Source organism: Pararge aegeria, chromosome 18 (genome assembly GCF_905163445.1).
Source record: "Pararge aegeria chromosome 18, ilParAegt1.1, whole genome shotgun sequence".
Classification (NCBI taxonomy): domain Eukaryota; kingdom Metazoa; phylum Arthropoda; class Insecta; order Lepidoptera; family Nymphalidae; genus Pararge; species Pararge aegeria.
The window spans coordinates 5,929,553-6,073,731 of NC_053197.1; the positions used below are offsets into that span (position 1 = coordinate 5,929,553).

General features: G+C 35.6%; 2 protein-coding genes across 3 annotated transcripts; both read right to left on the reverse strand.

The window, feature by feature from the left end:
- Window positions 1-5,081: 5,081 nt before the first annotated feature.
- Window positions 5,082-22,313, reverse strand: LOC120631553 (zinc finger CCCH domain-containing protein 14). Its single transcript, XM_039901185.1, has 13 exons — window positions 22,043-22,313; window positions 21,777-21,819; window positions 20,004-20,171; window positions 19,165-19,802; window positions 18,727-18,965; window positions 18,013-18,159; window positions 16,542-16,680; window positions 13,222-13,409; window positions 11,449-11,568; window positions 9,733-10,166; window positions 9,120-9,338; window positions 6,645-6,824; window positions 5,082-5,333 (listed from the first exon to the last, which is right to left on the reverse strand). Exons 1-13 carry the CDS (start codon window positions 22,079-22,081, stop codon window positions 5,125-5,127), a joined length of 2,763 nt encoding a protein of 920 aa, XP_039757119.1. The 5' UTR covers window positions 22,082-22,313; the 3' UTR covers window positions 5,082-5,124.
- Window positions 22,314-26,404: 4,091 nt separating this feature from the next.
- On the reverse strand, window positions 26,405-91,114 carry LOC120631410 (G-protein coupled receptor moody-like). 2 transcript variants are annotated; one of them, XM_039900980.1, is made up of 9 exons: window positions 90,856-91,114; window positions 48,270-48,346; window positions 42,037-42,177; window positions 40,275-40,445; window positions 36,193-36,320; window positions 34,014-34,167; window positions 31,942-32,168; window positions 30,255-30,398; window positions 26,405-28,083 (listed from the first exon to the last, which is right to left on the reverse strand). In XM_039900980.1, the coding sequence occupies exons 2-9, from the start codon at window positions 48,335-48,337 to the stop codon at window positions 27,842-27,844; spliced, it is 1,275 nt and encodes a 424-aa protein (XP_039756914.1). In that variant the 5' UTR covers window positions 48,338-48,346; window positions 90,856-91,114; the 3' UTR covers window positions 26,405-27,841. The 2 variants fall into 2 exon arrangements, with proteins under 2 accessions (XP_039756914.1, XP_039756915.1); XM_039900981.1 differs by having other exon boundaries at window positions 27,950-28,085; window positions 30,173-30,398.
- Window positions 91,115-144,179: the final 53,065 nt, after the last annotated feature.

Below are 144,179 nucleotides of genomic sequence, written 5' to 3' on the forward strand. Positions count from 1 at the left end.
CACCGGTAAACGCAGTAGGTCGGCCCTCAACGCGGTGGGCAGATGACATCAGGCGAGTCGCTGTTAGCCGCTGAAGGCAAGCGGCCTAGGACCGTGGATTGTGAAATTGTGACATAGGTCCATTAATTGAAATGATGAAATAAATAAATTTTGATTTGATTTTTAGTATACCATTATTGTAATTCTTCTTGTTTTTTGACAACGGTACCTACCGACGATTATTACCTACTTATTTATACCAATACATCTCCGTCAAGCACCGGCACGGAAACAGAGGAGGGGCAATACGTGCGTCTGTCACTCATGACTCTGACCGAATATGTTATTATTTTTTTTTTATTCCAATACATGTTAGCCCTTGACTATAATCTCACCAGGTGATATGCAGTCTAAGATCTTTAGTAATGCGGGGTAAAACATTTCTACCTTAAAAATATTTTGTAATAGGTAAATGATAACCTAGACTTCGATCCCCTTTCGCACCACTATTCTATGTTTTTTAGGGTTTATTTATTTCATCTTATCAACCCATTACACACTAAGGGTCTCCTACCACAATGAGAAGGGGTTAAAGTCACCCCAAAGTACTAAAAATAACATCGCGAATTTTGATAAATCAATTCAAAAATTCAGCTCCAGAATACGAAGTTGCAAACTCATCGCGAATTTAGCTGTGGAGTTACAAAAACGTCCTTCCAGAATAGCCCTGCAGTTACATCTGTAATAATAGAAAGTACCTACGTTCTAATATTACAGAGGAACTGACACTGAATTCGCTTATTATAAGGTATCTAATCATGTTTCCGTACCTAATTACCTTCTTGGTCAAATAAGTGAAGTATTTATAGCAACAAACATACCTTCCTCTCATAAATGAAATGGGTAGCGATAATATTAAATGTAATGTGACAATAGTTTGGTAAGTATTTTTAACTTTTTTTTTTAATGCATTTTTACTTTCCCATGTAAATCGTAATAACATTGCCTTGTTATTTAGATTTCTATGTACCTACCTAATAACAAAACGTTTATGCTTTTTTAATTTATAACGAATCACCTGAGAGGTTTTTCTTTATGTAGGGTAGTTTTACCTATGTGCAGTGTAATATGGTTGCCAATTAACTTATGACACCTGTTACGGATATGGTAGGTATAATATCGAACCCATACAAAGTGATCGGTTTGTACGCGGCCTTGTACCGTAACGCTAAATCTCTTGGTGGCAAGTCTTTGTAGGGCTGGTGATAACTAGCCACATCCGAAGCCCACCAGATCAGACCAGAGATAAATCTGAAATTATAAATTCCTTAACTGCCCCCTCCGATGATCGAACCGGGTCTTATAAATTACAGCGATCACCTCTGCGCTAGAGGGGTCGGGAAAGAGATAAATCACACAGAAAATACTAACAATAATCCTGCACCCGCCTCTGGTTTCTGCCTTAGATATACTATGACGAAATCTGTGTCCGAAATAGTAGATATATTATACAATTGGTTTCTATTAGGAGTTTTAGGCCATTGGCCTTGATAGGGGACGCGTTAAATTGCCAGCGTAGGTACGTGGGAAAAAGTTCCACATACCCACGCAACGCCACGCATGTTGAGTAGGTAATTATAGTACTATTAACTAGTATGTAATCCATGAAACATTGGAAGCATCCAGCACCCTACGCGATGCTTGTTGAGCCAGATACAATTATAAAAATGATTTATGCTCTGATACATATCCCCAATCTATCTACAAGTACATTATGCTAAGTATTATCTAAATAAGCATATAAAAAGTATTTAATAATAATAATAAATTTCAACCATTTTAAATTAATTTATTATATTTTGCATCAATTGATAAAGAAAACTGAATTTTAGATGAATTATATAAAATTGGTATTTGTCAAGTTTTTACCATTATGAATTAAATAAATTTATTAATATTATTTAGTGCAGCGAGAAATGGTTCACCGAGACAAGTTTTTTATATAGTTAACCGCTGAAGCGTGGTGATGATATTAATATCAACATAATAAGTGAGCTACGTAGGTATGCACTTTTTATTATTTTACCACTTGTCCACAGATAACTCGAAATAAACACGATGTCACACCTAAAACCTCTGTTTCGGTGTGTTGATATCTTTCTGAGCATAACCATTAGAGATAGTTATAGTCAAAGTCAAAGTCAAAGTCAAATATATCTTTATTCAAATAGGCACATAGATGGCACTTTTGATGCGTTATTATATACAAAATGTGTACATAGCAGTGAGTAGTGATGGCGATAACTACAATCGTAAACTTAAAACTAAAGCTACGAGGGTTCCAATCGCGCCCTGGTCTAAGAAGAAGCCCACAACAAACTTAGCCGGGTGTTCTTTTTGTTATCACCATCTCACATTGTCATTAGAAAATATTTAAGAAGCAACCTGGTTAGAGCAATTGTTTACACCCAAGCTTTTTTATCGTTTACGTAATCCTTTATACTATAATAGGACTTTTCTATAAGCTTTCGCTTAATACAAACTTTGAACTTCTTTAGTGACATCCCCAAGATATCAACCGGTAATTTATTGTAAAATTGTATACAATTTCCTTTAAATGAATTGCTTATTTTGTGTAGTCTAGTGTACTGCACTGCAAGTTTATTTTTGCTTCTAACGTTCAAATTATTGCAGTCACATTTTCTTTTAAATTTTGATATATTTTTGTGAACATACATTAAATTTTCAAATATGTATTGGCTATAGAGTGTCATTATTTTAACATCTGTAAATTTATCTTTCAATGACTCTCTCGGACCCATTTTATAGATCGCACGAACAGCCTTCTTCTGCAGCACAAAAATAGTGCCAATATCAGCAGCATTACCCCATAGTAAAATTCCATATGACATAATGCTGTGAAAGTAACTAAAATAGACTAGCCTAGCAGTTTCTATGTCTGTCAGGTGGCGTATCTTCTTTACTGCATAGGCAGCAGAACTAAGCCTGTTCGATAAATTATTTACATGAGGGCCCCATTGAAGTTTAGCATCTAACGTTATTCCTAGAAATACTGTTGTATCCACCGGGTTCAATTCCTCATTATTAAGTAGTATAGTGGTTTTTACATGTTTAACATTTGGTAATGTGAATTTTATGCACTTAGTTTTATTTTCATTTAAAACCAAATTATTAGCTTCAAACCATTGTACTACTTTAGCGAGATAGTTGTTTACATCGTCTAAAGCTAATTCACGTCTCTTAATTTTGAACATAAGTGATGTATCATCAGCAAACAATACTATCCCGTGATTGTCCTTAACAAGGTAAGGCAGGTCATTAATGTAAATAAGGAATAGAAAAGGTCCTAATATAGAACCCTGTGGAACACCAATTTTCACAAATGACCCATTAGACCGCTTTCCATTAACGTCTACCATTTGCACCCTATCACGCAAGTAGTAACTAATCAAGTCGAGAGCTACACCCTGAATTCCATAGTGGTGTAGTTTTCTGACTAACGTTTCATGTACAACACAATCAAACGCCTTAGACAAATCACAGAACACACCAAGTGCATCATGTGACTCCTCCCAAGCTTCAAATATATTATGTATTAGCTCAACACCAGCGTCGATAGTTGAGCGACCCCGTGTAAAACCAAATTGTTTAACGTGGAGTAAATCATACTTATGAAAATAGGCAAGTAACTGATTTAAAATAAGTTTTTCAAAAATTTTACTGAAAGTGGGCAGTACTGATATTGGTCTGAAGTTAGTGGGGTCAGAAGTACTACCCGATTTAAACAAAGGAACTATTTTACTATGTTTCATTAAGTCAGGAAACACACCACAATCTATACAGTTATTAAATATTAATGCTAAATCGGGTGCAACGATATCAATTAGTGATTTGAGAACTTCAACGGAAATGCCCCACAAGTCACTTGTTTTTTTATTATTTAATAATTTAAAGGCTTTAATAACGTCAGAGCCACTAACATGGCTGAATTTAAAAGCGTTTTTACACTCGGGCACGTTATTCTTCAATAGAGACAGAGCAATATCTGGTGAAGAGTTCAATGATTTAGTGGTGGAGATAGGAATGTTAGTAAAAAAGATTTCAAAAGCAGTAGCCACCTCGAAATCAGATGTTAAGTCTTTATTATCTACATTAAGTTTAAAGTTATTATGCCGCGGTGGTACTCTTCCCGTCTCCTCATTAATTATTTTCCAAGTAGTTTTGATTACGTTATTGCTATTTTTTATTTTATTCTGTATGTATCGGGACTTTTCCAAGAAGCAATCGCGTTTAAAACTACTGGAACATAATTTAACACAATCTCTAAACTCAGCATCAGTATTGTATTGACGTTCTGCATAAAGTTCGTACATTTTTTGCCTACTCTTATGCAGTTCAATTGATGCCCACTCACTAAAAACTAAAGCATCAGTCACCACAACCGACTTACTAGTGAATATAGAATTAAATAGTCGTTGAAACGTGTTGAAAAAACAGCTGTACATCTCATTCGGACTTGTCCCCGATTGTAAGAACGGGAGGTCTTTGACGAGGCTAGTTCTCATTTTCTCTATGCGGTTTGATGTCACTGGTACAAAAGTAATTTTATGTTTGGAGACATTTTTCTTCACATTTTCAAATTGAATTAATTGACCACAATGATCAGAATCTAATTTATTAATTATGCGTTTACTTATTGGAATTATATTCGTAAAAATGTTATCCAAACATGTGGCGCTAGTGGCAGTAATTCTTGTTGGTTCCATGAACATATTTGTAAGATACAAGAACATATTGGGTTCGATTCCCACAACTGGACAATGTTTGTGTGATGAACATGAATGTTTTTCAGTGTCTGGATGTTTATCGATATATTATAAGTATTTATGTATATTATTAATATAATTTTTCATCAGTCATCTTAGTACCCATAACACAAGCTATGCTTACTTTGGGGCTAGGTGGCGATGTGTGTATTGTCGTAGTATATTTATTTATTTTATTTATTAACGTTAAGCTACCAATCTCCGGGTAAATAAAACAAACGATTGGATAAATCAGTCAATATATATATTTAGAGGATATTAAATAAAACGTGTTTGTTTAAATCAATCAAAATGTATTTTACGCGGGGTATTTCCATTTGTTGGTGGCCACGTCGTGGTGGTAGAAATTACACTCCAGCTTGTTCCCGCACGCCTTGCCGTAGCGGCACGGCTTCGGGTGGTAGAAATGGCACGCAGGGTTTACGCAACCCGGGTAGAATTTACACATGCTTGGCAGGGCTACGGTGGATATCGTCTTGTAGTTCGCCGCCGGAACCACGTGGGATGCTACAAGTAAAACATTCCGTATATTAAGAAAATAAAATTTGCTATATTCCGCGATAAGCAGAAGAATCTGTATGGTCTAATGTATAATTTCTTCAATCTTTATACTCCACACCAAACAGATCTTCGGCAATGTACCCTCTACGCACTTTTCGCTTCGGAACATCCTCATGAGATGTTGACTTTATAATGAATAATTGCTAAGTCTATCAAAAATTTAAAACATTTTGTTTTATAATCGACCTTCGACTTCTTTCTACTACACCGGCTTTGGCTTATTTCAGTTTTTAAACTAGTATATGCGAATGTGTGTAGAGGGAAAATGGACAATTGTCATCCCGAGAAATTAAATATCTTGAGATAAATTTTAAGACATTGTGATCTTCTGGTGTTTATTATGAAATATCACTCATACATTACTGACGTTGAGTTAGAAATTATCTAGTTAGATATAAGAATGGCAGAAGGCATAGAACACACTATGTAAATATATTAAAGCAGTATGGAAACTACGAACAAACGTTCGAAACAGCACAATAACACAGATGCAAGCACCGACGAGACCCCAAAGCTATTTAGTCGGGGATCGCAGGATTTTTGTCGGGGATCGCAGGATTTTAGCCGGGGGAACTAACTAGCTTTAACATATTTACTATGGTGATACACTGAGGCCTCTAGGTTGCTTGGGATCATCTACATGCCAAATTGCTCAATTCCTTCGCTACGGAATTAGCTAACCTTCTTTGGGAGATGTCACACTAATCTATGCGGCATCGTACTAGAACGCTAAATCGCTTGGTAGCACGTCATTGTCGGCAGAGCGGTAATTAGCCACGGCCAAAGACTCCTACCAGATCAGACCAGAGAATAATAGGATTAGGTTAGGAACCCTAACCAGGGTTCGAACCCGGTGCGTCCAATTATAGGATCATAGCAGTCGCGTGCACTTCGTATATGCACAAAAGCACTGCCCATCCTAAAATTTTTGTATGTCTCATAAAGGACCTACCTATAATTGGTATTTGTTATACGCGGCTTTAGTTGCCCGGAAGAAAGCGATAAGGCCTCCAAATTGTTACCTGCGCTGTGAAGCGATAAGGCCGCCAAATTGTATACGTTGTTTTTTTTATACTTTTCTTTTTAATGAACTTTTTGTGGTGAGCAATAAAAGTATATTCAGTTATTAATTCTTTTAAAGGAGAAGTATTTTTCCATTTCATGCGATCTTCCTTGTTTATGCATACGGTGGTCAAGAACCTCGTGCACGCCACTGGACCACAGGGAAGTCAACAAGTTAGGGCAATAATTACTTACCAACAACAGGCAAAGGGGAGGCGGGGCCGGGTAGAGCGTTCGGAGCGTGGGAGTACACACAGCCGCGTCTAGTGCAGGCGGCCGCGAACTTGCAGCGGGGGTGAGCGAACGCGCAAGCCGAGCCGAACCGGCACAGCGGAAATGCGCGACACCAGGCCAGTTTTCGTTCCGCTACAGACACTGGCAAGCGACAAAAATTAAAAACATAAATATTGCGCCATTGCCGTACCGATTCTGTTGTCTGTCTGACTCTACGACTTAACTTTTTCTTATTTTTTTATAGTCCTAATTACCCACCCCTCCCCTCTCCGCGGGTGTACTGAGTGAATCTACGACTTAACTTTTACTTATTTTATTATAGTCCTAATGACCCACCCCTCCCCTCTCCGCGGGTGTACTGAGTGAATCTACGACTTAACTTTTTCTTATTTTTTTATAGTCCTAATTACCCACCCCTCCTCTCTCCGCGGGTGTACTGAGTGAATCTACGACTTAACTTTTACTTTTTTTTTTTATAGTCCTAAGTACCCACCCCTCACCTCTCCGCGGGTGAACTGAGTGAATCTACGACTTAACTTTTCCTTATTTTTTTATATTCCTCATTACCCACCCCTCCCCTCTCCGCGGGATTACTGAGTGAGTACACCCGCAGAGCGGGAATTAACTTTTACTTAATTTTTTATAGTCCTAATTACCCAGCCCTCCTTTCTCCGCGGGTGTACTTAGTCGTACGAGACGACAAAGGGAATATAACGGAGAACGGCCAGCGGCCTCCTCTATACTACTACTAATATCTACTGCGATCACCAACCAGTATGCCCAGCTTGGTGATTCTAAATATATATATATTTTAGTCCAATAGTAGACTTTTATAGGCTATTAATGATTGTAACAAATTAATTTTATAAAGTGAGTAAATAACCAAACTTTTAATCACTATCCCTTCTTAATATTATAAATGTCAATGTATGTTTGTTTGTTACGCTTTCACGCAAAAACTACTTAACCGATCCTCATGAAACTTGGTACACATATTCTTGGAATACACATATTCACATATTCTTATCCAGACATTAAGCTCGGTTCCTTTGGGAGAGGGGATGAGTTTGACGATTTTACTTCATAACTCCGACAAATTATAACCGATTTAAATAATTATTTTTGTACTATAGAGGTTATAATATGTGTTTAATTTTGCCCAAACTGTGGTTGGAGATAGAGGACAGAACTCCTTAGCGGACAGCAGCAAACCCCTCATTTAACTTGTAGCGATACTGAAAACTTTTTTTTTTTTTTTTTTTAGATCTACATAGACAAAATCACACGCAGACGAAGTCGCTGGCTAGTAAATTCATATTTGCCAGATATTTTATTAAATTGATTAGGATTTTACAAATACCCTAATAATTATTAATTAGTTAATAGATAGTTTTCAAGAAACAATTAAAATTATATTTGATTAACAACCAATGTTCATGACATTGAGTTGGTGGGTATTTTGATATAAATACGACTATCGATACACTTCAGTCCTACATGGACTCGAACGATGATACCTCCCGGTGTCTTAGTCGTTTATCATGATACTACAATGCAAATGTAAAATAGCACATTTACATCTGTCCATTATAGTAAGTAACAAAAGTCATGGAGCTGTCTCTCAACGAGTTCAAAGTTTATATAAAACTTAAGCTTATAGAAAAATCCTATTATAATATTAAGGATTACTTGAACGATAAAAAAGCTTAGATGTGAATTGCTCTAACTTCATAACTAAAAGTGAGATGGTGATAACAAAAAAAATACCCGGCTAAGTGGCCTCTTCTTAGACCAGTTTGCGTTTGGAACCCCCGTAACTTTAGGTTTAAGTTGACAACCGAAATAAAAATAAAATTATAGTTTTTATTTGATTAAAAGTATGATTGTTTTCTTCTGAAATTATCCTGGACCCCCAAACTAGGATATCCCGTGTCTTGGGGGGTCAGTAACCCGTGGTAGTTGGTTGTAGTGGCGGAGGCGTTATCACCAGCACCTCACAATTATGACGACATATTTGTATGAAGGCTTCATAAGAGCCTGTGATAGGCTTAAAGAATATTTGAATTTGAATATGCAGATTGCAGACGCAAAAATACAATAAAAATTTGTTTGTTATAACATCATTGCTCTAATCATTTAATATAAGTATTGAAACTACGAAAAACATACACACAAGTATTTATTGAAATGAAAACTTCTTTTAATTCGTACTAAGTTAGACTGAACCGTCACCTGAGGTGAAAGGCTCGATGGGGTGTACCCGAGCGGGAAATAACAATTCATGTCTAATAATTGTCTTTGTTATTATTATTGGTACGTAATAATAATTATTTAAACAATTATTTGCATTGAGAGGTTAGTGTGTTTAGTTTTTACTTCTGCCATGCGGTCTTATGCACACTCTTTTTTTTTTTTTTTTTATAAATTAAAACTTACATGGTGGCAAAGCGTCATATTTATGAGAGGTGGATGTCGTGATCAAAGTCACGTGGCTATCACTGCTGGCACTCGCAGTCCTTTCTCTCACGGTTTCCTTTTCTTTTTTCTCACTCTCCTTCTCTCTCTTGCCCACATCAAATACTATGGGCGACGCCTTCCTCTTCTTGGCGAGCGGAGATTCTTTGAGCTCTTCAGTACTTTCTTCTTTGAGAGGGTCTAAATAGAATAAAATATTCAGTTTCTGACATGTATTAAAGACGTTTAATAGTATACACGTTAAAGTTTGTGTGGATGTCGGGTGTACGGATGTATGGATGCGGGTGTATGGATGTTTGTTACTCTTTCCTTCGAAAACTACTACCTATTTTCCTCAAATAAACTAGAATACCAACTATATATATAATAATAACTAGAAACCTTGTTATTTCTGGGTCGATAAATCGACAAATCGAAAATATTATCGTGGTATGTACTCGTTGAACGATATTTAAGAAATCACCTACATTCGACTAAACGCTATTCACATTTTACTATTATACAGACAAAGCTGGATTAGATTGCTGGATGGACTGGAATAATGTGAACCAGCTGTTATAACCTAAAAACTCACCATCTGTGCTTTGTCTCTTCTCAACTGGTTTTTCTCTTTCTACTGGCTTCTCTTTTTCTACTGGCTTTTCTTTTTCTATTGGCTTTTCTTTTTCAACTGGCATTTCTATTTCTATCTCCTCTTGCGTTATTATAACTTGGGTGTCACTCTCCTCGCTTGTATTACTCAATCTTTTCTTTGGGCCGCTCGGTATCGCCGTCTCTTTCACTTCTTCAGGTTTTCCTACAGTTGGTTCTTTGGTTTCATCGTTTTCCTCTTCTACTGCTGGTTTCGAGCTTGGTTGGGGCCCTTCTGGTTTATCTTTCATATCAACTTCATCTAATAGGCCTTCGGTCATGAGTTTCTTTGCGAGGAACGCGTTCGGGTGGTATCCGTCCATAGTAACTATGAATTGGGTGTCTTTCTCTTTATCCGTTATTGTATTGTGAATTTTACTGTAATGATTAAACAATAAGAAATATAAAAAGAAACACTTGAATGCAAGCAAAACCCAAAATAATTCAGATAACAGAAAAGTATCATGGATAAAAATTGAGGCATGTAAAGGCGGCCTTATTGCTGCAAGCAAACTCTTACAGGCAATCTTTGGATGACAGAACCTGTGGCAGAGAGTAGGACAGCGCAACAATAAGATTCATTTTCCTATGCCGCTAATGAACATAAACATATTTTTCCAAATAAATATATGCTAATATTTACTATCAAATTGTTTTGTTTTATCAATTTTAAGTTAGTTATATGTAACAATCTAAGAACACCCAACAGCGTTACGTAAGTCTTAAGCGGTAATTGCGCAATCGCTTACATTGCGCCGATCGTCTTCAGACCACCGCTGATGACCTGGGAATTCTGGAATCGGGACATAACATTGGACAGTCCCCAACTAGGCTCCGTAGTATTAACGCATACAATTAATTTGCTATATAGTTTTATTTTAAATTAAAGTATAACATATCATTTAAATTTTTCTTTAAAAACGCTTAAATTTAACTAGTTTTACTTTCGAAGTATTGTATTATAATTAAATTTGTAAAAAGGAAATATTAGGAATACCAATCTATAAATTTCATCAATTGATTATTAACTAAACGGGCTAAACCTTGAATGGTACATTATATTTAACTGATACCCCTTATAGGTTCCTACGCGGCTTCATACCATAACGCTAAATCATTGGTAGCACGTCTTTGTCGGACTGAAGGTAACCAATCACGACCAACGCCTCCCACCACACCTGACTAGTTATGCAGAATTTGCCCGTGCCGGAAAATGAACCCAGAAACTACCACTTATAATACCACACTGCTCTTTTTCTTTACTTATCGTTTTCAAGCTTTTGAAATTCGTTGTCACGTAGACTTAACAAGCGAGCGGCCCTTTCAGCTAATTTCACAAATATATGATAAAAATATCTTATAAATAAATAAGTATATTATTACAATACATCCATCGCCATCTGGCGAACAAGAAAGCTTAGCTTGTGATATGAGTCCTAAGATGACTGATGAATAATATACATAAATACTTATAATATACAGACAAACACCCAGCCACTCAAAATCATGCATGTTCATCTGCTAGTATAGACATATATCTTTAAAATGTGCCTTGACCTTGGAGGCACACACGCGCTATTTTGCTTTTTTTGTTTGAAAGGTTAAAGATTTGAAGTTAAAGATAGACTGAGCCCATAAAGTAATTTAATATAGGCCTTACATAGTATCCATGTCGTCTTGTCGACTAGATCCAGTCTCCGGTACATACTCGGTGTTGGTAATAACTTTAGTGATATTTTTTGGTACAAAGTCTTCTTTTTCCGTGATGTCACTTGGGACTCTGCAAAACATTAAAATGTTAATTTATTTCCTATTTTTATTTATACTCTTTATTTGCACATTGAAAGTTCAAGAAACAAATGAAGAATAGAAAAACAAAGACAGAAGCAGAATAAAAAATGCGGCCTTATTTCTGCATTGCAACCTTAAGATAAGAAAAACATAAGTAAAACAGACTGCAGGTTGTGCATAATTAAAAAAAAATACATATGAATTACTAGAAACTAATACTTGAACTAGATTACACAAATAAAATAATGCATAATTTAATAAATATTTAAAAATACATCAGTTAAAACTAGTAAAAGTCATCTTTAATGCAATCTATAGTGATTTTTGGCAGCTTGTTTAAATATTTTTGTTTTTTTTTAAAACATACTACGATAATATGTAATATGATAATCTACATCACATCGCCATCTAGCCCCAAAGTAAGTATAGCTTGTGATATGGGTACTAAGATGACTGATCAATATTTTAATGAATATAATATACATGAATACTTATAATATACAGATTAACACCCAGACACTGAAAAACATTCCTTTTCATTGCACAAACAGTTTAAAGTTGTGGGAATCAAACCCGCGGTCTTGGACTCAGAAAGCAAAGTCGATGCCCACTGCGCCAATCGGCTATAGCAAGTGATTTAAATTGCAGTGTGTATTGGGAGCAAATTCCACAGTTCAATGGCTGTGTGTCTAGATGCAAAATCTGTTAGATTTTAAAGGCCTTATGTGGCCTAGTGTTAGGGCTTCGGCTGATTTCGGAAGGGATGGGAGTTCGGTCCCCGGGCCTCTAACTTTTCAAAGTTATGTGCGTTTTAATTTAAGCAATTTGAATATCGCACCTAACGTTGAAGGAAAACATCGTAAAGAAATCTCTTATATACCTACTCCTATACGCCACTCGCTCCACAATGCCTAGTATTGAAAGGTCAAATACGTTAATATATCCTATAGGCTTAGCTAGTAAGTGTAAAATAGGAAGATCGCGCATGCGTATCTGAGTAAAACCTAATATTGCCATCTCGTTCTAATGTATGATGGCGTCCCTGTCACTCACCAGAACCTGTGAAGCGCGAACCATAGAGTATAAGTTTGAAAAAAAGCCAGGTGTGAAAAGTAGAGTATTCGGCTCAGATGAAAGCTGTCTTCGTTTTGAGCGCCCCTAAAATCCTCGCCACACTCAGGATTCTAAATGTAACCCTCGGGAATTACTCTAAAATCTCACGTTTGCTTGTGATTTATCTCGGCTCTCATAACGTACGACATTGCTTTAGTATTATAAATGCGAACGTTTGTAAGTATGGATGGATGGCTGGATGTTTGTTATCACGCAATAACTACTGAACCAATTCGACTGAATTTTGGAATAGAGAACCCTGGATTAACACATAGGCTGCTTTTTATCCCGGAAAATACTACAGTTCCAGAGGGATTCATGAAAAACAAAAAAACCGCGTACGAAGCCTTGGATAAAGCTGTGGTGTACTATAAAATAACTTTTTCTTTCGATTTAGTGTACCGGTGCGATGTCGCTTGAAAACCGATTAGGGGTATGAGTATGACACCAGGTGTGTCTGCAATCAAGAGGTAACTTGTAGTGGAATAAAAAAAGATAGAGAAGATGACCTTGTAATCATGATACTCACTTGGAGCTCTTGTCATCTCCCTCGCTATCCATATCGCCCAAGCTGATTGTATCGCCTTGGCTGTCCGACTGTGCGTCCATTCCACCGGGCACTTGTATCACGATTTTCTGCGCGTCAACACAACGCCGCATTGGCAGAACCATTGCGCGTTTTATCTTCTGGGGCTCGGTGTCCAATTTGGGCGGTATCTGATGTAAGAAGAAACTTTTAAAGTATGTAGGTACATATGAAAATCAACGGTTTAGTTTACATTCATTTCTTTATGCCCACCGTGCACGTGTCTCCTTCCACAATGAGAAGGGGTTAAGGCCGCAGCCCACCTCGCTGTCACAGTGCGAATTGCTAGGCTTCACACGCATTTGAGAACATTATGGAACATTTATTTATTTATTTATTTATATTCTTATTGTAACACTATCATTACAGAATACTTAAACCTAATGCGATAATGTAGCTTTTTTTTTTTTAAATAATATAACATGTCATAACTTGTTTTAAGTTTCTCATTGTAATATGGACCTTTGAAAAGTAGATAGAAAACTATAGTGTTTCCTACTAGATGGCGCTACATTCGCTATAAGACTGATATAAAAAGGCATTCATTATATACCAATTTCGCCGGCAGGAGAGCTGTAGCTTAGTGGTCAAAGCGGTCAGGCCGCGATTGCCAGAGTCGCAGGTTCAAATCCTGTCAGATCCGTAATTTTCATATGCATTTTAGAATTTATAAAATTATGGAGAGCTCTAAGGCATGCAGATTTCCTCACGATGTTTAGTTAGAGACGCGTGCTGGGATTCGAACTCGGCCCCCCAGAAAGTGAATTCGAAGTCCTACCCACAGTGATATCACCGTTTTGTGAATGTACTTCAATGGCTTCGTAAATTAGATTTCCTTCAATTAATCTTTTCCCCACTTTTCAAATGTTTGTTTCTTTCAAACGTAACCAAACACTGCATAACTATTCCGACGTTATGTCACGTTTACTTGTAAGGAGTTACTAAATGTATAAAATTATGGAGAACTCTCAAACATGCAGGTTTTCCTCACGATGTTTTCCTTCACCGTTAAAGCAAGTGCTATTTTAATTGCTTAGAACGCACTTAACTTAGAGAAGTTAGAGGTGCGTACTGGCATTCGAACTCGGGCCTCCGAAAGTGAATTCGAAGTCCTACCCACAGGGCTATCACCGTTTCATTAATGTACTTTAATGGCTTCGTAAATTAGATTGTTCTACACTCCTTCAATTAATCTTTTTCCCACCTTTTAAAAGTTTGTTTCTTTCAAGCGTAACGCAACACTGCATAGCTATTCCGATGTTATGTCACGTTTACTTGTAAGGAGTTACTAAATGTATAAAATTATGGAGAACTCTCAAACATGCAGGTTTTTCTCACGATGTTTTCCTTCACCGTTAAAGCAAGTGCTATTTTAATTGCTTAGAACGCACTTAACTTAGAGAAGTTAGAGGTGCGTACTGGCATTCGAACTCGGGCCTCCGAAAGTGAATTCGAAGTCCTACCCACAGGGCTATCACCGTTTCATTAATGTACTTTAATGGCTTCGTAAATTAGATTGTTCTACACTCCTTCAATTAATCTTTTTCCCACCTTTTAAAAGTTTGTTTCTTTCAAGCGTAACGCAACACTGCATAGCTATTCCGACGTTATGTCACGTTTATTTGTAAGGAGTTACTAAATGTATAAAATTATGGAGAACTCTCAAACATGCAGGTTTTCCTCACGATGTTTTCCTTCACCGTTGAAGCAAGTGATATTTTGAGGTGATATTGTGAGGTGCGTTCTGGCATTCGATCTCGGGTCTCCGAAAGTGAATTCGAAGTCCTACCCACCGTTTCATAAATGTCCTTCAAGAAATAAACAGCGAAGGAAAACATCTTGAGTATCCCTCGTTTCAGTAGTACTGGAGCCTGTTGTGACAGGGCTCGGAGATTTAATACCGCCATGAGCTTTGCTGCTTTGCGGCAGAAAGGCAGGCAATTGCGGTCTGAAAGGCGTGGTTTAATGTGGCTCTAACATTTACGCCTCAGATTGACGGACACAGGGCGCTACTTTGCAGGACGTGTAACACGAATGCCTCTATTTATAGTCTACCAGTTTCCACATCAGCAGGGCTAGCACGGGCGGGAGATAAAAATTATATACCCTGACAAGGGATACAATTAACGTGCCCACCTGCTAAATGACTGGCACATGGAATAGGGCAAGTGTTCAGCCACGTTTATTAACATACATTATTTGGATATAATTTCCATTTGTGCGCTGAGAGTTGATAAAGCTGTGAGAGAAGATAAATTTATATCCCCGGGGATATAATTGTCCCCTGCCCATGCTAGCCGTGCTTATCTCTGATCTCTGGTCCGACAACTATTACCTACTATAAAAGCTTTTTTTGTTTGTTTATCGATTCATTGATTTTGTTACCTAGCATTGTAATACTAACAGTAGTTTTGCGCTGCAATTAAAAGTCACAAGCGTTACGTTTGCTGAAGTGTTTTAAGTTTGACGTGCCGGTGTGGGGGTGTGTGTGTCTGTCTGTCTGTGGCATCGTAGCGTCCGAATGGATAGACCAATTTTGATTTTGTTTTTTTTTGTTTCAAATGTTAATTAATTGGGAGTGTTCTTAGCTATGCTTGATGAGAATCAGTCAGTTAAGTGAGTTTTCCATGTATTTGTTAGTTGTATTTGGTAGTTTTCAATGTACCGTGTGAATTCCACCAAATGACATCGTGGTGGACAATGGGCCATATCCTTCTCTTCGTCTTTGCCGAATGATAGATCCTTCTCATTATGAGAGAAGACCTATGCCTTGTAGTGACCTAGACTAGTATTCAAATAGGCACAAATATGGCACTTTTGAAGCGTACATTACATGAATACGTACCATAGAAGTGAGTTGATGGCGATAACTAAATTAGTCAACTTAAAACTAAAGCTACGAGGGTTCCAAACGCGCCCTGGTTTAAGAAGAAGCCCACAACCAACTCAGCCTGTTGTTTTTTTTTGTTATCACCTTCCACACTGTCACTTAAACTATTAAAGAAGCAACCTGGTTAGAGCAATAATTTACACGTAGTTGACATCAAAAGTGCCACCTATGGGCCTACTTGAATAAAGATATTTTCGACTTTGAACTGTTCTATAAGCTTACGTTCAAGACAAACTTTGAACTTTTTCAGAGAGATCTCCAAGATATGAACTGGTAGTGTAGTGTATACAATTTCCTTTAAATGAATTACTTCTTTTATGTAGTTTAGTATAATTGCACTGCGGTAATAGGTGGATGGAGATGAAATACTCACGCTGAGTAAACTCTTGTGCGCATCAGCCACAGCTCGCATCAGTAAGCTAGACGCGGGCGTAGAGACGCGCGGTCGTGGACGCACGCGGACAACGGACGCGCACGTAGAGCGTCCGCTCCGATTCCCTAATACTGACACTCTGCAACAATGAAACCATCTTATAGAAATTCTACTAATATAATGCGAAAGATTGTATGGATGGATGGATGTTTGTTACTCTTGCAAAAACGACTGAACCAATTTAACTGAATTTTGTAATGGAGATAGCTTATACCATAGATTAACACATAAGCTACATCTTATCCAGAGAAAATTTACGGTTCCCGCAGGATTCATAAAGCCGTGGGCAACTGGTATTTTATATTTAGCCCCCACGAGGTGTTTTAAGTTTGGCGTGTGTGTGTCTGTCTGTAGCATCGTATTTCCCGAACGGATGAACAGAATTTCTTTTTTTTTTTTAAGGTGAGAGAGAGATTATAGGAAGATGGCCGCCGCCACAAAATGGCGGGTTCTAATTATAGGTGTCAAATGAAAGGGGTTGATTAGTAGAATACACTATAAGATATTTCAAAATCCAAGATGGCCGCCACCACAATATGGCGAATTACAATTTTATTTCACAGCACCCTTAATATGAGTATCAAATAAAGGGCTTGACTAGTGGAATAATATACACTATGACAATTTAAAATCAAATACAAAAATACCGCTACCACAAAATGGAAAGTCAAATTTTTTCAACAACTTCCTCAATATGCGTATCAAATGAAAGGGATCACTATTAAAAGTCGGGGATTTTTTTAATTATTAATACTTGTATTATTTATTTTTGTATAATCTTACATAAGTATGTCGATATCCATAAACTAGACACATATATGATAGCCTAGTGGTTCCTCTCCTCAAACAAACCTCGGCCTCAGAGTTAAATGCGTTTTTAATTTGAGCAATTAAATTACACTTGCTTTAACATGACGGATAAACTTCGTGATGATCCGCATGCATGAGTTCTCCGTAAAGTTCTCAAATTTGTGTGGAGTCCACCTATCAACATATGGCCAGCGTGGTGGACTATAGCCTAAACTTTCTCATTCCGAGAGGAGATCCGTGGCTTGCAGAGAGCTGGTATGTAATGATGACGATGATGACGCTGGACACAAGCTTCCTGTTAGATAGTATTCATCATCCATCATCATATCAACCCATTCCAGGCCCAAAACAGGGACGAGTCTCCTCTGACAATGAGAAGGGGTTACAGCAGTAGTCCACCACATTATGTAGAACTCTCAGGCATGAAGGTTTCCTCATCGTATTCCTTCATTGTTGAAGGAAGTGATATTTTAATTACTTAAAACGCACATAACTTAGAAAAGTAACGTGCTGGGAATAGAACTCGGCCCACCGAAAGTGGAGTTGAGCTACTAGCCACTGCACCGTTTCTAGTATTATAAACATGTAAATTGGAGCTTACTTAGAAGTGAGTCGCTTTAAACTGGACTCACACTTTGCAGTGCTATCTTCGGATGTAGACATTCTTCTTTGTGAGTCTGACTGACTTCCCAAACGACTTTTTGCAGGTCTTTGAGGTCGGAACTCAATCTCTTTTTCTGGCGTAAATCTGGAAACAGCAGAAAAACCCATTGATTTCTGAATATCCAAAGAATCAAGCGTCATAGTCAAATACTCCTGTACAAATTTTGTATGATATACTGGAATCGCGACCTACTGTGAAGAAATTCATATAAACATTCAAATTAAAACATATAAACATTCAGGGATAAACTTCATTCATTTAATATAAATGTTATAAGGGAGTGTTACAAGACAAAAAATAAAATTATTATTAAATGTGTTTATTTCATACAAAATCTGCGGCGTATTTAAAAAATGTCACAAACTAAAAAGTAAAACTACGGCACTACAATAAGTACATAATATTTTTAAAGATATTCTAGGTTCTATAAAACCTCACAAGCTGTAATTAGTACTCAGACTTACAACCTACCTAAATTTTTTTTTTATATTTCAAGTGATATTACTGTTCAGAATGTGAATAGTGTATAGACAAACTGTAAGGTAATGTTAGAAAAATAAACTATACAACAAGTGTTACATCCGTTTTAAAACCTAAGGACTAAAAAAGGCATCTTTTCTTACTACCTTAAAGGAGTTTGTAATTAACAACCTTTCAGGACTCTCTGCTTTTTTAGTTGTCTCTTTTGCCTTTACTTCTTGAACCTTTGGTATTTCACGTGCACCAAGCCTTTCGCGAATTGGTCTTTTGGGTAGGTTTAGCTCTATTTGAGGTAAGGTTTCTGCTTCCGATTGTATTTCCTTGGGCTTTTGGGTCATTCCCACGATTCGGGGAGGTGTAGCGGATTTGGTTTGCAAGGGAGGTGTTACAGGTGATGGTTGTGATACTTCCTGAAACAATTGTTACATATTTAATATGTTCCTTTTTGTGGAAATCTATCAATTATTTTTATGCATCAGCATTAAATATCTCGCAGGAAAACATATATGCCTCTTGCCATTGGGTGCCTTGGAAAAAATTATTTTCACAGTAATATTTAGATAGATGACACATTAAAATTTTAATGGATACACAAAATCTGATACTTACTTGCAATACATCTTCAGCAAAATCATTCATCAGCTCTTCAGCCTCAGTTCTTATCGTCAAGAAATCTTCATCATCGGACATTGAATCTAACTGCTCGGCCAACTTCTGTTTCAGACCTTGGATTTTTTCTTCAATCTGATTTATTTCTTTAATTTGCTCACCTCTGACTTCGACTTGTGAATTTTTATTTACATTATTACTAGAATTTTGATTACTTTCTGATGTCCCAGGCTGTGTTATAGTATCAGGATCAATAATAGTGATCATTGGTCTTTTAACTTCCTCAAAAACTACTTTAGTCTCTATTTGCTTTGGATCTTCTCTGTATGGCTCAAGTAAAACACCATGGTTCTTTAAAATCTGTCCAGCGAATACATCTGTAATGGATGGTTCAGATTCTTTTTCCATATTCATTAGTAAAGGTGGTACATTTGGTCGAATCATTTCATGATGTTTGCTTTTCTTCTTACTTTTATGAGATTTTTTGTCTACTTTTCTTTGAGACTTGTCTTTTTCTTTGTCTTTCTTCTTCGACTTTTTTGTACCTTCGCTTTTTTTTGTTTTGTCTTTGAATTTCTTGTCTTTTCCTTTTTTTTCTTTTGTGGTTGCTTTGTCTTTCTCAATTTCAACATCAGGCACTAGAGAAAGCAATCCACAGAATCAAAATAAGTAAATAAATATTTAGTACATAAGCTAGCTAATGAAGAAAGACTTTTAAATGTAAAGATTTTATGAGACTACTGGCCTAATAAGTAACAAAAATATTTAGTACTTAAGTTAGCTAACAAAGAAAAAATGTAATGATTTTATTATTCTACTGGAATTATGTTTAAACTTACATAATGGTGTAGTAACAGTAACCTCTTGGAGTTTCTTCAGAACCTGATGAAGCCAGTTTACGAATAGCTCAGTGTTGTCGCCAAGGAACAGCTGGAGGTCTTCCTCCATCTGAGCTCTGGTGCGCTTATTGGCCACCATCACCATCACATAGTCAGGGAGCTCATCGTCTGTTCAATTAAAGTATATTTATCATTTTATAAAAGTGTAGATGGGCACATCTATTATTAGTAATAGTAGAGCTTTTTGTGGCAGAGCTTGTCCAGTGAAGTATTCCCCCCGTGCTTATTTCGGCTGCAAATAATGGAACACAGCGCTGCTGCTTGGTAACAGCAGTGTTGTTTTGATCTGAAGGGTGTTTTTGAGAGTTTAATTGCAGGCACATAAGTCTTAACACCAGGAACTACATTTTCAAGAATGTCCCCTTCACATAACCTTGAAAAGTTTTGCTTGGTTGCAATAGTTTTCTACTTACCATCAGGGCCATCAACTCTTCCATTAAATAAGTGATGTGTTTTAACAATGCACTTTATCAGTACATTACATTACAGTATTTAAAATATAGATTGTTTTCATGCCACTAGTCAGCTGTAGAATATGTGATATCCTAAATACAGTTAATAACTAGTTAGGAGTCAGAGTCTCACCCATTCGAGAGGGAGAGAATGGCCAAATTAGGACTTTTTACCTGAATCTATTCAAATATTTGTGGGTCATAGTAAACCTTGTTTTTATACATATATATAAAAACATAATAAATAAATAAATTATTACTTTAAAAAAAATCCCACAAATACATCATCCTCAGCCTAATAATGGCTTGCACACACCTCCTCTCTCATATGAGAGTGAGTTTTACTTGGTGTTATCATACTGCCCTATGTAGATTGTTAGGCTGATACAATAATTATTGTAACATAACAGAGTATAAGCAATCATGACTCTGCTCCAAACTCCATGGTGGTTGGATCATCTACTCCAACTCATCACAAATACATAGTAAACAATGCCTCAAACACAATACACTTGAATATGGTATAGCTGTAGACCCTGTAATGGCTACAGAGTTGTTCAACTAGTTTACTATCTGGCAGTTGTCAGGCACAGCTTGACATATAGATCCATGCAACTGTTATTGAGATTCATTGAAAAAATAAAATTAGTGTAGACCATGGCATTTGGAAATCTCTAAGACTGTTCAGTTGATATGATGATGATACTTGTGAAACTTTAAAGTTTATTTACAACATTGATTACTTGATTGAGGCTCATGCGATTATTTCACATTATAAATGGAAGTTCCTGAATTCAAAGCAAATTCAATTACAAACTGTACACAGCAAAAAAGGACAAAGTTATGTTTACATCGCTGGATAGTTTTTAATTAGTCTAGGATTCACTTCAATATACTAGGATAGTCAGAGTTTTACAAATTATTTTCGAATTGTGTGTGATATATCAGACAGAATAGTAAAAATTTGTTTCAATTATGTACACTCTATGCGGTAACTGTTTCTGCTTATAATATTTTGAAGGTAGAATCTGTCTAGAGATACTTAAAACTTATTTGCTGTAGAGGTTACAATCCTTATAATAATTGTTAATCTTAGTCATTATTTTATCCAAGCTGCGGTCAACGAAAAGATAATTAATTTAAACAAACACTGAGGTTATTGGCATGACAGCCATGAAAGAAAAGGGCAGTTATAATTTTCGTTGGCCGCACTTTATTCTCTTGTGTTACTAAGGAAATCATTGCACAACAAATAACTTACCAACATAGCACCCCAGTTCAGTCAGCTTGGCCTTGATGGCAGACTGAAAAATTCATATGTAATGTAAATACACAATTATTGTATCATAGGCTACAATAGATAGAAATAAAGAGTACTGATGAGAAATCCTTATTTCTGTAGAAGTATAGATACACAATCTAAGACGCTAGGTCTTTTGGTAAACAAGTAAAATGAGAACTGTATGATAAAAACTTAAAGCTGTAGTTATCAAATTAACCAATATTACAGTAATATCATTTATTTACCCTCATCTTTTGGCCTATTTCGCTGCCGACAACATCCATTTTAGCTATATTTTAGCCGACCCTTAGCCTAAAAAAATCTTAATTACACAGCACAGCAAATCTATATGATAGGAAACTTTTTTTGATATAAGTTTAACATTTTAACTGGCTAAAATTACATAAAATAGCACAGAAGTGAAGTATGTCGTGAATCATTTAAAATATTACAATTCTTGTTTTACAGAAAGAGTAATAAGGCAGCCATGCAAATTGCAAAGCTTTTGACATTTAGAAATTATAATTCTTGAGCTTGACGTTGTTTTTCGGCGGGAAACTTCGTACATGGCGGACGCGGTTTTCTCAAATTTTTCTTTGATTTTACTGTAAACTCGTCTTGAAAAGGATTTGGTGTTGTTTATATTGAACTGTAACTTGGCCTGTCAATTTGTGCACACGTGTTAGTGAGATTCCGGTGTAATTTCGGTGTTTTATGTGAATTTACACAGCAGCAGAAATAGTTGTTATTGGTGATATTCGTATAAATCTAACCGTATTTGGTGTTGGTTAAATATTTATTATGTGTCTGTAGTTATAGTGTTTCCAGTAAAATGGATCTAGATACACCTCCTGAGCCGCCCGACCCGGGGGCATCAGCCTCGTCTCGCAAACGACAAGGAGAGGATACCAACGTATATGCGGCCAAAAAAACTATAACTGATCCTACTCAGGTAAACCCATCCGTTCAAAGCCTTTACATACATCCTTCCTTCACCGAAGGCGCCAAGTCATACTCTGACGATGATAATGGGCCTTTTATCGTCCAAGTCTCACGGGAAGTGGAGGACCCATCCTCTGGAGCGTCATTACGGGCTATAAATTTCGGTCAATTCTTGCACAAACACAAAATTGGTTCAATTATCCACGACGGCGTCAAAAATATAGGCCGCAACAAAATTACTGTAGAGTTTACTTCTGCCCAAGCTGCCAACAACTTTCTGGTTAGTCCAGTTTTGAAGTTATGCAAATATAGAGCTATAATTCCCACATACAACATAACCAGAATGGGGCTGGTGAAAGGAGTTCCCGTGGACTGGTCGATGGACGAGCTTGTTGATTCGCTAGAGCTCCCGCCTGGCTGTGGTGAGGTTCTGAAATCAAGGCGACTGAACAGAAAATCTGTCACAGAGGGTGTCATCACTTGGGTGCCTACCCAATCTGTTGTCCTAACCTTCAGGGGGCAAATGCTTCCTGCTAAGGTATATTCATACCACACCTCACTGCCAGTTGAAACATATAAACTTCCAACAATACAGTGCCAGAACTGCTGCCGTTTTGGCCACATTAAAACAATCTGCAGATCTAAGCCCAGATGCTACAGATGTGCTCAGCCCCATACAGGTGACTCATGTTTGGTCATCAAGGAATTATCTACATGTTTACACTGCTCTGGTAGTCATTTTGCTACTGATAAAGACTGCCCAGAATTCTCCAGGCAGCAATCTATTAAAATGGTCATGTCTCAGAATAATAAATCTTACATTGAAGCATCATCTCAGTTTCCTCCTGTCCGCAGGTCCTATGCTGAGATAACAAAAGAAATGTTTACTCCTACTAATGTAACTTCCTCCAAAACCTCCTACCGGCAAACAGTTTTCCGCTCTCCTCGTCCCCGAGCTCCTCTAGCAAAGGGCTACGATAAAAAAGCTGTTCAGACTATTGTCGGTGATTACTCCTCATCCCTTCCTAATGGATGCGCTCTCAACAACAATGTTGAGAACCCTCCCTCCCAAGGTAAAATGCTTGAGTTTATCTCCGAATTTCTACTTAGTATTGTCGCTCCATGTAGTGAAATTCCCTTACCGCCCAACGTTGCCAAAAACTTAAGCCAACTTTTTAAACTACTCCAAAATGGGCCCAATAACCCTGCTACAGTGGAACTGTAAAAGTTTACGTCCCAAGAAACATGAGTTAACCTTCATAATCCCACCATTCTTCCTCCCAAAGTCCCCCGTCCTTTGAGTGTTAAATGTTTTTTAATGTTTGTTTTCAGTCCTTATTGTAGATTTTTATGTAAATATATAGTAAGTAATAAAATTAAAGTATAATGTACAAAAAATATCCGTGTAAGATATATATGCATGTGTTGTCTGTGTCCTTAGGTTAAAGAGCTAACTAGCTAATAACAACTATTTCTTGGTACAAATTCAAAATTAACTTTTCATTAGTTTCACCGATCAATCTCCTTCGTGCCTTCTTCATCTACAAGACATTGGCGAAATACCTTGTGCCCAGTTGGCGCAGACAAAAGCCATAAACAAGAATTGAATTGAATTGAGCTTGACGTTGAGCGTTGACACACAGATATTTTTTTTTATTCCTTCCCATAGGAGAAACGCAAAGGTATATTACTGTAGAGCCATTTGAAAGACTGACAGTTCAAAGTTGACAATTAAGTTGGACTATAATGCTTTGCTTGTGACAATAATTGATAAAGCCCGCAGGCATTATTACAGCGTGGAAGATAGAAGTTCATCAAGATCAAGGGTCGGATACAGAAGGCAGTAGTCCTTGAAACGGCGCGTATTATGAGGAGGTTCCTCACTCTGGAGCCCTGACCGCCGGTTGCTTGGGAATTCAAAAGCCCCGCAAGCGGAGAGTGGATGTTTTCTTTTATAAATTTTTAATAGTGTTTTTTTTTTTTTTTAAGCAATGTTAAGAATTAAAAAAAAAAATTAAAATGAATAAATGATAGATAAAAAAAACAGTGGTAAACTTCTCCATTTCCATGTTTCCGTGGCTTAGCAGGAGGGCACGTTCGCACGGACGATCCGGGGATATAAGTTTTGTCACCTACCCGTGTTAGCCTTGCGAGGCAAAAATGGACCTCCCTGTCGCAGCAGTGAGCGCTGTGGTTAAGTAGAAGGTCCCGGGTTCGATCACCGACAGGGGCAATTTGGATACTTGTTTATAATTTCTAAGTTTTCCCCGGGTCTGGTCCGGTGGAAGGGCTCCGATGGTTACCGCCCTAAGTGATTTAGCGTTCCGGTACGATGGAGAGTAGAACCGTATACCTATGTGGTATAAGTATTATATAACAGCCATTCCCCTAACAGGAACCCCGTTACCATCTTCGACTGCATCATCACTGACCATTAGGATCAATTTAAGTCAAGGGCTTACTTGTTCTAATTACTTGTAAAGTCATCAAACCATTTTTTGTAGAAAAAAAAGGTTTGATGACTTCCAGCCCGCTGAACGAGTCCGGTTCCAAAATTCCCACGAAGTCCAGTATGAAATTTGGATTTTGATCCAAACTAAAGAATTTTGACTTGATTTGATTGGTTTTAGAAAATATGACATTGACGCAATCATTGTTCCACCAAATGATGAATGGGATAAAAAAAAAATCTTATAGTAGGTAGGTACATTTTAATGAGAACAATATCTTCAAAGGGGTCATTTTATTTCCAAGTGGATTAAAATAAATAAATACCTCGTTACAATAATAATATCCATCAGTTAAATTCGATTTCTTATAAAATAATATGGCATTGCAGTCAATATACGTTAAAAAATATTTTACTTAAAGTTACTTACATATTATTATTTCACTGAACAATATATTATGTCTTAAGAGAAATATTCCAGAAGCATGAATACTGCGCGCCACATAAAAAGAGCGCTGATGATTTACATGCGCAGTCGATCATCTTTGCAGCTCTAAGAGTATTAGTAAATTAATATTTATTGCAATAGATTATCACAAACTGGTATAATATCTTCTCAGTCGGTTCGCTCTTAGCATAGTTCGTAAGTTTAGCCACAGAATAGATAATAGTGTTTTAATGTTGACGGCCGACTGGCGCAGTGGGCAGCGACCCTGCTTTCTGAGTCCACGGCCGTGGGTTCGATTCCCACAACTGGAAAATGTTTGTGTGATGAGCATATAAGTGTTTTTCAGTGTCTGGGTTTTTATATGTATTTTCTAAGGATTTATGTATATATAATTCATAAAAATAATCATCAGTCATCTTACCCATAACACAAGCTACGCTTACTTTGAGGCTAGGTGGCGATGTGTGTATTGTCGTAGTATATTTATTTAATGAGAGGGCACAATTTCTTACCTATCTAATCTTCTTTCTAATCTTAATTCTGTCTTATCTACATGTGCACTACTGTAAGCTGTCCGCTACTGCAAACATTCCAAGCCTTCTGCCGATTTCAAGCTGAGTCAGAGCCATATATGTTTCATTTATCCCACCCAATTACCGGGTCCGTATCGTCGTCATATTAATCGTACCATTATCAAGCTTCGGATCTCAGCGTGAAGCCTTAGTTTACCCCGTAGGCATCTAAACAAGATAGCGTATTGTGTTTTTGTGTGTTAAATTATCTTTGATGATCGCAATAACTGTACAGATGATACGCAGTCATGATACGTATCGGGATTCGCGACCGCGTATCATGACTGCATACAAACTTTTTCCTTGTGCGACTATCATAAGCGATACGGATACGGTAATCTAGTGCCGATGATTATTTCTAAGACTAAAATAAAATACATGTAATTAATGAAACAATAGGTAAATCGCGTTCAATTGCATGTAAATAACTACCAGTAAACCGTACTACGCAGTAAACCTTTTGGGTTATTTCTCAGAGCAAAAACTAAGCGTTACTTTTACGTAACGCGACGTATTCGAATAAATCTTTGGCTGTTTCATATTTAAAACTTTAAATTTATTAAATATACAATACAAAAAGGGGAATGTACAAATATACAAATACAAACTACATTTTGGAATGTATCTTAGGTGGTTTAAATGGCGGTAACTGTCTTAAATACACAGTTTCAAAAACATAAAACCTTCAAGTATAACTTTAAATGTCTTCATATATAAACAACCATTGTCATCTTATAATCAAACTTACAATTAATAATAAGTATATCATAAATAGGCACCTAACTATATACAATATAAAATCTAATAAAGTTAATTAATAGCTTGCGTGTCGCTTTTTAGCTGGACGGATATGTTTTAATACTGAATTTATATTTATTATAGTGGGTAGATTATGAACATTTATGAAATACGAATTAAAATTTAAGAATCTACCTACTAAAGGTATAATTTACATTATTACTGAGTTCTTTCGTAGCCTAGCACGAAATATGTTGTAGGCGTTGGTTGTAGGAGAAAAGGGGTAGAGTAATATGCCTGGCAGGTAAGGAATACCTACTTATTTGGTAAATTATTGTCATCAGCCTAATCTTTGTGGTTGTAATATTGTGGTGTCTATCTGGTGGAAATTGGTAACTGGAACTTACAGACAGCAAAGTAATATTTATAGGGGACGGGGTTTAGGATGTACTCTTACTATTTTGGTACACAAACGATTTCATTAAAAAGGTACCTTTATCTCTATTTTAAGGCAGTGAGATCTCGCAGTGAATTGTTTTTAAATGATAATAAGTATACGGTACTAATTTAACTTTAGTTACATCGTTGCTCAGTAGTGGTTCATTGACCTCTATTAATAACACTGGCTATCCCTATACAAATGTTAACTTTAATTATTTTTCGCCAAATTTAACATACGAGTTTCCCTGGAACTAGTAATATAGCTTTTTATACTCAGTCAAGAATTCTAAATTAAGTTCCAAAACAGTCAATGAATGAGAGAGAACAAAGTAACAACAGCCTGTCATATCAACAAAAAGTTTTACAGATAAAATAAGTGTTAAAAAATGTGCACTTAAATTAAAAAAAAAACTAAATTAAATATCTTTGGTTCGTCTAGCTAACAAGCGACAGACTAAGCGCGATTTTGGTCGATTTCAAATCTCGTCATCTTGATCAAGGTTCCTCTTGATCCCAAGCCGCTGGTAACCGTCTCGTTTCTGGGCCCGATGCTCGAGCTTCCTCTGGATCCGGGGTATACGTCTACCTTGGAGAGGGAAGGGAGCCCCGAGGGTCTGCCCTGGAGTCCGCCAGCGACACTTGGCTTAGCACCGTTCGTGTGTTGCTGAAGCTGTACCCGTGACGCTCGTTCCATTTCTCTAAAAGAATGTGAGACTAGTTATTCAAGTATAGTGTAACAGTTTAAACGGTACTCATTCTATCCCTCCTTTTTTTGTACATCAACACACCTATCCATTTATACAAAGTGTAACCGAATTACGAATTGCTGTTGAAGGATATGTTGCAATAGTATATTTCAAAAGGAATCACCCTATAAAAATGTGGAATCAAAAGAAGCATAATAATTTTTTCATACAAACTAATTCATAACAATCTAAGTGTTGACTTATGACAACCCTATTGAAAATAAAAGAGCGATACGCGCATAGTAACTACGCTACGCGACACTTAACTAATAAAGTGATAGGAGTCACAGGATTTAAATTTTTCATGTGATGTTAGGGCAGTATCTGATTTCTTTCAGTAACAACAATGGCAGTGGTTTACTCAAAAACTTTTACTAGCTTTTCAGTTCCACAGATTACAGTAAATAATTTACGTATAAAGCCTGCGAAGTAATATTTAGGTTTTCATTTACTCGTTGTATATCTTTTTTTAAGTTTCATATTCTAATTGATGATCAGGGTGATCTTGAGTTAGAATATGAAATTCCTTCAAGATCACCTGGCGGTTAGCGATAGTGCAATCTAAGATGGTAGCGGGCTAACCTGTTAGGGTTATAGCAGTGGTGTTAAACCCCAATCGGTGTTTACGCGTCATCGTACCAGAACGCTACATCACTTTGGCAGTACGTCTTTGTCGGTAGGGTGGTAACTAGCTCCGACCAAAGCTTCTCCTACAAGACCAGACCAAAGAAAATTCAGAAATTATAATTTCCTAAAATTCACGTCGCGGCCGGCACCCTGGCTCACTCACTTATAAGGCCACAGCGCTTACCACTGCACCAACTGAGAGATCGTCAATCCTCATTCACCAGTGAGGTCGCTAGAATTATAAACTTGCTGGTGTTGCCAGTATCCGCGTTTTTAGGTTTCTAAACCGTTTATTTTCCCGGCATAAAAAGTATCGTATGAAATATCTGGGATGCAAGCTATCAATATGCAAATTTCGCCAAGATCGGTTTTTCTGTGTGGCTGTATAAAGGTAACAAAGTCTTTTTTATGTTGCTGGGGAACTTTAACCTGGTGTTGATCCGGGATAATAAGTCAAGGAACAGAAGCAAGTTAAAAAAAAAGGATTTTTTGGTGTGCCTTCGGAATAGAAGTAAGTCATGAAGTATTTAAATAAACGTGAAAATTAAAAACATGCAATATCAATGAAAGATGGATTGTTAGTTAGCAAAAACCAAGGTGACATTCAAATTAAGGTGACCTTATACCTATTGTAAGCCCCTACAGAAATTTCATTAGACATTGAGTTTATACTTGTAACTCATACCAGTACGATTCTAGCGATGGACGGACCAAGCAGATAACATCTGATGGTTAGTGAAAAGCCATCGCCTAGCCAATCTAAACATAGCAACCCTTCAGAGGGCATAGCAACCACGTCATTCAAAGTCAAAGTAAAAAAAAAACTTTAATCAAGTAGGCCCATAGGTGGCACTTTTGATGCGTACATAAGAACCGGAACCGGAACCGCATTGCAACAATGCTGCTTAGCGGCAGAAATAAGCATGGCGAATATACTCGTACTTCCCTGGACGAACTCTGTCAAAAAACCTCTACTACCACTTAGATTGAAAAACGATATACTTCTGGCTTTAAAACGATTTATATCGGAGACGAAAACTCATACTATAAAAGACTTCATACATTTGCAGCAATAAGGCCGCCTTTGCATGTCTCCATTGTGTTTTACTGTAAACTCCTTACCTTACGTGCAATAAAGTGTTTCTTCTTCTACGTTTTCGAACAACAAATAAATAAATTTAAAATTGACACAGTGTACATTTTTCTACTAGTCAAGTCACACTCAACACTCATACAACACTCCCGAATTATCGGTTGATCCGTTCGGGAAATACGATACCACAGACACACACACATACATACACACACAGACACGTCAAACTTACACCCCGTCGTTTTTGCGTCGTGAGTTGAAAACAAATGGCCTAAAAGCAACCACACAAAGCAGGAATCAGGTGACCAAGCAATGATACCTTCAAGTTCTGATATAGGAGGCGAACGCAGACGTGCGATCCGGTTTCTTGATGTGGCATGCGGGCGATGAAGGATACGCACCGCTGGTGAGGCCCGATAAACGGGAGAGAGGGCAGCAGAGGGCGGCTGCGTAGGCAGCGCGATATTGCGCGTTCATGATGACGTAGATGATCGGGTTCACGCATGCGCTCGCGTACAGGAGGAGGTAGCCGGCTATGTGGAATACTGTAAGAAATAAAGTTAACTTTTTTAATTTCAAAAATGGAACAAGCTGATGGTATATGTACAACCGTCTCCAATAGACAGGTCTACACTAAACAGGGCATGCAATGAACACGTCCTGCAACGTGGCGCGGGCGCCCTGTGTCCATCAATTGGAGACGTAGGTGTAAGTACTCCAGCAACAACGGTTTTTAGATTGGAATACAGGCATTGCAACAACGCTGCTTAGCTGCAGAAATAAGCGTAAGTAGTACTAAGCTCTGTCACAAATAGTCTTACTAGTTACTAGATACTTCCGTAAATACTACCGTAAGTTACGCTTCCTCCACCGAATTAAGGGTCGATGCATTAAAGTGTAAGTGAATGACCGAAGTACCGGAGTTTGTGTTCTGAAGGATCGCTGCTCAAAGGGCTGGTAAACCTACTGCTTTTAGACACGTTTTTGATTAATTTAGGTTAGGTAATCCAATAGTCATTGGCCGATAAATCCACCAATCATTGATTTATGGAGTTATTTCAGCCAAAATATTATTTTTTTTATTTAAAGAACTTTATTGCCTAATATAGGAAACGCACACAGGATCACTTACTTAAATATAATTATGTGCTTTAGTTTGATTTGTATTGGTTATCACTAAAAGTGATCTCTTCCAGGTTTCAGGCTACTTTAGCTAACGGAATGAGGCAATGAGTGACGGGAAATCGCAATTCTATACATATAATTACATAGATTTAAACTCTATTAAAATACATGGATAATCAATAATTGTAATATTATATATAAATATATATATTTGTATATATACATAAATACACATACATACACGGCTTAGAACTTCGAATGTCATCAGGGAGTGTGAGTTCGTGAGTTGCCGCTTTTACAGTAAAGGACTCCGAATAACTGCGACTGCATTTTACCATTCTTAGAATATAAAAAATACGTCATAATATTTACAGATGATCGTATTACAATGGCCATTGTTTCTTCATCCTGATAATGTAATGAAGCGCGACATTATAGTGAATATTAAAGTTACTATGAGTTGGAATAATTGAAAAGTTTCTACAGTTGCTAATGAAATTATTCAGATATAAGGCGAGGAATTCGTAGATTAATTGACTATGAAGAACTCGGTTTCATTCTTATCGGAGCATAATAACTTATAGAGCAATAAAAAAGTACCTACTCTAGTTGAGAATTAAAACCATTCATCTCCGTTTTTCTGAACAATAATTTTTGTAGGTACATCATTTTTTATGACATATTTTATGACACAAATGATGTACAAAAGTAAGCCAAAGTAACATCAAGCCAATCGTTGATTTGGTTTGGTCCAATCAATTAAGTACCAGCACGGCTAGCTTGGGCAGGAGACAATTATATCCTCGGGGAAAGGATATAAATTTATTTTCTCCCACAGCTTTATCAACTCTCAGAGCACTGTGCACAAGTGGAAATGATAAGAATATGTGTATTAATAAACGGGGGTAAACTTCTCCTATTCTCCTAGCCCTGCAAAAAAGGAAAAAAGTACCAGATGCTTACCAGGGTAATGAACGTGACTATCAGCAACTTTCGCGATGGTAATAGGGAGGTAGCAGACAAGGAATGAGAGGAAGATAGCCAGCACCATCTTCGTTATCCTCCATTCGTTGCGACGTGCTTTGGTTTCTCTTGTATCCTTGATGGTAGAACGCTTATCACTGCCATTATTGAGGGTTCCAGGGATATTGTGTTGCGAGCGTTGATGCTCACGCATCCTTTGCTCTGAACTGTAAAACAAACAGAGTTTTGTTTACTCATGCATTTTTAATTGTTTAGTCGTACTACGTAGGCATATCCACGGGATAGCATAGTATGCCTGCTAACCAAAAAGCGGTCGTATCGCATCATGTTCAAGTTACATCGTCGCAGCGAATTCCGACGGCAAGCTTTATATCATGATGTGATACATTTTTTACAACGCTTCCTATGGGAATTAATTGTACAAATCGGCCGAGCATATTTAATAAGTTTAGTTTTAATATTATAATAATTAATAACTCTAAGACTAATAAATTTATATAAGTCTTAACATCGTTTTATTCTGCACCTTGCTGCGACCCTAAATATAGGTGTCGTGACAATAAAACTACGTTTAGCTGTTGCTCTGGTAGTTCGTTCGCATTACGGTAATTCAAAATCTCGTGGTAAACTTTTGTTTTCCTGGAATAAAAATTTTGGGTCCTTTTAATTCTATGCCAAAACAAAGTTGATTGGTTGCTTTAGTTAGAGTGTGAAGGAGGGACAAACAAACATACATACAAACACACTTTTGCATTTATAATATTAAGTAAGGATTAGATACTGCTAGATATTTTTTGGGTACGGCGACAAATAAAGCGGGATCCATGTCTTATGAATCTACGTCTCTGAAATTAGAAGTCAACGGATCACTCTGCCTGTTAGGCGGTCTCGTAAAAGTATCCTAATAAAAAGTCCAGTAAAACGTACCAAAAATGTTTCAATGTTCAGACGGATCTTTTTTTTATTTGACCACAAAATAAGCATTTGTCGCCTGACCCCCATAGATACGAAGGTAGACAATTTAACAGCCCCGTAAAGCCAAATATAGTATAAAAATGTCAACTCCCTATTTGTTCTTGCCATAAAGATAAGGAACGCGCTTCAGAGCATAAAACATTCATATTGCGTACCTTTGGAGCGCGTATTCAAGTGAACCGAAGTATTCAAAGCTCATTAGCTGTGGTAAATTCTAAGCACTAAGAAGCTTAAACATGTCTTTTATGTTTCGAGCTGAACAGACCTAGTATATTAAAAGCACATTACAAGTTTTAGATATAAGTTCGTTCTCATCATAAGACTCTTCAAGATCCATTAAAAGTTTCAAAGCAAGTATTTCAATTTTCAACATGGCGTCGCAAACGACGGGCATTTATGTGAATTAACAGTCATTCCATAGTTTTATGGATAAGTCGTCAAATGTCTCGCTTATATCTTCCTACTACGAGTAGTATTTGAATATGATTGTGAATTATTATATATGTATATACACAGGTATTTTCGTCTTCATGATCTATTACAATTGAATTTACAAGCACGTCGTAAAAAATAATTTTTAAACCAATTAAACCGTTGAGCAAAAGGAAATGGCGTGTTTAGAAAAATTATAATGATCCGCGGATAATTTTCACTCAATCTAAAGAATTCGCATTTTCAATATTTATGCAGACGATTCTTTTTTCTTTACTTTGAATTAAGGGGATTTAACCAAGAATGCTATTAATCAACATCAAAAATATCAGTAACTATAAACATACAACATGTAGCTAAAGTGCGTCCAATTTATCTGCGGACTAAATTTAAGCAAACAAAGGTCCGGCCGTTCGCTTAGTGAACGGGTAAACAACATTTTAGTCTATTGGTAAAATTAAAATGGATTTTCAATATTATTATTCAGTAAAAATATAAAAGAAACTAAATATGTTGTTAACCTCTACTATACTAAAAAAACATAACCTAATTTCATCCAAAATATCCACGACCTGTCATTTGTTTGATTACATTTGGTCCGCGGATAAATTGGCTGACACTTTAAGTAACAAGTTAATTAATACCTGTGGACGACCCAAAATATTCTTGCGTAGCAGATGAAGATAAGTAGAGCAGGAACGATGAAGGCTATTACGAAGAGTGCAGTCTTCGCCGAACGACCGTTATCGTCCGGCACTATGGAACAGGTGCCCAATTCTTTATCGTAGTCGAATTTACCTGTTGGAAAGATATTGATTAAATATCATTATTTATGTACTACCTGACAGCATAATTGGGCTTAGAGATTTATTTATTTATTCATGAGACACACCAGCAATTCATTGTAACTACATTCATAAAAAAAAATTAAATTATGGAATACTAGAGGAATATAATACTTTTGTGTTTGTACTGACTTGTGTTGTTATTTTAAAAAAAGAGTTGCTAATTTACAATGACTTCAGAAATGAGTTTAGAAGAAAGCCCTTCTTCACGTTTAGGTTTCATATTATTGTTAGTGTATATAACACTATTTATTATTGTTTTAAAATGTTTATTATCATATGATGTGTGCAGACTACAATACCTTTACTATTTGCTGTATTCTTAACTCAAATTCTGACTGCACGACTATAATTACAGTGAATGTCTCTCTCATCGGGCTAAACTAAACAATTCTATTTAGTTTCAACTTACAACAGACGGGTTTAAGATGAAATGTAAATTCATATGTCTCTAAGGAATACAAAGGTAATTTAGGAGCTTAATAGCTATTTTCATTTAATAGGCCTTCGTCTAGGTATCCATCTGGGGTAGCCATCTTTAGGTGTGCACAAATACATGTTGGTTTGTTTTCGAACGTGAAAGGAACTATACCTGATTTACATGAGAGCATTTTAAATTGTAAACAGTTCATCCATATGTAACCACCAAGTTGCAGTTTATTTCTTTCTTCATGTTTTTGTTACATTAAGAAAAAAGAAAGAATGTATAGTAAAGAAGAAAGAAAAGAAGAAGAAAGGAAAGAAGTAACAAATCGTGCCATATTACATCATTACATGTTTTCCCGACGCTCCGTTAGTATCAACCAGAATTAACTATTCTCACCATCGTCATTTTCAGTTTTGAGTAAGAATATATTCTAAATCATGGTAGCTCTAGCAGTCTATCATCTGTCTGAGAAGTTATATTGACCTATGCAAATGTAAATAAAGACTAGACTATTAAAATTGTTACGTTCTTTAGTGAGCTACATGTTGTCATTTGTATAACACAAATTTTCTACCGCGCTATAATTATTTTCAGCTTCAGGAGATTTGAACATTTATAATCGTACGTTAATGCAAAACGCTTTTATGCTAGATAAAACTAACTGTGTACTTAAACGTTTACGGTATATCTTTATTATTGCTGATTTAAGTTTGATGTTTCTTTTTTATCTGGTGAATAGTCTTGGATACGTGTTTATTGATTTTTAATAGGTTTACTTTTCAAAACTTATTTCATGTTAAAGTGAAAATACCACATTTATCGTTTTATACTATTATCAATTTCTATTAAGCTAGACTAAGCTCTTCCCACGAGTGAGTATTTTCAGCTTTGAACATCACATAATAATAATAATAATAATAACATATAATAGCTTTATTTACATTCCTTACAATTAATTACCTTACTGGCTAAATATAATAGAGTTAAATATAATTTTCCTTAATCCTAATTTCTTATTTTCTATTTATAATGTTTTCTTAACTTAGTAATATATTGCCCTTATTGTACTTACACTATCTAATTTAGAACATTTATGTAAGGACCAACAGCGGCGGTAAAAGCCTCCTCCATATTTCTCCATTTGCACCTGTCCTTTGCAAGAGTACTCCATGTCTTACCCGCAACTTTCGCGATGTCGTCCTCCCATGTTTTCAATGGCCTACCTGGTCTTCTTTTCCATTCCATGGGATGCCAGTTGGTTACAATTTTTGTCCATCTACTATCTTGACATCTTTGAATGTGACCCGCCCACAACATCACATACGGATACGAAAATATAGATTTCATATTCAAATTCTGGGAGGGAGCAAATTCGACTCCCAGCATGCACCTCTAACTTTTCTAAGAAATGTGCGTTTCTAAGTAATTAAAATATCACTTGCTTCAATTGAAGAAGAAAAGATCGTGAGGAAACCTGCATGCCTAAGAGATCTCCATAATGTTTTCGAATGTGTGTGGAGTCCACTGATCAGTTAGTGATGTCATACATACCCCAGACTCCAATAAGCGTCGGAATCTGCATCCCGTACGAGAACATCCACGAAAAGACGATCATAAGCGCTATGTTGTGTTTACGGTACACCCTCGCGTACCAGCTGTGGTGGGCAATCATTATGTACCTGAAAAAACATATTCAATCAATCAATCAAGTCATTTATTGCAGAATAATGGGTAACCACCATCATTATATCAATTCATTACCGGTCCATTACAGGGCACGGGTATCCTACCACAATGAGAAGGACTTAAGACCGTAGTCCACCACGCTGGCTCAGTGGGGATTGGTGGACTCCACCCTCCTTTAAGATCATTATGGATAACCCTCAGGCATGCAGGTTTCCTAATGATGTGTTCCTTCACCGTTGAAGCAAGTGATATTTAATTGCTAGAAACGCACATAACTTAGAAAAATAGGAGGTGCGTGCTGGGATTCTAACTCGTTCCCCGGGAGTAAAGTTGAAGTTCTACCCACTGGGCTATAAGTCCTACCATCTGGGCTATCCTATTACGATCTTATTTCTTGCATAAAAAATGGTATCCGTAACAAGTTCTGAAATATTCTACGCCGTATGGCGTGCTATATTGCCGAAATTGATATAAGATATATTATTATTATTTATTATAAGATATATTAGAGATATCAGATAATCAGATATACATATTAGCCAATCTGATGATGAGTAAAAAACCGTCGCCTATGAACTGAGCAACTCTTCGAAGGGTATGGTAAGACCACATCCTGCAAAGTGACGCGCTGTGTCCTGTGGCGTAGGTGTTCAGCTCCTTGCTATTTATAACACTATTATTTTGAGGTATGGCAGACATTAATCATCGTCTCAAATGACACTGTCTTAAGACTATAGGATAATATAATCTACAACTGTCCTAACTCTTCTGTGCATAAATATACAGTTGGATAAGTTAAGGGCTTAGTAACACCTGAGCTGTTGCTCAGAGATGTTCCCAGTTTTAGCTACAACTAGATAAATGTACAATTTACCTAATCTTGTTAGTATTTATGAGTGAACTTGTTACTGTTGCGGCCTTAATGTGTATTTTATACAGGGATAAGTGAGGCGAGCACTAAATTGCATAATTAATTGTACCTTACATAAGGATACGTAGGTTTACTGATGCTTGATTCTATTATGGCCCCGCTTCACTTTTTTGACACTTGCTTCATTGGATTCCTAAGGTGCTTGAGTTTAGCCCCGCATTTTGCTTTAGCACCCTGGGACCCTATTGATTAATTTAGACCTAATTATACCGTTGAAGCTTCACGTGATGAGGCAAGCTAAACTCAGCTTATGCGTTAAACTGATTCAGAGCTGCGGTTTGAACATTTAAATTTACTGCACACCGTAATTTTAATTCACTTTGTTTCCAAACTGAATTATGATATTAGTCCTCGGTCTGATTTTCCTCGAACAGTGTGAAAGGTTCCCAACTAAGTAGACAATTATAGAAAATTCCAAAAGAGAAAGGTTTGACTACACTATGTAGACAATTTGAAAAGAAGCACAGGAAGTCGCTTAAAGTAAACTGCCTGACTATTGTGTGAGGAAATCCCTGCAAAAGATGAAATTGTATTCAGCAGTAGATGTCCAACGTTCAGATGATGTCGACGATAAGATGATGATGAAGGTACGCCAAGTTATCAGGTCATACATTAACATATGACTTTCCGTATTATTTCCGTAACCATTATAGAAATACGTAAACTTATCGATATAACCGATTACTGTCGTCAATTAGTTACGGATTTTAAATTTAGATATTAAGTCTAAGCAGACTTAAAATCCAAACTGCACACCAAGTTGCCACAGAAATTATAGTCCTATATTAACTATTACGATCAAAATAATCGAGTAATTCAATTACGATTTTTTTATTTACGCATTGTTCATAATTTTCCACATAAAATATAAAATTTGATATAAATTATCGCAGCTCGTCATAGAGACCGTAACTGATTTCTAACCTCAAATCTCATAATAACGTCGTCATAAGTAGCGGGTTGCATGTGGAAAGAAAAGGTGGAAGATATAGACAAAAGCTGAACGTTCCCGTATTTCATGTCTACATGATTTCGTCTGCATTAATAAAATATCATATTTTCAACACCTGCGGCTGGTATAAATTGACTTTGGATAATTTTTCGCATGCATTGCCACAAATTGGCAGAAGTTCTAACGCTATTTCCAACCCTCTTCGTGTACAAACAAAAGCTATTTTATATAAACTTATCTATGACGTGAGAATAGCATACCTGAAATTGGATTACTGAATCGTTGGTATTGAAATATGTAGAGTACTTTCTGTTGAAACTCTTCGAAAGTTAGAATACAATATTGAAGGCATCTGTTTAAACCACAGACTAATTTTTGGAAAAATATATTCATAGTTCATACTTTATATTGTTCGTCTCTATCTACGAGTAGGTACCTACACAAATAGAATTAAGAACATACAGAATCCTCATTCAGCCATTAGTGCATGCGAGTATTATCTCCAATAACAGTGCAAACGCCCCACGCAAATCTTACTTCACGACCGCGGAATTATGCTAGCTCACATCATAAAATGGGGAAAACGGGAAAATTTACCCATTTTCACCATGTTTATGGTAAACGCTCAGAACATTAGAGGTAAAATAATTACTATCAACTACAAAATGGAATGAAGTAACTAACCGCCTGTTAGAGAAACGCTTCTAAAGAGGAATGGTTTTTGACGCTTCAATATTAGTCGTGTACACGGTTTCTGTATGTTCTTAATTCTGTGCCTACACCTATATCATTTTGTAACCAAATATTCGCATTTTCGTTCGCAATATTTCCGAAATTGGTATTCGCCCGTGCATATTGAATATTCACATTCAGATGTCTGACAATTCATTGTTCCTAACCATCTATTCTCTCGGAAACTAGATATCTACCTATCGTTGTGAGCATTATTCGTTTGCTATAAGGTTTTGCTTATATTCCACTACAGGTTAACGCTTGGCAGTGATGATGCAGTGTAAAATGGTAACGGGCTAACCTGTTAGAGGAATGGCAGTTATATTAAACCCACAAGTCGTATCTACGCGTCATTGTACTGAAACTCTAAATCGCAAAGCGGCACGTCTTTATCGGTAGAGTTGTAACTAGCCACGGCCAAAGCCACCCACCAGATACAGTGGAGCAGTATATAATCACCTCATCAACCTATTACCAGCCCGCAACAGTGCACGGGTCACCTCCCACAATGAGAAAATGGTAAAGCCGTAATCCACCATGCTCGCCCAGTGCGAATTGGTGAACTCCATACACCTTTAAGAACATTATGTAGATCTCTCAGGCATGAAGGTTTCCTTACGATGTTATCCTTCGCCGTTGAAGCAAGTGATATTTTAATTACTTAAAACGCACATAACTTAGAAAAGTTAGAGGTACGTGCTGGGATTCGATCTCGGCCCCCGGATAGCGAAGTCGAGCTCCTACGCAATGCGCTATCACTTATTGCCAGTATATTGTAACTTCTACATATTATACTATTAACAGATATGACACGAAATCTGCTCTAGGAGAATTATTATCATTCAAGTTTGACCATGAAAGACGATGATGCACCGTTGTCCCTTGACCTAAAAGGAACTACTGATATACTTCATCCATTAATAGTTTATATGCGATTGATATGTATGTCACATATAAGACTCGCGTGCTTTGAATCTGCTTACGGAAGAATGGCGTGTGCTTTCTTTTTGAATAATCTAAGGTTTTTAATCTGTTCATTTAACTCCTAAACTACTTATATAATGTTGATAAATATAGAAGGGTCGTTGTTATAGTTTCATGTAATTTGTGGACTCAGAAGTTAAAATGGCTGCCACTAAACGCCGTATTGGGACAGTAAAAAACCGATTGTCAGACTGATGGCGCCTAATTGACTAAGGGAAGCGAAATCTGACAGTTCACTTGGGGGTATTGCATTTTATCTGTCTGTTTATCAGAGCCCTATATTACTTCTGAATAAAGATCTTAACTCCAAATTCTTGACGAATTCCTTGATGAATTGAATTTACTTACCTATTCAAAGTAATGAGGGCGATGCTCAATAGCGAAACTCCGACGTTTCCGTAGCGCAGAAACGGTACCATCTTGCATAGTGCACCCCCGTGGGACCACGTCTGGGTCCAGAAGCCGGATATGGCAAACGGGAGCACGACGGCACAGAATAGGAAATCCGCAATGCATAAACTGAAATAGAAAATATCAGGTGGTAATTTATTCATGTTTGTATACTCTTCGATGGAAATATCCATTGTATAGTCTGTGGCATACCTATTTGTGTAAGCTTTAGGACTTGTGGAATCTTGCGTTCTTATCTGCTCCTATTCAAGTTACTTTACATACTTAGATTGGCTTAATTTAATATTTAAAATGTATCAATGACGGAAAACATTGGTTTAGGTTGAAGCATATAACATAGCTCCTTTATGTAGAGTGTGGAATGAGTAAGCCTTTGTTTTGTCCTTATGCATACAGAGTTTGTATCGTAATCGCAACTTTTTTCAATGAATCATAGAGTATATTGCAAATAAGAAACTAATACTAATAATACATTAATAAGAAGTTATTTGAAAATAATTAAAATTAAATTTCTAAAATGTTTTATTCATCTAGATCTTATCACAGGCACTTATGAAGCGTTAATACATTCAACATGTTATCACTAATGTTAGGTGATTGTGATAACTGCATTCGTTAACTTTAAACAAAAAGCTAGGAGGTTCCAAACGCGCCCTGGTCTAAGAAGTGCCCGCAACAAACTTAGCTTAGGTTTTTTTTTGTTATCACCATCTCACAGTCGAGTTAATGTGTTAGAGTATTTCATACCCAAACATTTTTATCTAAACTTTGATCTTATTAACAGACATCTTAAGAATTTCATCAGGTAATTTGTTTTAAAATTATATACCCTTAAATGAATCACTTATTTTATACAGTCTAGTAATATTAAGTAAATATTTTACCATTTCAATCTTTATCGTTTCCCGTAAAAATCTTACAACAAGTAGCGCAAGTACCAAAAATGTACAAAATAATTAAGTCGTGACAAAGGTTCAACTATAAGGCAAGGCACTAATTTTTATTAATTGTTTGGAACCAAAATACAAAACAATATATCAAATAGGCGGGTACTAAATGTTTGGTATATCTACTCTATTAGATACTTTGCGCGCAGTTTGATGCAAACGGAATATTTTGTATTTCCGGTTAAAAAGTATCCAATATCCGTCTCCAGTGTGCACGTTATCTCTGTACCAAAGGAGATTAGTACGCTATGATGTAACCAAAAGCTGATTCGTGCGGATTTTTTTTTTTGTTAAAATATCTCATGTGCGATATGATATGCTTTAATATGATTATTTTTTACATGTAACTATTTGTTAGCTCACTGCTTGAATAATTTTGCACTTTTTAGCTCATAAGACCATTACATGTACACAGTTTATGCAATAAATGAATTATGAATTGTGAACAGAAAAAAAATTATCAGCATTTCGACTAATTAAACAAAAAAAAAAACTAACTGCAAATACTTTTTGCATTGCACTTTTGATGAAATTAACGATGCAGCTTAAGAACTAAACAGTTCTTCCTTTCATACATTTATTTCCATTCATTTTGAAGTGCGGCTGGTATGTTGAACGAGGGAACTGACTGTCTTCCCAACTTAGGACTAGCGAAGTAATAAAAAGTTAATATCCAACTAAGAGCTAATCCCGCTAAAATTCACCTTTTCCCGCAAAATAAATAAGATCTTCACTCAAGTAAGTTAACTTACCTTATAATAAATGCAGCGGCCACGTTTCGTACTTTAGGGCATTTGAGAAGGGCAACCACCGTGAGCAGGTTACCGAGCAGCCCTATGACCATGATGACGCCAGTCACGATTGCCGCAAACGTGAGCAGAGTCGGGGAAAACCTATAAACCAAATGTAGTTTACATACACTTACGTTTCTATGTATGTCTGTTTAATTCTCACGGACACAACTGTTTGATGTGTCCGTGAGAATTATGATAATATGCTACGAAAAAATATCCATTTAATGTGGACGAAGCAAGCTGGCTGTCAAGGCTGTCAACTATATTATATATCGTTCCCAGTGTTTAATTTTTTAAATTCAATTTTGTTTATTAAATTCACTTTATTACACCAAAACACAATAAAAAGTTTAAAAAGATTAAAATTGGAAATATAAGGCAGGTACAAAAGGCGGCCTTATCGCTAACAAGAAATCCCAATCACAGAAACAAGAGAAAAGTTACAGTATAGGTGTACATAAAAAATTAGGCCCAAATTAGAATAGATTTAACCATTGAGATAAATCACAGATATCTATGAATACGTATACAACAAAAAATAAGTTGTTTCATGTTAAATACTTAAAAAATATTTAATAATATATTACAACATAAGTATAAATATAGTATAGTAATAAGCAGAGAAAATCCGGCTTATTATTGTATTTCCGTTGTTACCGGTAATATCTAGTCTTAAATAGGCGCTATTTTTTTTTTTAATAAGTTAGAACTAAGAAATAAAGAGGTATATTGATGAGCAGAGATGGGCAGATTCTCATGCCATTTCGTAGATAGTTACAATTCGTAGGTAAATACAAACATTTTATTTACGGATTGATTGATAGAAAACAGTGTCTAAATTGAAATCTAGATCATTCTTATTACCTATTTAGTAATCTATTCGAATCTGAAGGCTGCAAGAATCATCATTTTTATTTTCTCTAACTCGGCCAGACCGACTTAGAAAGGAAATTAAAGGTACAAATGAAAATTGAGGTAAAGCGAACAAGAAAATCAGTCGAAATGTTATAAAGCAAATGAAGATTTAAATTTGAGCGTTTGAAGGGGAATAAAATTATTTTACTACAACATTTTATGTAAAGCCAATTTAAATATTATGAATAACATTTTATATTCTTTATAGCTCAGGTCCACAATAATTATGCTCGCATTTGATATGCAGACGAATTTGTTTGTGGGAAACGGTTCGAATTTATAATCTGTGTTAACGTTACAAGCGAGAGTTTTCGCGCCGCTCAAGTATGGATCACGAGGAATTGGATTCGATTCCAGGGTCGTGCAAAAAGACATTGACGCTAATTGTCTTCGATGCAAAATTAAACTAAATTATTTGAGTAGCATAGTTGGACTATGAAAGACCTATTATAAAGATCACTGGCGCAGAAGTAAGCGTGTGGTCTTAACAACACGGCGTCCCGATCAATTCCCGGCGGATTAATATCGTATTTTTTTTAATTTACAATTTTCACTCGTCTGGTATGGCTCCGGCCGTGGCTAGTAACCACCCGTTGACTCGCCGCCAAACGATTTAGCGTTTCGGTACGAAGTCGCGTCGAAACCAATTAAGATACATGCCATGCAATGCCACACTATAATATGGAATTATTAATATAATTTTCAGAATATATCATGGAATCCCGCAAAGGCTTTAGCCCCATTTTATCCAATACTATCACACCCCTAACAGGTTAGCCCATTATGATCTTATAAGGCATCGTCACTTACTAACGGGTGAGATTGCATTCAAGGGCTACCTTTTACTAGATTAAAAAGAAACCCAGTCTGTCTCTAGGTTTCAGTTCAAACTTTAGATTCAAATACAAAATATTAATGCATATAATAAGAAAATAATTAAAATGCAGATTTGAGTCTGCATTTTTTATAATTTTGTAGTCGCATACCTTTTTATATTCCCGCCCAAATAAACGATTATTTCTTTCGTTCCTTTATTTCAATAGCCCTCAGATTGTTTTTGCGGGCACAAAAGAAAACTTCTAAATGAAAGCGCAAAACAGGAAGCCTTTTTACATCACAGGATATTTTATTATAGGCATCTGTTTTATTCAGAAAACGAAGTAGGTACGGGTAATTTAATACTCATACTTTCTCAATGGGCCTTACAAATATTTAATGTCTTTTAATGCCTTTTTTATTCGACTGCACCGTTGAATGCAATCTCACCTGGTATGTGATGATGCAGTCTAAGAAAGTAGCGGGCTACACCTCTCAGGGGTAAAGCAATTATTTAATACTAGCTGTTGCCCGCGACTTCGCCTGCGTTTGATTTTAATTTTTGATGGGGCATTAAATTTAGTTGTAGATCTAAAAAAAAAATTAAGTATGTAGTATCGCTAAGCCTTAAATGAGGGGTTTGCTACTGTCCGCTGAGGAGTTCTGTCCTCTATCTCCAACGACAGTTTGGGCAAAATTAAACACTTATTATAACCTCTATAGTACAAAAATAATTATATAAATCGGTTATAATTTGTCGGAGTTACGGTGTAAAATCGTCAAACACTCATCCCCTCTCCGGCGGGCGGGCGGGCGGGATAAAAAGTATCCTATATTAAAAGCGTAAGAGCGTAACAAACAAACTTACATTGACATTCATAATAGGGATTATTTCTTCTTTATTTATTTATTTATTTATTCAATTACAATGTCATATACATTACATAATTACTATACTTTCAAAATAGAATGTCAATCTAATGTTCTCGTAGGTACATACATTTAAAAATGAACCCTGTGCCCTCACAAGGTTCGCTGTAACCGGATTGAGAGGCGGACTTATCGGCGGTCAATATTAAATATTCTCATTTGGGAAGTCGTTTATTTTATAATAAGCTTTCTCCAGCAAGTATTGTTTAACCCATATCGCTTAACAAGTCGTCTTTGTCGGTATGGTGGTAACTAGGGATTATTCCCAAACCCTCCCACATGATACAATGTAGGGAGACTTACTGTAGACTTACTCTAGGGTGTTTAGAGTAAGTCTAGAGTCCGATTGGCGCAATGGGTAGCCACCCTGCTTTCTGAGTCCAAAGCTGTGGGTTCGATTCCCACAACTGGAATATGTTTGTGAGATGAACATGAATGTTTTCCAGTGTCTGGGTGTTTATATGCATAGTATATGTATTTATGTATATTATTCATAAACAAATATTCATCAGGCATCTTAGTACTAATAACATGATGTGTGTATTGTCGTAGTATATTTATTTATTTATTTATTTGCTAGAGGTTGCTACCGATGATATAAATTAATAATATCTAAAAAAATAGCTTTCTGCACTCCAAATCTTACACCCAAGGTGTGCTTTTACAAGTATTATTGTTATTCTTTAAACTTAGCGTCTAATACGTACGCTAACTTGAATGAAGGAATGAATGAATGAATGAATACACTTTTATTGTACACCACATAAACATATAGTAATATTATAAGTAAAAATTTAACAAAAAGTATACAATTTCCTACTTTTGAAGCCATAAGTCACCATCATCATCATTCACAGCCACACACAGGAAGGTAACCACCACATAAACCACCTTTAAAAAACAAAAAATACCTATAAAAAATACCTTTTACTGCTGGGCATAAAAGAGCATTAGAGAGAGGTATTTTTAACTAAAGACGCTCAAAGCTACAACAATTCAACATAAAGTAAAAACGTTTGATTAGATTATGATGTCTCTCTAATTATAATATGACCTTAATTTTAAATACCTGAAGAAATCTCAGACAGAGAGTTAAATTTTATTTATTTGTTTTATATTTGCTGATAGTAGATTATAGTAAGTAATAAATTTAATGTAAATTTTTATGATAAAACATTATTTGTTTTGAAGTGAAAGCAAGCTTTAGTTATATGTATTAACAAATTAATTATTTAATTCAGAATTATGCGGTGTAATTAAACTTTCTTCCGAAATTAATTAATAGGGACCTCTAGGATTGTGCAAAGACTATGGCCGGATACCTTTTGTACTCCAGTTTTGTAGTGGTACAAGAGATGGTGATATATTTGTTGAGAGTGTATAAACATAATATATTTAGAAGGTTATTTCAACGGCACAATACTTGCTCAGAGAATGGAGATTGGAGCCCCAAGGTGCTGGAATGGCAATACCGCACCGGTAAACGTAGGATTGGTTCCCCACTAACGACTAACGAGGTTGACAGACGACATCAAACGAGTCGCTGCATGGGAGCCGCTGGAAACAAGCGGCCTAGAACCGTGGATTTAAGAACTCCCTACAAAAGACCAATGTCGAAATGATGTATTTAAAATTGTCGTAAAAAAAATCGTATTAATTTAAAATACTAAGAATGAATATATAAAAGAATTCACTTTTATTCTACATCAAAGAAAAAAAATTGTTACTAAGATAAATAAATATAAGCAAGAGGGTACTAAGTAATGTACAGAAGATTTTTAATAATAAAAAAAATTAAGTATGCAGGAACCTTAATAATTTTAAAGTGCTTGGAATCAATATTAAAAGAGAAATAATCTATCATAATACCTATCTAAGAATTGGCACTAGGTAACGTGTAGAAAGCCTAAACAATTTTTTATTCAATTTAAATGCAGCGAATTAGCTGGCTACTTCTCTTCTCTTATCTTTGTCTAGCACAGTTGCTAGTTCTTTTACACAAATCTCGTGGGCATCATTCCGGGGTAAAATTGTAATCCTTTCAAATCCTCACATCCATTTTACGTCTTCTCAATCTTTCACGTTTATAGTAAAAGTACAATGTGGGATAGTATCTTATAATTTTTAGAGCGTGTCGCTATTTTAAGAATTGCTAAGGTCAGCGTTCTTGCTATTGGCTCTCAGCCTACAGCTGTTACATGAAAATGAGCAAGTTTTGAAGTGTCAAAACCGTTGTGGAATTACTTAAGAGAGTTAAATTGAAGGGGCATGAAGGTACATTGAATTTAAATTATACTATAAGACTCGTTGTTAAAATGTGTTCCCCATTTATTTATAAAGGGAAAGTGTGAGAAAAGTGGTTATAATTTTTAATTGTATTTTCAAGTGTAAATGGTTTTTAAAATACATAGTTTACCTACAGATTTTATGGGAATTGCTAGTCATTTTAAATACTTTGTGACCACGCGACGTATGTAGGTATACGGGACGAGATCCATTCTATTTGGTGACCTACTCGATAGTTTAAATGCGAGAGTGTGTCTATATATTTGTTTGTTTGTTATCTATGCTCTGCTTAGCCACAGCACCGAACTTCAATTCATTCTAATGCTTGTTTAAGACTTTTATCTGTGCCAACTGGGCACAAGGTAATTCACCAATGTCTTGTAGATGGAGAATGCACGAAGGAGCACCGATCTTGATGAAATTGGATACTTTGACTTTGACTTTATTTTTTTTGATTGGGCTGAGTAATTGGTTTACTTTTGCACGACGGAAAAAAGACAACTTGTAAAAGGGACATGGGATACTATGATACTTTTTATCGCGGAAATCTGGAAGGTTCTCGAAAGATTTATGAAAATCTGACAAACACTCGGACAATTCTCTATGGACACCACACAATGACACTTTATGACAGTGTCATAAAGAATGCACTATAAACCTAACATACCTACTTATTATTGAATATCATCATCGACCCCTTACACTTCAGAGCACGAGTCCTCTTAGGAATTAGGATGAGAACAGTTTAAGCCTTGACAACCACGCTTCTCAATTGGACATTTATTTGTTTTTTGGCGGCAAAACAACTCTCGTAGCCGTAGGTCTGCGCACTGTAAGATAATTATGTAGACTACCTTCTCGGTTTATTTTCACGACAATAAACGATAAAATGAATAGAGATAATTATCCGTCTTTGCAAATCTTAGCGAATCCACCCTTAGTCATTATATAGACAACATTTAAAATGAATTATTTATTTGTACACCACTATGAAGTTAAAAAAAAAACAATAGAAATACAAAGACAGAAGTAGAATACAAAAGGCGGCCTTATTGCTTAGTAGCGACCTCTGCCAGGCAACCTTTGGATTAGGACAAAATGAGCGAGAGCGGACAGGTGGTGTAAAATTATATGTATTAAAATGAATTATCTCGCCTTCCTTGAAATTTGTCCACAACGAAATTTAATCGAATCTTTTCCAATATGTAGATATGTGTAGCACAGAACAGAAATGTAATACGTACTTCGATAGTTCACTTTGCTGCACGTTTGTGTTGTCTTCTGTGAAATTGAAAATATCCGAATCCGCCATTTTGAATATCTGCAACAATACAAATAAAACTTTATTAACATTTAGCTTCCAATTCATATACTTATTAAACGGCCGACTGGCGCAGTGGGCAGAGACCCTGCTTTCTGAGTCCAAGGCTGTGGGTTCGATTCCCACAACTGGAATTTCCTTTGTGTGATGAGCATAGGTGTTTTTCAGTGTCTCGGTGTTTATATTTATTTTCTGAGTGTTTATGTATGTATAATTAATAAAAATATTGATCAGTCATCTTAGTACCCATAACACAAGCTACGCTTACTTTGGGGCTAGGTGGCGATGTGTGTATTGTCGTAGTATATTTATTGTTATTTATTACTAATTCTTTCGAATCAAATTTACGGCGCTGTCCTACATCATGTTGGTCAGTTTTTAAATAATTTTTCAAAAATTTAAACTAACTCAAGCCTAGAATAAAGTTGATTGGTTGGTTAGTTAGGGAGTAAAGGTAGGACAAACAAATAAACAAACACACTTTCGCATTATGCAGTCTAAATTCATTTATTTAAAGTAGGCCTAATATAAGCACTTTTGAAACGTCAAGTCTGTCTGTAATGAATCTAATAATGGTTCGGAAGGCAGATTCTACCGAGAAGAATCCGGCAAGAAACTCAGCAGTTGCTCTTTTCAATCAACAATTCATTTTTCTATCTTGCGAGAGATGAAAGCCGAGCCGGATGCTTCCAAGCAACCTTGTCATTAAGAAATTCATCAATTGTATAATAACCTCGCTGTAATAAATGTGTTTTAACACATTCTTTAAACTTATGCATTGGTAGGTCCAAAATTAGCTTGAGAATCATATTATAAAAGCGTATACTCAATTCCACAAATGACTTCTGCACGGTTCGCAGACGATATGCAGATGTCACAAGTCGACTGTTTATATCCACTTTTTGTTTATATAGACATTTTTAATATTAGTGAGGAGGAATTAACCTAGTAGCCAACCTACACTTATGACTCGACTTGAATATCTTCATATTATAAGTGCACTTTGAGTCAATCCTAATTGTAGAGGTTACAATAAATTGTCCCCGTAACCTCAAGATGATGTAACCGGCAGATGTGGAATTAAAGTGATAAGCTAAATGCTAAATTACATATTAAAATAAAGTTTCAATTGAATCCATTTATGTTCTCTTGGAGATGAAAAACAAGGGACATTTAAATTAAAATAATGTTAGTGAGTGGCACCCGACTGTTTCCACGCTACGCCATATTATACGGTGCGACGTCACTACAGATTCATTGATATAGAATTACTTAAATAGTAATTATTTGTTAAGTCTGAATATTTATTGATTTCCTAAAAATATTAATAATTATATAGTTTGTGAAAATACTTACCGGAAACTAATATCGTAAAAATGATTATTGGTTAGTTTTTTTTTGTCAAATATTCTTTATTCATGTAGGCTTATCGAAGCCACTTAAGAAGCTTTCATACATTATGTTTACATAATTGTACGGAGATGATGATAACTTCGTTACCTAAAGCGAGGGTTCCAAACGCGCCCTGGTCTAAGAAGAGCCCACGTTAAACTTAGCCGGGTATTTTTTTTGTTATTACCATGTCAACATTGTAAATGGCATCTGAGCCGTATAAAAGTAAAAGCATTGTATTGTTACACATTGATTCTGTATCAAGTAAATGTAATGAGTAAAAACGAGTATTATTCAAGACTAGCTGTTGCCCGCGACTTCGTCCGCGTTCGTTTTTTTTTAAAGCATGCCGTAGGAACAGTTTATTCGGGAGATGTGTAGCATTCAATTTAGGCGTTGTTTTACGGATATATTTAAGTTGTGTATTCATGTCAAAAATGGGGTGTATTATGAAAATTACTTTATAATTAGACTTTTCAACGAATAATTGTTAAGTAAATTATAAATATGAAGTATTGTAAAGTCAACATCTCCTGAGGATGCTCCGCTTTCGCGAAACGTGCGTAGAGGGTACATTGCCGAGGATCTGTTTGTTGTGGAGTAAACGGATTGAAGTAATTATAAATTACACCATACAGATTCTGCTGCTGTTCGCGGAGTATAGCAAATTAAGCTTAATTTTCATAATATATAATGGATTTCCGCAAAGTAACGCCTACTTCTATCCAAATGGGGGGTAGTTTTTAAAAAGTACTTTTTCAATTTAGATCTCTAAAAAGAACGGCTTTGTTTATGGGTACTGAGTTCTTAAATTTTTAAACTCATTAATTTCTTAATTAACGGAATTGAAATGTATTTTCCTGCTATATAAATACCCTTGATGGCAACACCATTTATTTTAACAAGAATTAATCCCTACTAATATTATAAATGTTAATGTAAATTTGATTGTTACGCTTTCACACAAAAACTACTAAAACAATCATCACGAATCTTTGTACACATATTCCTGAAGGTATTAGAAGTAATATAGGATGCTTTTTATCCCGAAATTAAGCTCAGTTCTCTTGGGAGAGGGGACGAAAGTGTTGACGATTTTACACCAGGCTTAGCTATCCTAAATACATAAAGTGCTGCCACATTTATGAGGCACATGTCTTTCCAAAAACAAAAACAAAAACGGACGAAGTCGCAGGCAACAGCTAGTACTATATAATCTAATAAAATTTTAGAACACAAAAGATGTTAATGCGACCTACCTTATTATATACCCTACTTAGATATTATATACCCTCGCGGACTTTTTTTTATAGGTAATTATGATATATATCGACTGTCATTTGGCGCATTGGGTGGGAGCGACCCTGCTTTCTGTGTCTATGGCCGTGGGTTAGATTCCTTCAACTGGAAAATGTTTGTGTGATGAACATAAATGGTTTTTTCAGTGTCTGGGTGTTAATTATATTAAAATGTACTGTATTTTTTTTTAAAGAAAATATCACATCTATTTTGGCTGCATTTATACACGCATGTGGTGGAGAATGGCTAGTTTTATTTTTATCGGTTGTTATTCATATGTTTATATTTTGTCATGATCTGCCTAGTGTGTTAAAAAAAAAAAAACAATGTGTGTACTGCCGTATTATATTTATTTATATTATGTAATACATATTTTTTTTGTATTATCAATAGTTTTCTGAGCACACTCCAAGTTATAAATTTTATAGGCAACAATTTGATACTTTAGGTTACATTATTGCAATTTTCTTAAGGATCTCAAGTTTTTCAAAAATAAGTTTTAGTCCTCGATAAATGGCTATCCGGACCAGTTGTACCTAAAATAAGCGCGTTCAAGGAAAAAACAAACTCACCAGTTTTATATATTAGTATAAGATAAATTTGTAATTCTAATAAATAATTTAATTTTATTTAGGAATGTAGTTACCATTAATTGCTGTTGTGTCTTATGAATAAATAATTAAATGAATAATAATAATAATAAACCTTTTTTTCTAAAATGTTTGATTTTTCGGATATTAAAACGGCGGTAAAGGCTCCAGAATCTACCAAATAAACTATACGCAGTACAATTATCACTGGAATTGTCTAGTTAACGACAGTTTTAACGATGACTAACAAATGTTTGACCAGGTCGCAGCTGTTAAGCTGCTTTATTTACAATATCCTGCCTAATTTGGAGAACAATAGCACTTTATACCCGCTTGGGAGATATTCCGTTATAATTATACACGCTAATGCTCGCCAGTTCGTATGAAATGTCTCCTTCCGCCATCTTCCTAATAAAGGAAGCGGTTGATTATGCCAAAAATATCTTAAAGGATGGCTTCATACTCTTCTATTAGGATAAGGCCATTTGAATAAATAGGAAATAACGTTACAACTTTTACACTATTTCTAAATTCAAATTTAAATCTTTGACAAATTTGATTTTATAATAAAACATAACAAGTTCCGTGCTACAATCTATGCTATAATTCTATGGTATGCAAATTATAATAACACCTTAATTATAAAATTATTATTCCATTTTATACAAAATGTCAGAAATTTCTATAGCTTATATAACTATACCTTATATACTATCTATACCTTACCTAATACGTACTTTTCCATTTCGATGGTATGACTACCATACTCTCTAATAGGTCCGCTACCATCTTAGACAGCATAATCACTTACTATCAGGTGAGATTGCAGTCGGGTAACTTGTAGTGGAATTTAAAAAAAAATATTTCAATCCGCATTGGCTACCTTAACCTCATTGTGGGAGGAGACCCGTATCCTGTAGTGGGTTGGTAATTGGTTGATATGGTGACGCCGATGTAGTTATGTTACTCACTTTAGATCATATAATTTCACAATACGTAATATTGGGTATAGGTATAATTTCAACTAGACTTTGTGCATGGAACCAGTGGCGTGCACAGGGTTTTCGACCAGGGTATGCATAAAGCAGGTACATGGCATAAAATGGAAATATTCGCCTCCAATACGAGCTATATAAAATGATTTGGGTATGCAGTGCTTTTGTGCATGTATGAAGTGCACGCCACTGCATGGAACTCTAGGCATTATGCTGAAGAATATCTTTGCTTTGCTGATTTCCCTTAGATTGTTTAACAAAGACAATATTTAAATAACAATTTATATCTATAAGAATCAATAATAACTGGTAATAATCCTTGTCCTACTTCAAGCAGCACAGAACGTTTTCCCATTAATCGTTATGTCAATACAATACTGAGGGCGGAAATTATACAAAGCGTAACAAATGAACGCGATACACGCAATTTGAATATCAAATAATAAGAAATTAAGGAGTGAGCTCACAAAAAGTTACCGTAGACGAATGCATTACTTATCGAAGTATAATATATATATGTACTAGCTGTTGCCCGCGACTTCGTCTGCGTTTGATTTTGTTTTTAAAGTATTCAGTATCGCTAAGCTTTAAATGAGTATAGTAGTATATATAATATATAACATGTGACTGCCAATTAATTATAGACAAATAATTTGAAATAAAATCAAATTGCGACTATAATTAAAGATCTAAGCTATCCTATCTCTTAAGTTGGACCAGACTGCTCACGGTGTACCAATTTAATTTTAAATCGGTTAAGTAGTTTAGGAGTCCATCGCGGACAAACATCGTGACAGGAGATTTATATATATTAAGATACATAAGATATGCTTCGCGTCTAGGAGGAGTTCAGCGGCATACACACGCACACAAGAAGTCTTATATATGTATATATTCAAACTCGGATGGACCGATTTGAATTTTTTGGTATACGTTTGGGTGGCACCCTGGATGGTTTAGATTCACAAATTAGCCCGACAGATGGCGCTGGGGTCCGCTAGTATACATATATATATAAAGATAAACGCATTGACATATCGCGAGTAGATTACCTAAACAAATTGCGTACGGATAGTATAAAATAATATTTTTCTACTTCCCTCTTAAGTTATTTAAATAATCGTACACCAGTTGAGAAGACATACCCTGCACTTGCAGTATTGAAAAAGTAATTTGCATTGTTATCCCGGTGCCTAACTGTGGGGTTGCCAGGTATATTTGGGTTTAAGGGTTGTTTGTATATAAGTAACCAAATTTTGTATGTTGGGGTTGCCTGACGGGATATGTTGCGCCTATTTATTTTGTTAAGAACATTTTAACACATTCATACAAATAAATACATTTCATACGCAGGTGAGTCCGTAATGTTATTGATATACTCTCATCAGTTATTTGATCTTATGTTATATCAAATGAACGCTTATTTTACTCTGTATCTCACTGTGTTAGGTTGCCTTATTATAAGATTGGTTCAATCATGGTTGCCTGGATTTGGATTACAATGGATTTTGTTTGCTGACACTCCATATTTTGTTATTGGGCCCTTCATCTGTAAATATCCATTACCTTCGCTCATATTCATGTGCCACTCCTTGGCTCCAGTGAGTCGTGCAGCCTACACAATGCATGTCAATGGCCAGGCGAATAATAAGTTGAACCATTCCAATTGAAACTCATTCACCAGATTATATAATAGACGCTTGTGTGATATGTATTTATAAATAGCTTCATGACATCACGCTCATCTACGATACTTTTCATCATTTATAAAAACTATTAAACTTACTTATTATTCATAATGATAGAGTGATAATTATCTAGAAACGTATCAAATAATTGAAGTCAAAACTTCTTTAGGCGCGTGTGTTTTGTGTTTTAGGCACTTATTGTGTGCAAAAAAATCAAGAATCTCGCGAAATCACCGCATGCTTCCCATGAGTATATGTACTGTGAATAAATCTAGATAGATTTTTATTCGGCTTCTTTCTGCAGTCCCCGAAAACTGTCCCGTATGTTTTTTTTTATAAAACTTATTAATTATTAAATAGATTTGACGGCCTGCAGGCGCAGTGAGCAGCGACCTGGAAAATGTTTGTGCGATGTTTTCAGTGTCTGGGTGTATATCTGTGTAAGTAATATGATGTATTATTTACATTTAAATCAAAATGTTATATTATTTACCGCCTTTCCAAAATAGCTGTAATATTTAAGACTTTTAACACATTTGACGACCTGCCTAGCGTAGCGATGAGCGCTATAGATTTAAGCGGGAGGTCCTGGGCTCAATCGTGCACTTCATACATGCGCAAATGCACTGCCTACCCTAAAATTTCATACAACTTGTATAGAAGGAGAGTTATCAATTTTATGTGATCTTCTGCTTTCTTCCTACCCTGGTTCCCTGGTTAAAACCCCTATGCACGCCACTGGATCCCCGTCGGGGTTATTTGGGGATTTATAATGTCTGAATTTTCTCTGGTCTGGTCTGGAGGGAGGCTTCTGCGGTGGCTAGTTAACACCCTACCGACCGTGTAGAAAGCGTGCTGGTTTAATATAATGGCCATACTCCTAACAGGTTAGTCTATTACCATCTCTGACTGCATCATTACTTACCGGAAAGTGAGATTGCAGTCAAGGGTTAGCTTTACTCTCAAGAGACAGATTTACTTTCACTAAAATATTAATGTCAGTAAAGTCACGAAGTTAGTTTTATTACAGAAAATATTTCCGTTTCACTCTCCAGGCGTCCATATCTCGGTAACTAAGCCGCCATTACGGTTTTCCTACTTTCCTTAAATTGTACATAAAGGACGCAGATTCAGCCTCTTACTTAGACTAAGTGGGGAAACTTTGTGACTGAGTATGGGCTTAGCGCAAAGTTGGTAAAACAACGGACCTACTATTATTTATCGTGTGATACAAATTGCAACGAACAATTATTATGATGATGACAAATATATAGAGATAAATTTAAATCCCACCGGTTCTGCATTTTTGAAGAATTTTAACGAGACGTGTTTTAAAAGAACCTGTATACTTTCCAATTATATCTACTTTTATTTTCTTTCATCATTTTCTTTCTTAGTATTATTCGCTTATTCCAGCTAGACTACGTTAAAGATGTTTTAACATGTCTCCCGTGCAGCTTTATTCGGATTTGGCAAAGTACTCAGACTGTTTTGTTTATTGTATCATGCATATTAGATGTCCCGGGTACAGAATTTAAACGATCCTCTGCTACATTATATAATGTTTATACATTACTGTTCTAGTTGGCTTCGTCTCAGGGTATGTGTAGTTTACTACTAATGCCAGCGAGAGCTTAAAATTTTAAAAGAAAACGTGTGTATATTCTTAGTTAAGGTAAGAGGAGAAGCATATTAAGTATCTTATAATAAATAAAAAATCCTCACTATTTTTCCCAATACTATAAATTCCTAATCCCAGCAATGGGATGGCTCAGCTTGTTGATATCCAAACAATTTTTCAAAGTGTTCGACAAGCCGTGACACCGCGGAACAAAGACTATCAAAAAAGTATTTTTCTTGAAATTTTGGATGTACGAAAAGGAGCGCATTGCGATGTATTTCTAAGACGCCCAGGTTGGGAAGCTTGTACTAGTTACTAGATTCCTTATTTCGACACTAATATTTTGAACACATAAATGCAGTTAATACAATGTTTAAAAGCGGGTTCCAATTTCTAATAATATCAGCTTTTTAAACTGTGAAACAACTTCGTGAATGATCAAGTGAGTTTCTCAGTGTATTCAGCTTAAAAGCTAGTTTGAATAAAAATTAGAGTGGAAATTGAAAGACATAGCATCCGCTATTGTTACCCACAACAAATTAGATCATTTAGCATTTTTAACGCTAGCTAGAGTAATGTTGAAAGTTAGAATCGACTTTCGAAACACAGTGTTACCTACGCTTGGTCTAATAAAAGAAACCAATGTCATTGTAGTATCATTTTGTCTTAAATGTAGGAGTGATTGTTACGTTACTCCAATGGTAGACTTGCTCTACTAAGGACCTCGGGGCCTGGGCTTCAAAAAGGCCCTTTTCGGAATTTTCTCCTTAGATTCTCCAAGAAATTCTTAGCCTAAATTTGGCCTAGTCTCGGTTATTATATTCATCATCATCATCACATCAACCCATTACCAGCCCAATATAGAGCACGGGTCTCCTACATTGAGAATGGGTTAAGGCCGTAGTCCACCGAGGTGGCCCAGTGCGGATTGGTTATTATATTATAGATAACAAATGAAAATACTTTATTGCGGAATGCCTGCAATTTAGCAGCGAGGTACATTAATAAACATTTAATTAAACAGATTCACAATCCACTGTTTGTATAGTCTGTGTTTTTTGTTTAAGAAAAATAAAAAACTAAATAAAAATTACTTTACAATAGAAAGAATAGAAAATATTTATTAGAAAAACTCAGTACAATAAATCTTTGGAATCCTGACCCCTAAACTAGGTTATCCCGTATCTTAGGGGCCAGTGCCTTCCCAAACATTGATTCAATCATTGAGAATAGAATAGAATAGAATAGAAAAACTTTATTGCAACATAACAAAAAAAGGAAAATACAAGGAAAACAGTAATAGTACTTAGTGCTAGGGTGCAAAGGCGGCCATATCACTAAAAGTGATCTTTTAAAGGCAACCTGAGCGTACGAAGCCGATAAAAGAGTGGAAAATGGATGGTGCATAAAGTAAGTTACAAAAAAAACAAAAAAAAAGAAATGTAATATAAACTTACATGAACATACATACTACATTTACATATTAACTACACAAATACCAACATAAATTTATATATACTATGATAGATATATGTGATATATATTTATGCTATTATAAACTTACATACTACTCAATTACATAGATAAGTAATAATTCTTTAAGCGATGTTTAAACAGGTGAATGGTTTCGGAATGACGTATTTCCCAGGGGAGCGAGTTCCACAGTGTTACAGCTTTAACAGTGAATGACTCGTTATAGCGCTGAGAGCGAGATAAGGGAATCTCAAGCTTGTTGTCATTCGCTGACCGGAGACTGACAAGATGCTGAGAGAAGGAAAAACGCTCTTTAAGGTAAAGCGGAGAGATAGGACTATATAGAAGAGAATAAAGTAAAGTAAGAATATGGATATTTCGCCTATCATTAACAGTTACCCACTTGAGTTGCTGACGGTAATGAGTAATTTGGTCAAATTTCTTAAGCCCAAAGATAAATCTTATGATTAGATTTTGGAGCCGCTCAAGTTTATTAAGAAGGTACTGGGGTATATCAGAATAACACGTGTCTGCGTAGTCCACTATAGGAAGTAAAAGAGAGTGGGCCAGACAAATTTTGGTACGACTAGGTAAAAAGTATTTCCACCTTTTAAGCCTACCAATTACAGCGTAGATCTTGCGACTAAGCTCGGATATTTGAGGACCCCACGAGAGCGTATTATCCATGATAATACCCAAGTTTTTAACAGAACTGCTGAACTCAAGTATAGCGCCATCAAAGACTACAGAAGGAAGAGACGAGAAGCTAACTTTAGAGATTTGCTGCCGGCTGCCGATTAAGATGACCTGGGATTTACTAGCATTTATAGACAACCCACTCGATTTACTCCATGAACTAATTAAGTTCAGGTCCGAATTCAAACGAGTGATAGCCCCCGATATGTCATCAACAGAGGTTGACGTATAAATCTGCAAGTCATCAGCATAGAGATGGAAAGACAGCGAAAGCAAATCTGTCAATGAGTTTATAAAAATGGAAAAAAGTAGAGGAGAAAGAACACCACCTTGTGGGACACCAGCACTGAGACTGCACCAAGAAGAACACTTACTATCAATACGTACACTGTTTACGGTCATAGAGGTATGAACGAAACCAATTTAAATCATTACAGGATATATTTATGGAATCAAGAATAGCCAGAAGAATTTCAAAATCTACTGTATTGAAAGCATTAGAGAAATCGAGTAATGCTAAGACTGTTACTTTTTGAGATAAAAATACATTTGTAACATTACAATAAAAAGCAATATTGACCCGCTTACACTAGATGGCGTTAGTTGTAGTTGCGTGAAATGTAAATCGCGCTAAAGAGATTTTTTCCCACTAGCACAAGACGGTGCCGCGGCCAACCATTGTCAATCACTAGCGGGACCTGCCTGCAGTGTTTCATCAATCGCTTTCCTCTCGGAGACACTTGCCGGACGCTGTAGTTAGGAACCTTGCTAGTGGAAACTACAGGACGTGCTTCCAGCTATTGCTTCCACTGCGTGGGACGTTAGCCAGGGACACTGACTGACTGTCAAGTATTTCTAAGTGAATTCTAAATATAAATATGTTCTTCACCCGTGTCTCCTAATTCCGTCGCCCCGCCCCCGTTTGCTCCGTCACGTAGAATGTGTTACACATTAAAATTTAAGCCATCAGAAACGCTATGATTATGGCTATAACATTAATTTGTATAATCATCATTATAAACCCATTCCTGGCCAATCACTACAAGGCTACTAGATCTCCTATCCCTAAGAGAAGGATTTTAGGCCGTAATCCACCACGCTGGCTAAGTGCAGATTGGTAAACCTAACACGCTTTAGAGTTCATTATGGAGAACTCTCAAGCATGCTATTTTTCTCACAACGTTTTTCTTCAATGTTATAGCAGTAATATTTTACCTATAACTTCTAAGGGTTGGGAGCCGGGGATCGTGTTGTTATGATGTATCAAAATAATAAATCAATCTAAAAACTAAACTATTCTACTTATCTGTTGTATTATCTGTGGTACTATGCCTTGTCATTTGCTTATTCTATGAAATAAATTTGTGTCTGTTAGCATGTTTCATTAAAGATCAAGTTGTCCCTCCGCAAGTCAAGCCAAAGTCCTATCTAGGCTGCCACTCAATTAAGACATAGGATCTTACAAAAGCTGCAAATGCAAATATGAAATTCTTTAAAGGTGCCGTTTAAAATTGAATGGGAATGGGGGTAAAGAAATTCAATCTCAAAGCGTGACTCATTACTAAAGAATTTTGTATCGTTACAATGAATTGTATATTCAACAAAAGATTTTATTTATTGTTTTAGAAAAACAAAAGGCAACTGATTCTGGGCTAGGTTTCAATAGGACAATGTACCCAGATAGGATTTCTGAACAAGGACAAAGTTTGAATGTATTGAATTATTTTTTTTCGACAGTTTTTAAGGACATAGACAACGCTTCGAAGGGGATTTAGAATCTCACTCCATATATTACGTATTTCCTCGTTTGCACTAATCCTTATTATACCGTATAAGCAGTGCAAAAATAGTGTCTAGTTTAGAGATTTATATGCAACAAAATCAGCACCATTAGTGTCCGATTTCTTTCCACGAGAAACGCTGTGAAAGGGTATTATATCAGTAAATTAAAAAAAAATTAATATCAATCGATTTTATTTATTACTAGCTGTTTCACCCGCGTAAACTACGGGACGCCTTCTGCTACTTAGTCTACAAACTTCCTAAACAAATCAGCTAGCGCAAAGATTTTTTCAATGGTGCCGGTAGTTCCAAATCATACTCGCAACCACTGATATCATACGATGAACGTCATTCTATAAAATAACGGAATGAATTCTAGTTAGTATAGTTATTTAATAACCATTTTTTCTTTTTGGCCACGTGTAAAATACATATTTATTTATTAATTAATTAAATTAAGAAGAAATAAATAAATATACTATGACACTGTATGCTAGATATAGCCCCAAAGTAAGCGTAGCTTGTGTTATGGGTGCTAAGATTACTGATGAATATTTTCATTAAATGCTTTATTTTCAACTTGTTACAAATTTAATAAGGAAGTACGATGTATTGTAGTCTACGATCTGTCCAAAATATATAATACATTTTTCATTAATCTAAGCCATCCAATCCCCGAATTCCATAATCAACTCCAAATTGTCCAAAACTATTCAAATTACTTACTTAATTTGATCGCTATGGGAAAAGTTTAGCAATTTTGTTTCAATTTCCTAAACTAACTGCTTCTACGCAAGCAGGATCCCGAGAAAATTACTAAGAAATAGGCCGGAAACCGGCAATGGCTTTTAATATTTGTTTAACCATTAACTTGACTTTTCTTTTGTTTAAGCTACAGTCAACCCGTACCATAGCGTACTCACCCTTACGTAGTAATTTTATTAAGCTAACAATAATTTTTATTAATTTTATTTATTTATTTCAAACAAACACATAAAAAGTAAGCGAAAGAATAAAGTCTGTGATTTCCACACTAGGATTCCCTGTGTCGTGGAAATCACTTCCTTCCAGGTTGAATACAATAAAGATAAATAAAGGTAACTTAATAATAAAAAAAATATATATATATATAATATATATATTTTCTTAATTTTGAAAAGCTCTTCTTGATTGGGGCCATGAGTATTATTCAGAGATTATACCATATATTTACTTATTATTATTGAAATCACAAAAAATCCGAACCAACTATTAATAACGCATTGTAGAAATGCATGATTCTATTTGCGCAGTTCCCCTGCATCGACTATTTACAGAAGTAGCGCGAAGAAACAGACAGGATGCAGGGAATCTTATCTAGAATAAATATAAATTTCTACTAATAGATAAAAATATACTATACATGATCCACATGATCGTAAAACTTCCTCTGGCGGACCATATATTTATATCAGGGACTTCGTCAGAATAACTGAGTACCTATTGTAACATATCAGCTTTTCCTTTGCAGATAATCACAGATATTTATTTCTTAGACGACGATGTGATTTTTTGAATGAGACCGTGTGTTTTATTTACGTATTCGAGATGAAATTTAATGTGCTATAACATAATATCGTTATCTTATTAAACTTAGTAACCCGGATTGGAGTAGCGTAACTAACATGTTTAGGCCTGAGCCAGGAATTGGACGCAGTACCTTAGGATCCAAAGTCTAATATGCCAAGCACTACACCCAGAGAAAAAATCAGAGCAAACGATGTTTGGCGCAGTTTGCAGCGACCCTGCTTTCTGAGTGCAAGGCCGTGGGTTCGAATCCCACTACTGGAGGGTGTTTGTGTGATGAGCATGAGTGTTTTTCAGTGTCTGGGTGTTTATATGTGTATACTAAGTATTTATGTTTATCTTTATATGTGTATTTCTTGTGTGCGTGTGTATATCACTGAACGCGTCTAGGAGAGACGACTGGACCGATTTGAATAAATTTTTCGGTATGCGTGGCACAATGGATGGTTTAGATTCACAAATCAGCCCGACAGATGGCGCTGGGGTCTTCAATCAAAAATCTTCATCAGTCATATTAGTACCCATAACACAAACTACGCTTACTTTGGGGCTACATGACGATGTGTGTATTGTCTTAGTAAATTTATTATTATTATTATTATGTTACATTATGAATAGTAAACGGTATACAACTCTAATAATAAAAATTAAAAATAATCACTATACCAACGAGGCAGTCAAAGTAAGCTTATTAAAATTTTCCTTATATTATGTTAGCCATTTTAGCGTGTGGGTGGTTATGGCGATGGGATTACAATTCAAAATGTCTGAATCATATCCCACGACAACGCGCGACGTCGGGACTCGGGAGCGATGCACCGACAATTAACTAATTTAACACGACGAATGTTAAGTGGGTAAAATCGACTTTAATGGAGGAAACGCCTACGGTATACGGACGACTGTTTCAGAGTTTATGTGTTTATTTATAGTAGCTTAGACACTACTGATTTTATTGAGATTCAATCCACAATGGCGCGGGTAGGTACAGTTAGACGGTGACAAGTAGTCGTAGCTTAGCTATTGATTTTGCAGTGCAGTATACTAGAATAAGTAATTAATTTAAAGGAAATTGTACAATTTTACTATAACCTACCAGTTGATATCTTGGAAGTCTCTCTGAAAAAGTTCAAAATTTGTGTTACACGTAAGCTTATAGAAAAGTCCTGTTATAGTATTAAGGACTAACGTCAACAATAAAAAAATTTGGGTGTAAATTATTGCTCTAACCGGGTTGCTTCTTTAATAGTTTTAAGTGACAATGTGAGATGGTGATAACAAAAAGAAAACAACCGACTAAGTTTGTTGTGGGCTTCTTCTTAGACCAGGGCGCGTTTGGAACCCTCGTAGCTTTAGTTTTAAGTTGACGAATTTACTCGTAGTTATCGCCATCAATTCTTATTGGTGTTATATTCTACATGTAATGTACGCATCCATACTGCCATATATGTGCCTATTTGAATAAAGAAATATTTGACTTTGACTCGAGAGTATACTCTCGACTAAAGTCAAAGTCAAATTTGAAAATAACTACTTTGACTTAGCTAGGCAGAATCTCTTCGTACCGACTTACATAAACGAACAAGCTTCACCATAGATCAAGCCAACGTTCTAATACTGTTTTATCATTTTTCGAATGCGTTCGAAACTTGTTAAGAGACGTAAGAGGCGACTAAGAGAATATAACCGAGAACAGGCAGCAGCTTCCTCTGTGCTACTACTACCATTGCGATCACCAATCTGTTCAGCGTGGTGATGATGCGCAAACCCTGGGAAGTTTAGGAGAGGCCTGTAGTCCAGCTGTGAACTGTTATATGCTGGTGATGATGGAATAGACCTCCTCTTCGGGATAGAGGGTGTTGTGATTTTAACGATATATTAATCACATGTTAGTGATATTAACCGGGAACGGTTTAACGTGTTCTCCGAGGTACGACACCCATTTTCTAACAGAACTAATTGAAAGTTAAAGCTAATACCGACTCGTGATTCGAAGCTAGATAAACGGGGCAGTTTATGTCTGAAGTACAAGATTTTTTTTTTTTTTAATCTTTATTTATTTGGGACTTTTATCCAACACGGATATGCCAGCCCCATCATCCCTTCAGTAACTAGGTAACAGAAAACTTAATTATTTTATTAATACCTACTATAAGAGAAATGTAAAGGTTGAAGAATATCACTATGTAAAATACCCTTCCTTATAATTTTTCTCCGTTGCTGTGTATCACCAGAATAAAGACTTCTAGAAAGAGGGCACTCCGACAGGGTGACGCCAACCGTGCGACTGCCAGAGGGTCCGGAAATCCGGGAAAGTCACGGAATATGTATGCCAGTAATTACATGTAACTGTCCCGGTTCTTAATCCTTTTGATAAAGTAACGGCTTGGGTAAAGTTGGATACAATAATCCGCTTGTATTCTGACTTTTCTAATTCTAGAAGGAAGCAAAAAGTTACGCAAAGGGTTACAAAATTTATTTCTGAAAACAGAATGTTTTATTTTTTTATTTTAAAATATTCTGTTTAACGTATTTTGACTGTTGGCCGGTAGTGTATATCCATTTAGGATATAAACTACTGATAGCTAACAGAAACTTGTGAATTATCATCATCATCACATCAACCCATTTCCGGCCCTCCACAGAGCACGGGTCTCCTCCTACGATGAGAAGGGGTTAAGGTCGTAGTACACCAGTGGCCCAGTGCGGATTGGTGGACACCACACGCCTTTGAGAACATGATGTAGGACTCTTAGGCATCCAAATTTTCCTCGCGATGGTTTCCTTCACTGTAAACTATGTGATATTTTAATGACTAAAAACACACATAACTTAGAAAAGTTACTCGTAGATGCGTGCTGGTATTCGAACTCGGCCTCCTAAAAGTGAAGTCGAGTTCTCACCCAATGCGCTATCACCGCTTGGTAATTGTAAATGTTTTATAGCTAATAGTTAAAAGTGTTTGCAAATTGGACAAAGATTGCTTGCATCCTGGAGATGACATAGAATACCTACTTTTAGTAATCAACCGAAAAAGGCGGGCAAGAACTAATATGAAATATAATTCAAGTAAATATAAAAAAAAATATATATGATCGTTGTGCATAAATTCTGATAAACATAGATTTTGGTTTCAGAAATTGTAAGAATTTAAAAGAGAATTACAGCCCGGTTTTCTATACTATAAGTAATAGCACATGGCAGCACATGTTGGTGTGAAAGGTTAAAAAGTATGTAAAACTTTATTATAAGCGTAAAAATACAAAAAGGTACGAAGCACCGATTTTAGTATGCCATAATGGATTGAAGTAGTAAGATTGATTGACTGTGAAATGAATTTTTGTCGAAATTTATACTTTTTCTGGCAAGTTTACTGCTACTAAAATTATAGTATAAAAAATTACTGCTGGGATTACGAGACCCAGACAACGGTTTTATATACTTTTATATACTATATTCTATTTTAGCGGTACCTATCAATTTAATATTCTGTGACGATCTTTATATTTTATACTGTCGTAAAAGTGAAATTCATTACGTTTTCAATCTTTTGTAATCTGTTTCAATTTAATTAAATCGCTTATTAAAACGCCTCAGTCGTCAAAAGTTTATAGTCACTGTTATTTAAGGTTGTAACTGACGGGTATTGTACCTATTAATTGAAGTTATAACTTAATTTCAGCCCCAGAATTTGCTCAGAAGCAAACAGAGTTGCTTCAGATAATTGTTAGGTTTTTTGAGTGGGCACGTTATGTTTTGCCTTAAGTTATCATAATAGTATTACGCTGCGACAATGTTAATAGACAACATGAGTACATGTACATCAAGTATTACGAAGGGCCAAATGCCAACGGAAACTAATGACAACCGTCATACAAAGGAAGGTTTCGTTTTTCGGTCACCTACAGAGAGGATGTTGTTGTATGTTCGAGTTTCCAAGGTTGACCTTCGAAGGGAAAATTACCGGGAAAAGAGCACCTGGGAGACCGAGGAAGAGAGTGGGCCGGAAATACCTATTTGCAATTGAAGAGCACACATCGTTGGCAGATCATCGTTCGATTTTCCACCGACTGACCTCCGAATTTCAATATGAAGATGGCACCTAATGATGATGATGAGTACATGAGTACCTACAACATCTGTTACATCTGTCCGCAGAAGAACAAAAGTTAAACTTAAACGTTAACAAAAACGGAAACTAATTCGTTACTTAATTACTTACTATTATTATGTCACTAACATTGCCCAAACTATCAGCAAGTTGAAATGGCAATGGAGTTTATTGAGTGGGATAAAATTAAAAAAGACAAATATACATATTGCATTTTATACTTTATAGTCTCGCGAGTGTCATACCTACGAGATGACTAAAGGAATAAAACAGAGAACGGGTAGTAGCGCCCAGTGTGTTACTACTACCATTATCTGTTGGTAGAGTCACTACAGACAGACTGACTTGACGTTTTAAAAGTGCTTATTATTTAGGCCTACTTAAAATACATGAATTTTGAATTTTGAGTTTCTGTGATCACCAACCTACCCGCCCAGCATGGTGACTATGGGTAAAGCCACGCTTTGGAAGACGTTCAGCATTATACTGTCATAGGCTATTGATGAGGAGGCTCATTGAAGAATCTGCAGGAACCACCTATTATGTATTTCCACAACATAAAAAAAAACGTGTGTGTACTTATGTACACGCGTTAGAAGTTAAACTTCTTTAGCGTAACAAGATAAAAGTGTGTTCAAATATCAAGTGTGGGAAGTTTAGGATTTTATACAATTGAATCAATTAAATCACCGGAATGCGCCCGGAGACTTTGAAAATTGAAACTGTACGCTGTCAAACCTTATAGCTAACTTCAGGGTACCGGTTTTTTTTCCTTCCTCCTGTTAAAACCTTCATTCTGTTAAAATCGTGTAACCATCCATGTGCGCGCGCATTTCGTTACATCGTATAATTTCACTCTCATGATTTTTTTCCGCTAAAGTAAAACTTCAGAAAATGCGCAACGGCAACAGTGTTGCAAGCATAACTTGAATACACAATTTTTTTTTTTTTTTTTTTTTTTTTTTTTTTTTTTTTTTTTTTATTTTTTTTTTATAAATAAATAAATAATAAATAAATAAATATACTACGACAATACACACATCGTCATCTAGCCCCAAAGTAAGCTTAGCTTGTGTTATGGGTACTAAGACGACTGATGAATATTTTTATGAATAATATACATAAATACTTAGAATATATGTATAAACACCCAGACACTGAAAAATATTCACGCTCATCACACAAACATTTTCCAGTTGTGGGAATCGAACCCACGGCCTTGGACTCAGAAAGCAGGGTCGCTACAAACTGCGCCAATCGGCCGTATTAAGACCTCGTTATCGTGTATTCGAGCTATGCTTAAGCTCTCAGATTATAGACAAATCGAGCTAAATCGCGAATTCAATCTTTAATTACTGACGATGTCACCTCGCATCCCATCGCACCGTCTCAGAGTAATGAACTTCAGTTACAAATTGCAATGTCACAATTTGACATCTCGCCATTGATGTCAATATGCTCATCATGATCAACCTGTTGCCAGCCCACTACAGAGCACGGCTCTCCTCTCGGAATTTTTGATAAATCAGTCAGTTAGTCAGTTAGCTATAAAACTTTTTTTTAACTACATATAACAATTTCCCAATATAATTTGCATAACGAAAGTTTTGACGAGCAATTTTATTTCGGTAAGTATCGTATTCACTTTAGATGCGAAGCAGTATGATTCATATTTCGAAAGTGTGTCTGGTCACTTCTTGAAATTGCTTTTGATATTTTAACGTTTACTTTAGAACGTGAATTTAGATTGTAATCGCTATGGCACTTCAAAATTCCTTTACTTTTGATTTAAATAGGCAACAATTAAAATTTGATTAAATCACGAGTTTATAGCCATCTCAACTTAACACAAGGTGAGCGGCACTGTCCCTTAGTATGAAATAAGTAGTTTCAAGTATTGACACTATAACAAAGATGAAAACTCATTTTTTATCCGTCCATAACTCCTTACTCTTCCACGAGGACTATGTGCAAAATATAAAACGTGGAGTATTAGTTTAATTTCACTTGTATATTTTGTTGCTGTCATCATCCTAGCCCAATCTATATGATGACGTTTCAGCTTAACATATCCTGCAGCTGCCCGGGTGACAATGCCACATTCCTTATAGTCTAAAATTCCAGGCACCCCAGATGTTGCTTATTTGTGTCTGGGAAGATGTTTGCCTATTCGGATTGATCTGGCTGACAAAAAGTATTAAAAAGGTAAACAAAAGGAAAACTTTGACACTAATCTATAAAGAAGATGCTACTATTTTTTGGCCAGCCATGAAGCGTCTGGCAAAAGTTACCCTCTACGGAAAGTAACTGGAAAAATGGAATAGTTTGTACATCATAGATATGATTTATGAATTAAGAAAAAACTACGCCCAACCCCTAAACAGAATTCAAATCCCAACACGCACCTCTAAATTTCTAAGTTATGTGCAATCAAGCAATTAAAATATCAATTGCTTAAACCATGAAGAAAAACATCGTGAGTCTGCATGCCTGAGAATTTTTTCATAATGTTCTCTAAAATGCGTGGAGCCCATCAATCTGAGCTGGGCCAAGAAGGAGACTACGGCCTTAAACCCTTCTCATTTTGGGAGGAAACCCGTGCCCTATAGTGGGCCGCTAATGGGATGATTGTAGTGTAAGATTCTCGGAAGCGACTTAACGATTGCGAGAATAAAATCTCATGCTAAGGGTACAGTCGACACTTTCCAAGTTCAGTTCAATGTTGGATGGATCTAAGTATACCATTAAAACTGGCTGTCAATGACAAAGTAGCGTGCACATTGTCGTAATAATATACCATAACAGATGTTTTATGGTGTCTCATGCTTTATATTTTAAGATTTTAACCTTCTGAAGTCAATGTACAGATGTGGCAGTATAATCCTTGAAAATTGGTGTACCTAGCTACTAGAAGATTTACAGATAAATGCACGAATATAGGAAAAAATGATCCTTAGATACTTTATGATTTCAAAAGGTTGGAGCAACAAAAAAATTCTTGTAATATTTTTTTAGTCGATAGGGAATAATCTCCGTATGTTCTCGAAGAAAAGTATTTCGATTACGGAAGATTTATTTTGAACTACCTTCAATCTTTCTTCTTTCTTCTAGGTATGAATGTGATTGTTGAAAAAATTTTTATAATGTTGCAAGAATCTAATAATAACAATTCGTCTTCCATTAAAGGCCTCTTCCACCGGAAGGGTTTGCTTATAATCACCACGCAAGTAGATGGGAGTAGTTTATATTGCCTTAATCGCCTCGTTCGACACCCAAGGGAGAAGGAATGGGTGGTGACAACTGTATTTCATAATCAGTGGCGTGCACTTCATGCAGAAAAGCACTGCTTACCCTAAAATTGAAATATAGCCATTTTATGCAATTTTCCTGCTGTTTGCATCCCCTTGTAAGTAACCCTGTGCACGCCACTGTTCATGATCCTATTTCCACGGCATGATGATGATCATCATCATCATTATGATAAACCCGCTGTCAGACCGCTAGAGGGCACGGGTGCCCTCCTAGAATGAGGAGGGCTGAGGCCTCTACCACGCTGGCCAAGTGTTCACACACTTTTGAGAACGTTATGGAGAACTCTCAGGCATGCAGGTTACATCGCGATGTTTCCCTTCACCGCTAAAGCAAGTGATTTTTTTTAAATAAAAATAAATAAATGATGATACGTAATATGTGACGCAAACGTGACGTTGTGATAGTTTTCGGAAATCGCATGATATCAACTGAACAAAGGTAAGGACACAGAAACTTAATGGAAAAACCTTAACACAGGTTGTTTATAAAAGCCTTTCGAACCAAACGTGACCGTGAGTCATTAGGTCGACTGACGATGACTGTTGAGTCAATGCTATAGGTGATTCATAGTAATTGGCGACACCGTTCGTGCGTTCTTATAATATATTAACAGCTTCTTAAGTACGTAAAGTAATTATTAACATACTCTTATTAGCATAATGAGAAATCCTGTTAATTATGTAATTTGCATAAGTAATTAGTTTCGCACAGTGTATTGCTGAGAACATTTAAAACTGAACTGAAGACGCCTGGCTATTTATTCATTTTGTACCAAAAGAAGTGTTATAATCATGAACAGCATATAAGCACTTTTTTCTGTATTTGCTTTCTTCTAAAACTGCAATATTTTTTTCATACATTAAGTCAATCCACCGACTACTTTTCAGTTTTGCGAGCACAAACATACGAAAGCTAATTTTTTCGAACGTAGGCTTGTTTGGATGTTCATAGACGAATCTCTCAATAGGCCCGGTATTAACCCACGCACCATCAATTGACAAGATTGGTTACTCAATCTTGATTTAACGAGTGGTTATTTACAATCAAAATCGTCATACTCGAAGTCGATTGTATTGCTTAATAAGGGCCGGCGCACACCAGTGAAGCAAGAAGCTTAATCCTAACTATTATAACTAATATTTAAAATGCGTAAGTGTGTTCGTTTGTTTGCCCTAATTAAGAAACCAATCGATTTTATTTTTTGCATAGGGCTAGCTGAAAGAGAGAAGCATAGGTTACTTTTTGTCCTGGAAAACCGTAATAGGAATAAGAAGAAACTAGGGAAGGAAAGGCAGAGCATCTTTATCTTTATCTAACGTGAATTCATACGTAAGAATAAATCTTTTTTTAACAACTTCCGCAATGGCAAATGCTTTAGTCGAAAAGTGAGAGGTGCCGATTCATATTATCAGCTTTATTTTATAGGTTCAAAGATTATAGAAAAATCCTATTATAAGATTAAGCATTACTTAAACGATAAAAAAGCTTGGGTGAGAATTGATCTAGCTTCATAGCTTAAAATAAATTTACTGTGACATGGTGATAACAAAAAAAAAAATATACCCGGCTAAGTTTGTTGTGGGCTCTTCTTAGACCAGGGCGCGTTTGGAACCCTCGTAGCTTTAGGTTTAAGTTGGCGAACGAAGTTATCACCATCCCCTTACATTTATGCAAACATATATGTATGAACGCTTCATAAGTGCCTGTGATAGGCCTACGTGAACAAAGAAATTTTGAATTTGAATTTTGAATTTTATAAAATACTGTTAAAGAGGCCGAGATGACACCGTTTATTAAATAATTACACTGGGAAAATAAACTCACACTTGAAATTACCTAACTATGTTATATATTATTTCTATTTGCCTGTTGTAAATAAAGGTATACCTTATCAGACACGTACAAAACCATAATTTATGCTTGATTCATTGCTACTGAGGACATCACGGCAAGGTTACATGGACTTTTGCCCGCGACTTCGTCCGCGTGGAATTTTAAATGCGGATGCATGTTATTATTTGATCCCTGAAGTGCGAATATGCAAAAAACATGTTGATCTATTGCTCTGTGAAGAATAAAAAGTAAAAACAAATCTTTCTGATGGCAATATTACATTTTTCTTGGATAAAAAGATGCTGTTCCATACTATAACCTATCTCTGAGGTAAATTTCATAATTTCATCAGATCTGTTTAATCGGTTTGGCGATATTGAGTCACAACATGCATCCTAATTATATTTACTTATCCTTAGCCTTAGAAATGAACGTGGCATAAAGTCGGAGCAGTTATGCAGTGCTTTGTCACACTTTAACTGAGAGCATCTTTCAAATGTCAGAGCGTGAGAAAACACAAAATAACCAATGTCGGCGTAAAGCAGGAAGACGGGATGAATGGCAAAAAACCTGCTACTATACAATTAACGTATAAAAATTGAAGTAGGCAGTGATTTTGAGCATGTATGAAGTGCATGCCAGTGACAACTATCTACGTGTAAACACGACATAAGTAGAAAGTCAAATAAGAATCAATTTATTTAAGCCTTTTCAGTGGTTAAATCAATTCAGTGCTTAATAGCGTTTAATCGTTACCTACTTATCCAATTATTGCAGTTATTCTAACCTCGACAATAACTGGAAATCAGTCACGGTTTAGCAGTCATATTGGCGAATCCATAAATCATATACCGGTAAATAGGTATTACGCGCGACTTAATCCGTGTTTATTTTTTCGATGTAAAATTTTTCAATGCAAAATTTCACGAAGTTAATTTAAGCGGTCAAACCATGCAAGGGAAGAAATGCAATTTTTAAAAACACGGGTATATTTTACCAGCAGAATTTCCGGGATAAATATCGTATGTCCATCTCCGGGATGCAAGCTGCATGTGCGCTAAATTGCATCACCATCTGTTCAACGCTTGAGCCGAACATAGATAAAACAATCACACAATTTCCCATTTATAGTAGTTTCGATTATCCTTAATTTTTTCATCGACTCTTAACGTTTTCAAGTTATAAATGCGTGTAAACTTGACATTAGTAGAAATTCAAATAGTAATTAATTAATCTTAGTCAACTCACTGTTTAAAATAGCTTAATTACTCCATAGTAAAATCATCATTTAGATCCGACGGTACAAACAGAGCGAAAGAAAGCAGAAAATAAATTACACACCTCGGACGGGTTATCAGCTGTAATATATTTGTAAAATACTTTATTATTTATGTACCATAAATTGTGATTGTGAACATAAGATACATGAAGTGTACAAAGGAAAGCTTATCTCTATAAGAGACCCCAGGATGTGAGTAAGATGATTACTTTACTTCGGGTATTAACGCTTTTATTTCTATCTGCTTTTTAATCTACTTATCCAATTATTGCAGTCATTCAAACTTCGACAATAAATGGAAATCCGTCACGGCTTGGCGGCTAGATTGGCACATCCACCACTTTGTAAATCATTTGTAGGTAATCAATGGTTTGTACACTTTGTAAGGGCCTTGTAAGTCGCGTATATCGTATGTTTTATACGGTTTACAGGATTGGTTATGCTAGTTTTGCCGGTACATTATTTTTTATTTGAAATAAATAAAAAGTATTTGTTTGAGACTGTATTATCAAAAGAAACTTAGCATAATAATAGCTTGAGTGGTCCTAAAATGGCCTTCTCTCATCATTTACTACGCTGGTGAAGAAACAAAAGTCGTAGGGCTGGTTAGTTTATACGAAGAATGATATAATTACAACAAAATATATCTGATTATGAAGCGGTGATGGGTAGGAGCTCCATTTTACTTTCGGAGGGGCCCAGTTCGAATCCACCTACTTCCACCACGCACCTCTAACTTTTCTTAGTTATGTGCGTTTTAAGTAATTAAAATATCACTTGCTTCAACGGTGAAGGAAAACATCGTGAGGAAACCTGCATGCCTGAGAGTTCTACATATGTTCTCAAAGGTGTGTGGAGTCCATCAATCCGCGTGGGCTGGGCTAGCGTGGTGGACTACGGCATTAACCCCTTCTTATCGTGGGAGGAGAACCATGCTCTGTAGTGGGCCGGTTATTAAGTATTAGGTACACAAAACAGGTAATAACTAAAAGAAGATCTCAATATAAGTAATAAGAAGTTTTGTTCTAAGCTACAACCCAAAGTATTCAATTAAATTAAAGTATTAAATGGAATTAAATTAAACAAAAAGTAAAGATAAAATTATAGTTGAAACAAAAAAGATGCAGATATCCGATTATATGCAGCAAAAATAAAAGAATAAATACAAAACATTATACACATCTATATGTGTATTTTCTAAACCTTAGTTTAGTAATGATGTATGAATATTACATATACTCGTACTTAGGTAGGTGTGTGAGACATTGCAGCAGTCATCTTAATTTGATTCGTGTAAAATGAGTCAATATTTCAATAAGGAACCGAGGTATTGTTATTACGCAAAGGAATGCTTACCGTGTGGTCATTACACAAACTATGCAGGGGAGTAAAAATAACAATTGGTAATTCTCACCGTGCGAAGGGGAGTTTGATTATTTTGGCATCTTCGTTCTTATTTTTAACTAATTTTTACCGATTAGTTGAATAACCTTCCTAGCCTTCCATACACCTAGCCGTCTTTAACATCCTTCGTTGGAGATCACTATGTAGCAATAAGAATACCTTGCCATAGTGAATCCATTCATTTGTATTTTACATTTTTAGCAAATCATTTTATGTTTACTATAGATATATTTTGACTAGTTTAATTAATTTTTCGTAAACATAACTTAATGCTGCTTGGTTTATTACTTATATCCCTCTTAAAATTAATTTATAAATCGCATCCTGCGCTGAAAGATCACCAGAGTTAATTTTACTTTACGCGTTATATAGGCCTGCTGATATGAATTGGTTGTTAGGTGAGGCGAGAGAAGAATATAATATTGAATACGCGGGAAGGGGTAATGGCATCGTAAAATATTCGCAGGTAAATTAAGATGTCAACTCCCCTAAAGAATAGTTTCCGTTACAAATTGCTCTAACTTCCTGCTTCGTAATATATTGGAATTAGGATTGGAATCGTGCAAGAACAAAGGAAATTACTGAACAAGTAAACTCTGATTCAAAAACACGAAGATTAAATTTGGTTATTAAATATCTAAATTTTCCCACCAAACCAATGGTTACAGATTACAGACAATTGCAGAAAATAATGTGATGAAATCAATGGTGGTGAGGTACCAATCAATTCGAAGCAAATCAGTCGATTTCACAAGAGAAGAAACGTTAACCAAACTGTAACTGTAACCGATTTTGTAGTTCCAGATGTTTTAATATAAAAAATACTAATAAATCGTCGTTGGTGCTTAACATAAAGATAAATAAATAATCGATTAATTGATTTATATCAATGCGGTTTGCGAGGTATTTAACCGAGGTTTTTCCTGTTAATCTTTTCCATCCTTTCTTCGTGTCCTTATTTACAATAAAAAATTACGTCTTTAAAACACTAGAATAAAAAGATACGATAATTCTATAAAAGTTAAGTAGACATACGATATTACGACCTACTTCTTATCAGCTGTGTTCAATTCAATTCACCTAATTTTTAATCTGTTAAACAAACTGAGGGAAGATATCAATTTCACCGTTTTCTTTTTTTAAATATGTAGTGTACTCAATTGTATATATAAATTCAAAAATAAAGGTAAATAAAACCTTTAATATTATCAGCGACACCGAAATTAAGTACTTCATTTAAAATTACGCTATAAAACATTAGATATTTTTTGTCAATAATGTTACGACGAAACTTAAAACTAAATTTATTACCGTACAAGTCACGCCCGCGTGGAAAGCTGGCTCCATTTCGACCCAGAACAGTCAGGCTAATATCTTGAGCAAAAACTAACCCAGACCAGACCAGATGGTAAACTGATTTTTAATAGATTGGGTACTTTTTTTTACGTTAAATTGGTATTCATGTCTGCTAATATTTTTTAACTAAAAGTCCCCAAGAGAAAAAAAAAATTTACAGACTGAGCCATACCGAAGCGTAGTCCACGCTGGTAAGTTTTCAATACAAATATGATAAAAAATTAAAAAAAAAAAATTACTACCGCGATTAATGAGCTAACACTATGATAATTCAATATAAGTAATATTAAAAATTAAAGATAAAGTTTGTTTACATAGAAAAATATGATAAAATAAAAATCACGAACGTTTTCTGCTTAGCGTTGATAATTCCCAATGAAAACCTTCAGAACGTGCTTACAGTTTCCGATTTCTTAACTAGACGGCATCCAATTGGAGGTGAAAGGAAACACGAACATGAGGGTAATACAAAAACTACGTTAGTATAGTTCTTTGACTACCGTAACGTAATGGAAAGTCTTTTGTGATAAATGATATAAGGGATTGGCGTTTTTTACCTCATAGTGGTTCAATATGACATTAAAATTACGAAAACCCTTTGTTTCGTTTTTTTAAACCCCAATAGCCGCTTAAACCGCTAAGAGAACTAACATATGGATCCTCGAGCAGCTACGTATTTACACCAGGCTCTCCACATTGTGCTACAAGAATATTCTTTGCTACTTTGGTCACATTGCTCTACGCCTGCCCAGTAATATGGATAAGTAAATACTTGTAGGTAAGGTGGAGGGTAAAAGACCAGGTGGTCGATCATCTCGTCGCTTGTCTGACCAGGTAAAGTCGCACACAGGCCTCCCTATCACAGAAGCTATAAAAAAGGCCGAGGATAGAACAGGATGGAAGGCTGCTGTAAAAATCGCTACAAAGCCACTTGAATCCGGACACGACCTTCAGTAATAAAATAAACGACGAAGAAGAAGCCCACTTAAATATGAAATTTGAATGTTTTGGCCAATCATCCGCCATTTTGTTTCTTTTTTTCTAAATATAGGCCAGTCTGAAAACATTTATAACACAATAGCTAAATTTTCTACTTTTTTTTCGTTTGTTTATATCTTTATTCAAAATCAGACTTTAACTATATTTTCTACTTGGAATTTTTTTTTCCGTGGTAACACTAACAGCCCCTTAAAGTCGGACGTTGACGTAACGGTTGGTTACCTACTGACATCTTCTTGCATAGGTATCAAGATGTTGTGTTGACCACCAAATGCGAAAGGCTTTTTTACTCTCTTCGTTACACTAAAGGATTTATTCGTGTTTAAAGCCTTTTTATCTAAGCAATAATTGGGCTAATTTGATTAGCCTTCTCTAGAGACCTATTGTCTAATTCATACAATGTGTAACAGACACTAAAGTGCTCATCAACTTAAAGTGGCCAACGTTATCGTCGCGGCCCGCATCCAGTGGACTGTGGCCCCCAATGATCCCCAATTAGCCCTAATTGTCAGCTAGGCCGCCATACCACTATATGTACCTACTTAGTAATGTGTGGCGCCCTCTTGAGTTCTAAGAGATCAAAAGATTAAGCCCTTTTGAACAATAAACGTTTATAAGTCTCCGTTGTTGAACCTGGATTTAGGATTAAATTAAATCTTCTCAAAGGGCCCGATACTTTTATACTGGGTGTCTATCGTGGGTTTGTCTATTTTTATCGTACTCTATTTTTATACGAACACAAACTTCACTATCAATTTGCAATATAATAGTATATTGTGATACGTGTGTATTAAATTCGTTTACTGCGCAATGTTTCATATGACACTTTTCAACATAAAAGGTGAAAAAAATTTGAAAGGACATAACTTCAAAAAGGAACTTTTCGGAAACTTACGTTAACGAGGCAATAAATAGGGTAGCCAGCTGCTGTAATCTATAAAGCTAATTTAACTTTACCTCAGACTGAGTAAACAGTTAAAATGAGGCAAAGCTATGTGTTGGACATAAATCCGTTTCGTTTTAACACCAACATTGACTGAGCGAAGTCAAAGTACGCTATATACGAGTAGATTGAAGTGTTAACCTAACCAGTACAACAATAATTATTTAAATTGGTTAACATTTCACGTAGTTACGGTGCTGAGCTGGATTTCGGGATAAAGAGGATTCTATGTCCTACCTCGTCTCAAGTCGAACTCAAGTCGTGCAAAGTTTCATTTGAATTCATTTAGTAGTTTCACAGCGATACGCGGCTCGATACAGATAGACAGAAGGACAGACAGCAGACAGCATAAATTTAAAAAAATATAGTTTTGGCTTCAGTATCGATTATAGAGGGTCATCCAAATATTTTTTTAAAACACATCTGCTATATACGTAATTCGAGCCATTCGTTTTATTATAAGTAGGTATAGTTAGATTTTCATTATTATTATTTCAATACATACAATTTTCGACTCAACCTGGAAAACTAACCCAGGTCCTAATGTTCAGTAGACGTAGATGGTAACCTACGAGTACGTCACGTCGTAACCTAAGATATCAACGAAGCAGTAACGAGTTTCCAATTTTAGTCAAGATTTAATTGTATCAAGCTTATGACTCACTGAGAAGTTATGTGGTTTCTCTCAATGACTTATCATATTCACCGTTTCTTATGTCACACGATAACTTTATTTAAATTCTTAGTCAGTGGCGAACAACGCGGTATTTGTATTAAATCTCACACGATGATAAAGAAATACAAGAATTAAACAGAAATTACGAGTATATACAAGTCTTTAAAAGGCGAGTGAGAAATATTATCATAACAACCTCACCATATACCTACATCGTTGCTTTGAAATCGTTACATAAATACTTATCGTAATTACTTATCTATGGTACTCCATGGATATAACTTCTCACTATTATCATCATCAACAGCCTACCGCAGTCCACTTCCGGTCAAAATGCCTCTCCCTACTGGAGGACTTCATAGATATAACTTCTTACTAATGTCATCATTAACAGCCTATTACAGTCCACTGCTGGACTAAAGGCCTCTCCCTACTGGAGGATTTAACCATAATCACCACGCTGATCAGGAGGGTTGTTGATCGCGGAGATGGTAGAAGTAGCACAGAGATCGCTGCTGCCCGCTCTCCGTTATATTCCCTTAGTCGCCTCGTACGACATCCGTGGGATGAAGAGGTAACTAACTTATATATTAAATGCAAAAGTAATGTCTGTTGCATTGTGTGTGTTACCAAGGTTCGACCCTACTACTGGTCCGATCGAGGTAGTATTTACTAGCTCGCACCTTTGAGGGCAAAGGATACTTTTTACACCGGAAAAGTACCGGGTTTCCTCGTCTCCAAATTGTACCTGTAGAAGTTATACCAAAACCAATGAAGCTATCAAAATCGAGTACAAAGGTTGACCAAACTTTATAAAATCATGGAAAAGTAGCCAATAAAAAGAAGTTTGATTTTCCAACGGAATTGCAAGCATTTTTAGATGCACATGGATTAAAAGGCAAACCTGGTCAAGACAATTTCCTACTTCTGGCAATAGCCTTTCCCTGGGGATTTATAAAAAGTTGTATTTGTTTGCATTTCTTTGCTGTTATCAGGGCGCGTATAGCATCCTTCTGGGAAAGAATACGTAACTCGGGCAACAGCGTCCTTCAGGCAGTGGGACAGGACATGCGTGGTCCAAAAGTAGCTCATTGGATCTCAATACATAGAAATCCAATTCAGTGTATGGACAGAATACTTATTTATTTATTCTTAATTTTAATGTTTAATGTTTAATTATTTACCTTTTGTAATTTTGTGCAAGAAAATTCTTATTATTATAGGAATGGCCTCACAGCTAAACCGATATTGGCGAAATTACATATATAAATAGCTTGCTTCCTGGATATGGACAATAAATTTTATCCTGGGATATTTAGCAGTTATTGAAAAAAAAGAAGAAAAAAACTAAATGACGTAGTGGCTACTAAATTATTATAAAAAGGTAGGTACATAAGTAAATTATACTCGTATAATAACGAGCATCAAAAATATTTCCGGTAGTCAATTTTATTTCTAGATCGTTTTTGACATGAGAGTGTGGGCGACGGGGCTTGTGGCGCGATGGTACATTTTCACCTAGAGGAGAGTGGTGACTTTCTGAGGCTGACGACAGTGGCGGTAACGTCAACTGTCTCCGTCCTATAGTCTATTTATCCTTAGCTGGACAAAAAGTCGTTGATTGTTCTCATAAAATCTCGTAAGAAGCGTTCCTATATATAGCACTACTGTCAAAGACAAAAATATCTTTATTCAAGTAGGCCCATAGGTGGCCTCATGATGCGTACATAACTGAATAGTGCTATTAGTCAGTCGAACGGAAAAAAACTATATAAAAGATACAGGCCCATACTGTTTTCTTCTTACGTAGTTCGAAAAGTAGCATACTAAAAACCTAGTAGAAATATTATAAATATGCTAATATTTTAATAAAATGTAACGAAAATTAATAGTAGGCCCTCTGTTTACAGCAATACTTAAATTATGAGATTAACAAAATTATAACAAAGGATTTGGGTTGTATCTCTTAAACGGGATGTATTAAATTGCCTAAATATTCTAAGGCGGCGGATCCTGGCAGGCTCTGCGGAACTGAGATGCAAATTTACTGTATGAAATATCCATACTAATATTAATAAATGCGAAAGTATCTGTTTGTTTGTTGTTTAAGTGAGGCTTAATAAATGTGGCACAAACGTAGATTGCATACTTCAGATGGACAAAAGATAATATTTTTTAATGTTGGAAAAGAGCAACTGCCGAGTTTCTTGCCGGCTTCTTCTCGGTAGAATCTACTTTTGAAATCTATAGTAGTCAGTACAAACAAACTCGACTCTTAAAAGTGCTTATAGAGTAAGCATTGAAAATTACAGGTACCTATTTGAAATAATTTCATAACATTTTTTTTTATATTGTGTAATGTTACACACAGGATTTAAAATGAATGTCTTGAAAGCTGAAGTTTTCTCGGTGTTATATTGAATATAAATTGTTTGCATCCTGGAAACGGCCCTAGGATACATTTTATCCCGGGAAAATAAAGGGTTCCTGCGGGATTATTGAAAACCCAAAAAAAAAACCGACGTAGTTGCGGGCATCAGCTAGTAAACTATACAATCATTTAAGTATACCTACCTATTACAATGAGCCAAATAAATTTCAGTCTGCCGGGACTTTATTTCTCGTTGAACTTGTTTTTAAACACAGAGAAGCTTTTGTGTTTTGAATATTTACTGAATATTTTCCACGACCAACTATAACATAGTAAACTTGGATATTATTATTATAAACTACTAGCTGACCCGCGCATCTTCGTCTGCATCAAATCGGTTATAATATCTTTAAAAAAACCAAGAACTTAATTGCAGCGCTTAATTTTATTTTTAAACTATATGCGAATAGAATACGCGGCGGCCCTCTGCATTTTACTTGCTTTTAGCATTTCTATACCCGTCGTAACTTCTAAACGACTGGTCCAATTTGAATAATTTAATGAGGAATTTGCAGCTACATTATCATTATTTTAATTATAAAACTATTTATTTGGATAAGGATCAACATGCACCGGTCAAAATTTTCAAACTATATTAAACGTACTGAAATCTCCCAGTTACAGTTTTATTATAAGCATAGTTATCTGAAATCCTATCCATAAAATTTGGTACTATAACTATATATCATGATAGCTTCTGTAGATTGGCACCGCTGAAAAACTTTTTCATCTTAAGTGATGCCAATAGTTCTATGCAGACGAAGTTGCAGGCATCCTGTTGCTGGTTCACAATAAATTAGCACATAATTTCTTAGTACAAACTGACGTCAAAACTACAAAGTGTTGGCCGTTAATCAAAATAATTTTAAGATAAACACAGGTGACATAACAGTTATTAATGAGCATAAATTGAATCAATATTAATACAAACGCATACATCACAAGGTTTCGACCTTTGCGATAAACGTTTGACTAATTGCGAATAATAATTAATTAATGTTCCGGTTTATTTATGGCTCTCGCGATTATATAAAATAATTCAAATATAACAATATTTATTTATATCGAGGTTATCTTAGAAAGTAATCAAAATATAACGCGTAACGTGTTCTGTAATTTGTACACAGCAGAAGTTGTATACTAATTTCAGAATTAAACTAAATTGACTTGGGCCACAGTGGAGACGAGAGGAGACCTGTTTTTAAGAACCAATCAGATTTCAGTGTTTCCACATCTCTCAGGAGGGTTTGTCTCATTTTTCAATGGGATTGTCCTTCGATCACAGAATTGTCTCAGTTATAGACATACTCGTAATATGTTCGAATATTTTCAGAAACTTGTTTAGTGCTTACACTTTCCGCACTAGTAGTAATTATAATGTCATGCCAGAACTCCTTCTGCATCCCGAATTTATAGGTTGTGAAATTAAACACAACTTTAAAACCCCGGAAAAAATAACAAATCAAAACATTTACAAAATCGGTGTTGGTAAATCTGATTATGTTATTTGGAAGACATGGATTTGACACATTCCGTATTTTAGTTAATAATGGAATTTTTTACGTAGGTTGTTATCTTTACATGTACGCAGGCGAAGTCACGGGCAACCGTTAGTTAAACAATATACCGTTTTATATGTTATAGTAGGTAATAATTGGTTGGATTGTGTCAACTTACACACATAATGTAATGCGACATTCTCATAAAATCATTAGCTGGTATAGTGGCAATTTGGGCACCCATTATATTATTAACGATATGTAGTTTATTGTAATGAGGGCAGAATATAACAAATGGGTACAACAGAACAAGCAATTCTGGTAAATAAAATATTATGAAACTTTCCACCCAGCGATTAGAAAACACTGATTTCTATTTTGGGGAAAGAATAATAAAAATACGTGATTAAGTAAACTTTTAATTATAAAATTGGCGATATCTATGTATCTTTAGGTAGGTAATAATAAAAAAGCTTTATTTAAGGGTAATCATTTTTTTTTTTACGTTTTATCTAAAACTGCTTTTTGAGGAGGTTGGGGCAATTTTTTCTATCGCGGTCGTTTGATAACCTCATTGTGGAATTAATCCTACTAATATTATAATTAATGTGAAAGTGTGGATGTTTGTTACTCTATGAAGCAAAAACAGCTTAACGGATTTCGGTTAAATTTGGGATGTATGTAGCCTTTGAAATGATACGAAAAGAACATAGGGTTCTTTTTATCCCGATTCCTTAAGTAGTTCCTTCAGGATAATTGAAAACTGTTTACGAGCTGAGCCGCGGGCAGACAGCTTTGAAATTTGGTACGATAACACAAATAGTTCCCGTGGTAGGATAAAAATTGTTAACGAACGAAGTTTTAGAAACAATACTGAATTCTACGCTGATGAAGTCGCGGGCAGAAGCTAGTCTAATATAATTTTTTTTGTGCAACTGACTAACAACCAATACCATAACCATAGGTAAATCATAATATTTGGATAGGACAACGTGTGTCAGCTCAGCTCAGCTTACTCTATCTTCTTTCTTCTGTGATAAAATGACATAGCTATAAAATGTTATATGTAAAAATGAATTGAAGTGTTTACGTATCAAAAGTGAGTACCTATTTGAATTTAGAAATATTTGACTTTCACTTTCACTTTGACTTTAACTTTGATTGCCGAGTGTGACTGGTAAAAAATCGAAAATGTCTCTAACGATTTGTATTTTTCTTTAGTTATTTTTGATTATTTATGAAAAAATTAAATTGTAACGTACAGCTGAAAAAACTTAGATATCTAAATTAGTGAGGTATTATGAATGGAAAAAGATGGTACTCAGTTTACCGGGTGATTGTAACTGTATTATTAAGTATCCGTTATTATATTACATGTAGTTTTTACTCACAACTCAAATAACACGTTGCTATGTTGCCGCGTGAAAGAAGGATAAAAAAACACTTTCACACTTTGGTACAGTAAATATCAACTCACTTTATATCATGTGGGTATATATATTGTGACTATCCTACAAAATATAAAACAAAATGTATATTATTGAAATAATACTTTTAGTTTTAATAAACACGAAACGTGCCACTTTCCTCGATGTAAAGAGAATACATAAACACACGCTACGCTGACGTGATAGGTATTTACCCATGGGGTTTAGCTATCCATTTACGGTTAGTGCATACCTATTTACTAAGAGGGCTTGTGAATTATTTCGAGCGTTTCAAATAATTTAATTAAGTAAGTAAGTAAGCAAGAAAACGCTTGTAAATCGAACTGGGTATAAAATATTTATTTATTTATTTAAGGGACAATCAACAGGTTACAACAACAACACTTAAAAACTAAACAAAAAATGAAAAAACATATAAATGTAAAATTGTAGACCCACTTAAAGACTGCCACAACTTGCAAATACAAAACTATATTGTCAGTTAGAAGGAGAAAAAAACGATTAAGTACTCTCATGTCTCATGAGAGTACTTATAAGCAGTAAGATACATCAGGCTGTGACATAAACTTGACGAATCTATCACCGCGAACAAAAACATACATTTAGAATAAATTAAAAATATTTTGACAACCTCTCTGGCGCAGCGGTAAGCACTGTATTCTTATGAGCGCAGGTCTCAGGTTCGATCCCCCGCAGAAGTAGCTTGGGTATTCATAATGACTGATTTTCTTTTTGGTCTGGTATGTTCGGAGACTTTGGCCGCCCTACCGACAACTTAGACATGCCGCATATGGTCAGTATATATGTTAGGATGATCTCTGCGTGACAAAATAAGAAATGAGGAGATCTTAAGAAGAACTAGAGTTAATAATAAAAGAATATAATAATAAATATTATACGACAATGCACACATTGGCATCTATCCCCAAAATAAGCGTTGCGTTATGGGTACTACGATGACTGATGAATGTTTTTATGAATAACTAGTTATACCCTTCCACGCTGCGCTGTAGCACATTCATGGAATGGTTGAGAAATGAGAAACCAAACAAAGAATACATTACATATAAGTTTAGTTTTGCAATACTTTGCGGTTGTCAGTCTCGCTTTCGGCGGATGGAGCGGTCACTGGTACACAGCTGAAAAAAAACTGTAGGTTTCGCGGTCGCGGACTGACGCAAGAAATAGATAAAAACAATCCTTGATGCGGATTGTATATCATGCTAAAATTCCAGCTCGATCGGTGCAGAACTTTTTGAGTTTTTGAAGCGTATACAAACCAACATAACATTTTTATATATTATATAGATATACATAAACACTTATAATATACAGATAAACACTCAGCCACTGAAAAACATTCATGTGCATCACACAAACATCGCTGGGAGCCGCTGGAAGTATGCAGCCCAGTACCATGGATTTCCGAACTCCCTAGATAGGACCGATGTCCAACCGTCAATCGATTAATGTGATGCTGATAATGATCACATATAAACATAATTAAAATATATCTCGTTAACTTCGAGTTGCCTAAGCATAATTTGTACGTAGTCTCTGACCCAAAAAAAGCACTTTACCTAACTTTCAGGCTTTTCGACAGAGATCTGCTTACAAATAGAATCAAACTCCAATGCGTGAAGTATTTTATGTAATAGAGCAGACATTACACTTTCTTACACGCGAAAACATATGATGTTTCAAATTCTATTTTCTTCATATACCCACCTACGTTTCGATTCGTGGAGAACGACCCAAATTCTACTGTATTCCCATCTGTGCTAACATTTGCATACTTTTTTCATAACATAATATTTTTCGCGACTAGTTCTGGCATGCTTGACATCAATTTTCAACCGCTTCCAAAAATAGAGGCTTCGATGTGCTTTTGTTTTTAGGGGGTTATTTACCAAAATTGTTAGTGATGCTATTTTTCCCATCTATCATAACTAAGAGTGGATGAATCTTGTGCAATGTAGTGTAGCTAATAAAAAGAAAAATAGTCTTTAAATTAATTAAATTAAACTACTTGAACACAAAAATGGTAGTGTCGAACTTTTTTAAGGGAGTTATTAGGTTATGTTAAATAATATTATGAAAGGATTTCATTTGTACATACATACCGAAACGGTATTTTATCTGCGCCGTTTTTCATTTTCCGAAAAGAAATGAAATTAATGAAACCCCAGTAGCACACATCAGATAAGTTGTAGATTTAAAAAAAAAAACCTTTTTTTGCTTTTAAAAGGCCAATTCTGTAAGTTTTTTTTAGTAAGGTCATTAATATCAGCATAGCTGTAATTTTTAAAACAACTTCTAGAATTTTGGTTTCGATTTGTACTAAAGTTTGTATATCTCTTGAGTACCTTATCTCTATTAATCTATTTTACTTTAACGGTACATTTGTGTTTCGATACTCGATAAGCAGGGTTTTTAGATTTCATACTAGGGTACTGTATTTGGATAACATGTGTTTGCGTTCTCTATGTATAGCTTGCCACCCTATAAGGAGATTTGTCTAACTTTAACACATTTTATGAGCCATTATTTTTTTCCGCTCCAGACTTCCGTTACCCATAAAACCTAAACTGCGGTTTTTTGAAGTCAACCATAAAGATTTTGAACGGCCAAAGATAATAAACATCTACAATAATGTTTTACTTTTTTTTTTTATTGGATTACCTACCTGGTACTAGCTTCTTAATGTACGTAATTTATTATTGCTCTGTTTAAATGAGCCGTTCTGAAGGTTAGCCTGGAAAATCCATTAAAAAGACAGTTAAATAGAATAATAAATAAATAAATAAAATAATAATAAAAAAAATATACTACGACAATACACACATCGCCCTCTAGGCCCAAAGTAAGCGTAGCTTGTGTTATGGGCACTGATGAATATTTTTTTGTTATGAATATAATACACATAAATACTTACAATATACAGATAAACACCCAGACACTGAAAAACATTCATGTTCATCACACAATGACTAACTATTTTGAAAATTAAGCTACGCCATATTATACTATTTTGAAAATTAATACGCCACACCAAACAGATCTGTTTGGTGTGGCGTATAAGGATTGAAGAAATTATAAATTACACCATACAGATTCTCCTGCTTTTCGCGGAGCATAGCATAATATATCGTGGATTTCGGCAAAGTAACGTCTGCTTCTATCCAATAGAATGACTAACATCCTAAAGAGGTTATTTATGATAAACTGTCTTTCTAACTTTGAGACATAGATACCTACACTTCAATTATATTTATATGTACCAAATAAATTATGTTTATTATAATGTACATAGTATACTATTGAAAAATACATGTATTAAATGAACAGATATAATTTTATCATAGAATAATTTTATTTTTTCTGTTATAAGTTAGCTATTACCGATTTGTATTGCAAGTGACAAGACCACAGTCTTATAATTTTAGGTCTGGGGTTCGAACCCCAGAAGTGACAAATAAGGAATTTATTATTTCCGAATTTGTTCTGGGGTGTCTTCAGCAGTGGTAAGTTACCACTCTACCTTCAAAAACGTGCCAAGCAATTAAGCATTTTGGTAGGGCCACTACTATCGTAGAATTCATCATCACTTACCACCAGGTGAAATTTCAGCCTAGAACTAACTTGTACTGAAATTTAAAAACATATGTATCATGGAAAAAAATTGTAGTTTGTATTTTGGAATCGGTCGCACATCGATCGGGATGCCTACCCCTAGTATATTATATATTATACTTACCTATAAATAGGTCATGACTGTCGTATCAAATAACCCTACATTCCCTTCACGTTTCAGAGAGCACATTAAACCTTTGTACTGCGTGATTTAGGTTGGCTCTAGAGGAAAATTAATAGTATCGGTTAACCCTAAACCGTTTGCGGATATGTTAATTCTTCCTTAAACGTTATCAGTTACCTTCACTTCAATGACAATCGTTAACTTGGCGGAAGTTTCTTTCTGCATATTACTTGTGTAAACACTATGAAAAATTTATCCGTACCCAGCATTCAGATCTTCTAGATTTTGCATAATTCAATCGGGAGACGAGTGGCGAGGTCTATCCTCCTGGCTTTTTGTATAAGAAAGTATTATAGACGAGATAATGGAAAGCCAAAATTTTCCCGTGGTGCGTATGCTAGCCATACTAAGCTCAGCACTTTAAAGGCGCTGTCTGCCAACAAAATCAAAAGTTTTTCGCTCTCTTCGCCACCCCACTCCTGACATCACAGGCGTTTGTATTAGTATATATTCTCCTACGCTTTTCGCAGTAGATATAGACACGCATTTAACTACAAAATATAAATTTGATATATGCATTAATTAAATTGCTCATACCTTTTGTGGCTGGGAAGGTCACTTGTGTGGGATGCAACTTGTGTCGATACCCTAGCTGTATCACACATCCAGGCCACCTCGGCAATAGAGGTGCGGCTGCTACCAGTTCCGAGCAGGCCAAGAGGCGTAAATATGAAAACCTGGATAGCAGCTTCATTTTTGTGCCTTTTGGAGTAGAGACTTTGGGACCGTGGGGTCCGGAGGCACGAGCTCTATTCAAATAATTATCGAAAAGGGTTATCGAGTCTACCGATGAGCCTAGAGCGGGCAGTTACCTTGGCCAAAGAATTAGTTTGGCCATCCAAAGGGGCAATACTGCCAGCATCTTAGGAACTGTGCGTCGCTGCGGTGGTTTCGAAGACGTTTTAGATTTTATTTCGTTTTAAATAGTTTATTTTAGGTTATATTTATAAAACAGTTATTTCAAAGAATAAATAAACAAATTATATTAATTAAATAACAATAAATAGTCTCCGATCTGGGGATTACCTGGCCTAAAGGTAGTCCGTTGCTATGCAGCGTGGCCAGTCTCGTAGGCACCTTTAGTTCAGGCGTAACCAGGGGAGGGCTTTTTGGTGAATCGTAAGCCTATTTTACATTATAATTAATATTCACATGATTGAACATTATTATTTATTGTAGATTTGAGTTTATAGTTTAATTTATGTGCATATATTAATTTTGGACATTGAATAGATATTTTGTACTATTCCATTTCTAATTTAGTTTTTTGATAGTGTGTAGTTATCTTTTTTTTTAATTAAATAATAAATGTTTAAACGAAAATAGCAAAATTTCATGCCCCCGACGACGTTGCAGTTTGCATCCGTTGCGCACAATTTCTCCCGCGTCACGCTCAGTGTGTTCCGGCATTTAAACTGCTGGAAAACAAGCCAGTTTAAATGAATACAGGAAATAACCTGTTGGACGAGATGTGCGGATTGGTCCGTTAAGGGAAGCATGGCAAACTACTGGCATTTTCAGCACATAAAAGCGCATAACTACCCTACAACCTTTCCAGACTTTTTATCTACCAGTTTGACATAGTCTGAAATCTTACCCGACGGTGAATTATACAAAGTCTTAGATGGTAGCGGGTTGACCTACTAGGGGTATAGCAGTTATATGAAATCCGAAATCTTAATCAGTTTCTACGTAGCATCGTAACGGAACTATCGTTTATTAGCACGTCTATTGTTGCTAGGGGTAGTGTGATAAATCGCAACGGCAGCGACGTGATGCGACTCTTGTATGAGGAGGATCTTGGCGTTAAACCGAAACTAACTAATAAATTTCAGATATTTTTTATTGCAATGCCAATTGCCATAAATAAACTACTTTTTAAACCTCATCTATTGAGTGCACTTACATATAGAATGAAATAATAAGCTAAGTGAATCTCGATAAGTCTTTCTGATGATGTAATTGTTCTTCTAGTGTCATCACCTATCAGGGGTTGTCAACTGTTGGGACTGATGAAAATGGACTTCTGATCATAATGCCGCATTATTAACTCTCCTCTTTGGCTGTCTTTTACGATTAATATAATGTAAATACGTAATAGGCATATTGAGGTGCTTGCGTCCTCAGTCACGTGGAACCGAATACCGTGAAGTACGCATCGTTATTTATCAGTCAGTAGGTAGGTAGGTACCTATATAACCTCATTTCATGCTCCATGTCCCCCCTGCAATCCAGCCATCCAACCAGTTTTATTACAATGTAAACTGGTACATATGTGTTAAGTGAGTGAGCATTACTTTTGTTAAAATGCTTCTATTCAAAGTTCAGTTTCTTTTAACAAGACTGCACTGGAAGGAACGTATTGTTTTTTGTTTGTATTATCTGTTTAAGCAATGGCTTACACAAGATAATAAAAAAAGACAATGTAATTACCAACACCCATTCGTAGGTAACAATTACCAACTTAAAAATCTAATATCATAAATGAAAACCTTACGCAAACTGTTCGACCGTACCGTATCTAAAACCGGTAAGTTTGTTTTATTCAAACATCCGGATATTTTACACATATCCGAAATTGCAAATCTATAACATCACTGGTCTCAATCCTATATGGGTCGATTGATTTTCACCTGTGATTTTGAAAATTTATTAGTTTTTATATTTTTCTTAGCCACCCACCCAAACATTTACATTCAACGGGTCAAAGTGTTAAAAGGGTTAAAGTGGCTTATCAGCTATCTTAAAATCATCAATAGCTTATAACAGTCTACTGCTTGACTAAAGACCTGTTTCAACGTGAGGGTTTGCCCATCAATATTAGTAGTAGCATAGAGGCCGGTGGCCTCCGCTCTCAGTTATATTCGCCTTGTACCTACGACACCCGCAAAAGAGGAGGTGAGGTGACATCAGCTGTATTCTGATCTGCTGTCACCACACGGCACAACAAATAAACATTATGAAAATTAAGCTTAATTTGCTATACTCCGCGAAAAGCAGGAGAATCTGTATGGTGTAATTTATAATTTCTTCAATCTTTTTACTCCACACCAAACAGATCTTCGGCAATGTACCTACCTATCCTCTATGCATGTTTCTCTCCAAAACCGGAGAATCTTCAGGAGATGTTGACTTTACAATGAATACCTAATTGTTAAGTAAACATGCTAACAATTATTCATTTTTAACCTTAATTTTCATAATATATCATTGATTTCCGCAAAGTAACGCCTGCTTTTATCCAATAATTAAAACAATTTATATTTGGTAGTTTAAGTAAGTAAATAATCATTAACAGAAAATCTTTCTTCTTTAGGACAGGGGTGCCCAATATTATTATATCAGCGGCGCACTTCCATGTTCTGAAATTCGGCGCCGCGCACGCGCATATAAATAGGTAGGTAATTTGTTAGTTAGTCAGATAGGCGCCAAAAATACAACATCCTCATTAGGAAACTAACAAGCCCATAATAAATAATAAATTTTAACAAAGAATTAAGAATAACATTACCCCTTAAATACCTATGCAATACCTATATGAGATGGCTTACTAATTTTTCAAAGAGTAGGAAAATAGCGATAACGCTGCAAAAAATAATAAAAAAAATGTTTGTTTTTTTTGAAGCACAAGAGGGCTGCAGGAATTTCAAGAACCCAATAAAAACGCGCATGAACTCGAGTGCAATAGCTAGTAGGTATAATTAGTTTAAATAATAAAATTCATAAAAATGCTTTTACAAGAAACGTGTTTTTTCGCTCGTTAATAATGTTATTAATTTGGTAGGGAACCTTCTTTGTTCAAATTATATTCGCAATTTTTATGTTTAATTATCGAGCAGAGAGATACATACCTACCACACGTTTTACCTACGTGTGGAACGTAAATATTTCATAAATAAACCTACTTACAAAAGATTAGCTGATATAATATAATAATCTCCTACCTACCAGTAGGGTAATGCATTTGGGGATGGACATCTGCCAAATATTTTAAACATGCAACCTGTAGGAATGGTTTTATGCATAGGTACCAAACCCCAAAACCATTCATTGGTTTTAGGATTCCGTATCGTAACACAAAAATGAGAACCGTTGAATTTTGTATTCGATAAAGTTTACGTCTAAATCGGAGAAAAGTTATGGTACCAACCCAAAAAAAAAAATCTTCGGTATCACCCTATTAAGCCAAGTCATTTATCTTCGACAAAAGATTGACAAACCAACTTTCGCATATTGTTAATTTTATTAACAATAGATATGATTACAGATGCACCTAAGAATATTAAAATACGAACTTACCAAATTACACGTCAATACAATCCAATGTTATTAAAACTCGGTCTCACCAACAGTCCAAATAAAACGTTTGATTTCTTTAAACACACAGATCAAGGTGTAGTATAAAGTCGTCACTATGATAAGACGCAGTATATATTTTAATGTATCAGTCATCACAAAGAATTAAAAATCACTTCCTACTGTTTATTTATTACGATAAAATGATTCGCGCCAACATTTGTATCTGCACGTAAACACGTGCTTCGTCATCAACGGCGGATTTGCGACTGTCAATAAAACCGAGAACTGACATAACGTTGTGGTTCATCATGCGCATACGCATTGTACGAGCCGAGTGAGCGGGATGGATGACTCATCCTCTCAATACCGGCTGCGTCATTCATTACTGCATACACACAAAACATTTTTTGTTTTAATACCAGGAAAAAAGGTTTAGAATAGGGTAGCAAGTGTTTTTGTATTTGTATAGTAACTTAAACGATTTTGAACTTTAGTTTAGAGAGGTTGAGGCACATTGATAAAAGCAACGTTAGTTTATATTATATCCGCGTCGAATTTGACTGTCGCGAAATGCCCACCTGTTAATGCAAAATAATGTAGATACCTGCCTATAAACATTAAACCACAGAAAAAATAATAGCACCTACCTACTTATGATTAAGTCTGCAAACCTCATTCGGGTAGATACATAGATACTATTTGATATGGTGAAATATTGAGTGTTATAATTGTAAACTCGTGCATATCAATTATCCTGCATAATATGTTTACTCAGAGAATCCAATCAAAGAGGGAGTTATTAAAGCTTAAAGCGGCGCAAATCATAACACGTGCTACTAAGAAACATTAAAACACAGAAGAGACTTAGATGTCCTTCGTGTGTTTGTTTTATCGTTATAAGTTTTATCAGTAGGTATTCTAAGATAATATACGAGTAGGAGTCTAAAAGCATCGTCGCAATGTTCCTATCTTTTTTATATAGTCATAATTGATGGACCGGGCATTTCTTCTTCTTCTTCTGCTTGCGGTTCAGGTTCGCCTGGTTCCTGGTGTCACGTCGACCGGGTACAATCTATTGTGACGCCGCTGTAGATCTCCCAGCAAGCATTGGTCGCCGCCAGGAATAGCAGCACTTTCCTTGCTGGAAGAAGTTTAGCATCCTCTGGTTGCGCTATATACTTCCCCAAAAGAGTGCTGCGTTTATGCATCAGCGCGGGGCAGGAACAGATTAAGTGCAGCGGCGTCTCTGCAGCCTCTTTACAGAGTCTACATAGATCTGTGTCCTGCAGCTTTAGGTTAAACATGTGCTTGTTAAGCCCACAGTGCCCCGTAAGCGGTCGCACTAGGATGCATAGGTTTTTTCTGTTGAGTGCTAATGCCTCAGACGCGGCCCTTCTCTAAACCCTCCGTCGGACCAGGCATATGGCCCGCGTGATGGTAAAAATAAACCCATCGCCTATGAACAGAGCAATACTTCGTAAAGTATTCGATTGACAAGTCACAATTTGTCGCCCTGTGTCCATCAATCTTAGGCGTAGGTGTTAAGTCTCATGTGCGTTTAGTTACACAGACAACCGCACTCATCAGACCATTCCGGTCTGAAGAATTCGGTACAGCACTGCAGCTTGGCGAGAATAAGATTGCTTTGCGGCAGATATAAGCATTGCGGTAGTAGGCACTTCCTCGGATAAGCTCAGTAAAGAATAGCTCAACTATGACTTAAAATTTACGTATTTGATTTATTTTCCATACCTTTTTATTGCCTAATGTTTTTTATATCCCAACTCAAATTAACACGTACGAAGCTGCTTCCACGTTTCTAATACGCAAAGCAATGATTTAGAATACCCATCTGGCTTTCGTTTACCCCAACACCTTTCACGCCAAATTAAGAGAGAGTTATTTTATAGACGAGCGCGCTCAAACATAGGCTTCAGCATTTCGTGTTCTTCTACGAATATTAAAATGTGTTTTGAAAGTCGGATCTCGTGTTCGACTGGTTACAATTAATAAGAATCAAAGGTAAGTAAGAATAAATATTTCCTGAGCGAGGTATTTCATTATCGGTAATTATTTTCATTTTAGTCAAGCCTTTACATACTTATCAGGCGTAATAAAAAACTGGGCCAACTTCCGTGTTTTACTTATTTATTTAAAACAGGTATAGTTAAGTAATCATCAAAAAAATAAATCGGAAAAACATTTCAAGTTGGAAATTTTGAATTGTTTTCCTTTTTACGTTTTCGAAAAGTACGAAATTAATGACGTAGTTTTCAAACAACTTTTTTTCATAAAAAGGAATCAAAAGTTTTTTCTTCACAAATTTAAATCATATCCTCAAATGAGTCCTATGCTGAACTGAAGGCCGCTACCAACGGAAGGGTTTGCCATGATCAGACAGACTGACTTGACGTTTCAAAAGTGCTTATAAAGTTTACCTATTTGAAATAAATGAATTTTGAAGCCCTGTGGGACTAGCACGGACAGGAGACAAAAATTATACCCTGGCTGGGAATTATTCACGGGATCATGGAATAGGAGAAGTTTACCCCCGTTTATTACACATATATTAATTGGATATTATTTCCACTTGTGCGCCACAAGTGAAATACTCTGAGAGTTGATAAAGCTGTGGGGAAAGATAAATTTTCATCTTTTTCCCCGGGGAGATAATTGTCTCCTGCCCATGCTACCCGTGCAGAAGAAGGGCACCCGCGGGAAGAGGAGGGATATTAACAACTTTCTTCTGATGGACCGTCCCCACACGGCACAAAACTGTTTTTTTTTTTCATAACACTGCACACACGAAATCTGTAAAAAAAAATATTTAAAGAACATACAAGATGTTGTTTACGACATTCATATGTTTACTAATCTGTTCATTAATTGAATTTGTTTGAACAAGTGTATCCCATTTAAATGTATTCTATGGCTGTTCTCAATTCCTTAATTTTATCTGTGTCACCCTTCCGGCAGCAAGTTGGGTTGCGTTGGGTTTGCCCCATAAATTTGACTTATAGGTTACATTATAAAGTTTTATTATTATTGATCATTATTTCATGATCTGAAAAAATCCTTAATGAAGACCTTTTTTTTTGACGGGGGGGAAATCTTCTTAAAAGATACCCAATTCTCTGCGGGAGTATTTCAGCCTCAGTATATATTGGGAGGTTCCGGGATCTCCTAGGAACGCACTGGTGCCTCCCTTACACAACAATTGTAGCTCGTCCCGGGAAGATTTATGATTCCCAACTTCATGTAGGTACGTCACTTTGAGATAAGGCAACACCTTGTCTCTTCGTGTCTTCCCAGGGTCGTAAGTAGAGGTGATGACATGACTGCTAGTCCCCGTCAGACCGTTCTCGACCCTGATGTCCCTTCATCTGAGACTATTGAGCAGGTGAATGAGCGTGGTTGGCACCAGCTCTCGGGCGCTGTCTTCTCCGAGCAGGATTGGCTCTCGATCTCGCTCAGCAGCCTCCTTCCTGACTAATACAGTTTCGCAGAAGGAGACTACCGCCTTCCACGCTCTATCCTCCGCAAGCATTGCTGTTATCACTGCTGCAGGAGAAAGATCTCTTCTAACGTGGCTGATCACCACTACGTCACTGATCACTAATGAAGACCTATTACGTCGTAAAATATAAGTAAGTTTTGCACCTTCCCTGGTAGTATAACTAGGTGTAACTAGTCATCGAAATAAACAATGAATGAATCAATCAATACACTTTTATTGTACAACAAAGAAAATAGTATTTACAGAAATATTGTTTTATGAATTAAAGGAAGATTTCTACTTTATTCATAGGATGATATTATGCTTCTCTTCTATCATACGGCTGCAATACATCGATGGTAGCATCGATGTATTGAAATCGCGCTAGAAAAACATGTTTTTGCTACTAAATAGATTAAATAGCAGCTTAACACAACGCGAAAGCGATTCGCGATCCGGTCTATTAATCTATGAATGGTGATATGAAATAAACTGTCATGTTTTTGTAAGCATTCATGCGCGAATTCGTGTAGCTAACTGATTGGTGTTGCTATAAAAATGCTATAAAGGAAAACTGTTTATTTTTGTTTCCTACTAGTTCGGTAGAACTAGACATTTGTGATGTTATAATTATTACTAGCTGTGGCCCCTTCTTCTTCCGCGGTTTTTTACAAATCCCGTTAGTAGTTAGCCTATGTTACTCTGCATTCTTTAAACTCTATGACAAATGTTACTCTGCGTTGTTTCATCTAACTCTATGACAAAAATCAAGTTGATTGGTTGCTTATTTAGGGCGTAAAGGAAGAACTAACAAACAAACAAACTTTCACCGTTATAAATGTTACAGTAATTTTATATATATTCTTTATATAAACTACAAATTCATAATTGCCAGATATTTTATTAAATTGATTAGGTCTTTTACAAACACGCTTTTAATAATTATTTAATTAATAAATTGTTTAATGTGCATGACATTGAGTTGGTAGGTATTTCGATATAAATACAACTGCATTATCGATACTTCAGTCCTACATGGACTCGAACGATGCAAAGATACCTCCCGGTGTCTTAGTCGTTATCATAATATATGAAAAGTTTATGGTATAATTTATTGGAAATTACATGCATCATGTACGAAGAGATCCAGTAAGAGATGAGGAACTAGGAACACGACGAATGCAAGATATAGAAGAACTGGCTTCCCAAACAAACATAATCAATACATTCTCGCGATAGAAATCTCAAAGGATGATCGAAATTTATTTCCCGAAGTATTGACCTTGTGCCATACCCAAAACAGAGATACAAACTGCAATGCCAGTAACTCGCCATTTCATAAAATGCCACTATTTCTGAAAAGCTCACAAGACATTGACCCAGAGTACCTACCTAAACAGCGCGACCTACATATAATTTGGTTCTGAGACAAGATATAAAATCTTGTTTTAGGAAAAAATCCAAGTTGTTCCAAGTTACAAAAACACCTATCCAACTTGCCGGAATTTGTCCGTAGTTTTATCTTCTACCCTAACCTTACTGGTCGTAAATCTAAGACCGCAGAGCAATTGTGATTTATGTGATCGGAATCGGCTTTAGAAATTTGTTTACGTTAATGGAAGATTGAGTTCGTTTTGAAAGTGTGGCGAAGTAGAAACATTCATTATTCTTCAACTGTTTTAACCCGTGACATAAAAAGAAGGGTGTTGTGTGGATTTTGATCGCTTTGTTTGTTTTTATGCGTGTCGGTGAATCTGCGTAGACACACTCTTAAAAAGACAGATTCATTATAATTCAATTATTTTAAGCCTCGACGCAAAAAAAAAGGTAGAAGAGTAATGATGTAAGGTGTTATTAGTTTCTGGGTTTTTGTTAGTTTGATTACAATACACAAAACAAACAATAGTTCGACACCTCGTGTTATTGCTAATATCGTCGAGACAGTGTGCAGTGTCGCGAATGTGTGTAGATTTTATGTAGGTCCCTTTTTACTAAAGCCTGTAAGGGTATTCTAAATGCCTTTCGTAGCTCTGTCTAGACAGCTCCGTTAGAATCCTTACTCTGTGGTATGATTATGCCTAGCGAACATGTGGATTATCCTGATAGTTATTAGCTAAGTTGTATCTTCCAACTTGGTTGCTTCCAACCTTTACAATAGGAGACGAAATAGACACTTCTGAGTATAAACGCGCCGCGCGGTCCTACTTCTTTTGCACTAAATTTGATTTGAGTTATTTAATGCACCTTATTATTTATGGAGAGCCTAAAAATATACGTATGCCTGCCTTTTGATTTTTTTTTTCACGATCACGGACGATGCCGATTAGTGAATCACAATCGCAAACCCCGTATTGAGGTGAGATGCCATCATGATATATGGAGCTGCAGATTGAATAATGCCTTGTTTGCTCACATTCTGACGTTTTACTAACGAGAGTAGGAAATATTAAGAGTGCATTCACACTTATCAGCAACCGATTTACATTTAGCTCAGTTAGTTACATTTAGCTTTTGTTCACACTTATACGCATTGTAAGTCTCTTAGCTGATATGCATTGCTCTGTTTCTCTCTCAAGGACGTGGTAATTACACCTCAAGTAAATGGACACAGGCCGGCACTTTTAGAATGTGTTGTATGTTTACCTGTTTAAAGACGATGGATTTTCCCCATAGGTACCATCTAAAAAATGGCTTAGTGAGTGCAAATGTACGTATTGTTCTTTCCTTTTTTTATGCAGCAACGAAACAAAGGATAAACGTGGTTTTGCATAAAGATTGTTTATGGACCGAAGGGTGAAATAAGCAACTTTTTACATGCCTGGGTCATATGGATTAAATCTAAATCGCGATGATATTATTAGGTATTCATGCTACGTGTATTAACAAAAAAACTATAGTTTACAGTACACGTTGTACACGCGGACAAAGCCAGGCTAGCGTAAAAAGGTAAAAGCTGATACCTTGCAGAAAGGAGCATTGATGCGAACCTTCATAAAAATAGCCATCTAAAAAAGATCAAATGCGGATAAGTGTGATATCGCCCTTAATCTGGTCTACATCGAGAAATCTCACATATTTTTAAGGCCCCGGTTACTCTTTATAAGTTGGAGGTTTTAGAGATTTCCCGGTGGGGTTGAATCTGGATAATATAATATCATAATTTCTAAATTGCCTCAGGTCTGATCTCTTGGGAGACTGCGGCCATAGTTACAAAGCTACCAGCAAAAAAGGTATGATGTGTAAGAACAAGTTTTTAACCGCGGCTTACCTACTATTGTAACGAATTCGAACGTTGCGACGTGGAAAGAAAAAGAAGGAGAAAGCAATAAAGTCACTTTGGTTTTTATTAAGTTCCTTGTACGGATTAAATCTCTGTACATTATTCGTCTACCTAATAGATACTACTTTTCGTACAAAATCGTAGCCATGAAATAATTACGTTAATCAGTTTCTCCGAGAACGACAGGCAAATAAAAGATATTAACATTATTATATTTGTAGGGTTGTTCCCACCGATCGTGAAAACCGATTAGAGTTGATATGGATTAATGAAAAAGCAAAAACAAGAGTTCTTTGAATTAAATGATGATAACGAATGAGTTAACTAAAAAGGCATATAAAGAAACACAATTGGATAGAAGCAGGCGTTACTTTGCGGAATTCCATGATAAATTATGATAATTAAGCTTAAATTGCTACACTCCGCGAAAAGTAGAAGAAGAAGGTGTAATTCATAATTTCTTCAATCTCAATACTTCACATCAAAAAGATCTTCGACAATGTACCCTGTACGCACGTTTTGCTCCGAATCCGGAGCATCATAAGGAGATAAATATTGAAGAAATTATAAATTACACCATACAGATTCTCCTACTTTTCGCGTTTATTTAATACTAGAGTGCAGGCGGCTTGGTCCGCTGTGCTATTCTCATTTACTGTAACCATATTTCCGCCGCAATGTTAAAACTGCACAAGCAATTATACGTGGAGAGGTGATAACAGATTGACGCTTCAGCTCCTTCCCATAGGAACAGTGTATTTTTCCAGGATAAAAGTACATGCAGTCTAACTTCTGCTTGCGACGCCCCTAGCAGCCAGCCGCCCGATGCCATGCCCCTTTAGGTCCGAGGGTAAATAAGCCCATAAAGACGGGTGTCACTATTGCTTCCGCGGGAAAAAGTTTTATTTCACGGAAATTGTACACGTACGAAGTACATACCTTCTGGGCACTTGATAGTACTATTATAGAACTACGAAAACTGGTTTTACAATGATTAATTGTTGATTTAACAATTATTCATTGTAAAGTCAACAACTCCTGAGAATGCTCCGGTTTCGGAGTAAAACGTGTGGTACGTTTGTTTCGTAATGTACCTAACATTGCCGAAGGGCTGTTTGGTGTGGAGTATAAGGATTGAAGAAATTACAAATTACACCACACAGATTCTCCTGCTTTTCATAATTTAACATGGATTTCCGCAAAGTAACGCCTGCTTCTATCCAATATTTTATAGAACTGTTACATGTTTTTATCAAATCGCTGCTCGTCTTTTTTATTTTATTTTAATTATTTATTGTTATAGCTGTAATAGAAATACATAATAATACTCAATCAACAATACAATACCTATAACTGTTCATTGCTGTATTAAAGCCATCTCCCAACGAAAGGGTTCGCCCATAATCAGCTAGGCACTGGACAGACGGGTTCGTGATCGCCGAAGACAGTATTTGTAGAGGACACATGAGATACACATTCTTAGACATTTAAACTCCCTTCCTATCTCGGTGCATGATATGCAGCCCACTTACAGAGGGACGGACGGTCTGTTAGCGCGCTTCCAAACTAAGAACGGATTTTATGAAAATCCCACATTATATGTAAATCGCAAATCTAAGAACAAAGAAAATATATCGCGGATCCGAGAAAACCACGCCTACCAATATTTTGCTGGCATACCGTTTGAACCGTCTTACACAAACTGCTAGTGTGTTTTTTTTACTTTGCAGAAGCTTTCTTATTGTTTTTGAGACATCGGATTTTGTGAGCCAATTTACCCACCTACTATTTAAAAACTGCTACTTATGTAGTTTTTTAGAGATATTTGTTTATGGTTTTCTACCGACGATGTATGAAAAAAAATCGTTTCAATATAATCCTAAATAAAAATAAACATCAACTACTGAGTTTCATGCCGGCTTGTTCTCAGAAGATTCAGGATTCAAAACCGTTGGTAAAGTCACAACAGAGACTTGACTTTTGAAGACATTTTCTTTCTTTCTTACTTAGTTATTTTCCGGCTCCGAATGTCTATTTTATCTTTTTATTTATGTCCAGATTGATTGAGTGATACCCTGTTTATTTACTTCTGACACTTTTCCAAGATACAAGCACGTACGATCAACATATACTTTCCGTATTTATTTGTCTGTTGTCTGTCCTATTTCTATTATTTTTATGTGCTACTCTTATTAGTGTAGCGTACTTAACATAATTATTTAGTATCTACTCCGAAATAAAGTAAGTAGATAGAACCAAAATTACTGTCTACGCAAACATATTATTATTTTGTTTATTTTTCAAAATAATTGGTTAAGCCTTCATATGCCTACTCTTGTCAAGATTTTTATACATTTGTCAACACTTTAATGCTTCTTTTTTGTAGACACTATTTATGTTTGTAACATTGATATTTATATATTCTTCTTCTTCTTAGAGCAGGGCGCGTTTGGAACCCTCGTAGTTTTAGTTTTAAGTTGACGAATTTATTTATCGCCATCAACACACTCCTATGTCACATTTTACATGTAATGTACGCATCAAAAGTGCCATCTATGTGCCTATTTGAATAAAGAAATATTTGACTTTTGACTTTTGACTTTTTACTTATATAACAGTGATGAAAAACCTGCATACCTGAGAGCTCTCCATAATGTCCTAATTTTCATCTACCAATCGTCATTTGGCCAGCGTGGTTTACCATGGCCTAAACCCTTGCAATTTTGAGAGAGATCTGAGATTTGTCGTTGGCCGAAGATGGGTTGATAATGAAGCGAAATTCTTGTGTGATATTTATTATATCTTGAGATCGATTTATCGACGCTGAACAACTGGGGTCTCATTGCTATTGTTGAACGCGTTGTTATTTTAATATTGTTAACTATTTGTGATAGAGCTCGTGTGGGGAAGTATTACTGCCATGCTATCTCTTAACGCCAAGCATTGCTGTGTTCGGTTGTAATTACTATGGCTTGACACCTACAGTCTCAGGTTGATGAGCACATAGCGGTACTTTTCAGGGCGTATTCCTTGCATGTGCTGCGAATAGTTGGTATATTTGCTTATACGTGATGGTTTACAACTAACCATCAAGTGAGAAAGCATCTGCTAAGTCCGTCAGCTATAGATATATAAACAAAAAGACAAGATATATGAATTGCCGAGAAATATAAGACAGTCACAGACAGTAAACATATTTAAAAATCGATTAAAAGAATTTTATTTATCTAATATGATATAGTGTATGTATGTTCTTTTGTAGGTTTATATATATATATATTTATATGTATGTATATATTATAACTATATGTATTTAACTTAATTGTATCACTGTTTGCACTATCCCGTTTTCCCTAGCCTAATTCTCTACCATAAAGGGTTGTATGGAGGAGATCGCTTAAAGCGATAAGACCGCCTTTACGCATCTTATATATATTTTTATTGTTTTATTATTTCTTATTTTCGCTTTTAATTTGTGCAATAAAGATTTTATCTATCTATCTATATGTGCCCAGTACATTACGCTGTAATGGATTTTCATAATTCTATTAGTTAGATAAATTAGTAACCACTAATATGAGTTAATTAAGTAGTGCTTTGGTGTAGCTTTAGTGTATTAATTAATTAACTAATGCAGCAGCTAAATTGCACCCTAAATCTAATAAGCTCGTCGGCATGGTTACTCTAGCATTAATTAATAGTTATGGACAAGAAAATCATTAGATATTCTGAGTACTATGTAAGTTTCTCCAAGATACGGTTATTAATTAGTATAGAGTATACTCTATCAATCTAAAACGTGGTCTTTTATTATGGGCCTCATAAGAACCAGAATCGCTAAGCGGATAATAGAGCGAGCTATGCTTGGACTATTTCTGCGTGATCCAATCAGAAACGAGGAGATTCGTAGACTACTGGAGTAGATAACTAGAGTTACCGGCCCACGATCGTTAATTTTGGAACTCCCTACAAAATACCTATGCCCAGCAGTGGACATCAATCTGTTCAGTGTCTGAATTGATGATTGATGATGATAGTACTCTACCATCATACCGTACGGTGACAGCAGATAAGAATACCGTTTTCACCACCAATCCAACATGCGGGTGTCATACGAGGCGACGGAGGGAATATAACGGAGAACGGACAGCGAACGGTCTGCTCAGCGTGGTGATTATGGGCAAAAACTACCGTTCCCGTCGGGAGAGGCTTTTACTCTAGTAGTGGACTCTTACGCACTATTGATTGATTCATTGATTCTACTATATCCTACTAATATTATAAATGTGAAAGTGTGGATCTTTGTTACTCAATCATGCAAAAACAGCTGAACGGATTTGGGTGATATTTGCACGCAAACGAAGTCGCGGGCAGAAGCTAATAACTTTATAAACCAACTAGTTGTTACCCGGGAAAAAAGGGTCGCGTGGGAATTTTCTTCTCTCTCTTCTACTTCTCCAATTAATCTCTGACCTACTTGCTCTCTGATTCTTGCACGCAAAAAAACACTTGCTCTGCGAAAACCATAAATAACTCGTTCCCATTGACACCGTACGTCAGGGTATGCAGATGAAATAAAAGGAGGAAAATCTCCCGTATGAGTTTAAAAAAACCTAAAGATAGGCATTTTAAGAGTCATAAAAAGCCTACCCTTAAGTATTTATTACTCGTTCTGGACATGGATATAAAATTAAGAAAATGTCTAATAAAAAAAAAACCTTGTGCATACCCTATATGCACGCCACTGGGTTCGTCCATTATTACTATGAAAAATTAAAAAAAAGAGACCTAATAAACATAAATAAGCATAGACATAGCATACTTATACAAGTAGACCCAAATCACAAACTACATTTACGTTGTCCTTTGGTCTAGCTATAAAATCCTTAATCTTCACAGCCGGACTGCCTAAGTAAGTAGTTTTCCGGAGTTCCAATACCTAAATTCACAACTACATAAAAACAAGAACAAGATATCGTTGGTGTTTGTATATAAAGCGAATGTAATGAAATCTTATCTTGAACCCACTGCCAGGAGGTTCTCAATTCGGCACGTCTATTTAGCACAACGATTTTTCCACTATTATACAGATTTTTTATATTCCATTACAAGTTAGCCCTTTTCTGCAATATCTGGTAAGTGATGATGCAGTCTAAGATGGTAGCGAGCTAACCTATACCCCATATGAAGGGGTTTAGCGTTAAATAAAACCCACACATCACTTCAGGTATACTAAACTCATACTCCTAATCGGTTTCTGCACGGCCTCGTACTGGAAAGCTAAATAACTTGGGGGCTAGCTTATCTCGGTAGGCTACTACCGAGGATGTAAGGTAGGCTAAAGCCTCCTACCAGGACCCACCAAAGAAAATCCTGACACTTTTGAAGCCCTCCACAGGACCAGACAAGGGGAATTCGAAAATTATGAATTTCCAATTTGCCCTCGCTTGGGATCGACTATGAGATCATCATGTCTTAGCCGATTTTATGATTTGTTTATTCTGTTACAGAATGACATCTAATAAGTTCCCTTAAACTCATATTTGCTGAAAAGTCTTTAATAATAAAGACGGTTTGTCTAATCATTATAGCTAGAATGGGGACAGTAGAAAAGTTCATTGCATAATAAAATGCATGATATAATGTCTGTCGTTTACATTTTTTGACGTTTATTATATTAAAATGTAGCATTCACATGCAAACCGCCAACTAAATAGATGCTCGCCAGCAGCTTCACAATAAAACTGGATTTTTATTATGATGAAAATAGTAATCGTTTGCAATAAGCGCATTTACTAACAAATGAAGTAACCCACAATTAACTAAACATACAAACGTAGTTCCATGGAGACATTGAGCTTACGGACCCCGGGACCTAATAGGGCCCAGGGCTTATGGGCTCTCTATCTCCACTTGGAAAAGTTCGAACAGAAGTTCCAAAAGAATTTTCGACTTTCTTTTTGTCCCTGACCAACAAACCTCAAAGGGCTCGAACTGGAGTCAGAAACATTTAAATAGATTTGCATCGTTAAAGTATTTTATCTTCATCATCAGTATATTAGACATAAGTCCAACAGCTGGGCTTTGGCTTTTACCTGCTCTCAGGTGAGCCCTAAATAAAAAGCAACCCTTAACTGCAATGTCACCACTCCACCAGGGAGGTCGTATCAAATAGATTCAGTTTATTTATAACGGTTTACTAGCGATTTTTACATATGTTTTGTTTCATACATAGAGCATGCTCAGTGTATGTAAAATCATACAAAACCTAATAATAATACAGGGTTATTTTATTTAATCTATGTTTTATATCTTATTTGCATTTATATGAGAGATTATACATTTATAAAGAGATATTACATTTATATATTTGCTTAATGTTTAAATCTTATTTATTGCCCCACCTTCCTCTTTTCTATGTTTTTTTCCTATTACGCCTTTGGTTGCCTGGAATAAATCGCTATGTAGCGATAAGGCCACCAAATTGTACTCTCTTGCTCTATGTTTATATCTCTGTAACTACTTTTTTCTTTGGTCTACCTTGAAAGTGTACTCATACATTAAACGTGTATTTTATAACAACTGTATTTCTGAAATTCTTTCATTACAATTACAATTAGAATACAGCTTAAGTTACAGTCACATGATTTAATTTTAATATATATTTAGATAATATGTGCCTAATGATAAAATAAGAAAAATCCTAAATTAATGTAACTATTTAATAAATAATTTTAATGGTTATACAACCGTTATATTAATATTTTGATTGAAGATACAACCATCATTCCACCAATGCCTATCATCATGGAAGGATGTCGACGATAAAATACGAGTATAGTTATTTATTTTTATAACTTCATAAATTTCCAAGGTTCAGGAAGTCGCGATATCTTGTGTTATATGAGTTATAAGAGACTTTAATAGCTTGTAACATGAAGATAGACGTAATACAGTTCCCCCCCAGCCATTTAAATAAATCAACCCAGAGAAGTAAACTCCGACCTTTGACATTCTTTCGCGCAGCAATTCTCTGTGAGTTTGTAAACCTATAGTCCTAGGTTCTTAAAGATACCATTAAATTAAGTGTGTAATAATCCGTTCGTTAAAATAGCTTTCCCTAACCTAAACCAACAACTAACTAACAAACTACTCCACCTGGATAGAAGCAAACTTAGGAAGGTGGTGGGAATCATAACAGGACATAGCTCCTTAAACAGACATCTTTCCATTATAGGTGTCACCGACAGTCCTCTTTGCAGAGCATGCATGGAGAAGAATGAAACACCTACGCACGTGATGCTGGAGTGCACGGGCGTGACAGAGCAACGCGAGATCTACCTGGGATCACCAGCCACTTTCCCAGAAATCCTCAGCAACCTGGGCGGCATGCTGGGATTCTGGAACGAGCTTGGATGGCTGGAGTAGCGAGCAACACTGGGAAATTTCACGTACAACAAGTGAAGCGCTTACGTGCGGAAACTGCCCAGAAGAAGAAGAAGAAGAAGAAAATGCGTTCGTTAATTGCTGGGAAAGTTATTAAGAACTGAATTTTTGTTATATAAGGAAGCTTTAACCTCCTCGAGCAAAACAAAATTAAGTGCCCAAAAGTATAGGAGGGAATGTTTGATTAAAATGTGAGCTCAAAGGTTTTAAAGTCGTTCTGCTGTATTACCAACTTACTATGGCTATCTGTATAGCAGTATATTAAAGTAGTAGTCACAGAAACACAACCGAGAGATGTTAAGGTTAAAGAGACAGCATGGATGGGCAGATGGCCCATGAATACATGGAAGCTAGTGGAAGAACATAGACTTATGAAAGCCGGCGGAGGAACAGTTGCAAAACTAACTAGCCACGCTACTACTACTGAAATTGTAATTATTATTAAATGTAAATTACTACTATTTTTCAGAATGACTCACGGAATGCGGTTTCAAGTAAGTTTAGGCGGTTTTTGACATAGACTTTAAAACTAACGCTGTATAGGAAATTCACTGCTACGAGTGCTACAAGGAATAAATAATGCTTCCAACTTACAGAAATCAGAAGCGCTTGCGGCTTCACCCGGATAAAAAGTATCCTTTGACATTCTCTAGGATGCCAGCTTAACAAGCGCATAAACAAACAAACAGATATACTTTTCATTAATAATATCAGTATAGACTAGCGATAGAACGTGATAATTGTTATTAGAGCCCCTAATGCGCTCTTATGTACTAACATTTAGGTATTAAACTCCAGAAAATTATACAATACTTACCCGACAGCCGACTGGCGCAATGGGCAGCGACCCTGCTTTCTTGAGTCCAAGGCCGTGGGTTCGATTCCCACAACTGGAAAATGTTTGTGTGATGAACATGAATGTTTTTGTGTGTCTGGGTGTTTATCTGTAGACTGTATATTATAAGTATTTATAAATATATATAATAAACTTATAATAAAACTGTAACTGGAAAATTTGTGTACATTTGAAAATTTTAACCGGGGTATGCTTTATTATCCGAGTCCAAAACAGATTTTAATTTAATTTTTGTCAGTCTGTCTGTCTGTCTGTCTGTCTGTCCGGGCATCACGTGAACTGTATGGCTGGTATTCCGGGTCATCATATAGGATACTTTTTATCCCGATAAACAATAAGTTTTCTCCAGGAATCGAAAACGTTTTTTTTATCAATTTTACATCAAAGCTCAGTTAAAGTTAAGTGGATATTATCAAAATTAAGCTTAATTTGCTATACTCCGCGAAAAGCAGGAGAATCTGTGTGGTGTAATTTATAATTTCTTCAATCCTTATACTCCACACTAAACAGATCCTCGGCAATACACCCTCTACGCACGTTTCGCTCCGAAACCGGAGCATCATCAGGAGATGTTGACTTAACAATTATTCATTGTGTAGGATTGCAGAAATTATAAATTACACCACACAGATTCTCCTGCTTTTCGCGGAGTATAGCAAATTAAGCTTAATTTTGATAATATATCATGGATTTCCGCAAAGTAACGCCTGCTTCTATACAATACAATAAAGTTAAGTTGACTCCACACACATGGTGGACTACGGCCTGAAACCCTTTTCATTGTGGAAGGAGACCCGTGCCCTTTAGTGGTACGGTAATGGGTTGATATGATGATGATGAAGACTATGATCAATCCTCATTTATCTACCTCATGAATCCACATTTTTTCAAAGTACAGAACCCCTAGCAGGTCGTCGTAGACCCATTTAGGTCAACAATATAGACCACTCTGGGTATCACTAAGCAAGGCAGACGGTGAATTACATTTCCATGCACATTTAAATGCATCGCGCGAGTGTGAAATGTCAGACTTCAAACATTACTTCTTGAACAATGCTGTCTGCAAATGTCTGGTTTGAAATACGTGATGTAGGTAACGGTGAATCAGAAGTAGAAAAATAGTGATAGGTATGCAACACTTTTATTGCGGAATTGTAATATATTAGTTACGAGAAATATTTTGTAGGAATAATAATAATTTTGGGTTACGTAGGTAGGACTGTAAATCATAGTAGAATTATATCAAAAATAATTAAGAAAATCAACTTCAGCATTAGCTTGTCTTCTTTCATAGACTCACCACGCTGCTTATATAGAAGTTGCGGACTCTTGATTATACTATCTATTAAAGATTATTTTATTAGTTCAATAGTTACTATACCACGTGTATTCAGGGTGCATCAACGAAGCATTTCCGGACCCTAGAGAAACGTTTGACTTGCGTTTACTTAAATCTGTCTTTTCTGGTCTTGTTTATCTTGGTCATCGGTCACAAACATCTTGCCATTTTTCTGGTGGGTGGTGGGAACACATTAACGGCAAAACCGAGGCGTGCCGCCGAGCTATTTAGTGCTCTAGTACGAGCTGGCGTAGAAACCGACAGAGGGTATAAACGCTATACCCCCAACAGGTTAGACCGCTTACCATCGTAGACTCCATTATTTAGTACCAGGTGAGATAAAAACCAAGGGTTAACTTACAGTGGAACAGTAAATAAATGAAAATAAGTTGTTTTAAATTTCACCACTTTCAAATTATTGCCAGCTTCTACCAGAGCACGGGTAATTTCTAAGAGTGGGAACGATGTAGGATGTTGGTTTCATGCTGGCCCAGTCCCGATTGGTAGACTTCAAACGCCATCAAAGAACTTTATGGAGAACTCTCAAGCATGCAGATTAAAAAACGCAAATAACTCAAAAAAAAGTTAGAGGTGCGTGCAGGCGATATAACTCGCACCTCAAGACCCCTAAAAGCAAGGGAGGCTGAAAATCTAGCCACCGGCTATCACAGTTTTTTTTTTATTTGTGCCAGCCAAAATATATTCGTGAATTTCAAGTACTTTAATATTGCTCGCCTTACAAAATGACAGCTATGCATCTACGTATACAGTAAGCAGGGCGCAAGCTAATAGCAGCTTGGCAGTTATGATGGAGAGCGCGGGAACGTTCGACATCCTTATTAAGGAGCGAGGGGACTGATAAACAAATAGCGGGTAACACTTCATTTCAAGGTGATGTGACATTTATATTGTGAGGATTTGTATCACATGACCGTGTTCTAACTATCTACTCGGTCTAGTGGTTAGAAAGTGCATTGTACATAGAGGAATCTCGATGACCTGGATTCGAATCCAGGGTCGAGCCATATATTACAAAGTAACTAACTGTTGCCCGCGTTTTTTGTCTGCGTTTGTTATGCTTTTTTAATAATCTCATGGCAGCCGTTCGTTTCCTTGGGATAAAAATAAATAAATAAATAAAAAATATACTACGACAGTAGTATATTTTTATATACATGTCGGCTGGACATATCGCCGTCCAGACAAAAATAGTAGCTTGTGTTACGGGTACTAAGATGACTGATGAATATTTCTGTGAAGAATATACATTTTTACTTTTTTTATTTACTTTTAATAACCCCAAGACAAGAAATTAGTACTACAAATAAAAAGTGTAATAATAATAATAATAAAATATCACTTGCTTTAACGGTCACGGGGAAAACATGGTCAGAAAACCTTCATATCTTAAAACTCCCCTTATGTTCTTAAAAGCGTGGGAATTCCACCGACACACACTTGGTCGTGCGTTCTGGAGTACGGCTTATACCCCCTCTCGTTCTGAGAGATAATAATAACATTATATTTTATGTAGAAATAACTGAATTTAATTACGTTTATTTTTATTTAGGCGACTAATAATCGAAAAATAAGTGGCAATGTTAATAAAGTGCACGGATGGGCACGAAGGCTTTTAGGTCACATTTTAGTTTGAAACGTTCTCAAATCAAATCCCGTCACGTTTCTCTGTTAAATAGCTTTTGACAGTAATATCTTTAAGCAATTTGCACAATCATTCATAGAAAATAAAACATGGTTTGTGTGTTGGAATTGCTAGTTATTTAGTTTCATTTAGGTAATATCTAGAAATTATACAAATATGTGGAAATGGAAAAGTGCAGTGAGCGACCACGAATCATTTTAGTTTGCAACGTTCTGAAATCGAATCACGTCCCTTTAAAAGATTTTGAGTGTAATACGTTTATGCAACTTGCGCAATTCCTCTTTTACACGGGAAAAAGTTTAACAAAATTGTATTCGTAATCCAAAACATTTGTTTGTGCTTTTGATTTAGTACTGTAATAAACTCGTGTTTGAAACAATGTGTGATGAAAAATGTTTTTGTACAACTTTCGCCGCCACTTTTTGTGTTAACTGTCTACTTTGATATATCGTGATTTTTATTGCGAACGAAATGTATTCGCGACAACTCGTGTGAGAGAATGGAACAAAAAGGAAAGGCTGTTTAAGTTTTCTATATTAGGAAGACTAGGTAATCTAGAAAAGCGCAATGAACATTATCTAAGCTTCATTTACCATACCTACGTACTCCGTGAAAAGTAGGAGGATATGTAAAGTGTAGAATAGAATAGAATAGAAAAACTTTATACAGTAATAGTACTCAGTGCTAGGGTGCAAAGGCGGCCTTATCACTAAAAGTGTGATTAGTAATTGTTTCAAACTTTAGACTCCTCGCCAAACCGCTCTTCCGTCATGTACTCTCTACACACGTTTCGCTCATGGGGAAACCACCGAACACCGGTGCATCATGGGGACATGTTGATTTTACAGTGCTTTCTCGTGCTTTTCGCAAATTCGGTATAGCATATTGAGCTTAATGTCTATGAACATTAAGCTAAATATGCTATACCGAATTTGCGAAAAGCACGAGAATATAATGGAATTCCGCAAACTAATGCCTGCTTCTATCCAATAAATAAGTGTGCTCTACCTTAAGCTGCTTATCACTTACCATTAGATGTGATTGCAGTAAAGTTTGGGTATCAAAGAAAAATTTCGACGACGCGGGACTGTGGCAGATGTGAAGCATCGAATTATTTTGTTCAGAAAATATGCATGAAATAATGGTTTTAATATATTATAATCTTTATTTGCACGCCACTACAAGTAAAAGAAAAAAAAAGATAAACACAGTCAGAAATAGAATGCAAATGGCGGCCTTATCGCTTAGTAGCGATTTGTGCCACCTTAGGTTTAGGAAATTCTGAATAACCAATTTTACAGAACACATTATACTAGTACAAAAAAAATATTAGGTACCTAATCTGTGACTCCATTTGAAATTAAAGGTAAGCACAGCTGAAATTTTGGATGTCACTGCGTAGTTTTTAAAACTTTGTAAGGTTATTTACAAGTAGTGATTTTAGGAAAATTTGGGGACAACAGTTTTTCATTATTATAAAGAACTGTAATACCCCATCAGCTAAGTAGCATTTTTTTCACTACTATTTAGCTCGTGACTGCAATATCACTGCAATGTTAAGTGATAATGCAGCCTAAGATGGCAGCGGGCTAACCTGCTAGGGGTATGACAGCTATATTAGTATTAACCCAACCTAATCCATTTCTACGCGGCATCGTTCCGCAACTTTTTCAATAGGGTGGTAACTAGAAACGGTCGAAGCATCGAACTAAACCAGACCAGAAAAAACAGTAAACTCAGAAATAAAATTGCTCTTTTGTGCATTTTATATACTTTACCGAGGCGAGGATCGAACCGTCTCGTCGAATACCTCCCGCTTGTAAACCTTGCCGGCCATCTGCATTACTCACCGATAAATATATGCCCAGTTTAATAGCAACACTTACAAACAGAAATTAAACATTAAACGTCTGCATCATTAAAAGTTTATCCCAGAGGACTCTGGAAAATCACGATCTGTGAAAACTAATTCCCAAATTATACCTAAATGTGTTTTATAACAAACTCATAGGTGACTATACCCGCTTGAAGAAACCTATTAAACTTTGCCAGATTAATTGCGTATCGGGAGTCGTTAAACTTTAAATCGAGCTGACTCGTGTGATCAGCCTAAATTCTAATTAAGCGCCGGACTTCAGCGACATTTGTTCCTTAGCGTACAAACCTCTTCGATCCCGTAATGTGTGTTTGTGAATGCTCGCATTTCGTATACTATCATCGATAGCTAATATTTAGTTCTCGCTTTTTAGTTGTATAACAATGTCGGTTGCTTATTTGGCAAAACAATTTATTTCTCACTTTTCCTGATATACTAGTAACAGCTAGATTTTGAGGTTTAATATTCCACAGATGTGCAAAAGCGTCCTATTCCACAGGAGAGAAAGAGGTAGAGATAAGACAAATCGAGAACATTTATTTCTGCATGCTTTAACATTCTAAGAGCTCATTGGAATGTTGAAGCAGCCAAAGGGTCACAAGGCATGCTGAAGAATTTAATGTCCCAAGCAATTTATCATGATTATTGGCCCTCTACAGAGCACGGTTCTCCTCTCAGAGTTTAGGCCGTCCTACCCTGGCCAAGTCTGATTTCGTAAGCTTCACACACCTTTGAGAATAATATTATGGAGATCTGTCAGGCACTCAGGTTTCGGTGAGGTTACTTTAACGGTAAACGGGAGGTTTCTTTTACCATTAAAATAAGTGATATTATAATTGTTTAAATGAGAAATTTATACATACTTTGTTAAAACTATTCGGCCTGTTTCTAAGACATCCGTGCCTAAGGGACCTTCAAAAGCACGTAATACATTGCGGGGTTCGACGTGTCGACGCATTCCTGAAGTACCCGCAATATAGTTAACTTAACTTGTTACAACATCAAGGAAATTTCATTAGTATTAAAAAAGGTTATGAAATACGATTATGACTAATCCTTACTAATATGTTAATTGCTTATGTTGTTTGTTTCTTCTTCTTTTAACCAGGAAACAAAAAATAGATTGATATGATTTTTTTAAATTAACTAGGGAACTTTTTATACCGGAAACATTTTTTCTATACGAAAAATTCATCACCATTACTGACCCACTATTTATGGCATTGAACTTTTTCTAGACTAATTTACGAGTAAGAGTCCAGAACGCTGCTATGACATCACCTATATCAATTTGTAGGCAGTTTCAAAATGGTCATGGTAGACCGCTTGTTTCCAGGGGTTTCCAGCGAAGTCTGTACAGCTTGTTGGAGATCGATGCCAACGTCAAATAAGCAATAACACAGGCCAGCTAATTTGACGGCCGGCTGGCGCAGTGGGCAGCGAACCTGCTTTCTGAGTCGTGGCCGTGGGTTCGATTCCCACAACTGGAAAATGTTTGTGTGATGAACATGAGTGTTTTTCAGTGTCTGGGTGTTTATATGTATATTATAAGGATTTATGTATATTATTCATAGAAATATTCATCAGCTATCTTGGTACCCATAACACAAGCTACGCTTACTTTGGGGCTAGATGGCGATGTGTGTACTGTCGTAGTATATTTATTTATTATAATAACAATATAAAAATGGACATAAATTCCAATAACTGACGATGCAGGAAGGGTTTCAAATTACTGCCAATCAAGAGAGGGTATCAAAGAATTGATATTTGCGTCCCTAATAAGAAGGAGTACGTGACGCCTAAATATCTTTTATTCATATGAAATAGAGAATTCACGGCACTCCTAGTAAATTATCTTATCTTAGGATTCGTAGGTATATTAGTAGTTTTAGTAAAAGAGCTTTTTGTGACTTTGTGTGAGTCAATTACAGAAAACATAGAGACTTCATGAGATGTATATATAACAATAGCATGTACACACAAACTCGCAACACAAACACACTCGCATACGAACATACACACACACACACACAGGCATACGCGTATACATAAATACACTATACACACCAATTTTCAGTGGCTGATGGGAACCGACACGACCGAAATAACGGAAAACAGAGTACTCCTGTGTTCGCGCACACACTTTTGCGCACTAATATTCTCGTGTACTTAGCAAATCTCTCATGGAGATTGGCCACCGTGGCCGGTGGGAAACCAAAACTCGGTTAGGGAAATTGTTATATAAATAAAACTAATATTTTATTTTACTAGCTGTTGCCCGCGACTTCGTCTGCGTTTGATTTGCATTCAATTTAGTTGTAGTTCTAAAAAAAATTAAGTATTCAGTATCGCTAAGCCTTAAATGAGGGGTTTGCTGCTGTCCGCTGAGGAGTTCTGTCCTCTATCTCCAACCACATTCATCAGATCTACACAAACTTTGGCCAAAATTAAACACATATTATAACCTCTATAGTACAAAAATAATTATTTAAATCGGTTATAATTTGTCAGAGTTATGGTGTAAAATCGTCAAACACTTTCATCCCCTCTCCCAAAGGAACCGAGCATGTCGGGATAAAAAGTATCCTATTACTTCTAACACTTGAAAGTGTAACAAACAAACTTACATTGACATTTATAATATTAGTAGGGATGTTTTGATATTAATCTAATAATCATTCGACCACCTCCCCCCTAGCGCAGCGGTGGTTTTAAGTTGGAGCTCTCGTTATCGATTCCCGAAAGGTGGACTTTAGGAATTTATAATATCTGAATTTTATCTCTCCTGGTCTGGTGGAGGCTTTGGCCGTGGCTAGTTACAACCCTACCGACAAAGACGTGACGCTAAGCGATTTAGCGTTCCGGTACGATGTCGATAAGAAACCGATTAGGTGTATCGGTTTAATATAACTGCCGTATTCCCTGACAGGTTAGCCAGCTACAATCTTAGACTGCATCATCACACTCTTGAAGTGGATAACTTGTAGTGGAATAAAAAAATGAATTAAATCGAGAATTGTATAAAAGTACAACAGAAATCCTATCATACAAATATTTCATATTCGTTGGAAGAATTACTAATTAGTCTACAAAATTGGAATTAAACCGTGGCATACGTATTTAATCTGTTCGCATTTCAGCTGAGTTCAATTGAATTGTTGAAATAATTATTAACTGAGCGTTTACTGCTTTGTGCAGTGTAGTGTAGCTTTATTACGCACCAAATTTAATAAGTGTGCCGCTTAAGATGTAATTTCCTGTTAAATCATAAAACACGCGTAATTTTACTTTTTTTCAGTAAACAATTCACTTTATTCACATTACCACATTACAATAGATTCATTACAATAGATTTACAATAGATTCAGCGAGTAATTCGTGTGTGTGTGTGTGTGTGTAGATGTGTTTGGTGTATAAATAATAAATAATAAATAAATATACAACGACAATACACACATCGCCATCTAGTTCCAAAGTAAGCATAGCTTGTGTTATGGGTACTAAGGTAGCTGATGAATATTTTTTTATGAATATAATACACATAAATACTTACAATATACAGATAAACACCCAGACACTGAAAAACATTCATGTTCATCACACAAACATTTTCCAGTTGTGGGAATCGAACCCACGACCTTGGGCTCAGAAAGCAGGGTCGCTGCCCACTGCGCCACTCGGCCGTCTTATGTGCGTTTGTTTGTGTGCGTGCGTGTGAGTGTTAGTGTTTACGCGTGTGTGTGTGTGGGTGTGTGTGTGTGTGTGTGGTTACCAGTTATACTGAGTTTGTGCGCGCGAACCCGCTCGCGTGTGTTCGTGTGCACGGATAACCTAATTTCTGATTTGGTCATACACAGATATTTCCAGAAAAGTTCCATCGCCCGTTTGAATATTACCTTACTTACCTTACTTGTGGCAACTCTTCAGCACCAAAGGATTTCAAGCGAGTACCACGGATTTTTCGGAACAACAGTTACCTTTTTTAGTCCATAATAACTTTACTCTTGACTGTAATCTTACTCGGTGGTAAGTGCTCATGCAGTCAAGATGGTAGAAGTTAACCTGTTAGGGGATACCCATAATCAGTTGAGATATCTCACGGATGTAATCATTTAGTGGAATGGGTTTGATATAACTGTCCTGATTCTAATTTACTACCATCTTAAACTTCATAATCGCTACAAGGTTACTTTATTTTCAAGGGTTTGCTTCTTTAAGGATCCAAAATAAAAAGGACTACGATAGGAAACTATCTTGGCTGAATTTTCTGAGCCGTGTGTCCTAATTAAACATCATCATTTTGTATAAATAAACTTTATTTATATACATCATTACAGTAAAGGATAACATACAATGCACACGATACAAATTATTTAGTTTTAAAGCATGCTTTGAAATTAGTACTTATTTTCATTTCAAATGCAAAAGTATAATATTGCTTTATACTGAACTCTTAATTGTAATGACTATAAATTAAATTAAAATCACAATTAGAAATTGTTATCATATAATGGTATAAAAATATAGGTTTTTTTTTAAAGCAATAATGCAAACACTATGTGATTACAATAGTGCGCTTTAAAACATACCATTTAAAAATTTCATTCAAATTTAGATAAAAATTGATTAATATTAATAATAATAATTAATAACATTACCAGTATTTCTTAAAAATTTACCGCATTTACAAAAGAAACTGAAATGTCTTATCAATCGAAATTAAGTTATTACTTAATGTTAAGTAGGATAATATATTTTCGTACACAATAAACATTTTAGAAAAACCAGTGTTTTACAGCGTTGTACATGGTATAAACAGCGAGGGCCCACCCCCCTACGAGAACAACCCCGCTGATATTACGAAGGGTCACACAGTTGTTATCCCTGTTGCAATCAATGTACCTGCGAAATACAAGACGTTGTCGAATTATTCGGATTTGGTTTCGAAGACGATAATTTTTTTTTTGTTTGAAATAAATTTTATCTGGAAGAGATTACTACTAATCGCTTTAATAATAAATAAAAATAATAATCATTTATTTTAGGATTTACCCATAAAAGTTTAACATATTACATCAATTTAACGGTTTACAAAATTAAATTAAATGCAATTAAAATGAATACATAAATTTGGAAAGATGTCAAAGATAAATAAATTATATCAAATCCAAATCAACCAAATCAAAATTAAAAAACAGAACTAAAATAAGAAGAAGAAAGAAGAAGAAATACTTTATTGCACACAAACATCAGAATATACATAAAACATAGAATAAACAACAACAAAAATTGTAGGCATGCAAAGGCGGCCTTATTGCTGCAAGCATAATCCCTCAATACTATCTCAGCGGCATTGATATTTCAACGTGCAGTCTAGCCGCGATTATCTTCAGAACCATATTGGAGCTATCCCGCACCAAAGACGCGCACAGCTTGCGCAACACAGTGTGGGAACAATCCGTGCATAGTTGCAGCTTTAGTTGTGTAAATAAAGTGTATACATAGAATAAATAATACGTACATACTTAATTAAAACGTAGCTAATAATTCCTCCGCTAACTGCAACGATTCCCATCAGAACCGCAGCAATTGAAGTTTTGAGTATCGCCCGAATAACGCCTAGCAAAATATTGAGAGTCAACTTCACAAACGTTGTCGTCAGTCTGATTAATCCATCCATTAGTTAACAGCATTTGGACCATCTGGAAATACGATTATTTTTATCAATATTGAAGAAAACCTTTTAATCGACCTCCGTGGTTAAATTCTAAAATGTTTTATACATGTAAATCCATCCTAGACATAAGAGGCGTTTAAATTTTGTGAATGGTTTTCTTATTTTATAGCATGGGGCTTCCATGACACCTTAATTAATATTTTACTACAAGGTTTTGAAGCTTAACTCAGACACCTTGTATTTCAGCTTGCCTTTGCCTTTTCCTTGTTATGATTATTTTTTTAGCTTAAATATTATACATCAAATTTTAATTCATCACCTGCCCACTACAGGGCACGGTTCTCCTCCCACAATGAGAAGGGGTTAAGGCCGTAGTCCACCACGCTGGCCCACGCGGACCGGCGAACTTCACACACCTTTGAGAACATTATGGAGAACTCTCTTGTAAAAACTTACATACTATAATTTACTTACTTACTACTTGAATTAGCAATACTCCTTATTAATGAAATATTTTCAATATAACAATATCTAAACCACGATGTGAAGGTGAAGTATAAATTACATTGTTTGTTACCTAGAATAATAATATCTATTTATGTCAGTTAGTATTTCAGATTTAAAAAATCATGCTTTCAAAAACGAAATGGGACATATTTAACTATCTCTATATATATGTATTATCTATGATCCACTAAACCCAAGAAGCTTTAATACCTTTTTATACATTGATTTAATATGCACAGAATTCAGAACATAATTTCTGTGTTTATAGTATTTTACTGTATTTATAGTTATATAATCGGTATAGTAGTAACGTAAACAGTATTTGTATTCTCTTTTTCATAATATCCAATACGTTTTCGCCTGCACCTAGCATACTTTTAGTATTATGTATTTAAATGATGAATAAAATAAAGTTTATTATTATATGGGTAAACAAGTGTTTGGCATTGAATTATATGTATTTTCACTATGTATTTGGACTACATTGTTCTTAGAATTGCATAAATAATAGTGACAATTATGTGTTATATATTGTATTACATACACATATAACACATAATTGTCAAAACGTCTAACAGTAGTTTCATCCTTTTTGAAATGTTACAATGCAACTTTTAGACCTTTCAATTTCATAAAAGACTTGCGTACAACAGAAATCGAACCTATGTAGTACAAGAGCTTGTAATTTGTAACGGACCTATTGTAAATTTACAATATTGGCGTACCAATATTGTAAATACATTTTACGGGTACTAAAAGATTCAAATATTGGCCGAGCAGGTTGCGGGCATCTGTTAGTAACTTATATTCAATGGGTAGAATTCCGTACACTTCCAATAACTTCCAAGTTTACGGAAGGCTTCTAAATAATTCGTTCAAACGTTAAAAGTTCTAAGCAATCCAATCGCTTTAGCCATTTAGAAACTTGACGAAGTTTATCGTAATCGCCTATTTATTGGATTTCTATAGAAGAACCTGATTGTTCAAAGTTATTTATTGCTAAGTTATAAAGTAAACAGGTCATGACGGAACCATTTCGTTATATAGTATTGAAAACTTTTGAACGTCGCAAATATGTAGATCTATTTACAGTATATCTTAAAAATATATGATAGTTACCTTCTATAAACATGTTTGGCTGTGAATTTATATTAGTATCATCAACAAAATCTGGTGAGACCGCATTTAAATCAGCGCTAACGTCTTATGAAATAAAAAATAATATTAGAAATAAATAATCATTGTTACAAATCATATTACCGTTGTTGATGAACAAAATAACTCCAGATATATTCCCCCAAAGTTACTCAATCTTTAATTCATAGCGTGCTAATTGAAATTGATTTCACCCTCGATACAACTTATTTTGCTTCCATTTATTATCTCCCGACGGTTCTGGTGTATATTTCAGAAAAAGTTAATTTATATTAAATGTTCGCGATGTAATTTTGTTTTACCCGAAATGTTAAGACTTGCGGGACCGCCTGCCCCTATTTCCAGTACCTCAAAATCTGTTCCATGATCTAAATGTTATTAGGTTACATTCCGACGAAATACCGACTCCCTATATCCCTATATTCTATAACATTACATATTTATAAAAGCTAAGTTTATTATAAAATACTACTCCAAAATTCATGTCTTAGGGACCAGCGGTTTAGGCTGCGCGTTAATTTTTCTAGCTTCTGCGTGGACTTCAGAGTTGGGTCTGAAGCTTCGCTCGTCAACAATTTTTAATCTTAACAATGTTTTAGAACACATTTATCAAACCGAGTTTACTTCACAATTTGCTTGCTTGGAAATGCACCGCTTCATTTCTCACAAGACAAAATAATGCTGATGTTAAAAACTGTAGAATCACTACAAACAGACAATCTTAAAGTTTGTAAGGTGCTTATATTAGGCCAATTTGAAATAAATGTATTTTCAATTGTATATGCATATGATGACTTAAGTAGACTTAGGAAAAGTTCTATAAATAATAAATAAAAAGTTAAAACGTCATGAAGACAATCTGACACACTGGCTTCTATTATTTACTAAAACTGGCCTTATACAAATGGCAGCTTATATTTTGGCCTCATTTGAAACTAATCTTACTACAGCGCCAATACTTCATCAATCAAAATAACTAACTGCAACTTGGCTGAATGCATTGTTTAATAGTACTAAACTTTCAGGACACTTTTATCTCTATTTAAGCCCCCTTCGCGTACCTTTCAGTTGTGAAAGGGTTTAAAAGAGAAAAAGTCTAGGTACAACTCTACTAAAAAAAATATTACTAGTAGGTGTATAAACATATAATATAAATAGATTACTGGAAGATAAGACAGTTTAGTTGTTAAACATTATTTTTGGATAGTAGATACCCTAAGAACACTATTCTGCATCACGAAACAGTTTTTAAAAATCTTTACGATGCTTGGCGGCAAAACGTACCAACATATGTGAAACCTTTATTCAAATAAGCGGTGGCATCAACCAAGCTAGAATTACACGTTCCATATAATCCTTTTGATATAGATTTATAAGGGACCGTTATCTGTTCTGGTTTAAGAGCCGTCGAAAGGTTCCTTTAAACTGCTCTGCCCCGTCCAAATTGTATTTTGTAATTATATGGAATCTCTATTTTAGAAGTTGGTCCAAGAGGGGATAATGTAGTTTTAAAGAACCTAAATGGAGTTGCATTTAAGTCTGTCCCGGAGATTTCGAGTAATCAACGTATGTTTTATTTTATTTTCTCAGAGGATTATTTTGTTTTTTACGTAAAATCATTTTCCATAATCCCGATCCCGATCAATCATTAATAGAGTTATACCATTCTACTTTGTTTAAAAAAAACTGATCATTAAATTTCATAAAAGAGGACATCTTTCGAAAAAGTATGTCCGATATGGCTTTAATTATTCCGTCGTGTATGATAAAACTGAAGCTTGTCCAAAACAACTTAGTTTTTAAGAAATTCGTCAACTGCATAGTAACCTCGGTGTAATATACGTGTTTAAAACATTTTTAAATATATTTAATGGTAAGACCAAAATCTATTTTTGGAATAATGTAATAAAAATAACTATTATAATTCTAAATTAATTTAGATGTTATCATTACTCTTTGATCGTACCCTGTATACATTGGTAGGGACTAATCTAATAGATCAGCCTGTAACATTATAATAGCAATGCCGCTCTAAATAAACTTTTGTAAAGTTTCAGGCGCTGAGTTTAAAACACTCAAAGGAATATGCAACCAGCTCTCAGACTAATAAACTGTGGGGTGAACATTGGCAATTACGTTAAGTCGGATCATTCATGCGAGTATACCGCCGTGGCCTATTACTGTAGCTCTATATACTTTTATGGCTTTTGGGAAATGAGATTGACAAATTGTTTGGCTGATCCGTCGCGATCGCATGCCTGTTAGATACTAACGTACTCAGATGTGAAACACAATATTAGGAAGGGATTTAAAGATAAATTCTTAGAAAATGACTGGTACTTTCCTTATTAGGTACTATAAACTTCGTAATTTATTTCATTTTGCTTGGCACCGACTTAAAAATGTTGTAAAACAATTTATTTCTTGCTTTTTAGTTGTTTAAAAACGTCGGTTTCTTTTTATCATTAACTTTTTTTCACCTCTGTAGAACCTTGATTTGCAAAGATCTAAGTTAACAATTTCTGATTCCGGACCGGCAGGGTGATTTCGTCCGACGTCACTTTTGTTTGATCTTTGACAACAGTGATTGCAAGATTTACGCCTGTCGCAAGCCTGTCGCGAGATACGTAATCACGCTGCCGGTACCCGAGACTACCCACATACTCGTATGTCACATAACATATAAAAGTTAGAGGTGCGTGCTGGGATTCGAACTCGGCCCCCCAAAAGTAAAGTCGAGCTCATACCCACTGGGCTTTCACCGCTTATATTTTGACTCAAATACATAAATAATGTATTTGAGTCAAAATAATCAGTTTCACTTTCAGACTGTATCTACAACATAAGTACATACTTACCATAGTGTACTTTTCTTTGGTAACCGTTCCTTTTCTGAAATGTTTAATTCAATGCCGACGGAAGCTTTATTGGAAAATCGGAGGTTGTAAAATTAAGTCGATCAAGTGGTGTTCAGCCAGAAAGTCTATGCAAATGAAATTTATGCTATAACGGCTTACAAATATTAGTTGGCATGAATATTCATAAGAATAGAAATCTTCAGTCAGCTTTTTAATATTGGTCAATAAGTATCAGGGACTTGGAGAGCTCTGTTTTAGGTCTTGTACCTAAATCAGAATACTTGTAATTATCATAATAAATATTCTACGACAATACACACATCGCCATCTAGCCCCAAAGTAAGCGTAGCTTGTGTTATGGGTACTAAGATAGCTGATGAATATAATACACATAAATACTTATTAAATACAAATAAAAAAACATTCATGTTCATCGCACAAACATTTTTCCCGTTGTGGGAAACGAACCCACCGCTTTATACGCACAAAGCAGGGTCGCTGCCCACTGCGCCAACCGGCGGTCAATTATTGTACTATGACTATGCCCTTGACATCAATCTCACCTACTGGTAAGTAATAATGCAGTCTTAGATTGTAACGGGCTGTTATTATACGATTACGCTGGAGTATGGCAGTTATACGATTTCTATGCGACATAGTTCTAAAACGCTACATCGCTCAGCCGTGCGTCTCTGGCGGTAAGGTGGTACCAGACTAGACCACAGAAAATTCAGATACTATAAATTCCCCAATTGCCCCTGGGAATCTTCCGGGACCTCCCACTAAAACCACAACGCACACCGCTGCACCAGGGAGGTTGTCAAAGGAGACGAAAACATGAAAATGCAAAACATGGTTTTGTTTTTTTTTTAATGAAACCTACCGTTCATTTTTACTATGTTAAAAATAGGCTTCTGAACTTACTTCACATATTTTGTAATATCTGTAAAGATTTCTTGTGCCTAACTGTTAGAAGTTACGAAATCATTCTCTCCTCAGGGGGGCTTTTATCCTGTAATGGAATCGCGGTATGCGCTGTAGGCTTCGTATATTAAACCAGCGGGGGTCTGAAATCACGCTGAAATATTTACCTATTACACCTTATCAGCTTGTAAGAACACTTTTATGTAATAAACAAACAAAATTGCTAACCAATTGACAGTAACAAATGCGGATAAAATTTAAAACTTTTAATATAGGTAGTGTACATTCAACATAGTGTCATTCGACTAGTCAAAGCCTTTCCTTTAGTACCCATATATATTAAAGTAGTTTCGAAAACAAAAAAAAGTTCGCCATTTTGTGACGGCAGCCATCTTGGCGGGACTGTAGCTATGTTTTATGACTACTAGTAGAATAATTTGCACTATATAAATTCGGGGGTTATCTAACTTTCTAATTTATACCTATATTATTATACTTGCATTGCTACATGTTTGATGTTTGTAATTAAATAATTTTGGATCCGTCCATCTCAAGACTACAGAATAGTTCGTCGAGTATGCAAATAGTCATTTTATTACTTAAACATGTTTAACAATCCGAACAATTGTTTGAATCGTAAGTTAATGTCCAACCTATGTCTACAAACTTCCTAGTGACAACAACCATTTATTTTAGCGCCTACAAGAATCTCGGCGCGATGGCGACAAACTATTCTATGTACGTTAAATTTGTAACGGCGCTAACATTACTTATGTAAAACAGCGTATTAAACTGTATACTTACTTGTCTAACTTCTTAACATGGGTGAGTTCAAACATGTAAATAAATTTTCTTAATTCCTACTTCACTCTAAGTTATTACCAACTTTATGTTATCGTGACTGAGATAAACTTGTTGTCCTGGCCAACCTTCATATTCGTAGCTTCTGAAATCTGCCAGAACTTATTTAATTTTACAAATATAGAATTGAAGCAGATAATTTCCTGTAATATCATCGAAGTAGATTATAAAGTCGATGTGTTAAGTGTAGTTGTTATATACACACTTAAGTGTGTATATGTTATATACACACTTTTTAATACTGGTAATTTTTGCGATTACCGCATTCAAACATACAAATTCTGCATCTTTGTAATACTAGCTGTTGACTGCGACTTAGCCCGTGTTCATTTTAATCTTCCGGAAATCTTTTTTTACCATCTTTCATCTTTTTAAAAGTATCCTATGTCTCTAAGATCCAGGTAACTCTAAGTACAGTTTAGTCAAGATCGGTTCAGCTGCCATATGTAGGTATGTGCAATGTGAGATGGTTATAACAAAAAAGAGCACCCCGCTAAGTTTGTCGTGGGCTTTTTTTTGAACCAGGGCGCGTTTATCGAATATGGTTATCGCCATCATTGCCGTCATCAATACCATGTACACATTTTTCATGTATTGTACGCAACATAAGTGTTATCTTTAGGCCTACCTTAGTAAAGATGTTATTGACTTTGTCTAACATAAGTTAATTTATTTAAACCCCCGTGATTTTCAAAAGTTACGAAATGCCTTACCGTTGTAACGGTTAACGAATAAACAAAATTTATAACTAGGAATTTAAAATGATTCATGTACCTATACTAAATACATGAATAACTTTGCGGCACCAAAGACTTACAGGCTTGTATTACTCAGAGTAATCTTTGAGAGGAAAATAAAAGTTTATAAGTAGGCAGTCATACGAAGATATTAGACCGACTAACTTCCAATAATTTCTGAGTTCAGACGAAAGACTTTCAAGTATTTCATTTGAACGTAAATTAAAGTTAAAGGGAATTCAATCGTTTGAAGTGATTCTTAACTTTAGAACTTATTGCTCGTAACTCAATAATTTACTGGGTCAATTGATTTCTAATGAATTTCTTCATGTGAGTTCGAAGCTTAGTTCTTAGAACAACTCTATGGCTTTCGTAACTATTTAAGAAATATGTATATAGGCCCAAAATGATTGAGGCCTCTCAATATAAACTATTGTATAAAATAAAGGGTGATTATTCACGAATTCATGTTATAATTTATAAACATTCAAACTACGGGCATTCTTACGCTTGCTATAATATATAAAAAAATACTTTCACAGTAATAATTTTTCATTTTGCTTCAGGGTCAGGCATTCTAAAGTGCCGTAATATAAGTCTAAACTGAGTGAGAACCCAAAAAAATATTTCGCACATAATCCGGAACATTTTAGAACCATTGGGACCCACCGAACCCATATTTGTTTAGACTACCAAAATTAGGTAAGCAGCACTGCATATGAGCAATTTTGGTAACACGCATTAGACATTAACAATGTTTAACAAGAAGACAAAATAGCAATTTACGTAACGCTGTAACACACCATTTTCGTATTTCCATTGCGGAGTTGTGTTGAGGTACCAACGGAAATACTTAGTACGAGTGCGTAAAAATAGTAAGAAAGATTTCCTACAAAGTTGGCAACAGATCAAAAATGATATGGATTGAAGAGCCGCAGCCTTTCCGCAAATGGTGAACTAGGTCAACTTGTAAGTTGGAGAGCAAATGCAATAATTGCTATTATTTCGTTTGAAGTGTGCTACTTATTCACGGTTGCGTAAATTATATAGCTTTTTTTTTGTTATGTGCGTTTTAAGATAATAAAATATCATTGCTTCAACGGTGAAGAAAAACCTCGTGAGGAAACCAACATGCCTGAAAGTTCTACATAATGTGCTCAAAGGTGTGTAGAGTCCAGCTACCCGCACTGGGCCAGCGTGGTGCATTACGTCATTAACCCCTTCTCATTGGTTGATGTAATGATTATAAAGAAACTCTTTGTTTTTGATCCATGATACAAGGGCCACGCAAGCGGTGAAGTGGATCTTTTTTTTTAATTTTAATAGTTTTATAATATCTATACTTATAATAAAACTGTAAGTGGAAGATTTCTGTACATTTAATTTATTTTGAACATTTTGACCGGGGGATGCTTTATAATCGATATTACGATACTAATTTCAAAACAGATTTTTATTTAATTTTTGTCTGTCTGTCTGTCTGTCTGTCTGTCTGTCTGTCTGTCTGTCTGTCTGTCTGTCTGTCTGTCTGTCTTTCTGTCTGTCGTACGTTTAAGATATTAAAACCGATAATAACCAATGTGATACAGACAAAGTTGCGCGGGTCAGCTAGTATGTATATAAGTAACCATGGTTGAGAATAAAAAAATGGTAGAAAAACCATAAGTAGGTATTACCAATCTTTATTGTCTCAATATTACATTCAGTTTCGACGCGTTTGGTTCTACGAACGATGCTTCAATCTTTTTAACGCAAATCGCTGAGCTCGCAAATCCTATGGGAATTATTTCTGTTGCTAGGACCTGTAACTGTAATCGCATACATAGTAGAAGGTAGTATATTTTTATTATACTTAATATTATTTTAGATTGAAAGTTATTTACGTAGCACGGAGGACCGATGGACGTTGGTGTCTTAAGGCTCTAAGACTCGCTTATTATCTTCTAACCAACTCGTATATAAGCGGCACAATACTGTTGACTGTAGAAGTTCTTACAAAATACCCATTTACAGCAGCAGACGTATATAGCAGCAGCAGGCGTCATAGGATGAAATGACGGTGACGATGAATTCCTAGTTTTACCTCAAAGCTGCCTCGTTTTTCTAGTGGTTTCTTTATTCAACAGTTGTTAGCATATATAACTCCGTATCACGAGTAGGACCAAGTTTTTCTTTTTTAAGTATTATCTCAATATTTGGTTAGGATACGTGTTTCAGAGCATTGCAAATCACCTTAAACCGCCGGACCCGGTTATTATTACAAACATTTAATTATAATCTTTAAAGCCCACTGAACCGCATTGGAACAGTTTTGTGGTTCTATGCTGTATGTATACCCTCTCTCATATGAAAGAGAAGGCTTGCGGGGGTTTGCAATGGGGGGTTTAAAACATTTTTTTACAAAATAACGTTAACTACTAAAGTTATTTTTTATTAGTCGATATGCTACTATCGAAGTTAATAGAATTTCGTCAACTGCATATTAACCGTAATTTTAAGTTTTTGCAAAATATTGCTTTTCCCGAAGCCAGAGCGCTTGAGGAGTTTTCGCGACACTTTACCATTAGCTTCTTTATTGTGACGAGCATAAATAGCTTACCTACCATTTACAATAATGGAATCACAAGCCGCGTATCACGAATCATTGTGTATGTCGGGTGGCCATCCTTGGTCTTCATCATCTGTTTCACGTGAACAAATGGTGGTTTTCGAAAGAAAATGCACAAGGTACTTTAAAAAATACTTAAATCGCTAAATATTGAATAAAAACTTTGCAGAAGCTTTCCATGATTTGAAATTATGAAAATCTAATTAATAATTTCTTCAATCTTTATACTCCATACCTAACAGATCCTCGGCAATCCACCCACTGCGCTCTTTTTGCTCGAAACCGAAACATTAAAGATGTTGACTTTACAATAAATAATTGGCTCATAATATTTGCAGAGTTCCCTCAGTTTCCCCAGAAACCATGAAGGGTTTCTAGCTTGATAAGAAACTTTACATAGTTTTTTTAAAACCGAATTGATAACTTCATCTTTTTTGTTAGTCGGTTAAAAAAAATCTATAACATCACACAATACAATGAAAATGAGTTATCACTTTACTTAAGGGTTTTATGAACGTCTTTATTGCTCCCTAAATGGTTTTAAAGCAACAAAACGGTACAGTTAACTCCCACTCCCAAGATAACACTTGATACTCATTAAGTATAAAAGGAAAATCATTGTTTCATTGTTTTGTCTTACAGCTTCGGTACGTTTTGTAAATGGATATTTTGTAAGCTTTGATTGAATGATCAAAGAACGACCAAGGAATATTTACAAAAACATATCGTCTGCAAAAGCGTCTACCAATGCATAAGATTAAATAAAATGTTCTAAAACATTTATTTTAGCGAGGTTTACTATACAATTGATGCATATATTATGCATATATTATTATGAAAAGGTAGCGTTAAAGTAATTTTATAAAGTTAAGTGGTAAAGGAAATTTTGATATTCTATAAATTGATATTTGCCAGTTATATTATTAAATTGATTAGGATTTTTACTAATGCGCTAATAATTATTATTTAACTAATAAATAGTTTTCCAGAAACAATAAAATTATATTTGATTAACAACCAATGTTCATGACGTTGAGTTGATGGGTATTGATGCAAAGATACCTCCCGGTGTCTTAGTCGTTATCAGTAGCTTTGAAGCACACCTCCGCTCTCATCTCCCGCAAGATATTTTTTTTTTTTTTATGAATGTAGTTACAATGTATTGCATGTGTGTCTTATGAATAAATAAATTCAAAATTCATTTATTTCAAGTAGGCCTAATATAAGCACTTTTGAAACGTCAAGTCTGTCTGTGTGTAGTGACTCTACCGCCGGTTCGGAAGGCAGATTCTTCCGAGAAGAAGCCGGCAAGAAACTCTTTTCCAATATCCACAATTTACATTTTACATTTTAAAATTCATCGATATGGAGATGTCACTAATTTATGACCATTTTGTGTAAGTCGTCTGTTTATATCCACTTTTTGTTTCTATAGACTAATATCTTGTCTTACAAATACTATATTGTAAATAAATTAATAAGGTAGAAAAATAATTGTTAAAGTTGGAGTTGGAAAATAGCAACTAACTGCTGAATTTCTTGCCGGTACGGTTTTACTTGAAATAAATGAATCTGAATTTCTTTTAAGTTCTATCAGTGCTAAACACGACGTTAAGCCACGATTATTAATAAGGCGGTAATACAATTTTCCCGTTTACTCAACGGCGATATTTATCTAACATCAACATCATATAAACCCATCACCGGTCCACTACAGGGCACGGGTCTCCTCCCGTAATGCGAAGGTTAAGGCCGTAGTCCACCACGCTGGCCCAGTGCGGATTAGTGGACTCCACACACTTTTGAAAACATTATGGAGAACTCTCAGGCATGTAGGTTTCCTCACGATATTTTCCTTTATATTTGAAGCAAGTGATATTTGAATTGTATAAAACGCACATAACTTAGAAAAGTTAGAGTTGCGTGCTGGGATTCAAACTCGACCCTCCGGAAGTGAAGTCGAAGTTATACCCACTGAGCTAAAAAACATAAAATACATACAGTTAACAATAGAGCCTCTTATGAAATAGGTTGAAAAGAGGATGGAGATATTTATTGAAATCCTTGCGGAAATAGTGTGGAACGATTCTTTGTCTAATTGAATGCCTGTTATAGCTTACTTGGGCTTAATAAATCTACGAGTAGCGATGCTGTGTGCCCCGCCGGCTTAATGGCTTTGACCTACTACGAGAGCTACGTTATATTTTACGACTAACAGATGCCAGTGACTCCGCGTGCCAGTTTATGATATAATAGCTGTAGCCTACGTCTTCGTCGCTCTTGTGAAATCCTCCGGGAAACGTTTAACTTTCAGTGCTAAAAAGGATCCTGTATTACAGTAATTTTATAAAGTAGGTAAATAATTAAAAATTTGATTAATAATCATTGTTCTTGACATGGAATTGGTGGGTATTTTGATATAAATACGACTGCATTATCGATATACTATAGTCCTACATGGACTCGAACGATGCATAGATACCTCCCGGTGTCTTAGTCGTTTAACACCTGTCTTTTTCCAGAATGCGAGCTATTTATGTACAAAATATTTTCAACATCTTTGGTTAAGCCCATTGAATTAAACACATACAGAATCCTAATTCAGTAATTATTAAGTATATGCAGTGCATTTTGTCCAAAAGCAGTAAACGTACGTCTCACTTTACACCCGCGGAATGTTGCAGCTCAAAATTTTTTTCCCATTTTCAACTTTTATGGTGAACGTTTAGAGGCATTAGAGGTAAAATAATCACTGTCAACTGCTAAATGGTATGAAGCGACCAACCGTTAGAGAAACCATTCTTAGGTGGAGTGGTTTTTGAAGCTTCAATATTAGTTTGACGGTTTCTGTATATTCTTAATTCTATGGTTAAACCGGACATTTTTAATAAAATAAATTTTTACCATTTCGTGGGAATTGTCCCCAGGTATTTATTTTCACGTGCTGAAATGTTTCCTGACTGTTTCCTGGATGCGAGTTATGCAATTGTCATGATAGGTTTTGCTGCTTAACAGCACATCATTTTTATAAATGCCGCTGGAACTTATTAAAAGTACCCTATGCATGCACAGGTATCGCTTGAGTTATTGTTTTAAATGACCAACTGCCATATATCAGCAACGCATCAAACTCTCGGAACTTAACTCTCAAATGCAACCTCCTCTTGGTCGTGCAAATGTTTAGCCCCCTCTACCAAATTATAATCCCAAGAGCAGAATTAGACACGTCTTATATTTGGAAACTAGGTAAATAATAATAATAATAATAATAATATTCTTTATTTCGGACATTTGTCCATATCGTGTTAGAATAATTCAAATTTCAAATTCAAATTCATTTATTTCAAGTAGGCCTACTTTATAAGCACTTTTGAAACGTCAAGTATGTATGTTTGTGTGACTCTACCACCGGTTCGGAAATCACATTCTACCGAGAAGAGCCGGCAAGAAACTCAGTAGTTGCTCTTTTCCAACATCAACATTTACAATCATTTTGCTATCTTGCGGGAGATGAGAGCGAGGCTGGCTGCTTCCATTCTACCTTGTCATTGAGGAATTCATCAAATGTATAGTAACCTCGCTGTACTAGATGTGTTTTTACACATTTTTTAAATGAATACATTGGTAGGTCAAGAATTTCCTTAGGAATCATGTTGTTAAACCTATGTTAGTTCTTAACAACTAAAAAACAACCGTATTCTATACACAAAATTCCTTATAGTCTAACTTATAACACCCCTATAGCGCGTGTGCACACCATCCTTCTTCTTCCCCAGAAAGAACTGTCCAGCCTGAATGCCAGTGTACTGAGGAGGGTGTTGGTGCTGCTCACGAGCTTTAGAAATCATCTACCCGCGCTTCCGCAAACATCTCTGACGCGCTGCAGCGTCGTGGCTTCTTCAACACCGCCCTCAGCACATTGTTGTACTGAACTATATATTAAATTTGTAACTTAAATAAATACTTTACCTACTAACCTACCTATGTACTACAATATGTAGCTTTTGACCCTCAACAGCTGGATTTGGAGTTGACAAAATGTGCCCTTTCCTGTCGCATACGCGCGTTTTAATGTACCATAGACAAAACAGTGGTTAAAATTTTTTTCTTTTATTTTGTTTTATTACGAGTTAGACTGCTATTTTTTTTGTTTCATTACAAGCTAGTCCTTGAGTGCAATCTCACCTGGTGGAAAGTATTAATCAAAGATGATCAGTCTAAGATGGTAACGGACAAACCTGTTACGGGTATGGAATTGGAAGTTAAATTAAACCCACACCTCTAATCGGCTTAAAATTAAATTAATATTCGTATTTATTTAACAATTTTATACATTCAAAGAAAGTGTCTGTATGTTTCGCCAACAACTAGAATATAATCGCGGGTATATCATTAATTTAAGATTCACTTTGCTGCAACCTTAATTTTACTTGAGGGCAGTAGCGTGCATAGAGGGTATGCAGATGATATAAAATGAAGATAATCTGCAGTGCGAGTTTTAAAAAGTCTAAGGATAGGCATTGTAAGAGTTCTAAAAAGCCTACCCTTAAGTATTTTTAACTCGTACTGGACATTTTCTTCGTTTTATATCATCTGCATACCCTGTGCATACCATCCATGCACGCCACTGATAAAGAGACAAGATATAATCGACAAGTAGGTAATCTTCTTGCCAAATTTACCCACTCCCATTCCCTCTTAGCCTTGTTCATGCTACCGTTAAACACAAATCACAAATTACATAAATAACCAAAAGTTGTGGCAACACTGGATATTATTATTATAGCTTAGAGAACAACACTAATGGAACCATTTTGAATTCGTCAATAGTCCATTTCAATAACATTATATGCTTTTTTTTTATTTACGTTCACGGTTACACAAAAATAATGGCACTTTTTACAGAAAATACGGCTTTCTTTCACGTATGATTTGTAATGGTTGAGTAGTTTGAAAAGTAGGTCGGAGGTAAAAAGAGTACCGTGCATTTTTGTGTGAGAAATAATCTACAATTTTCCGTTTACTTTTCTTGTGATGCTCATACTATCAATTTTCCAACAGAATAGTTGATTTTCGGGGGCCAAGTTCGAAACCCAGCACGAACCTCTCACTTTTCTAAGTTATGTGCGTATTAAGGAATGAAAATATCACTTGCTTCAACGGTGAAGGAAGACATCGTGAGGGAAACCTGCATGCCTGAGAGTTCTCCATAATGTTCTCAAAGGTGTGTGAAATCCCCCAATCCGCACTGAGCCAGCGCCCTAGGTTTGTATTTGATTTGATTTTATTTATTTAAACATCTTTATTGCGTAGTAAAGGAAAAATTAAAAATATACTTTATAAAAATTAAAAGCACAAGGCGACCTCATCACTAAAAGTGATCTCTTCCAGGTAACCTTAAAGATAGTACACAATAATACATGAGAGACGGCAAATCGCAATTACAATAAACAAAACAAAAATTTACACACTAAAGTACATACTACTAATAACTAATATAATAAATTATTAAAAGAGATAAATAAAATAAGATATATATATATATATATATATACAATAATAAATATTTATATATATTAACTATTATATATATATATTGATATTATATGTTAGTGATAATAACGTAAGAATACTTATAAACAGGGAAAAGAGTTTTCCTCTTTAAGTTGTTTTGATACTTCCCAGGTTCTTAGCCCTTAAAAGTTTATCCAAGTAAGTACTTGGGTTAACTTCCATACATTACTCAGATTTCATTGTATGTAACAAACATGCTTAGGTTTTATTTTTGTAAGTATTTAGCTTCAATACGTATTTATATAAAATGTTTGACCCTACCTTGTCTTCTTTAGTTCAGCTCACAGAATAACCATTGGTCAACCTCTGGTACATGTCTTGATTTTGGTATTCTATGTGAAATAATAAATAACTCACAATTAAGGATCTAACGTTTTTCTATTTTGAACAAATGTTAATGAAAAATAATTCAGAGGTTTTACGGTCTCTAAAATTTAACTGTGAAACCGAAACGCTAAAAGTTTTTATACCATTGCCAAGAAATCAGAGAAAGCCCTAACATCACATGCAAAAGTAAAATCAAGTGACTCCTGTCACTTTATTAGGTACGGGCCGCGTAGCGTAGGTACTATGCATGCGTCGGTCTTTTATCTTCAATAGGGTTGTCATAAGTAAACAAAGAATGTTATAAATTAGTTTGTATTAAAAAATAAATATGTATCTTTTGATTTAAAATTTTTACAGGGTGTTTTTTTACTAAATATTTTTAAAAATAGCACTCTTCAACATTATATCGTCATTGCATTACACGTTCTGTATAACTTTAAATTAGAAAAAGAATATTAAAAATAATAAAAAGTTGTGAACATCAAAACCATTTAATATTACGACATTTTTAAGGACTAACTCTCCCTAATTGGTTCGAGACTGGTATATCCATCCTACTAAAGAAGAAAACCGAAAAAATTGATTCGTAGAGATGACGTATCCGTTAAGGGCGACACCTTGGCTTTATCGTCTCGAGTGTGCACGGATATGACTAGCGTAGCCAAATTTAGTTTTAAAGATTCGATTGCACGACCTGCAGTAAAGTTGACCGCTGTTATTATAATTAAATGTATAGGAAGGCTTAGGCTTAATCTTAATCTTTTTGTTGTAGCGCTTTGAGTCAAGGTGTTCTAGACGTTTCTTTTCGAAGGTTTTAAATTTGTCACTTATCATTAAATGGAGTGTAATAAAAGGAGTGTAATTAAATAAATAAATATTCTACGACAACACACACATCGCCATCTAGACCCAAAGTAAGCGTACCTTGTGTTATGGGTACTGAGATTGCTGATGAATATTTTTTATGAATATAAATACTTATAATATACAGATAAACACCCAGACACTGAAAAACATTCATGTTCATCACACAAACATTTTCCAGTTGTGGGAATCGAACCCACGACCTTGGACTCAGAAAGCAGGGTCGCTGCTACTGCGCCACTCGGCCGTGTACTCTCACTCACTCTGCGCGGCGATTCACTCCCAATTGTTCTATTGTATATTGCATGATGTTAGATTGCGTTTAAGAACATCCTTAAAGCGCTAGTACTGACCACCAGACTGTCGTTTACCAGTTTGAGATACCTATCTTTTACATTTACCGTTTACATTTGCCGTTTACGTTTACCGTTTACGTGTTTTCGTAGAGATACCTACCTACGCACAATACAATTACTCGTTCACAAAAATACGAATCACAAATTCTATCAACGCCAGAAGTTCACTTTATTTTTCTCGCCCATTTGAGTTAGATGAATTTGAAAGTGATGGACAAACAGCGTTATTCAGGGTGCCATTAGAGGCCGCCCCTCGGAAACCTGCGGGTGACAGCGAGCCCCTATGTCAATATTTTGAGCACAAGTCATCTTGTTATAAGACGTTAACCTTTTTTCGAATACTCAGAAACCTAAACTTATTATTATACAGTGCTATTTCATGAATATTTCGCAGTAGACAGTTACAGTGAACTTTCGTGAATTATCTTAGAAATGAGATCCAAAATATTTATCTGTTCTAATTATGCACATTTTTTTAATTCCATTTCTGGTTAACCCTTGACTGAACTCTCACCTGGTGGTAAGTGATGATGCAGTCTAAGATGGTAGCGAGCTAACCTGTTAGGAAGTATAGCAATTATATTAAACTCATACCCCTGAACGGTTTCTACGCGGCTTACGTATCGGAACACTAAATCGCTTAGCGGCACGTCGTCAGAAGGGTGGTAACTAGCCACGACCGAAGCCTCCCACCAGAGAAATGAGAGAAAATTAAGAAATTATAAATTCCCAAGTTGCACTAGCTGGGAATCGAAACCGGGGCCTCCAGCTTGAAACATACTACTAAGCTAAATAACTAATTATTGTAATAAGGTTGAACCGTGAGACATATAGTTGGTAGAGTTTTACATAGTGAAGGAAATATTATGTCATCAAGCGAGTAATGAGGAGCCGCTAAATAAAACAGTACAAGAAAGACTGTGGAGTATAAAATAGACCGTAAATAGAGAATAGACTAGCATTAGGACGCTGTTTGACGGCCGATTGGCGCAGTGGACGGCGACCTTACTATCCGTGTCCAGTGGCGAGCATAGAGGGTATGCACAGGGTATGCAAATGATAGAAAATGAAGAAAATGTCCAGTAGGAGTTATAATTACTTAAGGATAGGCTTCTTATAACTCTTACAATGTCTATTCTTAGGTTTTTTAAAACTCGTACTGGAGTGTTTCTTAATATTATATCATCTGCATACCCTGTGCATACCCTCTATGCACGCCACTGCGTGTCCAAGCCTTAGGGGTTCGAATTCAAGAACTGGAAAATGTTTGTGTGATAGACATGTATGTTTTTCAGTGTCTGTTTATTTTTCTGTATATTAAAAGTATTTATGTATAATATTATTCATAATAAACAACATAAACATAAACAACACAAACTACGCTTACTTTAGGGCTAGATGGCGATTTGTGTATTGCCGTAAAATATTTATTTATTTAACAGTAGTTTTAGTTTATTGAATTTATTGTTTTGTATTTTAATTGGTTAAGAAATTAAACTTAATTAGGGCTCACTCGGACTCGGGATATTAATTTATAGAGAGGAATTTATCACTTGAAAGCGACTCTTATAATTTTTTAATTTCAAGCTTCCATTTTTTTACAAGAAATGAAGTGACTGAGCTCCACAAACAACGTTAAGAAAATTTATAAGTTTCCCTGAATATAATTTTTCAGGACTGTTTTCGTCCGATACAGTACCTTAGTATGTACCTATACAAACAATAAAACATAGGCGCTACATTTTGTTTTTAAAGCCGAACCTCAATTCAGAAGGGTATTGTCCCCGTCCTTTGTTTATCCAATTTCCTCTGAGTTAATATCAATTTCCACTGGTAAGCCCTCATTTTTTTCGTTTACATTAAAACACACAAAAGTTCTGAGGCTTATTGAACTCTGTTTACTTTATAATTTTATATTTTTTTTATTATTTGTGTCCTAAACTTATTTAAATAGCGACTATAAATGCTTCAACATAAATCATCGTCAGGAAACCTGTATGCTTGAGAGCGCTTCATAATGTTCTAAAAGGCTTGTGAAGTCCGCCAATCCGTACATGATCAGCGTGGTGGACTACAGCCTAAACCCCTACTCACTGTGGGAGGACACCGTACCCTGTAGTGGGCCGGTGCAGTGCAAGGTTGATATGACGATAAGAAATATCCATGAATCGGTGACAGTCCTAACATTAATAACGGGCCAAAATTTACTAGATAATATTTGAAGTGAACCTGCTTTAGAATCGATGTGATTTCAAACCGGATGCAACGGAGAAAACGACAGGTAAATGACACAAATACAATTCAGGATGAAGCCGGGAAAGAATGTGACAGAAATATACTTACTATTTGATCTGTTTTTTTCCTATTTAAGTTACCAAGGCAACCGAATAATATCTAGATAACGAAACAAACACATAAATGTATAGGACAGAGTGAGATAGAAAATATTATACTTTTTTTTACCTATTCTAGTTACCATGGAAACTAAATAATAAACCTTACATTTATCCTAATAGTTCTGATTCTCTACATCGACCTCAATCTCTCGTAGGCTACTTTTAAGAAGTTACACTTCCGCCGTGTGTGAATAAATTGCACAGGTTTTTTTTTTTTCGAGGCCAGGTTTTTAATGTTCTTAGAGTTCTCCCAGCACTTCACCATCTGCTTTTTTATTGTGACGAGCATGAATTGCTTAGCAGCCATGTACCATAATCGAAGACGACTAATCGACTAACTATTGTTTGTATCGGGTGGCCATTCATGGTCTCCATTACCAGTTCCACTTCACCGTATTGTGCTTTTCTAAAGAAAATACAATGGATTTGCATCCATTGCATTTTCTTTAGTTCCTTTAAAAATACTCAAATTGCTATAGGAACCCTCTAATATATCTTCACCAAATTATAATGGCTCCACCTCTGACGTACCAACCTAAAAAAGAATCATCAAAATCGGTTTATAATTGGCGGAGTAATCAAGTAGCAAATATTAAAAAAAATCACAGTCGAATTGAGACCCATTTCATTTTTTTAAGTCGGTTGAAAATTAATTCCGTCGATAGTCTTTCTTTTCAACAGCTACTACGTTACATGCACAATTTCCAAAATTTTTAAACTCAAAATGAAAATAATACCTTAATAAAACTCCGTTCATAGACACGCCAATTAAGATTTAGCGAAAGAAGACCGAAAACTCAGAGCCTGATAACCTAAATAATCCAAAATCTCGTAGAGCGGAGCTTAATTCAATTTGCACCAGCTATTCATTGTTCAAAACGAACTTGTAAATGATTTAAATTTATTTGTAAACGTCAGACTCTGAGAGTTTTTGTACAAAAGTCCTAAATTAATCCAGATTAGTAGGTTAATTCGAATTTACGGACCAATTTGCCAAAGCTTTCTGCGTGAGCGATCGTACTTCAGTGTAATTCATCTTTAATTAGGTACCCACAAAGTTTTGATGTTCAATCGCTTTTTACATAATTGGATTTAAAAAGTAAAATCGGGTCAATTTACTTTTATTTATTATCCACGAATATTTTAAGTTCGTCTATATTTCTGTTTGGACCGTAGGAAGGCTACGGCACTGGTGACTCGTGTTGGCTTCATATATTTACCTATGATCTCTGTAACCTATTTATAATGGTGTGTGTAATTGTTTTATTTACTTTTTGTTCAATAAAGTTTTTTTTATTTATTATTTGTTGTATGCTAGTTACTTCTAATTATTGGAAATTTTTCTTTCGTCTAACTAACTAACAGATCTTCGGCAATGTACCCTCTAGGCACGTTTTGCTCCGAAACCGGAGCATCCTCAGGAGATGTTGACTTTACAACTAATAATTGTTAAGTAACAAACAACTTTATAGTGAACAATTGTTAACAATTATTCATTGTAAAGTCAACATCTCCTGAGGATGTTCCGGTTTTGGAGCGAAACGTGCGTAGAAGGTACATTGCCTTGAGGTCACATTTATATCTGTTTGTTGTGGATTATAAGGATTGAAGTCATTATTATTTACACCATACAGAATCTCCTGCTATTATAAATTATATATATTATAAATTTAGCTTAATTTTCATAATTTAACGCTGTTTGTAAATTTCTCAAGATATTTCGCCTTGCAACCGATCGAAATACCAAGAAAACTGCGATGCTTGTGGGTAGTGAACTCATTAGCATCTACTTTTCTCTGTTCTTTTTTCTTTTTGCCTATTCGTCATCAAATTATCACAAATCATAGCAATTCTAAGGTTGCCAAGTTTATAAGCGACTACTTTCCTGTTATTTATCGAAGAGTTCCATCCAGATATCTCCATCATCATATCAACCCATTACCGGCCCACTACAGGGCACGGGTATCCTCCCAGAATGAGAAGGGTATAGGCCGCAGACCACCACGCTGGCCAAGTGCAGATTGGTGGACATCTCCATCAGATCTTTTAAAAATTTATACCTGGTATACTTTTATAACGTCCCTATTAACGTCAGAGGGTTCGGTTTCCTTTGGTGTACCTACTGTCGACTTTATAACGAGTTTTCTGTAGTTTGCTTTTGAGCGTACATGCAATTATTATATATACGGTGTAGGATTTCTATGGAAACCTCTTTACTTTCTATTTTCTTGTGATCTCGAGCTTTGTCAGAGAAGTACTGCTGGGGTAAAGTAAGTGCTCTCCACTACTCAATATGAACTGAAGCTAAGTACCGAGCTTCACTCGAGTTAGTAATTTATATCAAAGAACGAGAGCTTGAATGATCTCTAAAAATGGATAACGTTCTCACTGGCACTAAAAAAAATAAATGAGAGGAATAATTATTTATATGCCGAACCGTAACGTACGTAGGTTCGCAAGTAGACGTGCAGGTTTTCTAACAATGTTTTTATTTCAAGTAATATTTAATTCTATGCATTAAGTTGATATTGTACTCTTTACAAAGTTCTTGCACTGATAATTGAGTTACTGGTGTCCGTTGTAGTTCTTCCTCTTTATCTGAACATATTTATAAGATCCCTCTCCCCTGTGTAAAGCATGTGCGAGGAGTTCAAATTTAAGATTCGACAATTGTCCAACTCGCAAACTTTAAATTTCACTCCACGAAGTCTTAAAAAGAACTTGTAAAACTTATCAAACGAAATGTTACAGAACCTTATGTCTGGCTGCCTCAGATATTTGGATTAAGTGATATTCAATCATTTGCAAAGCAAGAACAGAATTCTAAGATCCCGACACACGTATAACACGCCACGAAAGCCAACATCACGAAATGCGTGTTAAAAATATGTAACGTATCCTTTGCAAACAGCATGGCTAAAGAGTTTAAATTGGCACCCCATACTATGTTTATTTTGCCTAGACGATGAAAGGGTGAGCCAAATTCAACAACAATACAACACCTAGTCTCAATAAACTAAGCGTATCAAATTGCAAACAACATTTTCACACATGCAAACTGCACAATCAAATACCTCTTGCAGAGTTCTTACTAAGTTTTAAAATTGAATTATTTAAGAAGTTGATGCACAAATCCTTGAAAAACCAGAAAAATGTTTGCTATTTCTCAGCCGTAAAAATTCAAGGAAGTAAATAGGTTAAAACTCATGTTATAACTTTTGGCTTGCTAGCATATTTATTTAAATAAAGATAGTCGGATTATGAACACCTTGAGATTTGGGAATAAAAAGAAATAGTTACCGTTTGTAACGGTAATTTTATAAAGTGGGTAAATAATTAAACTTTTGATAAATATAAATTGATACAGACAGACCTATTGACCAGATATTTTATTAAAAATAAATAGTTTCCAAGAAACATTCAAATTATATTTGATGAACAACCAATGTTCATGACAGTGAGTTGGTTCACGTTACATACCGTAAGTACCTAAACCATCACCTAAATTGCCATTTTGGCAAATTATCACAAACATGCTGGCCACGAGAAAATCGCATTGCGCGAATTTTCACGCGATTAGTATAAATATACTGGGTAGCCGCGTTGCCGGTCACCTCTTGCTGGTGGCATGCTTGGTATATTTCTGTAGTACATTTGTTTCAGTAACTAAAGTCATCGCCGCTGGTTGTGTCGCGCGTCCCGTGGCCAGCACACCCAGTACGTAATAGTAGTTTTACCGCTAAATATGGTATTTAATGCTTAAAGTTCGCAGGTCTTACTCGGTGTGGTTTAATTTATTTGTAGCATGATTCTGGAAATAAAGAATACTAAGATTTGCATTGACTCAATAGACGTCGCGTGGCGCTGGGTTGAGTGTGGTAATGTGAGTATGTCACCGCCAGTATTCTCTCGGGTGTTTGTTATTTGTTGGCTCAAAGTTAACGACGCTGAAAGCTGAGCTGGATTTATTTACATTGTTAGGAACAGCCCAGATGGCGGTAACCTTTGATTGAGACTTGCATGTTCACTTCTCTACATATTATACTGATCAGAACAAAACATTCTAATGCAGTTGTTTTATGGTTTCCTTAACCTTGTGTTTATGACTAAAAAACCAATTTTATTAATTCTTTTCATTCTTATCATTAATTCAAATTTTAAAACTTTTGTCTTCAATTGCGCAGCGGTAGGCGATGTAGTTTTAAGTGAGAAATTTGAAAATATATATTATATCAGAATTTTTGAAGAAAAAGTATTCAGAACTTTATTAAGGTTTATAACATCATCAGCGTCATCCTATCTACTGATGGACGTCCACTGTAGGACATAGGTCTTTTGTAATAAATCGAAATTATTCTTTGTCAAGTCATTGCGTACATTATTAAAAAGCTATGTGAGTGACTACATTCTATCTTCATTTCATTAACCTTTTAGGTTTTATCTGCATTTGATAAATAAAGTCGGTCCAATATCAGACAGTCGAGAAAGTCGATTTCTCGCAGAAAACCTTACTTACAGCTTTACCAAATGGGTCTGATAATTCATTAGATAACATTTCAATCCAAATCACGGCCTGAATCAATAAAAGTTTATCTGAAATCTGGCATTTAGCTTGCTATTCTTCTCTGTGATTCGCATCAAAATGAAAATTATTCTTGGTACTGTTTTTAGATGAAATACAGATCACAATCTCGTAGCTTTCGTACCTTTTTTCTCTTCTATAAAAGCATGAAAAAAGATTTTATTGTATTCGGGTTGCCACATAAGACTTAATTAGGATTAAATTTACACGCTGCGCTTTTTTTATAATAATAACTAGCTGACCAGCGCAACGTCGTCTGCAAAAAACCTAGAAACTAATTGCACCGCTAGGACCAATTAGGTAGGTTTTATTTCCAAACTGTTATTCGCGGCCGTACGTGTTATTCTATACCCGCCGCAACTTCTAAGTGAGAGATTCCATTTGAATATTTCAAAAATAGATTTGCAGGTATATAATCAAACTTGATATTTATATTATTTTATTTCTTTCGCTTTTATAATATAAGTTGACGGCCGAGTGGCGCAGTGGGCAGCGACCCTGCTTTCTGAGTCCAAGGTCGTCGGTTCGCTTCCCACAACTGGAAAATGTTTGTGTGATGAACATTAATGTTTTTCAGTGTCTGGGTTTTTATCTGTATATTATAAGTATTTATGTGTATTATATTGATAAAAAAATGTTCTTCAGCTATCTTAGTACCCACAACACAAGCTACGCTTACTTTTAGTAGGATGCTAAGCATGCATTCGATCGTTGTCCCATTTGCCTTGCAACTTGCTGTTTTCTGTGAAGAGTTATGTCCTTTATCTCCGACAATATTTATCAAATCTCTATTAAAATTAGACAATACATGCTTGTTAGTATACACTTTTAAATAAAAAAAGAATAATTAAAATCGGATCAAATTTAACGGAGCTATGAAGTTATATAAAAAAAATTATCCCGTTTCCTGGAGGAAACTTACTTTTTATCGGGATAAAAAGGAATACCTTTTTACCCGGAATACCAGCTGCCAAATTTTATTTAAATCCGTTTAGTAGTTTCCTCGTGATGCCCGGACGGACAGACAGACAGACAGACAAAAATTAAATAAAAATCTGTCTGTGTTGGACTCAGTATCGATTATAAAGCAAAATTTTAACCGGAGGGGTTAAAATTTTCAAAATATATTAAATGTACAGAAATCTTCCACTTACAGATTTATTATAAGTGTAGATTACAAGCAGATGCTTGGTACGTCAATTATTTCCACTTACCATCAGGTTGGCCATGGCCCACCTGGTGGTAAGTGGAAAAACAATCGCGTTTAAGCAGAGCAACTATTCACATAGCACAGACCGGAGCACAGCATTGCAACATTGCCGCTTAAAGGCAGTAATAAGCATGGTGATAGGGCTTCCCCGGAGGAGCTCGGTCACAAAAGGATCTAGTATTACTTCCATTTTATTTACTTATAACTCAATATTTGAAGCAAGCTATGTATATGTAAACATCTCATATAATTGTATGACTATACAAACATATGTAAATAATTGGTTTATAAAAAGGTTCTAACGATATGATTATTGTTTCACCTCCCGAAAGATTGCGTTCACATAAACCAAGGGGTTCCCAATACCCATAGGTTTGTTATAACGTCCATACCCCTAACAGGTTAACCCTCTAACATCTTCATCTACTCAGTGCTGAATTGACCACTTTTTCTGCATTTTTAGAAATTTTGAGATTTTACAGTAACGTGCAACACATTTGTGTTGCACGTTACTGTAAAATCTCTAAAATAAAAAATAAATAATTATTTAACTATACTACGACAATACACACATCGCCAACAAGCCCTGCTAGCTGATAAATATGTTTATGATTATAATACACATAAATACTTATAAACCGACAGACACTGAAATCATCCAAGCTCATCACACAATCACTTTCCAGATGTGGGAATCAAACCCACGGCCTTTGACTCAGAAAGCAGCGCTACCCACTGCCCAAACCGGCTGTCCTGTAAATATCTTGCACCTGCATTAATAAATTAATTTGAGCATTTAAACTAACTTCTAAAAGAGCATATAACTACTACTACGTTTTTTTAAAAGATCAAAGGTACAAAGCTGTACTACTACTATGTAACTTTTGCTAGAAGCTCTCTTGTGACACAAAAAGCATTACCTTTCAAAGTTATGTAATGTGAAATTGCAATTCCCAGTCAGGTGATGTTACTCGAGAATGTAACACATCTAGAAAAATCACTCCACGCGCAATATATATATAATTAGCGCGTACATACGTACATATAATATATATATATATATATATATATATATATATATATATGTATATACGTCTTTTAAATATATATACTTATCTAAAAAAGTGGTTATGGAAAACCTAATGCTTAGACTGCGATCTCCGGGACGCACCTCTAACTTTTCGAAGTTACTTGCGTTTTTAAATGAAGCATATAAAATGCAGCCTGCCTTTTAATAGATTCTATAAATCGCTGGTTACATACATTTTAGTAAAATATATATTTAGGAAATCATCTTCAGGTGTAGTTTGTATTCGGTTTTTTAATACATGTTGCATATATTACAGAAATATCAAATAATCATCGAGTTAAGCTTTAATTGGTCTAAGACTGCCAAGGTGAGAACATAAAAATATCGGCTCGCCATAAATAGTTCTTGAGATCTCCGCTGAACATTTAAATATATAATAAATAAATAAGCCATTTAATCCCAAGTAACATATTAAACATCGAATTACTAAAATAAATAAAGAAAATCTAAATAATAAACTCTTCTGCGGGTAAAGGCCTCCTCCATCTTCCCCACTGCACTCTATTAGTGGCGAGCCTCGTTCAAGTGGGGCCTGCGACAACTTCAATATCGTCTCTCCAACGAGCGCGCGGTCTTCCGCGCGGCCTGCTTTGGTCACGGAGCCACCAGTGTAAGACTCGCTCGCTAACAAATATTATATACCCTCACAAGGGATATAATTAACATGTCCACCTGCTAAAGCAAGGGAACATAGAATAGGAGAAGTTTATCTCCATTTATTACACCTATATTATTTGGATATTATTTCCACTTGTGCGCTAGTTCTCTGAGAGAACTCTCTATTTAGAGAAACTATTTATGGCGAGCCGATATTTTTATGTTCTCACCTTGGCAGTCTTAGACCAATTAAAGCTTAACTCGATGATTATTTGATATTTCTGTAATATATGCAACATGTATTAAAAAACCGAATACAAACTACACCTGAAGATGATTTCCTAAAAATATATTTAACTAAAATGTATGTAACCAGCGATTTATAGAATCTATTAAGTAATGAATGTTATTAATTTATTTGCTTCGAATGCTCAAAGGGTTATGTAGGTGCTTTTAGTTTATATTTAGTAACAAATAAAGTAGCTCTGGCTTCGCGTGGGTGGCTTTGAGTCTGTACACACTACGAACTTTCTTCTAATATGTCTTGATTGGAGACAGAGTTTTTGTATCCTTATAATAAATCCTTACAATAGATTCTTGGTGATTAAACCTGATCCTTAATGACTTTCATGGCGACGACGCTTTGGTCTATTCATATTCGTATGCTTTCATTTATGTATTTAATTATTCACTTTATTGCACAACCAAAAAAACGGTTAACAAAAGGCGGAGTCAATGCTAAAGCATTTTCTACCAGCCAACTTTCATAATTGGTGTAAAACTTTGTCCAAAACTCCATTGCTCCAGAAATTCAAGTTTATAGGAAATCCTATAAACTTGAATTTCTGGAGCAATGGAGTTAAACTTAAAGCGTAACTACGAGTTCTTAGGAATTTGGCATTTCTGAAAAACAAAACAAAAACGTTTTTTCAAAACAAATACGGAGCCTACCTTTTAAAATATTTTCAATCATTTTTGCAACCAGTATTTATAGTATAAGTTAAATAATGAAGTAAATAATTAATTTGCGTCGAACGCACAA

Bases quoted from the DNA above. Each gene is read 5' to 3' on its own strand.
- LOC120631553 (XM_039901185.1), bottom strand. From the start codon at position 22,081: ATGGATGTTGTCGGCAGCGAAATAGGCCAAAAGATGAGG. The intron at 18,160-18,726 runs GTTGTTAATTAC...TGCTGTTTCCAG, and splicing joins AAAGCAGAGAGTCCTGAAAG to ATTTACGCCAGAAAAAGAGA. The intron at 11,569-13,221 runs GTGAGTATCATG...AATGTTTTGCAG, and splicing joins GGAGATGACAAGAGCTCCAA to AGTCCCAAGTGACATCACGG.
- LOC120631410 (XM_039900980.1), bottom strand. From the start codon at position 48,337: ATGGCGGATTCGGATATTTTCAATTTCACAGAAGACAACACAAACGTG. The intron at 34,168-36,192 runs GTATGTATGACA...TCTTTCCAACAG, and splicing joins GACGCTTATTGGAGTCTGGG to GTAAATTCGACTACGATAAA. The intron at 32,169-34,013 runs GTATTAATTAAC...TTTGTTTTACAG, and splicing joins ATATTTTGGGTCGTCCACAG to TTCAGAGCAAAGGATGCGTG.